Here is a 144,179-nt window from a genome sequence, read left to right as displayed (position 1 = left end):
GGCAGCCAAGTGGCTTGACCTTTATTAGGGAGCCTGGTTACCCCCTCTCGGAACAACAGACTTAGAAATCGCCAGCTCATATACAGTGCATAAAATATATTTATATATATACCCTTATACACCATTTTAATAAAAAATATCACAAAATTCTTCTAAGTCCCTCGGGAAGAGTGAAAGACGCGCACGTTCATTTTCAGAGCTCCTAGACCTTCCTATAAGAAGTTAGCCAAAAAGTAGCTTCGAAAAACGCTTAGGTTAAGTTTCAGAGTTGCTTCTAATGTACCGAAGCTGGACTTAGACATAATTTCACTCTCACAACATTATGGCTGGTTGGAGACAGTCCGAACCACAAGTACCGGGTCCATGGTTCTGGGCGTATACTCGGGGGACGGGGGGGACTCCCATTAACCCCTGACTATACCGGGGATACGCTTATCACAATGCCTTTCTGGTCTGTGCTGAAGCAGGGCATTCTGGCAGCCAAGTGGCTTGACCTTAATTAGTGAGCCTGGTTACCCCCTCTCGGAACCACAGACTTAGAAATCGCCAGCTCATATACAGTGCATAAAATATATTTATATATATACCCTTATACACCATTTTAATAAAAAATATCACAAAATTCTTCTAAGTCCCTCGGGAAGAGTGAAAGACGCGCACGTTCATTTTCAGAGCTCCTAGACCTTCCTATAAGAAGTTAGCCAAAAAGTAGCTTCGAAAAACGCTTAGGTTAAGTTTCAGAGTTGCTTCTAATGTACCGAAGCTGGACTTAGACATAATTTCACTCTCACAACATTATGGCTGGTTGGAGACAGTCCGAACCACAAGTACCGGGTCCATGGTTCTGGGCGTATACTGGGGGGACGGGGGGGACTCCCATTAACCCCTGACTATACCGGGGATACGCTTATCACAATTCCTTTCTGGTCTGTGCTGAAGCAGGGCATTCTGGCAGCCAAGTGGCTTGACCTTAATTAGTGAGCCTGGTTACCCCCTCTCGGAACCACAGACTTAGAAATCGCCAGCTCATATACAGTGCATAAAATATATTTATATATATACCCTTATACACCATTTTAATAAAAAATATCACAAAATTCTTCTAAGTCCCTCGGGAAGAGTGAAAGACGCGCACGTTCATTTTCAGAGCTCCTAGACCTTCCTATAAGAAGTTAGCCAAAAAGTAGCTTCGAAAAACGCTTAGTTTAAGTTTCAGAGTTGCTTCTAATGTACCGAAGCTGGACTTAGACATAATTTCACTCTCACAACATTATGGCTGGTTGGAGACAGTCCGAACCACAAGTACCGGGTCCATGGTTCTGGGCGTATACTGGGGGGACGGGGACGACTCCCATTAACCCCTGACTATTCCGGGGATACGCTTATTACAATGCCTTTCCGGTCTGTGCTGAAGCAGGGCATTCTGGCAGCCAAGTGGCTTGACCTTTATTAGTGAGCCTGGTTACCCCCTCTCGGAACAACAGACTTAGAAATCGCCAGCTCATATACAGTGCATAAAATATATTTATATATATACCCTTATACACCATTTTAATAAAAAATATCACAAAATTCTTCTATGTCCCTCGGGAAGAGTGAAAGACGCGCACGTTCATTTTCAGAGCTCCTAGACCTTCCTATAAGAAGTTAGCCAAAAAGTAGCTTCGAAAAACGCTTAGGTGAAGTTTCAGAGTTGCTTCTAATGTACCAAAGCTGGACTTAGACATAATTTCACTCTCACAACATTATGGCTGGTTGGAGACAGTTCGAACCACAAGTACCGGGTCCATGGTTCTGGGCGTAAACTGGGGGGACCGGGACGACTCCCATTAACCCCTGACTATACCGGTGATACGCTTATCACAATGCCTTTCTGGTCTGTGCTGAAGCAGGGCATTCTGGCAGCCAAGTGGCTTGACCTTTATTAGTGAGCCTGGTTACCCCCTCTCGGAACCACAGACTTAGAAATCGCCAGCTCATATACAGTGCATAAAATATATTTATATATATACCCTTATACACCATTTTAATAAAAAATATCACAAAATTCTTCTAAGTCCCTCGGGAAGAGTGAAAGACGCGCACGTTCATTTTCAGAGCTCCTAGACCTTCCCATAAGAAGTTAGCCAAAAAGTAGCTTCGAAAAACGCTTAGGTTAAGTTTCAGAGTTGCTTCTAATGTACCGAAGCTGGACTTAGACATAATTTCACTCTCACAACATTATGGCTGGTTGGAGACAGTCCGAACCACAAGTACCGGGTCCATGGTTCTGGGCGTATACTGGGGGGACGGGGACGACTCCCATTAACCCCTGACTATACCGGGGATACGCTTATCACAATGCCTTTCTGGTCTGTGCTGAAGCAGGGCATTCTGGCAGCCAAGTGGCTTGACCTTTATTAGTGAGCCTGGTTACCCCCTCTCGGAACAACAGACTTAGAAATCGCCAGCTCATATACAGTGCATAAAATATATTTATATATATACCCTTATACACCATTTTAATAAAAAATATCACAAAATTCTTCTAAGTCCCTCGCGAAGAGTGAAAGACGCGCACGTTCATTTTCAGAGCTCCTAAACCTTCCTATAAGAAGTTAGCCAAAAAGTAGCTTCGAAAAACGCTTAGGTTAAGTTTCAGAGTTGCTTCTAATGTACCAAAGCTGGACTTAGACATAATTTCACTCTCACAACATTATGGCTGGTTGGAGACAGTCCGAACCACAAGTACCGGGTCCATGGTTCTGGGCGTATACTGGGGGGACGGGGGGGACTCCCATTAACCCCTGACTATACCGGGGATACGCTTATCACAATGCATTTCTGGTCTGTGCTGAAGCAGGGCATTCTGGCAGCCAAGTGGCTTGACCTTAATTAGTGAGCCTGATTACCCCCTCTCGGAACCACAGACTTAGAAATCGCCAGCTCATATACAGTGCATAAAATATATTTATATATATACCCTTATACACCATTTTAATAAAAAATATCACAAAATTCTTCTAAGTACCTCGGGAAGAGTGAAAGATGCGCACGTTCATTTTCAGAGCTCCTAGACCTTCTAATAAGAAGTTAGCCAAAAAGTAGCTTCGAAAAACGCTTAGGTGAAGTTTCAGAGTTGCTTCTAATGTACCAAAGCTGGACTTAGACATAATTTCACTCTCACAACATTATGGCTGGTTGGAGACAGTCCGAACCACAAGTACCGGGTCCATGGTTCTGGGCGTATACTGGGGGGACGGGGACGACTCCCATTAACCCCTGACTATACCGGGGATACGCTTATCACAATGCCTTTCTGGTCTGTGCTGAAGCAGGGCATTCTGGCATCCAAGTGGCTTGACCTTTATTAGTGAGCCTGGTTACCCCCTCTCGCAACAACAGACTTAGAAATCGCCAGCTCATATACAGTGCATAAAATATATTTATATATATACCCTTATACACCATTTTAATTAAAAATATCACAAAATTCTTCTAAGTCCCTCGGGAAGAGTGAAAGACGCGCACGTTCATTTTCAGAGCTCCTAGACCTTCCTATAAGAAGTTAGCCAAAAAGTAGCTTCGAAAAACGCTTAGGTTAAGTTTCAGAGTTGCTTCTAATGTACCGAAGCTGGACTTAGACATAATTTCACTCTCACAACATTATGGCTGGTTGGAGACAGTCCGAACCACAAGTACCGGGTCCATGGTTCTGGGCGTATACTGGGGGGACGGGGGGGACTCCCATTAACCCCTGACTATACTTGGGATACGCTTATCACAATGCCTTTCTGGTCTGTGCTGAAGCAGGGCATTCTGGAAGCCAAGTGGCTTGACCTTAATTAGTGAGCCTGGTTACCCCCTCTCGGAACCACAGACTTAGAAATCGCCAGCTCATATACAGTGCATAAAATATATTTATATATATACCCTTATACACCATTTTAATAAAAAATATCACAAAATTCTTCTAAGTCCCTCGGGAAGAGTGAAAGACGAGCACGTTCATTTTCAGAGCTCCTAGACCTTCCCATAAGAAGTTAGCCAAAAAGTAGCTTCGAAAAACGCTTAGGTGAAGTTTCAGAGTTGCTTCTAATGTACCGAAGCTGGACTTAGACATAATTTCACTCTCACAACATTATGGCTGGTTGGAGACAGTCCGAACCACAAGTACCGGGTCCATGGTTCTGGGCGTATACTGGGGGGACGGGGACGACTCCCATTAACCCCTGACTATACCTGGGATACGCTTATCACAATGCCTTTCCTGTCTGTGCTGAAGCAGGGCATTCTGGCAGCCAAGTGGCTTGACCTTTATTAGTGAGCCTGGTTACCCCCTCTCGGAACCACAGACTTAGAAATCGCCAGCTCATATACAGTGCATAAAATATATTTATATATATACCCTTATACACCATTTTAATAAAAAATATCACAAAATTCTTCTAAGTCCCTCGGGAAGAGTGAAAGACGCGCACGTTCATTTTCAGAGCTCCTAGACCTTCCTATAAGAAGTTAGCCAAAAAGTAGCTTCGAAAAACGCTTAGGTTAAGTTTCAGAGTTGCTTCTAATGTACCGAAGCTGGACTTAGACATAATTTCACTCTCACAACATTATGGCTGGTTGGAGACAGTCCGAACCACAAGTACCGGGTCCATGGTTCTGGGCGTATACTGGGGGGACGGGGACGACTCCCATTAACCCCTGACTATACCGGGGATACGCTTATCACAATGCATTTCTGGTCTGTGCTGAAGCAGGGCATTCTGGCAGCCAAGTGGCTTGACCTTAATTAGTGAGCCTGATTACCCCCTCTCGGAACCACAGACTTAGAAATCGCCAGCTCATATACAGTGCATAAAATATATTTATATATATACCCTTATACACCATTTTAATAAAAAATATCACAAAATTCTTCTAAGTCCCTCGGGAAGAGTGAAAGACGCGCACGTTCATTTTCAGAGCTCCTAGACCTTCCTATAAGAAGTTAGCCAAAAAGTAGCTTCGAAAAACGCTTAGGTTAAGTTTCAGAGTTGCTTCTAATGTACCGAAGCTGGACTTAGACATAATTTCACTCTCACAACATTATGGCTGGTTGGAGACAGTCCGAACAACAAGTACCGGGTCCAAGGTTCTGGGCGTATACTGGGGGGACGGGGACGACTCCCATTAACCCCTGACTATACCGGGGATACGCTTATTACAATGCCTTTCCGGTCTGTGCTGAAGCAGGGCATTCTGGCAGCCAAGTGGCTTGACCTTTATTAGTGAGCCTGGTTACCCCCTCTCGGAACAACAGACTTAGAAATCGCCAGCTCATATACAGTGCATAAAATATATTTATATATATACCCTTATACACAATTTTAAAAAAAAATATCACAAAATTCTTCTAAGTCCCTCGGGAAGAGTGAAAGACGCGCACGTTCATTTTCAGAACTCCTAGACCTTCCTATAAGAAGTTAGCCAAAAAGTAGCTTCGAAAAACGCTTAGGTTAAGTTTCAGAGTTGCTTCTAATGTACCGAAGCTGGACTTAGACATAATTTCACTCTCACAACATTATGGCTGGTTGGAGACAGTCCGAACCACAAGTACCGGGTCCATGGTTCTGGGCGTATACTGGGGGGACGGGGACGACTCCCATTAACCCCTGACTATACCGGGGATACGCTTATCACAATGCATTTCTGGTCTGTGCTGAAGCAGGGCATTCTGGCAGCCAAGTGGCTTGACCTTAATTAGTGAGCCTGATTACCCGCTCTCGGAACCACAGACTTAGAAATCGCCAGCTCATATACAGTGCATAAAATATATTTATATATATACCCTTATACACCATTTTAATAAAAAATATCACAAAATTCTTCTAAGTACCTCGGGAAGAGTGAAAGACGCGCACGTTCATTTTCAGAGCTCCTAGACCTTCTAATAAGAAGTTAGCCAAAAAGTATCTTCGAAAAACGCTTAGGTGAAGTTTCAGAGTTGCTTCTAATGTACCAAAGCTGGACTTAGACATAATTTCACTCTCACAACATTATGGCTGGTTGGAGACAGTCCGAACCACAAGTACCGGGTCCATGGTTCTGGGCGTATACTGGGGGGACGGGGGGGACTCCCATTAACCCCTGACTATACCGGGGATACGCTTATCACAATGCCTTTCCTGTCTGTGCTGAAGCAGGGCATTCTGGCAGCCAAGTGGCTTGACCCTTATTAGTGAGCCTGGTTACCCCCTCTCGGAACCACAGACTTAGAAATCGCCAGCTCATATACAGTGCATAAAATATATTTATATATATACCCTTATACACCATTTTAATAAAAAATATCACAAAATTCTTCTAAGTCCCTCGGGAAGAGTGAAAGACGCGCACGTTCATTTTCAGAGCTCCTAGACCTTCCTATAAGAAGTTAGCCAAAAAGTAGCTTCGAAAAACGCTTAGGTTAAGTTTCAGAGTTGCTTCTAATGTACCGAAGCTGGACTTAGACATAATTTCACTCTCACAACATTATGGCTGGTTGGAGACAGTCCGAACCACAAGTACCGGGTCCATGGTTCTGGGCGTATACTGGGGGGACGGGGACGACTCCCATTAACCCCTGACTATACCGGGGATACGCTTATCACAATGCATTTCTGGTCTGTGCTGAAGCAGGGCATTCTGGCAGCCAAGTGGCTTGACCTTAATTAGTGAGCCTGATTACCCCCTCTCGGAACCACAGACTTAGAAATCGCCAGCTCATATACAGTGCATAAAATATATTTATATATATACCCTTATACACCATTTTAATAAAAAATATCACAAAATTCTTCTAAGTCCCTCGGGAAGAGTGAAAGACGCGCACGTTCATTTTCAGAGCTCCTAGACCTTCCTATAAGAAGTTAGCCAAAAAGTAGCTTCGAAAAACGCTTAGGTTAAGTTTCAGAGTTGCTTCTAATGTACCGAAGCTGGACTTAGACATAATTTCACTCTCACAACATTATGGCTGGTTGGAGACAGTCCGAACCACAAGTACCGGGTCCAAGGTTCTGGGCGTATACTGGGGGGACGGGGACGACTCCCATTAACCCCTGACTATACCGGGGATACGCTTATTACAATGCCTTTCCGGTCTGTGCTGAAGCAGGGCATTCTGGCAGCCAAGTGGCTTGACCTTTATTAGTGAGCCTGGTTACCCCCTCTCGGAACAACAGACTTAGAAATCGCCAGCTCATATACAGTGCATAAAATATATTTATATATATACCCTTATACACAATTTTAAAAAAAAATATCACAAAATTCTTCTAAGTCCCTCGGGAAGAGTGAAAGACGCGCACGTTCATTTTCAGAGCTCCTAGACCTTCCTATAAGAAGTTAGCCAAAAAGTAGCTTCGAAAAACGCTTAGGTTAAGTTTCAGAGTTGCTTCTAATGTACCGAAGCTGGACTTAGACATAATTTCACTCTCACAACATTATGGCTGGTTGGAGACAGTCCGAACCACAAGTACCGGGTCCATGGTTCTGGGCGTATACTGGGGGGACGGGGACGACTCCCATTAACCCCTGACTATACCGGGGATACGCTTATCACAATGCATTTCTGGTCTGTGCTGAAGCAGGGCATTCTGGCAGCCAAGTGGCTTGACCTTAATTAGTGAGCCTGATTACCCCCTCTCGGAACCACAGACTTAGAAATCGCCAGCTCATATACAGTGCATAAAATATATTTATATATATACCCTTATACACCATTTTAATAAAAAATATCACAAAATTCTTCTAAGTACCTCGGGAAGAGTGAAAGACGCGCACGTTCATTTTCAGAGCTCCTAGACCTTCTAATAAGAAGTTAGCCAAAAAGTATCTTCGAAAAACGCTTAGGTGAAGTTTCAGAGTTGCTTCTAATGTACCAAAGCTGGACTTAGACATAATTTCACTCTCACAACATTATGGCTGGTTGGAGACAGTCCGAACCACAAGTACCGGGTCCATGGTTCTGGGCGTATACTGGGGGGACGGGGGGGACTCCCATTAACCCCTGACTATACCGGGGATACGCTTATCACAATGCCTTTCCTGTCTGTGCTGAAGCAGGGCATTCTGGCAGCCAAGTGGCTTGACCCTTATTAGTGAGCCTGGTTACCCCCTCTCGGAACCACAGACTTAGAAATCGCCAGCTCATATACAGTGCATAAAATATATTTATATATATACCCTTATACACCATTTTAATAAAAAATATCACAAAATTCTTCTAAGTCCCTCGGGAAGAGTGAAAGACGCGCACGTTCATTTTCAGAGCTCCTAGACCTTCCTATAAGAAGTTAGCCAAAAAGTAGCTTCGAAAAACGCTTAGGTTAAGTTTCAGAGTTGCTTCTAATGTACCGAAGCTGGACTTAGACATAATTTCACTCTCACAACATTATGGCTGGTTGGAGACAGTCCGAACCACAAGTACCGGGTCCATGGTTCTGGGCGTATACTGGGGGGACGGGGACGACTCCCATTAACCCCTGACTATACCGGGGATACGCTTATCACAATGCCTTTCTGGTCTGTGCTGAAGCAGGGCATTCTGGCAGCCAAGTGGCTTGACCTTTATTAGTGAGCCTGGTTACCCCCTCTCGGAACAACAGACTTAGAAATCGCCAGCTCATATACAGTGCATAAAATATATTTATATATATACCCTTATACACCATTTTAATAAAAAATATCACAAAATTCTTCTAAGTCCCTCGGGAAGAGTGAAAGACGCGCACGTTCATTTTCAGAGCTCCTAGACCTTCCTATAAGAAGTTAGCCAAAAAGTAGCTTCGAAAAACGCTTAGGTGAAGTTTCAGAGTTGATTCTAATGTACCAAAGCTGGACTTAGACATAATTTCACTCTCACAACATTATGGCTGGTTGGAGACAGTTCGAACCACAAGTACCGGGTCCATGGTTCTGGGCGTAAACGGGGGGGACCGGGACGACTCCCATTAACCCCTGACTATACCGGTGATACGCTTATCACAATGCCTTTCTGGTCTGTGCTGAAGCAGGGCATTCTGGCAGCCAAGTGGCTTGACCTTTATTAGTGAGCCTGGTTACCCCCTCTCGGAACCACAGACTTAGAAATCGCCAGCTCATATACAGTGCATAAAATATATTTATATATATACCCTTATACACCATCTTAATAAAAAATATCACAAAATTCTTCTAAGTCCCTCGCGAAGAGTGAAAGACGCGCACGTTCATTTTCAGAGCTCCTAGACCTTCCTATAAGAAGTTAGCCAAAATGTAGCTTCGAAAAACGCTTAGGTTAAGTTTCAGAGTTGCTTCTAATGTACAGTACCAAAGCTGGACTTAGACATAATTTCACTCTCACAACATTATGGCTGGTTGGAGACAGTCCGAACCACAAGTACCGGGTCCATGGTTCTGGGCGTATACTGGGGGGACGGGGACGACTCCCATTAACCCCTGACTATACCGGGGATACGCTTATCACAATGCCTTTCTGGTCTGTGCTGAAGCAGGGCATTCTGGCAGCCAAGTGGCTTGACCTTTATAAGTGAGCCTGGTTACCCCCTCTCGGAACCACAGACTTAGAAATCGCCAGCTCATATACAGTGCATAAAATATATTTATCTATATACCCTTATACACTATTTTAATAAAAAAAATCACAAAATTCTTCTAAGTCCCTCGGGAAGAGTGAAAGACGCGCACGTTCATTTTCAGAGCTCCTAGACCTTCTAATAAGAAGTTAGCCAAAAAGTAGCTTCGAAAAACGCTAAGGTGAAGTTTCAGAGTTGCTTCTAATGTACCAAAGCTGGACTTAGACATAATTTCACTCTCACAACATTATGGCTGGTTGGAGACAGTCCGAACCACAAGTACCGGGTCCATGGTTCTGGGCGTATACTGGGGGGACGGGGACGACTCCCATTAACCCCTGACTATACCGGGGATACGCTTATCACAATGCCTTTCTGGTCTGTGCTGAAGCAGGGCATTCTGGCATCCAAGTGGCTTGACCTTTATTAGTGAGCCTGGTTACCCCCTCTCGGAACAACAGACTTAGAAATCGCCAGCTCATATACAGTGCATAAAATATATTTATATATATACCCTTATACACCATTTTAATAAAAAATATCACAAAATTCTTCTACAGTAAGTCCCTCGGGAAGAGTGAAAGACGCGCACGTTCATTTTCAGAGCTCCTAGACCTTCCTATAAGAAGTTAGCCAAAAAGTAGCTTCGAAAAACGCTTAGGTTAAGTTTCAGAGTTGCTTCTAATGTACCGAAGCTGGACTTAGACATAATTTCACTCTCACAACATTATGGCTGGTTGGAGACAGTCCGAACCACAAGTACCGGGTCCATGGTTCTGGGCGTATACTGGGGGGACGGGGGGGACTCCCATTAACCCCTGACTATACCGGGGATACGCTTATCACAATGCCTTTCTGGTCTGTGCTGAAGCAGGGCATTCTGGAAGCCAAGTGGCTTGACCTTAATTAGTGAGCCTGGTTACCCCCTCTCGGAACCACAGACTTAGAAATCGCCAGCTCATATACAGTGCATAAAATATATTTATATATATACCCTTATACACCATTTTAATAAAAAATATCACAAAATTCTTCTAAGTCCCTCGGGAAGAGTGAAAGACGAGCACGTTCATTTTCAGAGCTCCTAGACCTTCCCATAAGAAGTTAGCCAAAAAGTAGCTTCGAAAAACGCTTAGGTGAAGTTTCAGAGTTGCTTCTAATGTACCAAAGCTGGACTTAGACATAATTTCACTCTCACAACATTATGGCTGGTTGGAGACAGTTCGAACCACAAGTACCGGGTCCATGGTTCTGGGCGTAAACGGGGGGGACCGGGACGACTCCCATTAACCCCTGACTATACCGGTGATACGCTTATCACAATGCCTTTCTGGTCTGTGCTGAAGCAGGGCATTCTGGCAGCCAAGTGGCTTGACCTTTATTAGTGAGCCTGGTTACCCCCTCTCGGAACCACAGACTTAGAAATCGCCAGCTCATATACAGTGCATAAAATATATTTATATATATACCCTTATACACCATCTTAATAAAAAATATCACAAAATTCTTCTAAGTCCCTCGCGAAGAGTGAAAGACGCGCACGTTCATTTTCAGAGCTCCTAGACCTTCCTATAAGAAGTTAGCCAAAATGTAGCTTCGAAAAACGCTTAGGTTAAGTTTCAGAGTTGCTTCTAATGTACAGTACCAAAGCTGGACTTAGACATAATTTCACTCTCACAACATTATGGCTGGTTGGAGACAGTCCGAACCACAAGTACCGGGTCCATGGTTCTGGGCGTATACTGGGGGGACGGGGACGACTCCCATTAACCCCTGACTATACCGGGGATACGCTTATCACAATGCCTTTCTGGTCTGTGCTGAAGCAGGGCATTCTGGCAGCCAAGTGGCTTGACCTTTATAAGTGAGCCTGGTTACCCCCTCTCGGAACCACAGACTTAGAAATCGCCAGCTCATATACAGTGCATAAAATATATTTATCTATATACCCTTATACACTATTTTAATAAAAAAAATCACAAAATTCTTCTAAGTCCCTCGGGAAGAGTGAAAGACGCGCACGTTCATTTTCAGAGCTCCTAGACCTTCTAATAAGAAGTTAGCCAAAAAGTAGCTTCGAAAAACGCTAAGGTGAAGTTTCAGAGTTGCTTCTAATGTACCAAAGCTGGACTTAGACATAATTTCACTCTCACAACATTATGGCTGGTTGGAGACAGTCCGAACCACAAGTACCGGGTCCATGGTTCTGGGCGTATACTGGGGGGACGGGGACGACTCCCATTAACCCCTGACTATACCGGGGATACGCTTATCACAATGCCTTTCTGGTCTGTGCTGAAGCAGGGCATTCTGGCATCCAAGTGGCTTGACCTTTATTAGTGAGCCTGGTTACCCCCTCTCGGAACAACAGACTTAGAAATCGCCAGCTCATATACAGTGCATAAAATATATTTATATATATACCCTTATACACCATTTTAATAAAAAATATCACAAAATTCTTCTACAGTAAGTCCCTCGGGAAGAGTGAAAGACGCGCACGTTCATTTTCAGAGCTCCTAGACCTTCCTATAAGAAGTTAGCCAAAAAGTAGCTTCGAAAAACGCTTAGGTTAAGTTTCAGAGTTGCTTCTAATGTACCGAAGCTGGACTTAGACATAATTTCACTCTCACAACATTATGGCTGGTTGGAGACAGTCCGAACCACAAGTACCGGGTCCATGGTTCTGGGCGTATACTGGGGGGACGGGGGGGACTCCCATTAACCCCTGACTATACCGGGGATACGCTTATCACAATGCCTTTCTGGTCTGTGCTGAAGCAGGGCATTCTGGAAGCCAAGTGGCTTGACCTTAATTAGTGAGCCTGGTTACCCCCTCTCGGAACCACAGACTTAGAAATCGCCAGCTCATATACAGTGCATAAAATATATTTATATATATACCCTTATACACCATTTTAATAAAAAATATCACAAAATTCTTCTAAGTCCCTCGGGAAGAGTGAAAGACGAGCACGTTCATTTTCAGAGCTCCTAGACCTTCCCATAAGAAGTTAGCCAAAAAGTAGCTTCGAAAAACGCTTAGGTGAAGTTTCAGAGTTGCTTCTAATGTACCAAAGCTGGACTTAGACATAATTTCACTCTCACAACATTATGGCTGGTTGGAGACAGTCCGAACCACAAGTACCGGGTCCATGGTTCTGGGCGTATACTGGGGGGACAGGGACGACTCCCATTAACCCCTGACTATACCGGGGATACGCTTATCACAATGCCTTTCTGGTCTGTGCTGAAGCAGGGCATTCTGGCAGCCAAGTGGCTTGACCTTAATTAGTGAGCCTGGTTACCCCCTCTCGGAACCACAGACTTAGAAATCGCCAGCTCATATACAGTGCATAAAATATATTTATATATATACCCTTATACACCATTTTAATAAAAAATATCACAAAATTCTTCTAAGTCCCTCGGGAAGAGTGAAAGACGCGCACGTTCATTTTCAGAGCTCCTAGACCTTCCTATAAGAAGTTAGCCAAAAAGTAGCTTCGAAAAACGCTTAGGTGAAGTTTCAGAGTTGCTTCTAATGTACCAAAGCTGGACTTAGACATAATTTCACTCTCACAACATTATGGCTGGTTGGAGACAGTCCGAACCACAAGTACCGGGTCCATGGTTCTGGGCGTATACTGGGGGGACGGGGACGACTCCCATTAACCCCTGACTATACCGGGGATACGCTTATCACAATGCCTTTCTGGTCTGTGCTGAAGCAGGGCATTCTGGCAGCCAAGTGGCTTGACTTTATTAGTGAGCCTGGTTACCCCCTCTCGGAACAACAGACTTAGAAATCGCCAGCTCATATACAGTGCATAAAATATATTTATATATATACACTGGCGACACACTTTATTCGAGCACGGCTAGTCCCGCGAATTCGGGTATACTCGGGTGTATTCAGGTTTCTGATATTTTTCAGCCAGAGTGCATTGCGTTATTTTCCGGCAGGAATTTAAGCTTTTTATTCCGGCTGGTTACAATACTGCAATGCCGTCAAAATACACATGGTGGCGCTTGCGAGCTATTCTCTGTGAAGCCGTCCCCTATAATGAATTGTAATGCAGTATATATATATATATATATACTGTATAACAACAACCCCTGTAAGCCCTAACATACAGTACTGTACAGTACTGTACTGTACTGTACTGTATATGCACATACATAAATGATACTACTGTATGGGCGGCGGGGGCGAGATGTGTTTGCAGCAGAGAGAGATCCGCTGCTCTCTCTCTGCGCAAACATCCGCACATTAAAAATTATTTGAAATACATTTTTATTGATAGTGTAGATGTGCAGGGGGTCTCCGGAGCTGAACCGCATTGGTTTTAGGTCTGGGGACCCCGTGCCCCCCGAGATACAGGCCCCTTTAGGGGGTGCCGGTATCCAGCTCTGCGTTAAAAGCCCCGATCACGTGACCGCGGCCTGTAAACCAAGCAGAGCAGAGGGATACCGGCACCCCCTAAAGGGGCCTGTATCTCGGGGGGCACGGGGTCCCCAGACCTGAAACCTGTGCGCTTCTGCTCTGGAGACCCTCTGCACATGTACAGTATCAATAAAACACATACAATATACAGTATAAATAAACTCTCGTTCTTTACCTTAGCGTCTATGCGCTATGGTAAAGAAGCATTATTTTAATAATATTGTAAAGTGAGCAGGGGGTTCCCTGAGCCAGAAATTAATGCTCAGGGACCCCCCCTGCTCCTGCTCAATATTATTAAAAATACAGAAATGCTGCGTCATTACCATAGCGGATAGCCGCTAAGGCAATGAAGGGGTTAACCCACCGTGCCCGCTTTATTGTGTGTAGTGGGGATGGGTGAGGGGGGTATTTGGCCCTTGGTGTGAGTTTAGGACTTGCGGGAGGGGGGGGGGGGGGTTGCGGGTGCACTTAACCCCTTCACGATCGTAGCAGTTAATACCGCTACGGTCATGAAGGGGTTAAGCCCTCCCGCTACCCCACCCCCCCCCCCCGCAAGCCCTCCCCAACCATCGTTGGGGCGAATACCCCATTCACCCACCCTCCCGCAACCCACAACAATAAAATACTGTACACACAGCAGCCGCCAAAAAATAAATAAATAAATGACAATAAATACATTTGAAATACATTTTTATTGATAGTGTAGATGTGCAGGGGGTCTCCGGAGCTGAACCGCGTTGGTTTTAGGTCTGGGGACCCCGTGCCCCCCGAGATACAGGCCCCTTTAGGGGCTGCCGGTAGCCCTCTGCTTGGTTTAAAGGTCCGATCACGTGATCGCGGCCTGTAAACCAAGCAGAGCAGAGGGATACCGGCACCCCCTAAAGGGGCCTGTATCTCGGGGGGCACGGGGTCCCCAGACCTGAAACCTGTGCGCTTCTGCTCCGGAGACCCTCTGCACATGTACACTATCAATAAAAATGTATTTCAAATGTATTTATTTTTCATTTATTTATTTATTTATTTATATTTATTTATTAATTGTGCTGCTGCTGCAAGTCGTAAACTCACACCAAGGGCCAAACACCCCCCTCACCCCCAATAAAAAAAATTCACGCACAGCAGCCCCTCAATTAATAAATAAATCTAAATAAATAAATAAAGACATGAAGAGAAATAAATATATACTGTACAGTATATACTTTGTATATATATATACACTGTATATATATATATATATATATATATATATATATATATATATATATATATATACAGTATACATATATACACTGTGTATATATATATATATCATACAGCTATATATATATATATATATATATATATATATATATATATATATATATATATATATATATATATATATATATATACTGCTGCGGCACAGTTTATTCGAGCATTTGCCCGTTCTGTGCCGCAGCAGTAGCCTGGCGCGCGCCCGAGTGTGACGGGCGCACGCCGAAGCAGCGGAAGAGCGCCCTCCGATCGGGGCGCTCTCCCTACCGCTGCCGGGTCCGCCGGGTCCCCCGGAACCCCCTGCCGCTGTCCCGCGATCGCGGGACACCAGGGCTCCCTCCGGGAGCCCCTGGACACGCGTGCAGGGGGCGCACGCTCCCGATGACGCGTGACCGCGCGTCTATGACGCGCGGCACGCCGAGGGGCGGCCACTAGCAAGCCGGGAGATTTCCCGGCTTGCGGTACCGACCACTCTTCAATAAAGTGTGTCGGTAGTGTATACATACTGTATGTGAGTGAAAAGAGAAAAAAGTAACCCGTATGGGAGCACTGAGGTATGCAATTGATATATTTGTTTATTTATTTGACACAGTGCAAAAAGGGATGAATAAACAGTACAGTACATGATTTAAAAACACTTAAAAAAGAGGCATGGACCCTTAAACACTAATGAACAGCACTAGGGAACGACACACACTGTCAACCCTAAACATGAAAAGGATAGTGACTCAAAAAACACTAGGGAGAATCAAAGTGAATCACAATAGGTTACTGGGTTTAAAGGCACCTACAGTATACAACGCTAAGGATAATGCACACTACACACCAAAAGGTAGACTTGTCAAAGTATAAATGACAGTCTCAAAGCATCACACATCTGCATTAGCATACAGTAATACAGTATAACCAATGCCTAAAGCACAAATCATGTGTAGGAAAGGTGGTAAGGTGGAATGAAATCCCTAGATGTGTAGAGCAATGAAGTTAATGAATAGCATACAGTATACAGTAAAACATAACATTACAATCCACACAGTACATTGCATTTACAGTACATTGTATACTGTAAATGATGCATAGCATTAAATCTATGCACCATATACAGTACTGTACATTCTGCAAATGAATGTTAACAATATAATTGCAAGCTACTCTACCAGTAAATACTGTACAAACACTTCCAAACAAGTCAACTTAACTACAGTATTTTAACCAAGCAAGTAAACCAAAATCAATATACTGTATACTGTAAGTAACAACCAGAAAAGACAATTTAAAACCAAACTAACCCTTACAATACCAAGGATTACATCTATCTAATTGTAAAAAACCTTATACATTATACACAGCATTGTTTAAAAACCCCTTCCCCCCTAATGTTTGTGTTAAGCAGATTACACTGAAGGGAGAGAGATATAAAGGCCTAAAGCCCCATCCCCCCTAATGTTTCTGTTAAGCAGATTACACTGAAGGGAGAGAGATATAAAGGCCTAAAGCCCCTTCCCCCCTAATGTTTCTGTTAAGCAGATTACACTGAAGGGAGAGAGATATAAAGGCCTAAAGCCCCTTCCCCCCTAATGTTTCTGTTAAACAGATTACAGTACATTGAAGGGAGAGAGATTTTACAGAAACACACATTAGGGGGGAGGGGGCTTTAAACAGATTACAGTACATTGAAGGGAGAGAGATGTTTCTGTTACCAGTAAATCTCCCTCCCTGCATTGCTAACCACCCTCACCCCCTACCCACATACCGTTAACCCCCCCCCCCCCATCCTGGCCATGGCCCCTCCGCTTCTGCAAAACAGACACAAAAATTAAAACATACAGTACAAAGTAATATCCCCTAACCCCTTAATCACCATAGCGGTTATTAACCGCTACAGTCATGAAGGGGTTAACCCACCCTCACCCACCCACCACTCGGGATGCCTACATACCCTCCCACACTAACCCCCCCCCCCACCCGTGAGGCCTAACCACCCAGTCAGTACCCACAAGGGAGGCCTACCCACATACCGTTGGGGAAACACCCCACCCCCACCCCAGTACCCACAATAAAAACAGTACAATCACCCACAATAAACAGCATTCTATTTATTAAATACATTACCCACCCCCTGTGCCCCCCCCCCCATAAATACAAGATTTATTCTTTTACATTCAGGGTCCATAACGTAGCCCCACGCTAGTCCCCGGTGGGCTGGCAGGGCACCTGGACAGACCTACAGTTTACCAGCAGCATTCCACAGGTTCTGGAGGCCTGCTGGTGGATCCTGCCAGCACCATGGCGCCCAGGTGGTCTCCTTGGGTCACCGTGAGCCTCAATTGGGTCCACACGGTAGGCCCAAGGATGTCTGGGAGCCCTGGGTCAAACCCACAGGTGTCTGCGGGGCCTCGGGTGGTTCCCATGGGGGTCTGGGGAACTCACGGGTGCTCACTACGGGTCCGCGGTGCCCCCACAGAAGTGGGACCACACATCATCATCCCCGCACCTACGGCTCGGAGGTGCCCCCACAGAAGTGGGACCACACATCGTCATGCCCGCAGACTACGGGTCCGCGGTGCCCCCACAGAAGTGGGACCACACATCATCATCCCCGCATGTGTCACCCGTGGAACCACCAGCCTGCTACCCTTTAGGATACCCGAGAATTCCCCGCGGGTGGTCTCCAGAGGTCCCACGCAAAACCACGGAAGTAACCCTGAATGTAAAAAAAATAAACCTGGCCAATACATTCAATACATACACCCTCCCCCCCAACACCTACAGTACAATAATGTGCAAAATAACTATTATCCAGATATGGATAATAGATTAATTGCCCATTATTAAAAACATTAACTAGCATATACAAATAAATAAAGTACTACTGACCTCATCAATACGAAGTGTCCGTTGCCAGCAAAATCCTTGTCTTGTCCACAACATACATAGCAAATACAAAGCCAATACATTGCAATTACATTCAGATATCAATTAACCCCTTAAACACCTTATCGGATAATAACCGCAAAGGTAATTAAGGGGTTAAGCCACACAGGCACGATACCCACCCTTCACCCATGAATTTGTACTGCGGCTTCATCATGCAACTGTATATATATACTGTATATATATACATACAGAGAGACAGAGAGAAAGAGAGAGAGAGAGATATATACAGTATATATATATACACACGTTATATACACACCCATGATAAACCAAATATACAGTACAAATAAATGTAGAAGGGTTATCAAAACCATACTGTTCTACAACCAAACACTTCTCCATACAGACACTACATTAAAAATCAATTTCCTTTAAAAATCCTAACTGATCTCACAATCTACTGTACTGTATATGATCACAAACCAATGAAAAAAGTCACATTCCAAAATGCATAAAATCTATGCACCATACTGTATACATTCTGCAAATTAATCAACGTAAACAAAAATCAATTAGCAATCATTATTTACATCCCTAAACATTTCACACTCAATCATGAACAATGAAACCATTAACAGATTCACGCCTAGAGCAGAACAATTAAGCCTTTGAAAAAAATATAAGTACCGACAAAAATACAACCTTTACAGTACAACCAAGGCTATCTATCCCTGACCTTCCTCAAACACACAATACAATACCAAGGAATAATACATCTATCTAATTTTAAAATACTTTAAACTCACAAAATAATTAAAAACACATCTAATCCAGCTTTTAAAACATCATCATTTCTTACCCTGAATGTATACTGTACAGTATATCTCTCTAGACATACAGTATATATTGTACATACATACATACAGTGGCAAGAAATGATATACCACAAACAAAAAAAAAATACACATGTTAAAAAACCTTTTGAAATAATGAACAAGTTAAATAAAATACATTTCTTTACTGTAGTTCACTTACCATTACTTGCCCCCACCGACTCCCGTTGCCCAGCTTACTCACGAACCAATCCACGATCAGGAACCCATAAAATAATAAACCATTGAAAATAATAAACATTAAACTAAAAATCCAAACCAATCCACGGGTCTTCTACTTGTAATACACCTTCATCTGTATTCTTCTTTCTTCTATCTCCTTCCGGGCGGGGCAGGGCGTGGTCTTCTTTCCATCATCGGCCACGCCCTTGTCTTTTTTCTTCTCCGGAGGTCCTTCCTCCGCGGCGTCTGGCTGCAAAATGAGACGACATAGGCTTTTAAAGACCTATGACGTCACATTTTGCGTCATGGTTCCCACGGTCCTGATTGGACCGTGAAAACCATGTGTTTTGGCCGATAATAAAAAAATGATGACGTCACTTAAAGGGAATGAAAGCACAGCCAATCAGAATGGCTTTGCTTCAATTGCCTTTAAGATGACGTCATGAAAAGGCACATGGCCGTGCACACATGGTACTAGAGCCAATCAGAGCGTGGGAACTTTATCCCTACTCTGATTGGCTCTGGTATACCATGTGTCAGGGGCTTGGGGGAGAAAGGATGTGACGTCAATGAAAACCTGTCACGTGGTACGGTAGCCAATCAGAGCGTGGGAACTTTATCCTTATTGACGTCACATCCTTTCTCCCCCAAGCCCCTGACACATGGTATACCAGAGCCAATCAGAGTAGGGATAAAGTTCCCACGCTCTGATTGGCTCTAGTACCATGTGTGCACGGCCATGTGCCTTTTCATGACGTCATCTTAAAGGCAATTGAAGCAAAGCCATTCTGATTGGCTGTGCTTTCATTCCCTTTAAGTGACGTCATCATTTTTTTATTATCGGCCAAAACACATGGTTTTCACGGTCCAATTAGGACCGTGGGAACCATGACGCAAAATGTGACGTCATAGGTCTTTAAAAGCCTATGTCGTCTCATTTTGCAGCCAGACGCCGCGGAGGAAGGACCTCCGGAGAAGAAAAAAGACAAGGGCGTGGCCGATGATGGAAAGAAGACCACGCCCTGCCCCGCCCGGAAGGAGATAGAAGAAAGAAGAATACAGATGAAGGTGTATTACAAGTAGAAGACCCGTGGATTGGTTTGGATTTTTAGTTTAATGTTTATTATTTTCAATGGTTTATTATTTTATGGGTTCCTGATCGTGGATTGGTTCGTGAGTAAGCTGGGCAACGGGAGTCGGTGGGGGCAAGTAATGGTAAGTGAACTACAGTAAAGAAATGTATTTTATTTAACTTGTTCATTATTTCAAAAGGTTTTTTAACATGTGTATTTTTTTTTTGTTTGTGGTATATCATTTCTTGCCACTGTACTGCTGCGGCACAGTTTATTCGAGCATTTGCCCGTTCTGTGCCGCAGCAGTAGCCTGGCGCGCGCCCGAGTGTGACGGGCGCGCGCCGAAGCAGTGGAAGAGCGCCCTCCGATCGGGGCGCTCTCCCTCCCGCTGCCGGGTCCGCCGGGTCCCCCGGAACCCCCTGCCGCCGTCCCGCAGATCGCGGGACACCAGGGCTCCCTCGGGGAGCCCTGGACGCGCGTGCAGGGGGCGCAGGCTCCCGAAGACGCGTGACCGCGCGTCTATGACGCGCGGCACGCCGAGGGGCGGCCACTAGCAAGCCGGGAAATCTCCCGGCTTGCGGATCTGGCCGCACTGCGATAAAGTGTGTCGCCAGTGTATGTATGTATGTACAATATATACTGTATGTCTAGAGAGATATACTGTACAGTATACATTCAGGGTAAGAAATGATGATGTTTTAAAAGCTGGATTAGATGTGTTTTTAATTATTTTGTGAGTTTAAAGTATTTTAAAATTAGATAGATGTATTATTCCTTGGTATTGTATTGTGTGTTTGAGGAAGGTCAGGGATAGATAGCCTTGGTTGTACTGTAAAGGTTGTATTTTTGTCGGTACTTATATTTTTTTCAAAGGCTTAATTGTTCTGCTCTAGGCGTGAATCTGTTAATGGTTTCATTGTTCATGATTGAGTGTGAAATGTTTAGGGATGTAAATAATGATTGCTAATTGATTTTTGTTTACGTTGATTAATTTGCAGAATGTATACAGTATGGTGCATAGATTTTATGCATTTTGGAATGTGACTTTTTTCATTGGTTTGTGATCATATACAGTACAGTAGATTGTGAGATCAGTTAGGATTTTTAAAGGAAATTGATTTTTAATGTAGTGTCTGTATGGAGAAGTGTTTGGTTGTAGAACAGTATGGTTTTGATAACCCTTCTACATTTATTTGTACTGTATATTTGGTTTATCATGGGTGTGTATATAACGTGTGTATATATATATACTGTATATATCTCTCTCTCTCTCTTTCTCTCTGTCTCTCTGTATGTATATATATACAGTATATATATATAGTTGCATGATGAAGCCACAGTACAAATTCATGGGTGAAGGGTGGGTATCGTGCCTGTTTGGCTTAACCCCTTAATTACCTTTGCGGTTATTATCCGATAAGGTGTTTAAGGGGTTAATTGATATCTGAATGTAATTGCAATGTATTGGCTTTGTATTTGCTATGTATGTTGTGGACAAGACAAGGATTTTGCTGGCAACGGACACTTCGTATTGATGAGGTCAGTAGTACTTTATTTATTTGTATATGCTAGTTAATGTTTTTAATAATGGGCAATTAATCTATTATCCATATCTGGATAATAGTTATTTTGCACATTATTGTACTGTAGGTGTTGGGGGGGAGGGTGTATGTATTGAATGTATTGGCCAGGTTTATTTTTTTTACATTCAGGGTTACTTCCGTGGTTTTGCGTGGGACCTCTGGAGACCACCCGCGGGGAATCCTCGGGTATCCTAAAGGGTAGCAGGCTGGTGGTTCCACGGGTGACACATGCGGGGATGATGATGTGTGGTCCCACTTCTGTGGGGGCACCGCGGACCCGTAGTCTGCGGGCATGACGATGTGTGGTCCCACTTCTGTGGGGGCACCTCCGAGCCGTAGGTGCGGGGATGATGATGTGTGGTCCCACTTCTGTGGGGGCACCGCGGACCCGTAGTGAGCACCCGTGAGTTCCCCAGACCCCCATGGGAACCACCCGAGGCCCCGCAGACACCTGTGGGTTTGACCCGGGGCTCCCAGACATCCTTGGGCCTACCGTGTGGACCCAATTGAGGCTCACGGTGACCCAAGGAGACCACCTGGGCGCCATGGTGCTGGCAGGATCCACCAGCAGGCCTCCAGAACCTGTGGAATGCTGCTGGTAAACTGTAGGTCTGTCCAGGTGCCCTGCCAGCCCACCGGGGACTAGCGTGGGGCTACGTTATGGACCCTGAATGTAAAAGAATAAATCTTGTATTTATGGGGGGGGGGGCACAGGGGGTGGGTAATGTATTTAATAAATAGAATGCTGTTTATTGTGGGTGATTGTACTGTTTTTATTGTGGGTACTGGGGTGGGGGTGGGGTGTTTCCCCAACGGTATGTGGGTAGGCCTCCCTTGTGGGTAGTTAGTGGGTGAGGGTTGAGGGTGGTTAGGCCTCACGGGGTGGGGGGTTAGAGTGGGAGGGTATGTACAGTAGGCGTCCCAAGTGGTGGGTGAGGGCGGGTTAACCCCTTCATGACTGTAGCGGTTAATAACCGCTATGGTGATTAAGGGGTTAGGGGACATTACTTTGAAAGTGTTATTTTTTTTCTCTGTTTTACTGTACAGCAGCGGAGGTTGCCATGGGTAGTGGGTAGTGTATTGAATGTATTTATTGGTTATTATGCGTTAACCCCTTCATTACCTTAGCGGCTATACGCTATGCTAATGAAGCCTCGTTTCTGAACTTTTAATAATATTGTGCAGGAGCAGGGGGTCCCCTGAGATTAGATTTCTGTCTCAGGGAACCCCCTGCTCACTCTACAATATTATTAAAAAGACAGAAATGCTGCTTCTTTACCATAGCGCATAGCCGCTAAGCTAAAGAATGATTCTTTAATGATGTGTGTGTTTTATTCACAGTGTAGATGTTCTCCGGAGCTGAAGCGCACAGGTTTCAGGTCTGGGGACCCCGTGCCCCCCGAGATACAGGCCCCTTTAGGGGGTGCCGGTATCCCTCTGCTCTGCTTGGTTTACAGGCCGCGGTCACGTGATCGGGGCTTTTAACGCAGAGCTGGATACCGGCACCCCCTAAAGGGGCCTGTATCTCGGGGGGCACGGGGTCCCCAGACCTAAAACCTGTGCGGTTCAGCTCCAGAGACCCCCTGCACATCTACACTATCAATAAAAATGTATTTCAAATGTATTTATTTGTATTTATTTATTTATTTATTGCGGGGATGCTGTGTGTGATTATTTTTTATTGTGTTTAGCGGGGGTGGGTGACGGGGTTTATAAATGTGAGTTTATAAATAAAATAAAGAATATTATTTATAGGGGCCTTAGAACAGAAGTTCCCACGCCAATTGCGCGCTCATTGCTCTTTTGTTACAATGTTGCTGGTCTTGCGGGTTTGCAGTCTGGCAGCAAAAAGCAGTTTGTAGTACTGTGTGTGAGATAAAGTAACCAGTTCTTTTATTGCTGAAGTCGCCACTAAAAACTTTTATTTACAAATACAGTACAAAAACCGTGCAACACACAACAACATACAGTATCCTTTGTTTAAGTACAGCAGGTACTATAGGGTAAAACATGTACTGTACAGTACAGCACAACATTACAGTATGGTCTCACTGAAAGTCCTCCCCATTTTCCAGCCTTGGCCGATGCCTTGCATGGCGCAAAACGCCATTAATGCAGTCTCTAACGCCTCTCATTACAGGATCTGTAACAGGGTAATAGCGCTGCATTTCTTCCACAATCTTTTTCCTTAAATTGGCAGGAAGGGCATTTTTTTGGCGATTCCCATCATAGTTCACTTTGAACACCCACTCGCAGTACAATGTGTAGGGAACATGGTGTTTAAATATGATCAAGGCATACTTGTGTGGTATACCAGCACTCCTCACCCTATACTTCTCCCTCAGTGCCGGTGTCAGATCGCACAGGGAGATGTCGGGCATGCACAAGGTATGCGAGCGGGTGTAGGAAGTCTTTTGGGAGCAGGTGTACTTGAGGCGATGGGCAATGGTAGGGTGTCTGGGAGGAAGCTTTCCTCCGGTAGTGGTCGCCGGGTTGTCTCCTGGCGTGGTCTAGATGGGGTTGTCATGTCCTCCTCAATAGCATAGTACACTGTATCTTCTGGTGGAGGGGGTGTGCTTGGTGATGGAAGGGGGTCGAAGGTACCATGCATCACATCCATGTCACCCCCCTGCTCCAGCGTCGGGGAAACAGGGGCATTAACACCGAGCAAATAATGTATGCCCGCTATGTCTGCCTCTATCTTGTCCATCCGTTGATCCATACGTTGCTCCATATGTAGCATCCGTTGATCCAGCCGTTGCTCCATATGTAGCACCGACTCCAGAAGCAGATCTAGCTTTGCCAGCACACTAGAATTCCCGGGGAGATCCACACTTAGCCCATTCAGGATCCGGTCCAACGAGCTGCTTGTGCATGGCATCTGGAGATCTGGGGGGATGGGTGCAACGGAGGATGAGATGGGGGTTCCCTGGAGAGAAGCGGCATCGATGGAGAGTGGAAGAGGTGACCTGGGGATGCCCGGTACAGGAGAAGCTGCAGCGTGGTGGAAGAGGGATGGAGAAGGTGACCGCTGGATTTCCGGGAGAGAAGCAGAGTCGTCCAAGAGCAAAGGAGACAGTGACCCGTTGATTTCAGAGGCAGCAGCATCTTCAGATGGAACCGGAGAAGATGGGGGTGGAGAAGCCGGGCTGAAGATTTCCGGGACAGCTAAAGCAGAGTCGTCGAAGCATATGGGAGCAAGTGGTCTGCGGATTCGGTGAGTTGGCTGCCATGCGTCTTGCGTACCGAGCACAGTACCGTATTTCTTCTTCACATAATAAGGCTGACGTGTTTTAAAAGCCTTAGCCTTTGGGGTCAGCAGAAGGTTTTCTTTGTTGGCCTTAGCCTGTCGCTTTGCCTTTGGCTTGGGAACGGTAACTGCCTTTCTCTTTTTCAGTGTGGCAGGCACAGCAGAGGTGAGATGATTCTTTCGTCCATAGAACCGGGGCTGCTCCATGTAAGCGGGAGACACAATGCAGTATCTGGACAATGGCTCAGATAAAGATCAGCAAGTGGTGGGCTATGCAACGTGTACAACCTTTTATGCATGGTGGCCAGGTACAGGTGTTGAAAGTGGGTGGTCTGTTATGTGAGTCATTAACATATAAATACACCATCCATTTTGTGGATTCACTGCACATTGAATACACATCGACTAAACATCGAATACACATTCTTGTGTTTGTATTTCTTTCTACTCGCAGCAATGCCTGTTAAGAAGATTTCAAAGGATCTCAGCATGAGAATGAAGGAGATGTACACGAGCGGACAACGAATTGCAGATATCCAGCGCTGGTTAACTGCTTCTGGCCTTGTTGTGCCATCAAGCACTGTGTGCTATCATGCACAAGGAAAAAACAGAGACCGCAAAAAGGCACCAAGGGTAACAAATGCGTAAGTACTGTATACTGTATTTATAAAACTTAACCAAAAAAAATATAGAAAACTGTAGTGTACATCTACAGTATACCGTATTTATATAGTATATTTATTATATTACAACAGTATATACTGTAGTGTACTGTATGTGTGGTCAATTTATATTTTTTGTGCAGCAGTATACACTTTTGGTATATTGCAATTCATCTTACAACGGAATATACAGTATATGATGTGTATTTATTATGATATAACAACAGTATACCGTATTTATATAGTATATTTATTATATTACAACAGTATATACTGTAGTGTACTGTATGTGTGGTCAATTTATATTTTTTGTGCAGCAGTATACACTTTTGGTATATTGCAATTCATCTTACAACGGAATATACAGTATATGATGTGTATTTATTATGATATAACAACAGTATACCGTATTTATATAGTATATTTATTATATTACAACAGTATATACTGTAGTGTACTGTATGTGTGGTCAATTTATATTTTTTGTGCAGCAGTATACACTTTTGGTATATTGCAATTCATCTTACAACGGAATATACAGTACTGCACCGACACACTTTATTCGAGCAAATACCCAGTATGTACCTGGCAGATACCTGGAATGTGCCGCTCCTCACCTCTGACAAGCCCCGTTGCATTTGCCTTCCCAGCCTGGGTTCATGCCTGGCTGATGGGCGGCTGATCTGTTAAATGATAATGATTAGGATTTAATAGGCTGCAATGCTTTGCGTGTCTACCAGATGGCATAAATTCATGAATTGTAATGCAGTATATATATATTTACTGTGCAGTATTGCAGCCAACGGGAATAAAATGCTTCAATCCCTGCCGGAAAATAACTCAATGCACTCGGGCAGAAAACAGTCACAAACCTCAATACACCCGGGTATACCCGAATTCGTGGGACAAGCCGAGCTCGAATAAAGTGTGTCGCCAGTGTATATGATGTGTATTTATTATGATATAACAACAGTATACCGTATTTATATAGTATATTTATTATATTACAACAGTATATACTGTAGTGTACTGTATGTGTGGTCAATTTATATTTTTTGTGCAGCAGTATACACTTTTGGTATATTGCAATTCATCTTACAACGAAATATACAGTATATGATGTGTATTTATTATGATATAACAACAGTATACCGTATTTATATAGTATATTTATTATATTACAACAGTACTGTATACTGTATATTTTGTCTATTTATATTTATAGTACAGCAGTATACATTTTTTGTATATTTATATTTACTGTATATTACAACATTACATGTACAGTATACAATATACATTTTATATTGCTGCATATTAATAACACAATATAATTTCTTTGCATTGTAGGGAGACTACTCTTCTGGTGGACAGAATAAGTGAGGAGAATGATGAGAGGAGCGCATTAAGGGTTAAAAACACTCTTCAGGAAAACCACAATCTGACTGTATCCGAGAGCAGCATAAAGAAGATGAGACGCAGAATTGGATGGAAATATGGACGTGTGAGGTTAGTAGTGGACAGTACAGGAGGTACTGTACTGTAAAGTAAAAATGTTGTTTTGCAAACTGTACTGCGCTGTGACGCTAACATTTTTTATTCATTGTCATTACAGAGCGTACCCCATGATACGGGACGCAAACAAAATCAAAAGAGTGCTCCAGGCCCAGGCATGGATCGACAGCGGTGAGACTTTCCAGGATTGCATCTTCACTGATGAGTCTACTGTGTCGCTGGAGAGATTTGCAAGATTTGCGTTCCACAAAAAAGGCCGCATAACTTTGAAGCCACGGCCAAAACACCCTGTGAAGCTGCATGTGTGGGGTGCCATCTCTAGGCGTGGACCGGGATGCATTGTCGTCTTTGAAGGTACAATTTCTCAAATATAATGCCGCCTAATGCACTGTACTTGACTAGTGTTGCCTTACCGTATGCACTGTACTGTACTATTGAGCACTTTTCTTTTCTTGCTATAGGAATCATGAATAAAGATTTCTTCCAAGACAACATTGTGCCCGTGATAGTGCGATACATCACACAAGACTTTCCCAATGGTCATCGCTTTTACCAGGACAATGATCCCAAGCACACCGCGTCGACGGCGCATATCCTTGAGCGCGGCATCAACTGGGTGAAGACGCCAGCGGAGTAAGTGTAGTAGACCGTGTCCCATTTATATGTTCCCCACTGTTTTTACTGTGTACTCTATCTCTTAAACTAATTGTCCTTTCTTTCCAATCACAGATCACCAGACTTCAATCCGATCGAAATGGTCTGGCATCAGCTGAAGGACCACATCCGTAAAGTGGCGAAACCCTCCAAGAAGGACGAGTTGTATACAGCCATAATGAGTTTTTGGAACGATGTACTCACCGAGGAACGATGCAATAAATATATAGACCATATTGCCACTGTGTTGCCCATTGTCATCGCGCGCAATGGACAAGCATCAGGAAAGTAGTACAGTGCTGTAGTATTGTACAGTAGGTACACTATGATACAGGTAAGTATGGCACAGATTTTAGCTTTCCCAATAGTCAGAGTTTACAGTAGTTCCAGTATACAGTACAGTAGACTAGTTTGACATACTACAGTAACTGCCTACTAACTGCTCCATTTTTTCTTTCCAGAGAAAGCTGCACCAGCCACCTACTGTACAGTAGGTCTACCATAATACAGTACGCACATACAGTACAGTACAGTAACTGAACAAAGTTTTTGTTTTCTTGTCGTTCCAGGAAAAAGGGTGCACCAGAGGGGAGGGGGGGCCTTGTGTTCGTCAAATCTGCTTGTGCAGTCAAATGTACAGTATATAAACAGCAGTAATGATGTACACAAAACCTCTCCTCTCTCAATGAACTACTGTACCGCAGACACAATGAGGATACTGTTACAGTATGAAGGGAAAAAGAACAGGATGGGTTATTTAACATTACAGTATACTGTGCAATATTTATACTGTATATTTATATATACTGTATTTTTATTCTAAAGGTATTCGAGAATGTACTCTACTAGATGAGGACCTGGTGACTTTCAACACTCTCAGACACACAGAAAGGATTATTTCACATCACTGTATATTTATCCTGTATATTTTCAGTAATTTAGAAGCAGTGGCTGTTCTGAACAGCCCAGGGCCAGATTAACAAAACAATGGCTTGGTTTGGATTAGCCAGACGATTGATGCTTGGCCAGGGAGGGATTAAAAACTCTAAGGGAGGGGGTGGGTGGTGTAGCTGTAGGATTGTACTGTGTCAGTATTTCCAACGCCAGGTCACCCTAATAATTGCATGAATAAACCCCCAAAGACAAGGCCCAAATATACTAGTACAGTATACTGTACAGTACTGTAAAGTATGTATTATTGTGTGTTGATGTTTTGAATTGCTGTTAACTTGAAAAGTTTCACCATTGTATTGTACTGTATTTGTAAATAAAAGTATTTTGTGGCGACTTCAGCAATAAAAGAACTGGTTAATTTATCTCACATAAAGTACGTGAATACGACCGCAATCACCATTGTACAGTAAATGGGTGCATAGGATGGAACGACAGGTGCTAAAGGGGTATAAATATGATACTGTATTTATCAGTATTGATCAAAGAGAGTTGATCAGAAGGATTCCCCTTATAAAGTATACAGCACTCTATTGTCATTCATACAGTACAGTATACTGTAGTAAAAGGTAGACAACACATGGTCTTGCAGTACAGTATACTGTATTACTAAAAATCTGTCAGGTTGACCAGAATCACTGCGGATATCGGAAAATAATACAATTTTATTAATTCTACGTACTGTATATAAGGGGAATCCTTCTGATCAACTCTCTTTGATCAACACTGATAAATACAGTAATTTATCTCACACTCAGTACTACAAACTGCTTTTTGCTTGCAATAAACAAACAAACAGGGAAGCGCTACTGTATACTGTATGAGTTAGGATCAGGCCCAGCAGCCACTTTATGTTGAAAACCACATATGAAATGAGCATAAATTTGCATGAATAATTACACAAAAATATATAAAATAAATAGCACAAGTCTCTGACAGAGAGAAATTGTCCAGGTGGTGTGGATACAGGTTAATGCCCCTGTCTGATAGGACAGACTCGGGCAAGAATGGCCTGTGAGAGGTGAATATCCAGAATGGTAGCTGGGATGGAAAGCGCTACCAACTGTGCAGGTATTGAAGTGTGTAGAAATGGGAAGGTGCCGTAGGCATCAAATGTGGAAAGCGCTCACCCAGACTTCATACACTGCGCTTTTTGCTTGCATACTGCAAAGCCGCAAGACCAGCAACATTGTAAAAAAAGAGCAAAAAAAGAGCAATGAGCGCGAAATTGGCGTGGGAACTTCTGTTCTAGGGCCCCTAGAAATAATATTCTTTATTTTATTTATAAACTCACATTTATATATAAAGTATATATTTATTTCTCTTCATGTATTTATTTATATTTATTTATTAATTGTGGAGCTGCTGTGCGTGAGGGGCCATGGCCAGGATGGGGGGGGGGGTAACGGTACAGTATGTGGGTAGGGGGTGAGGGTGGTTAGACCTCACAGTACATTATGCACATTGGGCCCCCCTCCTCCCCACATTTACATACTGTACACTACACGACATCAATGCAGGGAGGGTTTACCAATGCAGGGAGGGTTTACCAATGCAGGTAAGGCTTTAGGCCTTTATATCTCTCTCCCTTCAGTGTAATCTGCTTAACAGAAACATTAGGGGGGAAGGGGCTTTAGGCCTTTATATCTCTCTCCCTTCAGTGTAATCTGCTTAACAGAAACATTAGGGGGGAAGGGGCTTTAGGCCTTTATATCTCTCTCCCTTCAGTGTAATCTGCTTAACACAAACATTAGGGGGGAAGGGGTTTTTAAACAATGCTGTGTATAATGTATAAGGTTTTTTACAATTAGATAGATGTAATCCTTGGTATTGTAAGGGTTAGTTTGGTTTTAAATTGTCTTTTCTGGTTGTTACTTACAGTATACAGTATATTGATTTTGGTTTACTTGCTTGGTTAAAATACTGTAGTTAAGTTGACTTGTTTGGAAGTGTTTGTACAGTATTTACTGGTAGAGTAGCTTGCAATTATATTGTTAACATTCATTTGCAGAATGTACAGTACTGTATATGGTGCATAGATTTAATGCTATGCATCATTTACAGTATACAATGTACTGTAAATGCAATGTACTGTGTGGATTGTAATGTTATGTTTTACTGTATACTGTATGCTATTCATTAACTTCATTGCTCTACACATCTAGGGATTTCATTCCACCTTACCACCTTTCCTACACATGATTTGTGCTTTAGGCATTGGTTATACTGTATTACTGTATGCTAATGCAGATGTGTGATGCTTTGAGACTGTCATTTATACTTTGACAAGTCTACCTTTTGGTGTGTAGTGTGCATTATCCTTAGCGTTGTATACTGTAGGTGCCTTTAAACCCAGTAACCTATTGTGATTCACTTTGATTCTCCCTAGTGTTTTTTGAGTCACTATCCTTTTCATGTTTAGGGTTGACAGTGTGTGTCGTTCCCTAGTGCTGTTCATTAGTGTTTAAGGGTCCATGCCTCTTTTTTAAGTGTTTTTAAATCATGTACTGTACTGTTTATTCATCCCTTTTTGCACTGTGTCAAATAAATAAACAAATATATCAATTGCATACCTGAGTGCTCCCATACGGGTTACTTTTTTCTCTTTTCACTCACATACAGTATGTATATATATATATATATATATATATATATATATATATATATATATATATATATATATATATATATAGCTGTATGATATATATATATATATATACACAGTGTATATATGTATACTGTATATATATATATATATATATATATATACAGTGTATATATATATACAAAGTATATACTGTACAGTATATATTTATTTCTCTTCATGTCTTTATTTATTTATTTAGATTTATTTATTAATTGTGGGGCTGCTGTGCGTGAATTTTTTTTATTGGGGGTGAGGGGGGTGTTTGGCCCTTGGTGTGAGTTTACGACTTGCAGCAGCAGCACAATTAATAAATAAATATAAATAAATAAATGAAAAATAAATACATTTGAAATACATTTTTATTGATAGTGTACATGTGCAGAGGGTCTCCGGAGCAGAAGCGCACAGGTTTCAGGTCTGGGGACCCCGTGCCCCCCGAGATACAGGCCCCTTTAGGGGGTGCCGGTATCCCTCTGCTCTGCTTGGTTTACAGGCCGCGATCATGTGATCGGGACCTTTAAACGCAGAGCACTCAGCACTCAGAAACACAGGCCAGACAGATTTAAACACACACACAATAGGGGGAGGTTTTTTTACATAGCTTGCAGGGAAGCTTAACGCACACACACAATAGGGGGATAGGGGGAGGGTTTTTTACATAGATTAGAGAGAAGGCAGGGCGTTTTAAAAGCGAGAATAGGGGAGGGGGTTTTACATAGATTTTATTTATTTATTTAGATTAATTTATTAATTGTGGGGCTGCTGTGCGTGAATTTTTTTTATTGGGGGTGAGGGGGGTGTTTGGCCCTTGGTGTGAGTTTACGACTTGCAGCAGCAGCACAATTAATAAATAAATATAAATAAATAAATAAATAAATGAAAAATAAATACATTTGAAATACATTTTTATTGATAGTGTACATGTGCAGAGGGTCTCCGGAGCAGAAGCGCACAGGTTTCAGGTCTGGGGACCCCGTGCCCCCCGAGATACAGGCCCCTTTAGGGGGTGCCGGTATCCCTCTGCTCTGCTTGGTTTACAGGCCGCGATCATGTGATCGGGACCTTTAAACGCAGAGCACTCAGCACTCAGAAACACAGGCCAGACAGATTTAAACACACACACAATAGGGGGAGGTTTTTTTACATAGCTTGCAGGGAAGCTTAACGCACACACACAATAGGGGGATAGGGGGAGGGTTTTTTACATAGATTAGAGAGAAGGCAGGGCGTTTTAAAAGCGAGAATAGGGGAGGGGGTTTTACATAGATTTTATTTATTTATTTAGATTTATTTATTAATTGTGGGGCTGCTGTGCGTGAATTTTTTTATTGGGGGTGAGGGGGGTGTTTGGCCCTTGGTGTGAGTTTACGACTTGCAGCAGCAGCACAATTAATAAATAAATATAAATAAATAAATGAAAAATAAATACATTTGAAATACATTTTTATTGATAGTGTACATGTGCAGAGGGTCTCCGGAGCAGAAGCGCACAGGTTTCAGGTCTGGGGACCCCGTGCCCCCCGAGATACAGGCCCCTTTAGGGGGTGCCGGTATCCCTCTGCTCTGCTTGGTTTACAGGCCGCGATCATGTGATCGGGACCTTTAAACGCAGAGCACTCAGCACTCAGAAACACAGGCCAGACAGATTTAAACACACACACAATAGGGGGAGGTTTTTTTACATAGCTTGCAGGGAAGCTTAACGCACACACACAATAGGGGGATAGGGGGAGGGTTTTTTACATAGATTAGAGAGAAGGCAGGGCTTTTTAAAAGCGAGAATAGGGGAGGGGGTTTTACATAGATTTTATTTATTTATTTAGATTTATTTATTAATTGTGGGGCTGCTGTGCGTGAATTTTTTTTATTGGGGGTGAGGGGGGTGTTTGGACCTTGGTGTGAGTTTACGACTTGCAGCAGCAGCACAATTAATAAATAAATATAAATAAATAAAAAAATAAATGAAAAATAAATACATTTGAAATACATTTTTATTGATAGTGTACATGTGCAGAGGGTCTCCGGAGCAGAAGCGCACAGGTTTCAGGTCTGGGGACCCCGTGCCCCCCGAGATACAGGCCCCTTTAGGGGGTGCCGGTATCCCTCTGCTCTGCTTGGTTTACAGGCCGCGATCATGTGATCGGGACCTTTAAACGCAGAGCACTCAGCACTCAGAAACACAGGCCAGACAGATTTAAACACACACACAATAGGGGGAGGTTTTTTTACATAGCTTGCAGGGAAGCTTAACGCACACACACAATAGGGGGATAGGGGGAGGGTTTTTTACATAGATTAGAGAGAAGGCAGGGCGTTTTAAAAGCGAGAATAGGGGAGGGGGTTTTACATAGATTTTATTTATTTATTTAGATTTATTTATTAATTGTGGGGCTGCTGTGCGTGAATTTTTTTATTGGGGGTGAGGGGGGTGTTTGGCCCTTGGTGTGAGTTTACGACTTGCAGCAGCAGCACAATTAATAAATAAATATAAATAAATAAATGAAAAATAAATACATTTGAAATACATTTTTATTGATAGTGTACATGTGCAGAGGGTCTCCGGAGCAGAAGCGCACAGGTTTCAGGTCTGGGGACCCCGTGCCCCCCGAGATACAGGCCCCTTTAGGGGGTGCCGGTATCCCTCTGCTCTGCTTGGTTTACAGGCCGCGATCATGTGATCGGGACCTTTAAACGCAGAGCACTCAGCACTCAGAAACACAGGCCAGACAGATTTAAACACACACACAATAGGGGGAGGTTTTTTTACATAGCTTGCAGGGAAGCTTAACGCACACACACAATAGGGGGATAGGGGGAGGGTTTTTTACATAGATTAGAGAGAAGGCAGGGCGTTTTAAAAGCGAGAATAGGGGAGGGGGTTTTACATAGATTTTATTTATTTATTTAGATTTATTTATTAATTGTGGGGCTGCTGTGCGTGAATTTTTTTTATTGGGGGTGAGGGGGGTGTTTGGACCTTGGTGTGAGTTTACGACTTGCAGCAGCAGCACAATTAATAAATAAATATAAATAAATAAAAAAATAAATGAAAAATAAATACATTTGAAATACATTTTTATTGATAGTGTACATGTGCAGAGGGTCTCCGGAGCAGAAGCGCACAGGTTTCAGGTCTGGGGACCCCGTGCCCCCCGAGATACAGGCCCCTTTAGGGGGTGCCGGTATCCCTCTGCTCTGCTTGGTTTACAGGCCGCGATCATGTGATCGGGACCTTTAAACGCAGAGCACTCAGCACTCAGAAACACAGGCCAGACAGATTTAAACACACACACAATAGGGGGAGGTTTTTTTACATAGCTTGCAGGGAAGCTTAACGCACACACACAATAGGGGGATAGGGGGAGGGTTTTTTACATAGATTAGAGAGAAGGCAGGGCGTTTTAAAAGCGAGAATAGGGGAGGGGGTTTTACATAGATTTTATTTATTTATTTAGATTTATTTATTAATTGTGGGGCTGCTGTGCGTGAATTTTTTTTATTGGGGGTGAGGGGGGTGTTTGGCCCTTGGTGTGAGTTTACGACTTGCAGCAGCAGCACAATTAATAAATAAATATAAATAAATAAATAAATAAATGAAAAATAAATACATTTGAAATACATTTTTATTGATAGTGTACATGTGCAGAGGGTCTCCGGAGCAGAAGCGCACAGGTTTCAGGTCTGGGGACCCCGTGCCCCCCGAGATACAGGCCCCTTTAGGGGGTGCCGGTATCCCTCTGCTCTGCTTGGTTTACAGGCCGCGATCACGTGATCGGACCTTTAAACCAAGCAGAGGGCTACCGGCAGCCCCTAAAGGGGCCTGTATCTCGGGGGGCACGGGGTCCCCAGACCTAAAACCAACGCGGTTCAGCTCCGGAGACCCCCTGCACATCTACACTATCAATAAAAATGTATTTCAAATGTATTTATTGTCATTTATTTATTTATTTTTTGGCGGCTGCTGTGTGTACAGTATTTTATTGTTGTGGGTTGCGGGAGGGTGGGTGAATGGGGTATTCGCCCCAACGATGGTTGGGGAGGGCTTGCGGGGGGGGGGGGGTAGCGGGAGGGCTTAACCCCTTCATGACCGTAGCGGTATTAACTGCTACGATCGTGAAGGGGTTAAGTGCACCCGCAACCCCCCCCCCCCTCCCGCAAGTCCTAAACTCACACCAAGGGCCAAATACCCCCCTCACCCATCCCCACTACACACAATAAAGCGGGCACGATGGGTTAACCCCTTCATTGCCTTAGCGGCTATCCGCTATGGTAATGACGCAGCATTTTCCGTATTTTTAATAATACTGATCAGGAGCAGGGGGGGGGGGTCCCTGAGCATTAATTTCTGGCTCAGGGAACCCCCTGCTCACTGTACAATATTATTAAATCTCTCTCTGCTGCAAACACATCTCGCCCCCAGTATGTGCAGTAATTTACTGAACATGTACTGTAGAATAAATGCATAGTTTTATTTATTCGGGTTTATTACACAGTATACTGTATGGCCGGAAAACATCAGCATACAGTACAATATAATCCATCGAAATCCCCCCATTAGCCGTTTTCTTTTCTGAGGAAAAACAAAATGAAAAGTTTTAATGTACAGTAATGGTCAGCCCCCTAAAGAAGTTCCCAGCCAGCCCCACCAAAATAATACGGCAAAAATACAGTACTCACCATACTGTACAGTATTACTAAATTTCCCATTCAGCTTGCGCTGGCGCCGGCCAACTTCCAGTCCAGCTTTCATCATTTTGCAGAGGGACTAGCCCACCTGTAGTCAGCGGGAAATCGCTTAGGTACATGCAAGCTTCATCAAAACTGGCTGCGAAATCCATCTCAGAGTTGTCACCGACGGCGGGACCATGATGATAAGCTGGTGCTGCTGCTGGTTCTGGTTCTGGTTCTGGCGCATTGCTTGGCAGGGACTGTCACTTCTTATTTCGTTTTAACACGACCCTTCGCCTTTTGCCGCCTCCATTATCATAGATACGGGAAAAACCCTGTGACACACACCAATACCCTCCAACAAATTGGGGCTCAATACGGTGAAAACAGGGGTCACTACATAACCTTTTCCTTATTGCATGCTTCCACAAATGAGGAGTTGGCGAAAATCTGTAAAAGTCATAATTTTCGATAAAATACTGATAAATTTGAACAACTGTTGCCATCTTATCCTCTGTTGCATTAATAGCGGCCCATATCAAATAAGCATAACTTCTGTCAGGTTTTTGGAACACGGACTCCACTTGAACACTCATGTCTCTGTAGAATAGTGTAAGTGAAAATGATCTTTGTCTTTATTTAATACATTACTGTATGTAAAGCCTAAATTGATACATTTTTTGCAACTCTCCCTTCAGTCTCAAGGACAAGTTACAATACTGTAGCATACTGTACTGGGATAAAGTATCTTTTTTTGGAAACGAAACAACTTGCAAAGGCCACACATTACTTAAGTCATGAGTTTATGCCATCTGGTGGACAATCGAAACATCGCAGCCTAGTAAATCATTCTCATTATCATTTAACAGATCAGGCCCCCGTCAGCCAGGCATGAACCGTGGCTGGGAAGGCAAACGCAACGAAGCATGCAAGAGGTGAGCAGCGGCGGATTCCAGGTTTCTGCCAGGTACAAACCAGGCATTTGCTCGAATAAAGTGTGTCGGTGCAGTACCCTTATACACCATTTTAATAAAAAATATCACAAAATTCTTCTAAGTCCCTCAGGAAGAGTGAAAGAAGCTCACGTTCATTTTCAGAGCTCCTAGACATTCCTATAAGAAGTTAGCCAAATAGTAGCTTCGAAAAACGCTTAGGTTACAGTAAGTTTGAGAGTTGCTTCTAATGTACCAAAGCTGGACTTAGACATAATTTCACTCTCACAACATTATGGCTGGTTGGAGACAGTCCGAACCACAAGTACCGGGTCCATGGTTCTGGGCGTATACTGGGGGGACGGGGACGACTCCCATTAACCCCTGACTATACCGGGGATACGCTTATTACAATGCCTTTCTTGTCTGTGCTGAAGCAGGGCATTCTGGCAGCCAAGTGGCTTGACCTTAATTAGTGAGCCTGGCTACCCCCTCTCGGAACCACAGACTTAGAAATCGCCAGCTCATATACAGTGCATAAAATATATTTATATATATACCCTTATACACCATTTTAATAAAAAATATCACAAAATTCTTCTAAGTCCCTCGGGAAGAGTGAAAGACGCGCACGTTCATTTTCAGAGCTCCTAGACCTTCTAATAAGAAGTTAGCCAAAAAGTATCTTCGAAAAACGCTTAGGTGAAGTTTCAGAGTTGCTTCTAATGTACCAAAGCTGGACTTAGACATAATTTCACTCTCACAACATTATGGCTGGTTGGAGACAGTCCGAACCACAAGTACCGGGTCCATGGTTCTGGGCGTATACTGGGGGGACGGGGACGACTCCCATTAACCCCTGACTATACCGGGGATACGCTTATCACAATGCCTTTCTGGTCTGTGCTGAAGCAGGGCATTCTGGAAGCCAAGTGGCTTGACCTTAATTAGTGAGCCTGGTTACCCCCTCTCGGAACCACAGACTTAGAAATCGCCAGCTCATATACAGTGCATAAAATATATTTATATATATACCCTTATACACCATTTTAATAAAAAATATCACAAAATTCTTCTAAGTCCCTCGGGAAGAGTGAAAGACGAGCACGTTCATTTTCAGAGCTCCTAGACCTTCCTATAAGAAGTTAGCCAAAAAGTATCTTCGAAAAACGCTTAGGTGAAGTTTCAGAGTTGCTTCTAATGTACCAAAGCTGGACTTAGACATAATTTCACTCTCACAACATTATGGCTGGTTGGAGACAGTCCGAACCACAAGTACCGGGTCCATGGTTCTGGGCGTATACTGGGGGGACGGGGACGACTCCCATTAACCCCTGACTATACCGGGGATACGCTTATCACAATGCCTTTCTGGTCTGTGCTGAAGCAGGGCATTCTGGCAGCCAAGTGGCTTGACCTTTATTAGTGAGCCTGGTTACCCCCTCTCGGAACAACAGACTTAGAAATCGCCAGCTCATATACAGTGCATAAAATATATTTATATATATACCCTTATACACCATTTTAATAAAAAATATCACAAAATTCTTCTAAGTCCCTCGGGAAGAGTGAAAGACGCGCACGTTCATTTTCAGAGCTCCTAGACCTTCCTATAAGAAGTTAGCCAAAAAGTAGCTTCGAAAAACGCTTAGGTTAAGTTTCAGAGTTGCTTCTAATGTACCGAAGCTGGACTTAGACATAATTTCACTCTCACAACATTATGGCTGGTTGGAGACAGTCCGAACCACAAGTACCGGGTCCATGGTTCTGGGCGTATACTGGGGGGACGGGGACGACTGCCATTAACCCCTGACTATACCGGGGATACGCTTATCACAATGCCTTTCTGGTCTGTGCTGAAGCAGGGCATTGTGGCAGCCAAGTGGCTTGACCTTTATTAGTGAGCCTGGTTACCCCCTCTCGGAACCACAGACTTAGAAATCGCCAGCTCATATACAGTGCATAAAATATATTTATATATATATACCCTTATACACCATTTTAATAAAAAATATCACAAAATTCTTCTAAGTCCCTCGGGAAGAGTGAAAGACGCGCACGTTAATTTTCAGAGCTCCTAAACCTTCCTATAAGAAGTTAGCCAAAAAGTAGCTTCGAAAAACGCTTAGGTTAAGTTTCAGAGTTGCTTCTAATGTACCGAAGCTGGACTTAGACATAATTTCACTCTCACAACATTATGGCTGGTTTGAGACAGTCCGAACCACAAGTACCGGGTCCATGGTACTGGGCGTATACTGGGGGGACGGGGGGGACTCCCATTAACCCCTGACTATACCGGGGATACGCTTATCACAATGCCTTTCTGGTCTGTGCTGAAGCAGGGCATTCTGGCAGCCAAGTGGCTTGACCTTAATTAGTGAGCCTGGTTACCCCCTCTTGGAACCACAGACTTAGAAATCGCCAGCTCATATACAGTGCATAAAATATATTTATATATATACCCTTATACACCATTTTAATAAAAAATATCACAAAATTCTTCTAAGTCCCTCGGGAAGAGTGAAAGATGCGCACGTTCATTTTCAGAGCTCCTAGACCTTCCCATAAGAAGTTAGCCAAAAAGTAGCTTCGAAAAACGCTTAGGTGAAGTTTCAGAGTTGCTTCTAATGTACCAAAGCTGGACTTAGACATAATTTCACTCTCACAACATTATGGCTGGTTGGAGACAGTCCGAACCACAAGTACCGGGTCCATGGTTCTGGTCGTATACTGGGGGGACGGGGGGGACTCCCATTAACCCCTGACTATACCGGGGATACGCTTATCACAATGCCTTTCTGGTCTGTGCTGAAGCAGGGCATTCTGGCAGCCAAGTGGCTTGACCTTTATTAGTGAGCCTGGTTACCCCCTCTCGGAACCACAGACTTAGAAATTTCCTGCTCATATACAGTGCATAAAATATATTTATATATATACCCTTATACACCATTTTAATAAAAAATATCACAAAATTCTTCTAAGTCCCTCGGGAAGAGTGAAAGATGCGCACGTTCATTTTCAGAGCTTCTAGACCTACCCATAAGAAGTTAGCCAAAAAGTAGCTTTGAAAAACGCTTAGGTTAAGTTTCAGAGTTGCTTCTAATGTACCGAAGCTGGACTTAACATACTGTAATTTCACTCTCACAACATTATGGCTGGTTGGAGACAGTCCGAACCACAAGTACCGGGTCCATGGTTCTGGGCGTATACTGGGGGGACGGGGGGGACTCCCATTAACCCCTGACTATACCGGGGATACGCTTATCACAATGCCTTTCTGGTCTGTGCTGAAGCAGGGCATTCTGGCAGCCAAGTGGCTTGACCTTTATTAGTGAGCCTGGTTACCCCCTCTCGGAACCACAGACTTAGAAATTTCCTGCTCATATACAGTGCATAAAATATATTTATATATATACCCTTATACACCATTTTAATAAAAAATATCACAAAATTCTTCTAAGTCCCTCGGGAAGAGTGAAAGATGCGCACGTTCATTTTCAGAGCTTCTAGACCTTCCCATAAGAAGTTAGCCAAAAAGTAGCTTCGAAAAACGCTTAGGTTAAGTTTCAGAGTTGCTTCTAATGTACCGAAGCTGGACTTAACATACTGTAATTTCACTCTCACAACATTATGGCTGGTTGGAGACAGTCCGAACCACAAGTACCGGGTCCATGGTTCTGGGCGTATACTGGGGGGACGGGGACGACTCCCATTAACCCCTGACTATACCGGGGATACGCTTATCACAATGCCTTTCTGGTCTGTGCTGAAGCAGGGCATTCTGGCAGCCAAGTGGCTTGACCTTTATTAGTGAGCCTGGTTACCCCCTCTCGGAACAACAGACTTAGAAATCGCCAGCTCATATACAGTGCATAAAATATATTTATATATATACCCTTATACACCATTTTAATAAAAAATATCACAAAATTCTTCTAAGTCCCTCGGGAAGAGTGAAAGACGCGCACGTTCATTTTCAGAGCTCCTAGACCTTCCTATAAGAAGTTAGCCAAAAAGTAGCTTCGAAAAACGCTTAGGTTAAGTTTCAGAGTTGCTTCTAATGTACCAAAGCTGGACGTAGACATAATTTCACTCTCACAACATTATGGCTGGTTGGAGACAGTCCGAACCACAAGTACCGGGTCCATGGTTCTGGGCGTATACTGGGGGGACGGGGGGGACTCCCATTAACCCCTGACTATACCGGGGATACGCTTATCACAATGCCTTTCTGGTCTGTGCTGAAGCAGGGCATTCTGGCAGCCAAGTGGCTTGACCTTTATTAGTGAGCCTGGTTACCCCCTCTCGGAACCACAGACTTAGAAATTTCCTGCTCATATACAGTGCATAAAATATATTTATATATATACCCTTATACACCATTTTAATAAAAAATATCACAAAATTCTTCTAAGTCCCTCGGGAAGAGTGAAAGATGCGCACGTTCATTTTCAGAGCTTCTAGACCTTCCCATAAGAAGTTAGCCAAAAAGTAGCTTCGAAAAACGCTTAGGTTAAGTTTCAGAGTTGCTTCTAATGTACCGAAGCTGGACTTAACATACTGTAATTTCACTCTCACAACATTATGGCTGGTTGGAGACAGTCCGAACCACAAGTACCGGGTCCATGGTTCTGGGCGTATACTGGGGGGACGGGGGGGACTCCCATTAACCCCTGACTATACCGGGGATACGCTTATCACAATGCCTTTCTGGTCTGTGCTGAAGCAGGGCATTCTGGCAGCCAAGTGGCTTGACCTTAATTAGTGAGCCTGGTTACCCCCTCTCGGAACCACAGACTTAGAAATCGCCAGCTCATATACAGTGCATAAAATATATTTATATATATACCCTTATACACCATTTTAATAAAAAATATCACAAAATTCTTCTATGTCCCTCGGGAAGAGTGAAAGACGCGCACGTTCATTTTCAGAGCTCCTAGACCTTCCTATAAGAAGTTAGCCAAAAAGTAGCTTCGAAAAACGCTTAGTTTAAGTTTCAGAGTTGCTTCTAATGTACCGAAGCTGGACTTAGACATAATTTCACTCTCACAACATTATGGCTGGTTGGAGACAGTCCGAACCACAAGTACCGGGTCCAAGGTTCTGGGCGTATACTGGGGGGACGGGGACGACTCCCATTAACCCCTGACTATACCGGTGATACGCTTATCACAATGCCTTTCTGGTCTGTGCTGAAGCAGGGCATTCTGGCAGCCAAGTGGCTTGACCTTTATTAGTGAGCCTGGTTACCCCCTCTCGGAACCACAGACTTAGAAATCGCCAGCTCATATACAGTGCATAAAATATATTTATATATATACCCTTATACACCATTTTAATAAAAAATATCACAAAATTCTTCTAAGTCCCTCGCGAAGAGTGAAAGACGCGCACGTTCATTTTCAGAGCTCCTAGACCTTCCTATAAGAAGTTAGCCAAAAAGTAGCTTCGAAAAACGCTTAGGTTAAGTTTCAGAGTTGCTTCTAATGTACCAAAGCTGGACGTAGACATAATTTCACTCTCACAACATTATGGCTGGTTGGAGACAGTCCGAACCACAAGTACCGGGTCCATGGTTCTGGGCGTATACTGGGGGGACGGGGGGGACTCCCATTAACCCCTGACTATACCGGGGATACGCTTATCACAATGCCTTTCTGGTCTGTGCTGAAGCAGGGCATTCTGGCAGCCAAGTGGCTTGACCTTTATTAGTGAGCCTGGTTACCCCCTCTCGGAACCACAGACTTAGAAATTTCCTGCTCATATACAGTGCATAAAATATATTTATATATATACCCTTATACACCATTTTAATAAAAAATATCACAAAATTCTTCTAAGTCCCTCGGGAAGAGTGAAAGATGCGCACGTTCATTTTCAGAGCTTCTAGACCTTCCCATAAGAAGTTAGCCAAAAAGTAGCTTCGAAAAACGCTTAGGTTAAGTTTCAGAGTTGCTTCTAATGTACCGAAGCTGGACTTAACATACTGTAATTTCACTCTCACAACATTATGGCTGGTTGGAGACAGTCCGAACCACAAGTACCGGGTCCATGGTTCTGGGCGTATACTGGGGGGACGGGGGGGACTCCCATTAACCCCTGACTATACCGGGGATACGCTTATCACAATGCCTTTCTGGTCTGTGCTGAAGCAGGGCATTCTGGCAGCCAAGTGGCTTGACCTTAATTAGTGAGCCTGGTTACCCCCTCTCGGAACCACAGACTTAGAAATCGCCAGCTCATATACAGTGCATAAAATATATTTATATATATACCCTTATACACCATTTTAATAAAAAATATCACAAAATTCTTCTATGTCCCTCGGGAAGAGTGAAAGACGCGCACGTTCATTTTCAGAGCTCCTAGACCTTCCTATAAGAAGTTAGCCAAAAAGTAGCTTCGAAAAACGCTTAGTTTAAGTTTCAGAGTTGCTTCTAATGTACCGAAGCTGGACTTAGACATAATTTCACTCTCACAACATTATGGCTGGTTGGAGACAGTCCGAACCACAAGTACCGGGTCCAAGGTTCTGGGCGTATACTGGGGGGACGGGGACGACTCCCATTAACCCCTGACTATACCGGTGATACGCTTATCACAATGCCTTTCTGGTCTGTGCTGAAGCAGGGCATTCTGGCAGCCAAGTGGCTTGACCTTTATTAGTGAGCCTGGTTACCCCCTCTCGGAACCACAGACTTAGAAATCGCCAGCTCATATACAGTGCATAAAATATATTTATATATATACCCTTATACACCATTTTAATAAAAAATATCACAAAATTCTTCTAAGTCCCTCGCGAAGAGTGAAAGACGCGCACGTTCATTTTCAGAGCTCCTAGACCTTCCTATAAGAAGTTAGCCAAAAAGTAGCTTCGAAAAACGCTTAGGTTAAGTTTCAGAGTTGCTTCTAATGTACCGAAGCTGGACTTAGACATAATTTCACTCTCACAACATTATGGCTGGTTGGAGACAGTCCGAACCACAAGTACCGGGTCCATGGTTCTGGGCGTATACTGGGGGGACGGGGACGACTCCCATTAACCCCTGACTATACCGGGGATACGCTTATCACAATGCATTTCTGGTCTGTGCTGAAGCAGGGCATTCTGGCAGCCAAGTGGCTTGACCTTAATTAGTGAGCCTGATTACCCCCTCTCGGAACCACAGACTTAGAAATCGCCAGCTCATATACAGTGCATAAAATATATTTATATATATACCCTTATACACCATTTTAATAAAAAATATCACAAAATTCTTCTAAGTACCTCGGGAAGAGTGAAAGACGCGCACGTTCATTTTCAGAGCTCCTAGACCTTCTAATAAGAAGTTAGCCAAAAAGTAGCTTCGGAAAACGCTTAGGTGAAGTTTCAGAGTTGCTTCTAATGTAACAAAGCTGGACTTAGACATAATTTCACTCTCACAACATTATGGCTGGTTGGAGACAGTCCGAACCACAAGTACCGGGTCCATGGTTCTGGGCGTATACTGGGGGGACGGGGACGACTGCCATTAACCCCTGACTATACCGGGGATACGCTTATCACAATGCATTTCTGGTCTGTGCTGAAGCAGGGCATTCTGGCAGCCAAGTGGCTTGACCTTAATTAGTGAGCCTGATTACCCCCTCTCGGAACCACAGACTTAGAAATCGCCAGCTCATATACAGTGCATAAAATATATTTATATATATACCCTTATACACCATTTTAATAAAAAATATCACAAAATTCTTCTAAGTACCTCGGGAAGAGTGAAAGACGCGCACGTTCATTTTCAGAGCTCCTAGACCTTCTAATAAGAAGTTAGCCAAAAAGTAGCTTCGGAAAACGCTTAGGTGAAGTTTCAGAGTTGCTTCTAATGTACCAAAGCTGGACTTAGACATAATTTCACTCTCACAACATTATGGCTGGTTGGAGACAGTCCGAACCACAAGTACCGGGTCCATGGTTCTGGGCGTATACTGGGGGGACGGGGGGGACTCCCATTAACCCCTGACTACTGTATACCGGGGATACGCTTATCACAATGCCTTTCTGGTCTGTGCTGAAGCAGGGCATTCTGGAAGCCAAGTGGCTTGACCTTAATTAGTGAGCCTGGTTACCCCCTCTCGGAACCACAGACTTAGAAATCGCCAGCTCATATACAGTGCATAAAATATATTTATATATATACCCTTATACACCATTTTAATAAAAAATATCACAAAATTCTTCTAAGTCCCTCGGGAAGAGTGAAAGACGAGCACGTTCATTTTCAGAGCTCCTAGACCTTCCCATAAGAAGTTAGCCAAAAAGTAGCTTCGAAAAACGCTTAGGTGAAGTTTCAGAGTTGCTTCTAATGTACCAAAGCTGGACTTAGACATAATTTCACTCTCACAACATTATGGCTGGTTGGAGACAGTCCGAACCACAAGTACCGGGTCCATGGTTCTGGGCGTATACTGGGGGGACAGGTACGACTCCCATTAACCCCTGACTATACCGGGGATACGCTTATCACAATGCCTTTCCTGTCTGTGCTGAAGCAGGGCATTCTGGCAGCCAAGTGGCTTGACCTTTATTAGTGAGCCTGGTTACCCCCTCTCGGAACCACAGACTTAGAAATCGCCAGCTCATATACAGTGCATAAAATATATTTATATATATACCCTTATACACCATTTTAATAAAAAATATCACAAAATTCTTCTAAGTCCCTCGGGAAGAGTGAAAGACGCGCACGTTCATTTTCAGAGCTCCTAGACCTTCCTATAAGAAGTTAGCCAAAAAGTAGCTTCGAAAAACGCTTAGGTTAAGTTTCAGAGTTGCTTCTAATGTACCGAAGCTGGACTTAGACATAATTTCACTCTCACAACATTATGGCTGGTTGGAGACAGTCCGAACCACAAGTACCGGGTCCATGGTTCTGGGCGTATACTGGGGGGACGGGGACGACTCCCATTAACCCCTGACTATACCGGGGATACGCTTATTACAATGCCTTTCTTGTCTGTGCTGAAGCAGGGCATTCTGGCAGCCAAGTGGCTTGACCTTAATTAGTGAGCCTGGCTACCCCCTCTCGGAACCACAGACTTAGAAATCGCCAGCTCATATACAGTGCATAAAATATATTTATATATATACCCTTATACACCATTTTAATAAAAAATATCACAAAATTCTTCTAAGTACCTCGGGAAGAGTGAAAGACGCGCACGTTCATTTTCAGAGCTCCTAGACCTTCTAATAAGAAGTTAGCCAAAAAGTAGCTTCGGAAAACGCTTAGGTGAAGTTTCAGAGTTGCTTCTAATGTACCAAAGCTGGACTTAGACATAATTTCACTCTCACAACATTATGGCTGGTTGGAGACAGTCCGAACCACAAGTACCGGGTCCATGGTTCTGGGCGTATACTGGGGGGACGGGGGGGACTCCCATTAACCCCTGACTACTGTATACCGGGGATACGCTTATCACAATGCCTTTCTGGTCTGTGCTGAAGCAGGGCATTCTGGAAGCCAAGTGGCTTGACCTTAATTAGTGAGCCTGGTTACCCCCTCTCGGAACCACAGACTTAGAAATCGCCAGCTCATATACAGTGCATAAAATATATTTATATATATACCCTTATACACCATTTTAATAAAAAATATCACAAAATTCTTCTAAGTCCCTCGGGAAGAGTGAAAGACGAGCACGTTCATTTTCAGAGCTCCTAGACCTTCCCATAAGAAGTTAGCCAAAAAGTAGCTTCGAAAAACGCTTAGGTGAAGTTTCAGAGTTGCTTCTAATGTACCAAAGCTGGACTTAGACATAATTTCACTCTCACAACATTATGGCTGGTTGGAGACAGTCCGAACCACAAGTACCGGGTCCATGGTTCTGGGCGTATACTGGGGGGACAGGTACGACTCCCATTAACCCCTGACTATACCGGGGATACGCTTATCACAATGCCTTTCCTGTCTGTGCTGAAGCAGGGCATTCTGGCAGCCAAGTGGCTTGACCTTTATTAGTGAGCCTGGTTACCCCCTCTCGGAACCACAGACTTAGAAATCGCCAGCTCATATACAGTGCATAAAATATATTTATATATATACCCTTATACACCATTTTAATAAAAAATATCACAAAATTCTTCTAAGTCCCTCGGGAAGAGTGAAAGACGCGCACGTTCATTTTCAGAGCTCCTAGACCTTCCTATAAGAAGTTAGCCAAAAAGTAGCTTCGAAAAACGCTTAGGTTAAGTTTCAGAGTTGCTTCTAATGTACCGAAGCTGGACTTAGACATAATTTCACTCTCACAACATTATGGCTGGTTGGAGACAGTCCGAACCACAAGTACCGGGTCCATGGTTCTGGGCGTATACTGGGGGGACGGGGACGACTCCCATTAACCCCTGACTATACCGGGGATACGCTTATTACAATGCCTTTCTTGTCTGTGCTGAAGCAGGGCATTCTGGCAGCCAAGTGGCTTGACCTTAATTAGTGAGCCTGGCTACCCCCTCTCGGAACCACAGACTTAGAAATCGCCAGCTCATATACAGTGCATAAAATATATTTATATATATACCCTTATACACCATTTTAATAAAAAATATCACAAAATTCTTCTAAGTCCCTCGGGAAGAGTGAAAGACGCGCACGTTCATTTTCAGAGCTCCTAGACCTTCCTATAAGAAGTTAGCCAAAAAGTATCTTCGAAAAACGCTTAGGTGAAGTTTCAGAGTTGCTTCTAATGTACCAAAGCTGGACTTAGACATAATTTCACTCTCACAACATTATGGCTGGTTGGAGACAGTCCGAACCACAAGTACCGGGTCCATGGTTCTGGGCGTATACTGGGGGGACGGGGACGACTCCCATTAACCCCTGACTATACCAGGGATACGCTTATCACAATGCCTTTCTGGTCTGTGCTGAAGCAGGGCATTCTGGCAGCCAAGTGGCTTGACCTTTATTAGTAAGCCTGGTTACCCCCTCTCGGAACAACAGACTTAGAAATCGCCAGCTCATATACAGTGCATAAAATATATTTATATATATACCCTTATACACCATTTTAATAAAAAATATCACAAAATTCTTCTAAGTCCCTCGGGAAGAGTGAAAGACGCGCACGTTCATTTTCAGAGCACCTAGACCTTCCTATAAGAAGTTAGCCAAAAAGTAGCTTCGAAAAACGCTTAGGTTAAGTTTCAGAGTTGCTTCTAATGTACCAAATCTGGACTTAGACATAATTTCACTCTCACAACATTATGGCTGGTTGGAGACAGTCCGAACCACAAGTACCGGGTCCATGGTTCTGGGCGTATACTGGGGGGACGGGGACGACTGCCATTAACCCCTGACTATACCGGGGATACGCTTATCACAATGCCTTTCTGGTCTGTGCTGAAGCAGGGCATTCTGGCATCCAAGTGGCTTGACCTTTATTAGTGAGCCTGGTTACCCCCTCTCGGAACAACAGACTTAGAAATCGCCAGCTCATATACAGTGCATAAAATATATTTATATATATACCCTTATACACCATTTTAATAAAAAATATCACAAAATTCTTCTAAGTCCCTCGGGAAGAGTGAAAGACGCGCACGTTCATTTTCAGAGCTCCTAGACCTTCCTATAAGAAGTTAGCCAAAAAGTAGCTTCGAAAAACGCTTAGGTTAAGTTTCAGAGTTGCTTCTAATGTACCGAAGCTGGACTTAGACATAATTTCACTCTCACAACATTATGGCTGGTTGGAGACAGTCCGAACCACAAGTACCGGGTCCATGGTTCTGGGCGTATACTGGGGGGACGGGGACGACTCCCATTAACCCCTGACTATACCGGGGATACGCTTATCACAATGCATTTCTGGTCTGTGCTGAAGCAGGGCATTCTGGCAGCCAAGTGGCTTGACCTTAATTAGTGAGCCTGATTACCCCCTCTCGGAACCACAGACTTAGAAATCGCCAGCTCATATACAGTGCATAAAATATATTTATATATATACCCTTATACACCATTTTAATAAAAAATATCACAAAATTCTTCTAAGTACCTCGGGAAGAGTGAAAGACGCGCACGTTCATTTTCAGAGCTCCTAGACCTTCTAATAAGAAGTTAGCCAAAAAGTAGCTTCGGAAAACGCTTAGGTGAAGTTTCAGAGTTGCTTCTAATGTACCAAAGCTGGACTTAGACATAATTTCACTCTCACAACATTATGGCTGGTTGGAGACAGTCCGAACCACAAGTACCGGGTCCATGGTTCTGGGCGTATACTGGGGGGACGGGGACGACTGCCATTAACCCCTGACTATACCGGGGATACGCTTATCACAATGCCTTTCTGGTCTGTGCTGAAGCAGGGCATTCTGGCATCCAAGTGGCTTGACCTTTATTAGTGAGCCTGGTTACCCCCTCTCGGAACAACAGACTTAGAAATCGCCAGCTCATATACAGTGCATAAAATATATTTATATATATACCCTTATACACCATTTTAATAAAAAATATCACAAAATTCTTCTAAGTCCCTCGGGAAGAGTGAAAGACGCGCACGTTCATTTTCAGAGCTCCTAGACCTTCCTATAAGAAGTTAGCCAAAAAGTAGCTTCGAAAAACGCTTAGGTTAAGTTTCAGAGTTGCTTCTAATGTACCGAAGCTGGACTTAGACATAATTTCACTCTCACAACATTATGGCTGGTTGGAGACAGTCCGAACCACAAGTACCGGGTCCATGGTTCTGGGCGTATACTGGGGGGACGGGGGGGACTCCCATTAACCCCTGACTACTGTATACCGGGGATACGCTTATCACAATGCCTTTCTGGTCTGTGCTGAAGCAGGGCATTCTGGAAGCCAAGTGGCTTGACCTTAATTAGTGAGCCTGGTTACCCCCTCTCGGAACCACAGACTTAGAAATCGCCAGCTCATATACAGTGCATAAAATATATTTATATATATACCCTTATACACCATTTTAATAAAAAATATCACAAAATTCTTCTAAGTCCCTCGGGAAGAGTGAAAGACGAGCACGTTCATTTTCAGAGCTCCTAGACCTTCCCATAAGAAGTTAGCCAAAAAGTAGCTTCGAAAAACGCTTAGGTGAAGTTTCAGAGTTGCTTCTAATGTACCAAAGCTGGACTTAGACATAATTTCACTCTCACAACATTATGGCTGGTTGGAGACAGTCCGAACCACAAGTACCGGGTCCATGGTTCTGGGCGTATACTGGGGGGACAGGTACGACTCCCATTAACCCCTGACTATACCGGGGATACGCTTATCACAATGCCTTTCCTGTCTGTGCTGAAGCAGGGCATTCTGGCAGCCAAGTGGCTTGACCTTTATTAGTGAGCCTGGTTACCCCCTCTCGGAACCACAGACTTAGAAATCGCCAGCTCATATACAGTGCATAAAATATATTTATATATATACCCTTATACACCATTTTAATAAAAAATATCACAAAATTCTTCTAAGTCCCTCGGGAAGAGTGAAAGACGCGCACGTTCATTTTCAGAGCTCCTAGACCTTCCTATAAGAAGTTAGCCAAAAAGTAGCTTCGAAAAACGCTTAGGTTAAGTTTCAGAGTTGCTTCTAATGTACCGAAGCTGGACTTAGACATAATTTCACTCTCACAACATTATGGCTGGTTGGAGACAGTCCGAACCACAAGTACCGGGTCCATGGTTCTGGGCGTATACTGGGGGGACGGGGACGACTCCCATTAACCCCTGACTATACCGGGGATACGCTTATTACAATGCCTTTCTTGTCTGTGCTGAAGCAGGGCATTCTGGCAGCCAAGTGGCTTGACCTTAATTAGTGAGCCTGGCTACCCCCTCTCGGAACCACAGACTTAGAAATCGCCAGCTCATATACAGTGCATAAAATATATTTATATATATACCCTTATACACCATTTTAATAAAAAATATCACAAAATTCTTCTAAGTCCCTCGGGAAGAGTGAAAGACGCGCACGTTCATTTTCAGAGCTCCTAGACCTTCCTATAAGAAGTTAGCCAAAAAGTATCTTCGAAAAACGCTTAGGTGAAGTTTCAGAGTTGCTTCTAATGTACCAAAGCTGGACTTAGACATAATTTCACTCTCACAACATTATGGCTGGTTGGAGACAGTCCGAACCACAAGTACCGGGTCCATGGTTCTGGGCGTATACTGGGGGGACGGGGACGACTCCCATTAACCCCTGACTATACCGGGGATACGCTTATCACAATGCCTTTCTGGTCTGTGCTGAAGCAGGGCATTCTGGCAGCCAAGTGGCTTGACCTTTATTAGTAAGCCTGGTTACCCCCTCTCGGAACAACAGACTTAGAAATCGCCAGCTCATATACAGTGCATAAAATATATTTATATATATACCCTTATACACCATTTTAATAAAAAATATCACAAAATTCTTCTAAGTCCCTCGGGAAGAGTGAAAGACGCGCACGTTCATTTTCAGAGCACCTAGACCTTCCTATAAGAAGTTAGCCAAAAAGTAGCTTCGAAAAACGCTTAGGTTAAGTTTCAGAGTTGCTTCTAATGTACCGAAGCTGGACTTAGACATAATTTCACTCTCACAACATTATGGCTGGTTGGAGACAGTCCGAACCACAAGTACCGGGTCCATGGTTCTGGGCGTATACTGGGGGGACGGGGGGGACTCCCATTAACCCCTGACTATACCGGGGATACGCTTATCACAATGCCTTTCTGGTCTGTGCTGAAGCAGGGCATTCTGGCAGCCAAGTGGCTTGACCTTAATTAGTGAGCCTGGTTACCCCCTCTCGGAACCACAGACTTAGAAATCGCCAGCTCATATACAGTGCATAAAATATATTTATATATATACCCTTATACACCATTTTAATAAAAAATATCACAAAATTCTTCTAAGTCCCTCGGGAAGAGTGAAAGACGCGCACGTTCATTTTCAGAGCTCCTAGACCTTCCTATAAGAAGTTAGCCAAAAAGTAGCTTCGAAAAACGCTTAGTTTAAGTTTCAGAGTTGCTTCTAATGTACCGAAGCTGGACTTAGACATAATTTCACTCTCACAACATTATGGCTGGTTGGAGACAGTCCGAACCACAAGTACCGGGTCCATGGTTCTGGGCGTATACTGGGGGGACGGGGACGACTCCCATTAACCCCTGACTATACCGGGGATACGCTTATTACAATGCCTTTCCGGTCTGTGCTGAAGCAGGGCATTCTGGCAGCCAAGTGGCTTGACCTTTATTAGTGAGCCTGGTTACCCCCTCTCGGAACCACAGACTTAGAAATCGCCAGCTCATATACAGTGCATAAAATATATTTATATATATACCCTTATACACCATTTTAATAAAAAAATATCACAAAATTCTTCTAAGTCCCTCGGGAAGAGTGAAAGACGCGCACGTTCATTTTCAGAGCTCCTAGACCTTCCTATAAGAAGTTAGCCAAAAAGTATCTTCGAAAAACGCTTAGGTGAAGTTTCAGAGTTGCTTCTAATGTACCAAAGCTGGACTTAGACATAATTTCACTCTCACAACATTATGGCTGGTTGGAGACAGTCCGAACCACAAGTACCGGGTCCATGGTTCTGGGCGTATACTGGGGGGACGGGGACGACTCCCATTAACCCCTGACTATACCGGGGATACGCTTATCACAATGCCTTTCTGGTCTGTGCTGAAGCAGGGCATTCTGGCAGCCAAGTGGCTTGACCTTTATTAGTGAGCCTGGTTACCCCCTCTCGGAACAACAGACTTAGAAATCGCCAGCTCATATACAGTGCATAAAATATATTTATATATATACCCTTATACACCATTTTAATAAAAAATATCACAAAATTCTTCTAAGTCCCTCGCGAAGAGTGAAAGACGCGCACGTTCATTTTCAGAGCTCCTAGACCTTCCTATAAGAAGTTAGCCAAAAAGTAGCTTCGAAAAACGCTTAGGTTAAGTTTCAGAGTTGCTTCTAATGTACCGAAGCTGGACTTAGACATAATTTCACTCTCACAACATTATGGCTGGTTGGAGACAGTCCGAACCACAAGTACCGGGTCCATGGTTCTGGGCGTATACTGGGGGGACGGGGACAACTCCCATTAACCCCTGACTATACCGGGGATACGCTTATCACAATGCCTTTCTGGTCTGTGCTGAAGCAGGGCATTCTGGCAGCCAAGTGGCTTGACCTTAATTAGTGAGCCTGGTTACCCCCTCTCGGAACCACAGACTTAGAAATCGCCAGCTCATATACAGTGCATAAAATATATTTATATATATACCCTTATACACCATTTTAATAAAAAATATCACAAAATTCTTCTAAGTCCCTCGGGAAGAGTGAAAGACGCGCACGTTCATTTTCAGAGCTCCTAGACCTTCCTATAAGAAGTTAGCCAAAAAGTAGCTTCGAAAAACGCTTAGTTTAAGTTTCAGAGTTGCTTCTAATGTACCGAAGCTGGACTTAGACATAATTTCACTCTCACAACATTATGGCTGGTTGGAGACAGTCCGAACCACAAGTACCGGGTCCAAGGTTCTGGGCGTATACTGGGGGGACGGGGACGACTCCCATTAACCCCTGACTATACCGGGGATACGCTTATTACAATGCCTTTCCGGTCTGTGCTGAAGCAGGGCATTCTGGCAGCCAAGTGGCTTGACCTTTATTAGTGAGCCTGGTTACCCCCTCTCGGAACAACAGACTTAGAAATCGCCAGCTCATATACAGTGCATAAAATATATTTATATATATACCCTTATACACCATTTTAATAAAAAATATCACAAAATTCTTCTAAGTCCCTCGGGAAGAGTGAAAGACGCGCACGTTCATTTTCAGAGCTCCTAGACCTTCCTATAAGAAGTTAGCCAAAAAGTAGCTTCGAAAAACGTTTAGGTGAAGTTTCAGAGTTGCTTCTAATGTACCAAAGCTGGACTTAGACATAATTTCACTCTCACAACATTATGGCTGGTTGGAGACAGTTCGAACCACAAGTACCGGGTCCATGGTTCTGGGCGTAAACTGGGGGGACCGGGACGACTCCCATTAACCCCTGACTATACCGGTGATACGCTTATCACAATGCCTTTCTGGTCTGTGCTGAAGCAGGGCATTCTGGCAGCCAAGTGGCTTGACCTTTATTAGTGAGCCTGGTTACCCCCTCTCGGAACCACAGACTTAGAAATCGCCAGCTCATATACAGTGCATAAAATATATTTATATATATACCCTTATACACCATTTTAATAAAAAAATATCACAAAATTCTTCTAAGTCCCTCGGGAAGAGTGAAAGACGCGCACGTTCATTTTCAGAGCTCCTAGACCTTCCTATAAGAAGTTAGCCAAAAAGTATCTTCGAAAAACGCTTAGGTGAAGTTTCAGAGTTGCTTCTAATGTACCAAAGCTGGACTTAGACATAATTTCACTCTCACAACATTATGGCTGGTTGGAGACAGTCCGAACCACAAGTACCGGGTCCATGGTTCTGGGCGTATACTGGGGGGACGGGGACGACTCCCATTAACCCCTGACTATACCGGGGATACGCTTATCACAATGCCTTTCTGGTCTGTGCTGAAGCAGGGCATTCTGGCAGCCAAGTGGCTTGACCTTTATTAGTGAGCCTGGTTACCCCCTCTCGGAACAACAGACTTAGAAATCGCCAGCTCATATACAGTGCATAAAATATATTTATATATATACCCTTATACACCATTTTAATAAAAAATATCACAAAATTCTTCTAAGTCCCTCGCGAAGAGTGAAAGACGCGCACGTTCATTTTCAGAGCTCCTAGACCTTCCTATAAGAAGTTAGCCAAAAAGTAGCTTCGAAAAACGCTTAGGTTAAGTTTCAGAGTTGCTTCTAATGTACCGAAGCTGGACTTAGACATAATTTCACTCTCACAACATTATGGCTGGTTGGAGACAGTCCGAACCACAAGTACCGGGTCCATGGTTCTGGGCGTATACTGGGGGGACGGGGACGACTCCCATTAACCCCTGACTATACCGGGGATACGCTTATCACAATGCCTTTCTGGTCTGTGCTGAAGCAGGGCATTCTGGCAGCCAAGTGGCTTGACCTTAATTAGTGAGCCTGGTTACCCCCTCTCGGAACCACAGACTTAGAAATCGCCAGCTCATATACAGTGCATAAAATATATTTATATATATACCCTTATACACCATTTTAATAAAAAATATTACAAAATTCTTCTAAGTCCCTCGGGAAGAGTGAAAGACGCGCACGTTCATTTTCAGATCTCCTAGACCTTCCTATAAGAAGTTAGCCAAAAAGTAGCTTCGAAAAACGCTTAGGTTAAGTTTCAGAGTTGCTTCTAATGTACCGAAGCTGGACTTAGACATCATTTCACTCTCACAACATTATGGCTGGTTGGAGACAGTCCGAACCACAAGTACCGGGTCCATGGTTCTGGGCGTATACTGGGGGGACGGGGACGACTCCCATTAACCCCTGACTATACCGGGGATACGCTTATCACAATGCCTTTCCTGTCTGTGCTGAAGCAGGGCATTCTGGCAGCCTAGTGGCTTGACCTTTATTAGTGAGCCTGGTTACCCCCTCTCGGAACCACAGACTTAGAAATCTCCAGCTCATATACAGTGCATAAAATATATTTATATATATACCCTTATACACCATTTTAATAAAAAATATCACAAAATTCTTCTAAGTCCCTCGGGAAGAGTGAAAGACGCGCACGTTCATTTTCAGAGCTCCTAGACCTTCCTATAAGAAGTTAGCCAAAAAGTAGCTTCGAAAAACGCTTAGGTTAAGTTTCAGAGTTGCTTCTAATGTACCGAAGCTGGACTTAGACATAATTTCACTCTCACAACATTATGGCTGGTTGGAGACAGTCCGAACCACAAGTACCGGGTCCATGGTTCTGGGCGTATACTGGGGGGACGGGGACGACTCCCATTAACCCCTGACTATACCGGGGATACGCTTATCACAATGCCTTTCCTGTCTGTGCTGAAGCAGGGCATTCTGGCAGCCAAGTGGCTTGACCTTTATTAGTGAGCCTGGTTACCCCCTCTCGGAACCACAGACTTAGAAATCTCCAGCTCATATACAGTGCATAAAATATATTTATATATATACCCTTATACACCATTTTAATAAAAAATATCACAAAATTCTTCTACAGTAAGTCCCTCGGGAAGAGTGAAAGACGCGCACGTTCATTTTCAGAGCTCCTAGACCTTCCTATAAGAAGTTAGCCAAAAAGTAGCTTCGAAAAACGCTTAGGTTAAGTTTCAGAGTTGCTTCTAATGTACCGAAGCTGGACTTAGACATAATTTCACTCTCACAACATTATGGCTGGTTGGAGACAGTCCGAACCACAAGTACCGGGTCCATGGTTCTGGGCGTATACTGGGGGGACGGGGACGACTCCCATTAACCCCTGACTATACCGGGGATACGCTTATCACAATGCCTTTCTGGTCTGTGCTGAAGCAGGGCATTCTGGCAGCCAAGTGGCTTGACCTTAATTAGTGAGCCTGGTTACCCCCTCTCGGAACCACAGACTTAGAAATCGCCAGCTCATATACAGTGCATAAAATATATTTATATATATACCCTTATACACCATTTTAATAAAAAATATCACAAAATTCTTCTAAGTCCCTCGGAAGAGTGAAAGACGCGCACGTTCATTTTCAGAGCTCCTAGACCTTCCTATAAGAAGTTAGCCAAAAAGTAGCTTCGAAAAACGCTTAGGTGAAGTTTCAGAGTTGCTTCTAATGTACCAAAGCTGGACTTAGACATAATTTCACTCTCACAACATTATGGCTGGTTGGAGACAGTCCGAACCACAAGTACCGGGTCCATGGTTCTGGGCGTATACTGGGGGGACGGGGACGACTCCCATTAACCCCTGACTATACCGGGGATACGCTTATCACAATGCCTTTCTGGTCTGTGCTGAAGCAGGGCATTCTGGCAGCCAAGTGGCTTGACCTTTATTAGTGAGCCTGGTTACCCCCTCTCGGAACAACAGACTTAGAAATCGCCAGCTCATATACAGTGCATAAAATATATTTATATATATACCCTTATACACCATTTTAATAAAAAATATTACAAAATTCTTCTAAGTCCCTCGGGAAGAGTGAAAGACGCGCACGTTCATTTTCAGAGCTCCTAGACCTTCCTATAAGAAGTTAGCCAAAAAGTAGCTTCGAAAAACGCTTAGGTTAAGTTTCAGAGTTGCTTCTAATGTACCGAAGCTGGACTTAGACATAATTTCACTCTCACAACATTATGGCTGGTTGGAGACAGTCCGAACCACAAGTACCGGGTCCATGGTTCTGGGCGTATACTGGGGGGACGGGGACGACTCCCATTAACCCCTGACTATACCGGGGATACGCTTATCACAATGCCTTTCCTGTCTGTGCTGAAGCAGGGCATTCTGGCAGCCAAGTGGCTTGACCTTTATTAGTGAGCCTGGTTACCCCCTCTCGGAACCACAGACTTAGAAATCGCCAGCTCATATACAGTGCATAAAATATATTTATATATATACCCTTATACACCATTTTAATAAAAAATATCACAAAATTCTTCTAAGTCCCTCGGGAAGAGTGAAAGACGCGCACGTTCATTTTCAGAGCTCCTAGACCTTCCTATAAGAAGTTAGCCAAAAAGTATCTTCGAAAAACGCTTAGGTGAAGTTTCAGAGTTGCTTCTAATGTACCAAAGCTGGACTTAGACATAATTTCACTCTCACAACATTATGGCTGGTTGGAGACAGTTCGAACCACAACTACCGGGTCCATGGTTCTGGGCGTATACTGGGGGGACGGGGACGACTCCCATTAACCCCTGACTATACCGGGGATACGCTTATCACAATGCCTTTCTGGTCTGTGCTGAAGCAGGGCATTCTGGCAGCCAAGTGGCTTGACCTTTATTAGTGAGCCTGGTTACCCCCTCTCGGAACCACAGACTTAGAAATCGCCAGCTCATATACAGTGCATAAAATATATTTATATATATACCCTTATACACCATTTTAATAAAAAATATCACAAAATTCTTCTAAGTCCCTCGGGAAGAGTGAAAGACGCGCACGTTCATTTTCAGAGCTCCTAGACCTTCCTATAAGAAGTTAGCCAAAAAGTAGCTTCGAAAAACGCTTAGGTTAAGTTTCAGAGTTGCTTCTAATGTACCGAAGCTGGACTTAGACATAATTTCACTCTCACAACATTATGGCTGGTTGGAGACAGTCCGAACCACAAGTACCGGGTCCATGGTTCTGGGCGTATACTGGGGGGACGGGGACGACTCCCATTAACCCCTGACTATACCGGGGATACGCTTATCACAATGCCTTTCTGGTCTGTGCTGAAGCAGGGCATTCTGGCAGCCAAGTGGCTTGACCTTAATTAGTGAGCCTGGTTACCCCCTCTCGGAACCACAGACTTAGAAATCGCCAGCTCATATACAGTGCATAAAATATATTTATATATATACCCTTATACACCATTTTAATAAAAAATATCACAAAATTCTTCTAAGTCCCTCGGAAAAGTGAAAGACGCGCACGTTCATTTTCAGAGCTCCTAGACCTTCCTATAAGAAGTTAGCCAAAAAGTAGCTTCGAAAAACGCTTAGGTGAAGTTTCAGAGTTGCTTCTAATGTACCAAAGCTGGACTTAGACATAATTTCACTCTCACAACATTATGGCTGGTTGGAGACAGTCCGAACCACAAGTACCGGGTCCATGGTTCTGGGCGTATACTGGGGGGACGGGGACGACTCCCATTAACCCCTGACTATACCGGGGATACGCTTATCACAATGCCTTTCTGGTCTGTGCTGAAGCAGGGCATTCTGGCAGCCAAGTGGCTTGACCTTTATTAGTGAGCCTGGTTACCCCCTCTCGGAACAACAGACTTAGAAATCGCCAGCTCATATACAGTGCATAAAATATATTTATATATATACCCTTATACACCATTTTAATAAAAAATATTACAAAATTCTTCTAAGTCCCTCGGGAAGAGTGAAAGACGCGCACGTTCATTTTCAGAGCTCCTAGACCTTCCTATAAGAAGTTAGCCAAAAAGTAGCTTCGAAAAACGCTTAGGTTAAGTTTCAGAGTTGCTTCTAATGTACCGAAGCTGGACTTAGACATAATTTCACTCTCACAACATTATGGCTGGTTGGAGACAGTCCGAACCACAAGTACCGGGTCCATGGTTCTGGGCGTATACTGGGGGGACAGGTACGACTCCCATTAACCCCTGACTATACCGGGGATACGCTTATCACAATGCCTTTCCTGTCTGTGCTGAAGCAGGGCATTCTGGCAGCCAAGTGGCTTGACCTTTATTAGTGAGCCTGGTTACCCCCTCTCGGAACCACAGACTTAGAAATCTCCAGCTCATATACAGTGCATAAAATATATTTATATATATACCCTTATACACCATTTTAATAAAAAATATCACAAAATTCTTCTAAGTCCCTCGGGAAGAGTGAAAGACGCGCACGTTCATTTTCAGAGCTCCTAGACCTTCCTATAAGAAGTTAGCCAAAAAGTAGCTTCGAAAAACGCTTAGGTTAAGTTTCAGAGTTGCTTCTAATGTACCGAAGCTGGACTTAGACATAATTTCACTCTCACAACATTATGGCTGGTTGGAGACAGTCCGAACCACAAGTACCGGGTCCATGGTTCTGGGCGTATACTGGGGGGACGGGGACGACTCCCATTAACCCCTGACTATACCGGGGATACGCTTATCACAATGCCTTTCTTGTCTGTGCTGAAGCAGGGCATTCTGGCAGCCAAGTGGCTTGACCTTAATTAGTGAGCCTGGCTACCCCCTCTCGGAACCACAGACTTAGAAATCGCCAGCTCATATACAGTGCATAAAATATATTTATATATATACCCTTATACACCATTTTAATAAAAAATATCACAAAATTCTTCTAAGTCCCTCGGGAAGAGTGAAAGACGCGCACGTTCATTTTCAGAGCTCCTAGACCTTCCTATAAGAAGTTAGCCAAAAAGTATCTTCGAAAAACGCTTAGGTGAAGTTTCAGAGTTGCTTCTAATGTACCAAAGCTGGACTTAGACATAATTTCACTCTCACAACATTATGGCTGGTTGGAGACAGTCCGAACCACAAGTACCGGGTCCATGGTTCTGGGCGTATACTGGGGGGACGGGGACGACTCCCATTAACCCCTGACTATACCGGGGATACGCTTATCACAATGCCTTTCTGGTCTGTGCTGAAGCAGGGCATTCTGGCAGCCAAGTGGCTTGACCTTAATTAGTGAGCCTGGTTACCCCCTCTCGGAACCACAGACTTAGAAATCGCCAGCTCATATACAGTGCATAAAATATATTTATATATATACCCTTATACACCATTTTAATAAAAAATATCACAAAATTCTTCTAAGTCCCTCGGGAAGAGTGAAAGACGCGCACTTTCATTTTCAGAGCTCCTAGACCTTCCTATAAGAAGTTAGCCAAAAAGTAGCTTCGAAAAACGCTTAGTTTAAGTTTCAGAGTTGCTTCTAATGTACCGAAGCTGGACTTAGACATAATTTCACTCTCACAACATTATGGCTGGTTGGAGACAGTCCGAACCACAAGTACCGGGTCCAAGGTTCTGGGCGTATACTGGGGGGACGGGGACGACTCCCATTAACCCCTGACTATACCGGGGATACGCTTATTACAATGCCTTTCCGGTCTGTGCTGAAGCAGGGCATTCTGGCAGCCAAGTGGCTTGACCTTTATTAGTGAGCCTGGTTACCCCCTCTCGGAACAACAGACTTAGAAATCGCCAGCTCATATACAGTGCATAAAATATATTTATATATATACCCTTATACACCATTTTAATAAAAAATATCACAAAATTCTTCTAAGTCCCTCGGGAAGAGTGAAAGACGCGCACGTTCATTTTCAGAGCTCCTAGACCTTCCTATAAGAAGTTAGCCAAAAAGTAGCTTCGAAAAACGTTTAGGTGAAGTTTCAGAGTTGCTTCTAATGTACCAAAGCTGGACTTAGACATAATTTCACTCTCACAACATTATGGCTGGTTGGAGACAGTTCGAACCACAAGTACCGGGTCCATGGTTCTGGGCGTAAACTGGGGGGACCGGGACGACTCCCATTAACCCCTGACTATACCGGTGATACGCTTATCACAATGCCTTTCTGGTCTGTGCTGAAGCAGGGCATTCTGGCAGCCAAGTGGCTTGACCTTTATTAGTGAGCCTGGTTACCCCCTCTCGGAACCACAGACTTAGAAATCGCCAGCTCATATACAGTGCATAAAATATATTTATATATATACCCTTATACACCATTTTAATAAAAAAATATCACAAAATTCTTCTAAGTCCCTCGGGAAGAGTGAAAGACGCGCACGTTCATTTTCAGAGCTCCTAGACCTTCCTATAAGAAGTTAGCCAAAAAGTATCTTCGAAAAACGCTTAGGTGAAGTTTCAGAGTTGCTTCTAATGTACCAAAGCTGGACTTAGACATAATTTCACTCTCACAACATTATGGCTGGTTGGAAACAGTCCGAACCACAAGTACCGGGTCCATGGTTCTGGGCGTATACTGGGGGGACGGGGACGACTCCCATTAACCCCTGACTATACCGGGGATACGCTTATCACAATGCCTTTCTGGTCTGTGCTGAAGCAGGGCATTCTGGCAGCCAAGTGGCTTGACCTTTATTAGTGAGCCTGGTTACCCCCTCTCGGAACAACAGACTTAGAAATCGCCAGCTCATATACAGTGCATAAAATATATTTATATATATACCCTTATACACCATTTTAATAAAAAATATTACAAAATTCTTCTAAGTCCCTCGGGAAGAGTGAAAGACGCGCACGTTCATTTTCAGAGCTCCTAGACCTTCCTATAAGAAGTTAGCCAAAAAGTAGCTTCGAAAAACGCTTAGGTTAAGTTTCAGAGTTGCTTCTAATGTACCGAAGCTGGACTTAGACATAATTTCACTCTCACAACATTATGGCTGGTTGGAGACAGTCCGAACCACAAGTACCGGGTCCATGGTTCTGGGCGTATACTGGGGGGACGGGGACGACTCCCATTAACCACTGACTATACCGGGGATACGCTTACCACAATGCCTTTCCTGTCTGTGCTGAAGCAGGGCATTCTGGCAGCCAAGTGGCTTGACCTTTATTAGTGAGCCTGGTTACCCCCTCTCGGAACCACAGACATAGAAATCGCCAGCTCATATACAGTGCATAAAATATATTTATATATATACCCTTATACACCATTTTAATAAAAAATATCACAAAATTCTTCTAAGTCCCTCGGGAAGAGTGAAAGACGCGCACGTTCATTTTCAGAGCTCCTAGACCTTCCTATAAGAAGTTAGCCAAAAAGTATCTTCGAAAAACGCTTAGGTGAAGTTTCAGAGTTGCTTCTAATGTACCAAAGCTGGACTTAGACATAATTTCACTCTCACAACATTATGGCTGGTTGGAGACAGTCCGAACCACAAGTACCGGGTCCATGGTTCTGGGCGTATACTGGGGGGACGGGGACGACTCCCATTAACCCCTGACTATACCGGGGATACGCTTATCACAATGCCTTTCTGGTCTGTGCTGAAGCAGGGCATTCTGGCAGCCAAGTGGCTTGACCTTTATTAGTGAGCCTGGTTACCCCCTCTCGGAACCACAGACTTAGAAATCGCCAGCTCATATACAGTGCATAAAATATATTTATATATATACCCTTATACACCATTTTAATAAAAAATATCACAAAATTCTTCTAAGTCCCTCGGGAAGAGTGAAAGACGCGCACGTTCATTTTCAGAGCTCCTAGACCTTCCTATAAGAAGTTAGCCAAAAAGTAGCTTCGAAAAACGCTTAGGTTAAGTTTCAGAGTTGCTTCTAATGTACCGAAGCTGGACTTAGACATAATTTCACTCTCACAACATTATGGCTGGTTGGAGACAGTCCGAACCACAAGTACCGGGTCCATGGTTCTGGGCGTATACTGGGGGGACGGGGACGACTCCCATTAACCCCTGACTATACCGGGGATACGCTTATCACAATGCCTTTCTGGTCTGTGCTGAAGCAGGGCATTCTGGCAGCCAAGTGGCTTGACCTTTATTAGTGAGCCTGGTTACCCCCTCTCGGAACAACAGACTTAGAAATCGCCAGCTCATATACAGTGCATAAAATATATTTATATATATACCCTTATACACCATTTTAATAAAAAATATTACAAAATTCTTCTAAGTCCCTCGGGAAGAGTGAAAGACGCGCACGTTCATTTTCAGAGCTCCTAGACCTTCCTATAAGAAGTTAGCCAAAAAGTAGCTTCGAAAAACGCTTAGGTTAAGTTTCAGAGTTGCTTCTAATGTACCGAAGCTGGACTTAGACATAATTTCACTCTCACAACATTATGGCTGGTTGGAGACAGTCCGAACCACAAGTACCGGGTCCATGGTTCTGGGCGTATACTGGGGGGACGGGGACGACTCCCATTAACCACTGACTATACCGGGGATACGCTTATCACAATGCCTTTCCTGTCTGTGCTGAAGCAGGGCATTCTGGCAGCCAAGTGGCTTGACCTTTATTAGTGAGCCTGGTTACCCCCTCTCGGAACCACAGACATAGAAATCGCCAGCTCATATACAGTGCATAAAATATATTTATATATATACCCTTATACACCATTTTAATAAAAAATATCACAAAATTCTTCTAAGTCCCTCGGGAAGAGTGAAAGACGCGCACGTTCATTTTCAGAGCTCCTAGACCTTCCTATAAGAAGTTAGCCAAAAAGTATCTTCGAAAAACGCTTAGGTGAAGTTTCAGAGTTGCTTCTAATGTACCAAAGCTGGACTTAGACATAATTTCACTCTCACAACATTATGGCTGGTTGGAGACAGTCCGAACCACAAGTACCGGGTCCATGGTTCTGGGCGTATACTGGGGGGACGGGGACGACTCCCATTAACCCCTGACTATACCGGGGATACGCTTATCACAATGCCTTTCTGGTCTGTGCTGAAGCAGGGCATTCTGGCAGCCAAGTGGCTTGACCTTTATTAGTGAGCCTGGTTACCCCCTCTCGGAACCACAGACTTAGAAATCGCCAGCTCATATACAGTGCATAAAATATATTTATATATATACCCTTATACACCATTTTAATAAAAAATATCACAAAATTCTTCTAAGTCCCTCGGGAAGAGTGAAAGACGCGCACGTTCATTTTCAGAGCTCCTAGACCTTCCTATAAGAAGTTAGCCAAAAAGTAGCTTCGAAAAACGCTTAGGTTAAGTTTCAGAGTTGCTTCTAATGTACCGAAGCTGGACTTAGACATAATTTCACTCTCACAACATTATGGCTGGTTGGAGACAGTCCGAACCACAAGTACCGGGTCCATGGTTCTGGGCGTATACTGGGGGGACGGGGACGACTCCCATTAACCCCTGACTATACCGGGGATACGCTTATCACAATGCCTTTCTGGTCTGTGCTGAAGCAGGGCATTCTGGCAGCCAAGTGGCTTGACCTTAATTAGTGAGCCTGGTTACCCCCTCTCGGAACCACAGACTTAGAAATCGCCAGCTCATATACAGTGCATAAAATATATTTATATATATACCCTTATACACCATTTTAATAAAAAATATCACAAAATTCTTCTAAGTCCCTCGGGAAGAGTGAAAGACGCGCACGTTCATTTTCAGAGCTCCTAGACCTTCCTATAAGAAGTTAGCCAAAAAGTAGCTTCGAAAAACGCTTAGGTTAAGTTTCAGAGTTGCTTCTAATGTACCGAAGCTGGACTTAGACATAATTTCACTCTCACAACATTATGGCTGGTTGGAGACAGTCCGAACCACAAGTACCGGGTCCATGGTTCTGGGCGTATACTGGGGGGACGGGGGGGACTCCCATTAACCCCTGACTATACCGGGGATACGCTTATCACAATGCCTTTCTGGTCTGTGCTGAAGCAGGGCATTCTGGCAGCCAAGTGGCTTGACCTTAATTAGTGAGCCTGGTTACCCCCTCTCGGAACCACAGACTTAGAAATCGCCAGCTCATATACAGTGCATAAAATATATTTATATATATACCCTTATACACCATTTTAATAAAAAATATCACAAAATTCTTCTAAGTCCCTCGGGAAGAGTGAAAGACGCGCACGTTCATTTTCAGAGCTCCTAGACCTTCCTATAAGAAGTTAGCCAAAAAGTAGCTTCGAAAAACGCTTAGGTGAAGTTTCAGAGTTGCTTCTAATGTACCAAAGCTGGACTTAGACATAATTTCACTCTCACAACATTATGGCTGGTTGGAGACAGTCCGAACCACAAGTACCGGGTCCATGGTTCTGGGCGTATACTGGGGGGACGGGGACGACTCCCATTAACCCCTGACTATACCGGGGATACGCTTATCACAATGCCTTTCTGGTCTGTGCTGAAGCAGGGCATTCTGGCAGCCAAGTGGCTTGACCTTTATTAGTGAGCCTGGTTACCCCCTCTCGGAACCACAGACTTAGAAATCGCCAGCTCATATACAGTGCATAAAATATATTTATATATATACCCTTATACACCATTTTAATAAAAAATATCACAAAATTCTTCTAAGTCCCTCGGGAAGAGTGAAAGACGCGCACGTTCATTTTCAGAGCTCCTAGACCTTCCTATAAGAAGTTAGCCAAAAAGTAGCTTCGAAAAACGCTTAGGTTAAGTTTCAGAGTTGCTTCTAATGTACCGAAGCTGGACTTAGACATAATTTCACTCTCACAACATTATGGCTGGTTGGAGACAGTCCGAACCACAAGTACCGGGTCCATGGTTCTGGGCGTATACTGGGGGGACGGGGACGACTCCCATTAACCCCTGACTATACCGGGGATACGCTTATCACAATGCCTTTCTTGTCTGTGCTGAAGCAGGGCATTCTGGCAGCCAAGTGGCTTGACCTTAATTAGTGAGCCTGGCTACCCCCTCTCGGAACCACAGACTTAGAAATCGCCAGCTCATATACAGTGCATAAAATATATTTATATATATACCCTTATACACCATTTTAATAAAAAATATCACAAAATTCTTCTAAGTCCCTCGGGAAGAGTGAAAGACGCGCACGTTCATTTTCAGAGCTCCTAGACCTTCCTATAAGAAGTTAGCCAAAAAGTATCTTCGAAAAACGCTTAGGTGAAGTTTCAGAGTTGCTTCTAATGTACCAAAGCTGGACTTAGACATAATTTCACTCTCACAACATTATGGCTGGTTGGAGACAGTCCGAACCACAACTACCGGGTCCATGGTTCTGGGCGTATACTGGGGGGACGGGGACGACTCCCATTAACCCCTGACTATACCGGGGATACGCTTATCACAATGCCTTTCTGGTCTGTGCTGAAGCAGGGCATTCTGGCAGCCAAGTGGCTTGACCTTTATTAGTGAGCCTGGTTACCCCCTCTCGGAACAACAGACTTAGAAATCGCCAGCTCATATACAGTGCATAAAATATATTTATATATATATACCCTTATACACCATTTTAATAAAAAATATCACAAAATTCTTCTAAGTCCCTCGGGAAGAGTGAAAGACGCGCACGTTCATTTTCAGAGCTCCTAGACCTTCCTATAAGAAGTTAGCCAAAAAGTAGCTTCGAAAAACGCTTAGGTTAAGTTTCAGAGTTGCTTCTAATGTACCAAAGCTGTACTGAGACATAATTTCACTCTCACAACATTATGGCTGGTTGGAGACAGTCCGAACCACAAGTACCGGGTCCATGGTTCTGGGCGTATACTGGGGGGACGGGGACGACTCCCATTAACCCCTGACTATACCGGGTATACGCTTATCACAATGCCTTTCTGGTCTGTGCTGAAGCAGGGCATTCTGGCAGCCAAGTGGCTTGACCTTTTTGTTAGTGAGCCTGGTTACCCCCTCTCGGAACCACAGACTTAGAAATCGCCAGCTCATATACAGTGCATAAAATATATTTATATATATACCCTTATACACCATTTTAATAAAAAAATATCACAAAATTCTTCTAAGTCCCTCGGGAAGAGTGAAAGACGCGCACGTTCATTTTCAGAGCTCCTAGACCTTCCTATAAGAAGTTAGCCAAAAAGTAGCTTCGAAAAACGCTTAGTTTAAGTTTCAGAGTTGCTTCTAATGTACCGAAGCTGGACTTAGACATAATTTCACTCTCACAACATTATGGCTGGTTGGAGACAGTCCGAACCACAAGTACCGGGTCCAAGGTTCTGGGCGTATACTGGGGGGACGGGGACGACTCCCATTAACCCCTGACTATACCGGGGATACGCTTATTACAATGCCTTTCCGGTCTGTGCTGAAGCAGGGCATTCTGGCAGCCAAGTGGCTTGACCTTTATTAGTGAGCCTGGTTACCCCCTCTCGGAACAACAGACTTAGAAATCGCCAGCTCATATACAGTGCATAAAATATATTTATATATATACCCTTATACACCATTTTAATAAAAAATATCACAAAATTCTTCTAAGTCCCTCGCGAAGAGTGAAAGACGCGCACGTTCATTTTCAGAGCTCCTAGACCTTCCTATAAGAAGTTAGCCAAAAAGTAGCTTCGAAAAACGTTTAGGTGAAGTTTCAGAGTTGCTTCTAATGTACCAAAGCTGGACTTAGACATAATTTCACTCTCACAACATTATGGCTGGTTGGAGACAGTTCGAACCACAAGTACCGGGTCCATGGTTCTGGGCGTAAACTGGGGGGACCGGGACGACTCCCATTAACCCCTGACTATACCGGTGATACGCTTATCACAATGCCTTTCTGGTCTGTGCTGAAGCAGGGCATTCTGGCAGCCAAGTGGCTTGACCTTTATTAGTGAGCCTGGTTACCCCCTCTCGGAACCACAGACTTAGAAATCGCCAGCTCATATACAGTGCATAAAATATATTTATATATATACCCTTATACACCATTTTAATAAAAAAATATCACAAAATTCTTCTAAGTCCCTCGGGAAGAGTGAAAGACGCGCACGTTCATTTTCAGAGCTCCTAGACCTTCCTATAAAAAGTTAGCCAAAAAGTATCTTCGAAAAACGCTTAGGTGAAGTTTCAGAGTTGCTTCTAATGTACCAAAGCTGGACTTAGACATAATTTCACTCTCACAACATTATGGCTGGTTGGAGACAGTCCGAACCACAAGTACCGGGTCCATGGTTCTGGGCGTATACTGGGGGGACGGGGACGACTCCCATTAACCCCTGACTATACCGGGGATACGCTTATCACAATGCCTTTCTGGTCTGTGCTGAAGCAGGGCATTCTGGCAGCCAAGTGGCTTGACCTTTATTAGTGAGCCTGGTTACCCCCTCTCGGAACAACAGACTTAGAAATCGCCAGCTCATATACAGTGCATAAAATATATTTATATATATACCCTTATACACCATTTTAATAAAAAATATCACAAAATTCTTCTAAGTCCCTCGCGAAGAGTGAAAGACGCGCACGTTCATTTTCAGAGCTCCTAGACCTTCCTATAAGAAGTTAGCCAAAAAGTAGCTTCGAAAAACGCTTAGGTTAAGTTTCAGAGTTGCTTCTAATGTACCGAAGCTGGACTTAGACATAATTTCACTCTCACAACATTATGGCTGGTTGGAGACAGTCCGAACCACAAGTACCGGGTCCATGGTTCTGGGCGTATACTGGGGGGACGGGGACGACTCCCATTAACCCCTGACTATACCGGGGATACGCTTATCACAATGCCTTTCCTGTCTGTGCTGAAGCAGGGCATTCTGGCAGCCAAGTGGCTTGACCTTTATTAGTGAGCCTGGTTACCCCCTCTCGGAACCACAGACTTAGAAATCGCCAGCTCATATACAGTGCATAAAATATATTTATATATATACCCTTATACACCATTTTAATAAAAAATATCACAAAATTCTTCTAAGTCCCTCGGGAAGAGTGAAAGACGCGCACGTTCATTTTCAGAGCTCCTAGACCTTCCTATAAGAAGTTAGCCAAAAAGTAGCTTCGAAAAACGCTTAGGTTAAGTTTCAGAGTTGCTTCTAATGTACCGAAGCTGGACTTAGACATAATTTCACTCTCACAACATTATGGCTGGTTGGAGACAGTCCGAACCACAAGTACCGGGTCCATGGTTCTGGGCGTATACTGGGGGGACGGGGACGACTCCCATTAACCCCTGACTATACCGGGGATACGCTTATCACAATGCCTTTCTGGTCTGTGCTGAAGCAGGGCATTCTGGCAGCCAAGTGGCTTGACCTTAATTAGTGAGCCTGGTTACCCCCTCTCGGAACCACAGACTTAGAAATCGCCAGCTCATATACAGTGCATAAAATATATTTATATATATACCCTTATACACCATTTTAATAAAAAATATCACAAAATTCTTCTAAGTCCCTCGGAAGAGTGAAAGACGCGCACGTTCATTTTCAGAGCTTCTAGACCTTCCTATAAGAAGTTAGCCAAAAAGTAGCTTCGAAAAACGCTTAGGTGAAGTTTCAGAGTTGCTTCTAATGTACCAAAGCTGGACTTAGACATAATTTCACTCTCACAACATTATGGCTGGTTGGAGACAGTCCGAACCACAAGTACCGGGTCCATGGTTCTGGGCGTATACTGGGGGGACGGGGACGACTCCCATTAACCCCTGACTATACCGGGGATACGCTTATCACAATGCCTTTCCTGTCTGTGCTGAAGCAGGGCATTCTGGCAGCCAAGTGGCTTGACCTTTATTAGTGAGCCTGGTTACCCCCTCTCGGAACCACAGACTTAGAAATCGCCAGCTCATATACAGTGCATAAAATATATTTATCTATATACCCTTATACACCATTTTAATAAAAAATATCACAAAATTCTTCTAAGTCCCTCGGGAAGAGTGAAAGACGCGCACGTTCATTTTCAGAGCTCCTAGACCTTCCTACATATAAGAAGTTAGCCAAAAAGTATCTTCGAAAAACGCTTAGGTGAAGTTTCAGAGTTGCTTCTAATGTACCAAAGCTGGACTTAGACATAATTTCACTCTCACAACATTATGGCTGGTTGGAGACAGTCCGAACCACAAGTACCGGGTCCATGGTTCTGGGCGTATACTGGGGGGACGGGGACGACTCCCATTAACCCCTGACTATACCGGGGATACGCTTATCACAATGCCTTTCTGGTCTGTGCTGAAGCAGGGCATTCTGGCAGCCAAGTGGCTTGACCTTTATTAGTGAGCCTGGTTACCCCCTCTCGGAACAACAGACTTAGAAATCGCCAGCTCATACAGTATAGAGTGCATAAAATATATTTATATATATACCCTTATACACCATTTTAATAAAAAATATCACAAAATTCTTCTAAGTCCCTCGGGAAGAGTGAAAGACGCGCACGTTCATTTTCAGAGCTCCTAGACCTTCCTATAAGAAGTTAGCCAAAAAGTAGCTTCGAAAAACGCTTAGGTTAAGTTTCAGAGTTGCTTCTAATGTACCGAAGCTGGACTTAGACATAATTTCACTCTCACAACATTATGGCTGGTTGGAAACAGTCCGAACCACAAGTACCGGGTCCATGGTTCTGGGCGTATACTGGGGGGACGGGGACGACTCCCATTAACCCCTGACTATACCGGGGATACGCTTATCACAATGCCTTTCTGGTCTGTGCTGAAGCAGGGCATTCTGGCAGCCAAGTGGCTTGACCTTAATTAGTGAGCCTGGTTACCCCCTCTCGGAACCACAGACTTAGAAATCGCCAGCTCATATACAGTGCATAAAATATATTTATATATATACCCTTATACACCATTTTAATAAAAAATATCACAAAATTCTTCTAAGTCCCTCGGGAAGAGTGAAAGACGCGCACGTTCATTTTCAGAGCTCCTAGACCTTCCTATAAGAAGTTAGCCAAAAAGTAGCTTCGAAAAACGCTTAGGTTAAGTTTCAGAGTTGCTTCTAATGTACCGAAGCTGGACTTAGACATAATTTCACTCTCACAACATTATGGCTGGTTGGAGACAGTCCGAACCACAAGTACCGGGTCCATGGTTCTGGGCGTATACTGGGGGGACGGGGACGACTCCCATTAACCCCTGACTATACCGGGGATACGCTTATCACAATGCCTTTCCTGTCTGTGCTGAAGCAGGGCATTCTGGCATCCAAGTGGCTTGACCTTTATTAGTGAGCCTGGTTACCCCCTCTCGGAACCACAGACTTAGAAATCGCCAGCTCATATACAGTGCATAAAATATATTTATCTATATACCCTTATACACCATTTTAATAAAAAATATCACAAAATTCTTCTAAGTCCCTCGGGAAGAGTGAAAGACGCGCACGTTCATTTTCAGAGCTCCTAGACCTTCCTATAAGAAGTTAGCCAAAAAGTATCTTCGAAAAACGCTTAGGTGAAGTTTCAGAGTTGCTTCTAATGTACCAAAGCTGGACTTAGACATAATTTCACTCTCACAACATTATGGCTGGTTGGAGACAGTCCGAACCACAAGTACCGGGTCCATGGTTCTGGGCGTATACTGGGGGGACGGGGACGACTCCCATTAACCCCTGACTATACCGGGGATACGCTTATCACAATGCCTTTCTGGTCTGTGCTGAAGCAGGGCATTCTGGCAGCCAAGTGGCTTGACCTTTATTAGTGAGCCTGGTTACCCCCTCTCGGAACAACAGACTTAGAAATCGCCAGCTCATACAGTATACAGTGCATAAAATATATTTATATATATACCCTTATACACCATTTTAATAAAAAATATCACAAAATTCTTCTAAGTCCCTCGGGAAGAGTGAAAGACGCGCACGTTCATTTTCAGAGCTCCTAGACCTTCCTATAAGAAGTTAGCCAAAAAGTAGCTTCGAAAAACGCTTAGGTTAAGTTTCAGAGTTGCTTCTAATGTACCGAAGCTGGACTTAGACATAATTTCACTCTCACAACATTATGGCTGGTTGGAGACAGTCCGAACCACAAGTACCGGGTCCATGGTTCTGGGCGTATACTGGGGGGACGGGGGGGACTCCCATTAACCCCTGACTATACCGGGGATACGCTTATCACAATGCCTTTCTGGTCTGTGCTGAAGCAGGGCATTCTGGCAGCCAAGTGGCTTGACCTTAATTAGTGAGCCTGGTTACCCCCTCTCGGAACCACAGACTTAGAAATCGCCAGCTCATATACAGTGCATAAAATATATTTATATATATACCCTTATACACCATTTTAATAAAAAATATCACAAAATTCTTCTAAGTCCCTCGGGAAGAGTGAAAGACGCGCACGTTCATTTTCAGAGCTCCTAGACCTTCCTATAAGAAGTTAGCCAAAAAGTAGCTTCGAAAAACGCTTAGGTTAAGTTTCAGAGTTGCTTCTAATGTACCGAAGCTGGACTTAGACATAATTTCACTCTCACAACATTATGGCTGGTTGGAGACAGTCCGAACCACAAGTACCGGGTCCATGGTTCTGGGCGTATACTGGGGGGACGGGGACGACTCCCATTAACCCCTGACTATACCGGGGATACGCTTATCACAATGCCTTTCTGGTCTGTGCTGAAGCAGGGCATTCTGGCAGCCAAGTGGCTTGACCTTAATTAGTGAGCCTGGTTACCCCCTCTCGGAACCACAGACTTAGAAATCGCCAGCTCATATACAGTGCATAAAATATATTTATATATATACCCTTATACACCATTTTAATAAAAAATATCACAAAATTCTTCTAAGTCCCTCGGAAGAGTGAAAGACGCGCACGTTCATTTTCAGAGCTCCTAGACCTTCCTATAAGAAGTTAGCCAAAAAGTAGCTTCGAAAAACGCTTAGGTGAAGTTTCAGAGTTGCTTCTAATGTACCAAAGCTGGACTTAGACATAATTTCACTCTCACAACATTATGGCTGGTTGGAGACAGTCCGAACCACAAGTACCGGGTCCATGGTTCTGGGCGTATACTGGGGGGACGGGGACGACTCCCATTAACCCCTGACTATACCGGGGATACGCTTATCACAATGCCTTTCTGGTCTGTGCTGAAGCAGGGCATTCTGGCAGCCAAGTGGCTTGACCTTTATTAGTGAGCCTGGTTACCCCCTCTCGGAACAACAGACTTAGAAATCGCCAGCTCATATACAGTGCATAAAATATATTTATATATATACCCTTATACACCATTTTAATAAAAAATATTACAAAATTCTTCTAAGTCCCTCGGGAAGAGTGAAAGACGCGCACGTTCATTTTCAGAGCTCCTAGACCTTCCTATAAGAAGTTAGCCAAAAAGTAGCTTCGAAAAACGCTTAGGTTAAGTTTCAGAGTTGCTTCTAATGTACCGAAGCTGGACTTAGACATAATTTCACTCTCACAACATTATGGCTGGTTGGAGACAGTCCGAACCACAAGTACCGGGTCCATGGTTCTGGGCGTATACTGGGGGGACGGGGACGACTCCCATTAACCCCTGACTATACCGGGGATACGCTTATCACAATGCCTTTCTGGTCTGTGCTGAAGCAGGGCATTCTGGCAGCCAAGTGGCTTGACCTTAATTAGTGAGCCTGGTTACCCCCTCTCGGAACCACAGACTTAGAAATCGCCAGCTCATATACAGTGCATAAAATATATTTATATATATACCCTTATACACCATTTTAATAAAAAATATCACAAAATTCTTCTAAGTCCCTCGGAAGAGTGAAAGACGCGCACGTTCATTTTCAGAGCTCCTAGACCTTCCTATAAGAAGTTAGCCAAAAAGTAGCTTCGAAAAACGCTTAGGTGAAGTTTCAGAGTTGCTTCTAATGTACCAAAGCTGGACTTAGACATAATTTCACTCTCACAACATTATGGCTGGTTGGAGACAGTCCGAACCACAAGTACCGGGTCCATGGTTCTGGGCGTATACTGGGGGGACGGGGACGACTCCCATTAACCCCTGACTATACCGGGGATACGCTTATCACAATGCCTTTCTGGTCTGTGCTGAAGCAGGGCATTCTGGCAGCCAAGTGGCTTGACCTTTATTAGTGAGCCTGGTTACCCCCTCTCGGAACAACAGACTTAGAAATCGCCAGCTCATATACAGTGCATAAAATATATTTATATATATACCCTTATACACCATTTTAATAAAAAATATTACAAAATTCTTCTAAGTCCCTCGGGAAGAGTGAAAGACGCGCACGTTCATTTTCAGAGCTCCTAGACCTTCCTATAAGAAGTTAGCCAAAAAGTAGCTTCGAAAAACGCTTAGGTTAAGTTTCAGAGTTGCTTCTAATGTACCGAAGCTGGACTTAGACATAATTTCACTCTCACAACATTATGGCTGGTTGGAGACAGTCCGAACCACAAGTACCGGGTCCATGGTTCTGGGCGTATACTGGGGGGACGGGGACGACTCCCATTAACCCCTGACTATACCGGGGATACGCTTATCACAATGCCTTTCCTGTCTGTGCTGAAGCAGGGCATTCTGGCAGCCAAGTGGCTTGACCTTTATTAGTGAGCCTGGTTACCCCCTCTCGGAACCACAGACTTAGAAATCGCCAGCTCATATACAGTGCATAAAATATATTTATATATATACCCTTATACACCATTTTAATAAAAAATATCACAAAATTCTTCTAAGTCCCTCGGGAAGAGTGAAAGACGCGCACGTTCATTTTCAGAGCTCCTAGACCTTCCTATAAGAAGTTAGCCAAAAAGTAGCTTCGAAAAACGCTTAGGTGAAGTTTCAGAGTTGCTTCTAATGTACCAAAGCTGGACTTAGACATAATTTCACTCTCACAACATTATGGCTGGTTGGAGACAGTCCGAACCACAAGTACCGGGTCCATGGTTCTGGGCGTATACTGGGGGGACGGGGACGACTCCCATTAACCCCTGACTATACCGGGGATACGCTTATCACAATGCCTTTCTGGTCTGTGCTGAAGCAGGGCATTCTGGCAGCCAAGTGGCTTGACCTTTATTAGTGAGCCTGGTTACCCCCTCTCGGAACAACAGACTTAGAAATCGCCAGCTCATATACAGTGCATAAAATATATTTATATATATACCCTTATACACCATTTTAATAAAAAATATTACAAAATTCTTCTAAGTCCCTCGGGAAGAGTGAAAGACGCGCACGTTCATTTTCAGAGCTCCTAGACCTTCCTATAAGAAGTTAGCCAAAAAGTAGCTTCGAAAAACGCTTAGGTTAAGTTTCAGAGTTGCTTCTAATGTACCGAAGCTGGACTTAGACATAATTTCACTCTCACAACATTATGGCTGGTTGGAGACAGTCCGAACCACAAGTACCGGGTCCATGGTTCTGGGCGTATACTGGGGGGACGGGGACGACTCCCATTAACCCCTGACTATACCGGGGATACGCTTATCACAATGCCTTTCCTGTCTGTGCTGAAGCAGGGCATTCTGGCAGCCAAGTGGCTTGACCTTTATTAGTGAGCCTGGTTACCCCCTCTCGGAACCACAGACTTAGAAATCGCCAGCTCATATACAGTGCATAAAATATATTTATATATATACCCTTATACACCATTTTAATAAAAAATATCACAAAATTCTTCTAAGTCCCTCGGGAAGAGTGAAAGACGCGCACGTTCATTTTCAGAGCTCCTAGACCTTCCTATAAGAAGTTAGCCAAAAAGTAGCTTCGAAAAACGCTTAGGTTAAGTTTCAGAGTTGCTTCTAATGTACCAAAGCTGGACTTAGACATAATTTCACTCTCACAACATTATGGCTGGTTGGAGACAGTCCGAACCACAAGTACCGGGTCCATGGTTCTGGGCGTATACTGGGGGGACGGGGACGACTCCCATTAACCCCTGACTATACCGGGGATACGCTTATCACAATGCCTTTCTGGTCTGTGCTGAAGCAGGGCATTCTGGCAGCCAAGTGGCTTGACCTTTATTAGTGAGCCTGGTTACCCCCTCTCGGAACAACAGACTTAGAAATCGCCAGCTCATATACAGTGCATAAAATATATTTATATATATACCCTTATACACCATTTTAATAAAAAATATTACAAAATTCTTCTAAGTCCCTCGGGAAGAGTGAAAGACGCGCACGTTCATTTTCAGAGCTCCTAGACCTTCCTATAAGAAGTTAGCCAAAAAGTAGCTTCGAAAAACGCTTAGGTTAAGTTTCAGAGTTGCTTCTAATGTACCGAAGCTGGACTTAGACATAATTTCACTCTCACAACATTATGGCTGGTTGGAGACAGTCCGAACCACAAGTACCGGGTCCATGGTTCTGGGCGTATACTGGGGGGACGGGGACGACTCCCATTAACCCCTGACTATACCGGGGATACGCTTATCACAATGCCTTTCCTGTCTGTGCTGAAGCAGGGCATTCTGGCAGCCAAGTGGCTTGACCTTTATTAGTGAGCCTGGTTACCCCCTCTCGGAACCACAGACTTAGAAATCGCCAGCTCATATACAGTGCATAAAATATATTTATATATATACCCTTATACACCATTTTAATAAAAAATATTACAAAATTCTTCTAAGTCCCTCGGGAAGAGTGAAAGACGCGCACGTTCATTTTCAGAGCTCCTAGACCTTCCTATAAGAAGTTAGCCAAAAAGTAGCTTCGAAAAACGCTTAGGTTAAGTTTCAGAGTTGCTTCTAATGTACCGAAGCTGGACTTAGACATAATTTCACTCTCACAACATTATGGCTGGTTGGAGACAGTCCGAACCACAAGTACCGGGTCCATGGTTCTGGGCGTATACTGGGGGGACGGGGACGACTCCCATTAACCCCTGACTATACCGGGGATACGCTTATCACAATGCCTTTCCTGTCTGTGCTGAAGCAGGGCATTCTGGCAGCCAAGTGGCTTGACCTTTATTAGTGAGCCTGGTTACCCCCTCTCGGAACCACAGACTTAGAAATCGCCAGCTCATATACAGTGCATAAAATATATTTATATATATACCCTTATACACCATTTTAATAAAAAATATCACAAAATTCTTCTAAGTCCCTCGGGAAGAGTGAAAGACGCGCACGTTCATTTTCAGAGCTCCTAGACCTTCCTATAAGAAGTTAGCCAAAAAGTAGCTTCGAAAAACGCTTAGGTTAAGTTTCAGAGTTGCTTCTAATGTACCAAAGCTGGACTTAGACATAATTTCACTCTCACAACATTATGGCTGGTTGGAGACAGTCCGAACCACAAGTACCGGGTCCATGGTTCTGGGCGTATACTGGGGGGACGGGGACGACTCCCATTAACCCCTGACTATACCGGGGATACGCTTATCACAATGCCTTTCTGGTCTGTGCTGAAGCAGGGCATTCTGGCAGCCAAGTGGCTTGACCTTTATTAGTGAGCCTGGTTACCCCCTCTCGGAACAACAGACTTAGAAATCGCCAGCTCATATACAGTGCATAAAATATATTTATATATATACCCTTATACACCATTTTAATAAAAAATATTACAAAATTCTTCTAAGTCCCTCGGGAAGAGTGAAAGACGCGCACGTTCATTTTCAGAGCTCCTAGACCTTCCTATAAGAAGTTAGCCAAAAAGTAGCTTCGAAAAACGCTTAGGTTAAGTTTCAGAGTTGCTTCTAATGTACCGAAGCTGGACTTAGACATAATTTCACTCTCACAACATTATGGCTGGTTGGAGACAGTCCGAACCACAAGTACCGGGTCCATGGTTCTGGGCGTATACTGGGGGGACGGGGACGACTCCCATTAACCCCTGACTATACCGGGGATACGCTTATCACAATGCCTTTCCTGTCTGTGCTGAAGCAGGGCATTCTGGCAGCCAAGTGGCTTGACCTTTATTAGTGAGCCTGGTTACCCCCTCTCGGAACCACAGACTTAGAAATCGCCAGCTCATATACAGTGCATAAAATATATTTATATATATACCCTTATACACCATTTTAATAAAAAATATCACAAAATTCTTCTAAGTCCCTCGGGAAGAGTGAAAGACGCGCACGTTCATTTTCAGAGCTCCTAGACCTTCCTATAAGAAGTTAGCCAAAAAGTAGCTTCGAAAAACGCTTAGGTTAAGTTTCAGAGTTGCTTCTAATGTACCGAAGCTGGACTTAGACATAATTTCACTCTCACAACATTATGGCTGGTTGGAGACAGTCCGAACCACAAGTACCGGGTCCATGGTTCTGGGCGTATACTGGGGGGACGGGGACGACTCCCATTAACCCCTGACTATACCGGGGATACGCTTATCACAATGCCTTTCTGGTCTGTGCTGAAGCAGGGCATTCTGGCAGCCAAGTGGCTTGACCTTAATTAGTGAGCCTGGTTACCCCCTCTCGGAACCACAGACTTAGAAATCGCCAGCTCATATACAGTGCATAAAATATATTTATATATATACCCTTATACACCATTTTAATAAAAAATATCACAAAATTCTTCTAAGTCCCTCGGGAAGAGTGAAAGACGCGCACGTTCATTTTCAGAGCTCCTAGACCTTCCTATAAGAAGTTAGCCAAAAAGTATCTTCGAAAAACGCTTAGGTGAAGTTTCAGAGTTGCTTCTAATGTACCAAAGCTGGACTTAGACATAATTTCACTCTCACAACATTATGGCTGGTTGGAGACAGTCCGAACCACAAGTACCGGGTCCATGGTTCTGGGCGTATACTGGGGGGACGGGGACGACTCCCATTAACCCCTGACTATACCGGGGATACGCTTATCACAATGCCTTTCTGGTCTGTGCTGAAGCAGGGCATTCTGGCAGCCAAGTGGCTTGACCTTTATTAGTGAGCCTGGTTACCCCCTCTCGGAACAACAGACTTAGAAATCGCCAGCTCATACAGTATACAGTGCATAAAATATATTTATATATATACCCTTATACACCATTTTAATAAAAAATATCACAAAATTCTTCTAAGTCCCTCGGGAAGAGTGAAAGACGCGCACGTTCATTTTCAGAGCTCCTAGACCTTCCTATAAGAAGTTAGCCAAAAAGTAGCTTCGAAAAACGCTTAGGTTAAGTTTCAGAGTTGCTTCTAATGTACCGAAGCTGGACTTAGACATAATTTCACTCTCACAACATTATGGCTGGTTGGAGACAGTCCGAACCACAAGTACCGGGTCCATGGTTCTGGGCGTATACTGGGGGGACGGGGACGACTCCCATTAACCCCTGACTATACCGGGGATACGCTTATCACAATGCCTTTCCTGTCTGTGCTGAAGCAGGGCATTCTGGCAGCCAAGTGGCTTGACCTTTATTAGTGAGCCTGGTTACCCCCTCTCGGAACCACAGACTTAGAAATCGCCAGCTCATATACAGTGCATAAAATATATTTATATATATACCCTTATACACCATTTTAATAAAAAATATCACAAAATTCTTCTAAGTCCCTCGGGAAGAGTGAAAGACGCGCACGTTCATTTTCAGAGCTCCTAGACCTTCCTATAAGAAGTTAGCCAAAAAGTAGCTTCGAAAAACGCTTAGGTGAAGTTTCAGAGTTGCTTCTAATGTACCAAAGCTGGACTTAGACATAATTTCACTCTCACAACATTATGGCTGGTTGGAGACAGTCCGAACCACAAGTACCGGGTCCATGGTTCTGGGCGTATACTGGGGGGACGGGGACGACTCCCATTAACCCCTGACTATACCGGGGATACGCTTATCACAATGCCTTTCTGGTCTGTGCTGAAGCAGGGCATTCTGGCAGCCAAGTGGCTTGACCTTTATTAGTGAGCCTGGTTACCCCCTCTCGGAACAACAGACTTAGAAATCGCCAGCTCATATACAGTGCATAAAATATATTTATATATATACCCTTATACACCATTTTAATAAAAAATATTACAAAATTCTTCTAAGTCCCTCGGGAAGAGTGAAAGACGCGCACGTTCATTTTCAGAGCTCCTAGACCTTCCTATAAGAAGTTAGCCAAAAAGTAGCTTCGAAAAACGCTTAGGTTAAGTTTCAGAGTTGCTTCTAATGTACCGAAGCTGGACTTAGACATAATTTCACTCTCACAACATTATGGCTGGTTGGAGACAGTCCGAACCACAAGTACCGGGTCCATGGTTCTGGGCGTATACTGGGGGGACGGGGACGACTCCCATTAACCCCTGACTATACCGGGGATACGCTTATCACAATGCCTTTCCTGTCTGTGCTGAAGCAGGGCATTCTGGCAGCCAAGTGGCTTGACCTTTATTAGTGAGCCTGGTTACCCCCTCTCGGAACCACAGACTTAGAAATCGCCAGCTCATATACAGTGCATAAAATATATTTATATATATACCCTTATACACCATTTTAATAAAAAATATCACAAAATTCTTCTAAGTCCCTCGGGAAGAGTGAAAGACGCGCACGTTCATTTTCAGAGCTCCTAGACCTTCCTATAAGAAGTTAGCCAAAAAGTAGCTTCGAAAAACGCTTAGGTTAAGTTTCAGAGTTGCTTCTAATGTACCGAAGCTGGACTTAGACATAATTTCACTCTCACAACATTATGGCTGGTTGGAGACAGTCCGAACCACAAGTACCGGGTCCATGGTTCTGGGCGTATACTGGGGGGACGGGGACGACTCCCATTAACCCCTGACTATACCGGGGATACGCTTATCACAATGCCTTTCTGGTCTGTGCTGAAGCAGGGCATTCTGGCAGCCAAGTGGCTTGACCTTAATTAGTGAGCCTGGTTACCCCCTCTCGGAACCACAGACTTAGAAATCGCCAGCTCATATACAGTGCATAAAATATATTTATATATATACCCTTATACACCATTTTAATAAAAAATATCACAAAATTCTTCTAAGTCCCTCGGGAAGAGTGAAAGACGCGCACGTTCATTTTCAGAGCTCCTAGACCTTCCTATAAGAAGTTAGCCAAAAAGTATCTTCGAAAAACGCTTAGGTGAAGTTTCAGAGTTGCTTCTAATGTACCAAAGCTGGACTTAGACATAATTTCACTCTCACAACATTATGGCTGGTTGGAGACAGTCCGAACCACAAGTACCGGGTCCATGGTTCTGGGCGTATACTGGGGGGACGGGGACGACTCCCATTAACCCCTGACTATACCGGGGATACGCTTATCACAATGCCTTTCTGGTCTGTGCTGAAGCAGGGCATTCTGGCAGCCAAGTGGCTTGACCTTAATTAGTGAGCCTGGTTACCCCCTCTCGGAACAACAGACTTAGAAATCGCCAGCTCATACAGTATACAGTGCATAAAATATATTTATATATATACCCTTATACACCATTTTAATAAAAAATATCACAAAATTCTTCTAAGTCCCTCGGGAAGAGTGAAAGACGCGCACGTTCATTTTCAGAGCTCCTAGACCTTCCTATAAGAAGTTAGCCAAAAAGTAGCTTCGAAAAACGCTTAGGTTAAGTTTCAGAGTTGCTTCTAATGTACCGAAGCTGGACTTAGACATAATTTCACTCTCACAACATTATGGCTGGTTGGAGACAGTCCGAACCACAAGTACCGGGTCCATGGTTCTGGGCGTATACTGGGGGGACGGGGACGACTCCCATTAACCCCTGACTATACCGGGGATACGCTTATCACAATGCCTTTCTGGTCTGTGCTGAAGCAGGGCATTCTGGCAGCCAAGTGGCTTGACCTTAATTAGTGAGCCTGGTTACCCCCTCTCGGAACCACAGACTTAGAAATCGCCAGCTCATACAGTATACAGTGCATAAAATATATTTATATATATACCCTTATACACCATTTTAATAAAAAATATCACAAAATTCTTCTAAGTCCCTCGGGAAGAGTGAAAGACGCGCACGTTCATTTTCAGAGCTCCTAGACCTTCCTATAAGAAGTTAGCCAAAAAGTAGCTTCGAAAAACGCTTAGGTGAAGTTTCAGAGTTGCTTCTAATGTACCAAAGCTGGACTTAGACATAATTTCACTCTCACAACATTATGGCTGGTTGGAGACAGTCCGAACCACAAGTACCGGGTCCATGGTTCTGGGCGTATACTGGGGGGACGGGGACGACTCCCATTAACCCCTGACTATACCGGGGATACGCTTATCACAATGCCTTTCTGGTCTGTGCTGAAGCAGGGCATTCTGGCAGCCAAGTGGCTTGACCTTTATTAGTGAGCCTGGTTACCCCCTCTCGGAACAACAGACTTAGAAATCGCCAGCTCATATACAGTGCATAAAATATATTTATATATATACCCTTATACACCATTTTAATAAAAAATATTACAAAATTCTTCTAAGTCCCTCGGGAAGAGTGAAAGACGCGCACGTTCATTTTCAGAGCTCCTAGACCTTCCTATAAGAAGTTAGCCAAAAAGTAGCTTCGAAAAACGCTTAGGTTAAGTTTCAGAGTTGCTTCTAATGTACCGAAGCTGGACTTAGACATAATTTCACTCTCACAACATTATGGCTGGTTGGAGACAGTCCGAACCACAAGTACCGGGTCCATGGTTCTGGGCGTATACTGGGGGGACGGGGACGACTCCCATTAACCCCTGACTATACCGGGGATACGCTTATCACAATGCCTTTCCTGTCTGTGCTGAAGCAGGGCATTCTGGCAGCCAAGTGGCTTGACCTTTATTAGTGAGCCTGGTTACCCCCTCTCGGAACCACAGACTTAGAAATCGCCAGCTCATATACAGTGCATAAAATATATTTATATATATACCCTTATACACCATTTTAATAAAAAATATCACAAAATTCTTCTAAGTCCCTCGGGAAGAGTGAAAGACGCGCACGTTCATTTTCAGAGCTCCTAGACCTTCCTATAAGAAGTTAGCCAAAAAGTAGCTTCGAAAAACGCTTAGGTTAAGTTTCAGAGTTGCTTCTAATGTACCGAAGCTGGACTTAGACATAATTTCACTCACACAACATTATGGCTGGTTGGAGACAGTCCGAACCACAAGTACCGGGTCCATGGTTCTGGGCGTATACTGGGGGGACGGGGACGACTCCCATTAACCCCTGACTATACCGGGGATACGCTTATCACAATGCCTTTCTGGTCTGTGCTGAAGCAGGGCATTCTGGCAGCCAAGTGGCTTGACCTTAATTAGTGAGCCTGGTTACCCCCTCTCGGAACCACAGACTTAGAAATCGCCAGCTCATATACAGTGCATAAAATATATTTATATATATACCCTTATACACCATTTTAATAAAAAATATCACAAAATTCTTCTAAGTCCCTCGGGAAGAGTGAAAGACGCGCACGTTCATTTTCAGAGCTCCTAGACCTTCCTATAAGAAGTTAGCCAAAAAGTATCTTCGAAAAACGCTTAGGTGAAGTTTCAGAGTTGCTTCTAATGTACCAAAGCTGGACTTAGACATAATTTCACTCTCACAACATTATGGCTGGTTGGAGACAGTCCGAACCACAAGTACCGGGTCCATGGTTCTGGGCGTATACTGGGGGGACGGGGACGACTCCCATTAACCCCTGACTATACCGGGGATACGCTTATCACAATGCCTTTCTGGTCTGTGCTGAAGCAGGGCATTCTGGCAGCCAAGTGGCTTGACCTTTATTAGTGAGCCTGGTTACCCACTCTCGGAACAACAGACTTAGAAATCGCCAGCTCATACAGTATACAGTGCATAAAATATATTTATATATATACCCTTATACACCATTTTAATAAAAAATATCACAAAATTCTTCTAAGTCCCTCGGGAAGAGTGAAAGACGCGCACGTTCATTTTCAGAGCTCCTAGACCTTCCTATAAGAAGTTAGCCAAAAAGTAGCTTCGAAAAACGCTTAGGTTAAGTTTCAGAGTTGCTTCTAATGTACCGAAGCTGGACTTAGACATAATTTCACTCTCACAACATTATGGCTGGTTGGAGACAGTCCGAACCACAAGTACCGGGTCCATGGTTCTGGGCGTATACTGGGGGGACGGGGACGACTCCCATTAACCCCTGACTATACCGGGGATACGCTTATCACAATGCCTTTCTGGTCTGTGCTGAAGCAGGGCATTCTGGCAGCCAAGTGGCTTGACCTTAATTAGTGAGCCTGGTTACCCCCTCTCGGAACCACAGACTTAGAAATCGCCAGCTCATATACAGTGCATAAAATATATTTATATATATACCCTTATACACCATTTTAATAAAAAATATCACAAAATTCTTCTAAGTCCCTCGGGAAGAGTGAAAGACGCGCACGTTCATTTTCAGAGCTCCTAGACCTTCCTATAAGAAGTTAGCCAAAAAGTATCTTCGAAAAACGCTTAGGTGAAGTTTCAGAGTTGCTTCTAATGTACCAAAGCTGGACTTAGACATAATTTCACTCTCACAACATTATGGCTGGTTGGAGACAGTCCGAACCACAAGTACCGGGTCCATGGTTCTGGGCGTATACTGGGGGGACGGGGACGACTCCCATTAACCCCTGACTATACCGGGGATACGCTTATCACAATGCCTTTCTGGTCTGTGCTGAAGCAGGGCATTCTGGCAGCCAAGTGGCTTGACCTTTATTAGTGAGCCTGGTTACCCCCTCTCGGAACAACAGACTTAGAAATCGCCAGCTCATATACAGTGCATAAAATATATTTATATATATACCCTTATACACCATTTTAATAAAAAATATCACAAAATTCTTCTAAGTCCCTCGGGAAGAGTGAAAGACGCGCACGTTAATTTTCAGAGCTCCTAGACCTTCCTATAAGAAGTTAGCCAAAAAGTAGCTTCGAAAAACGCTTAGGTTAAGTTTCAGAGTTGCTTCTAATGTACCGAAGCTGGACTTAGACATAATTTCACTCTCACAACATTATGGCTGGTTGGAGACAGTCCGAACCACAAGTACCGGGTCCATGGTTCTGGGCGTATACTGGGGGGACGGGGGGGACTCCCATTAACCCCTGACTATACCGGGGATACGCTTATCACAATGCCTTTCTGGTCTGTGCTGAAGCAGGGCATTCTGGCAGCCAAGTGGCTTGACCTTAATTAGTGAGCCTGGTTACCCCCTCTCGGAACCACAGACTTAGAAATCGCCAGCTCATATACAGTGCATAAAATATATTTATATATATACCCTTATACACCATTTTAATAAAAAATATCACAAAATTCTTCTAAGTCCCTCGGGAAGAGTGAAAGACGCGCACGTTCATTTTCAGAGCTCCTAGACCTTCCTTTAAGAAGTTAGCCAAAAAGTAGCTTCGAAAAACGCTTAGTTTAAGTTTCAGAGTTGCTTCTAATGTACCGAAGCTGGACTTAGACATAATTTCACTCTCACAACATTATGGCTGGTTGGAGACAGTCCGAACCACAAGTACCGGGTCCAAGGTTCTGGGCGTATACTGGGGGGACGGGGACGACTCCCATTAACCCCTGACTATACCGGGGATACGCTTATTACAATGCCTTTCCGGTCTGTGCTGAAGCAGGGCATTCTGGCAGCCAAGTGGCTTGACCTTTATTATTGAGCCTGGTTACCCCCTCTCGGAACAACAGACTTAGAAATCGCCAGCTCATATACAGTGCATAAAATATATTTATATATATACCCTTATACACCATTTTAATAAAAAATATCACAAAATTCTTCTAAGTCCCTCGGGAAGAGTGAAAGACGCGCACATTCATTTTCAGAGCTCCTAGACCTTCCTATAAGAAGTTAGCCAAAAAGTAGCTTCGAAAAACGCTTAGGTTAAGTTTCAGAGTTGCTTCTAATGTACCAAAGCTGGACTTAGACATAATTTCACTCTCACAACATTATGGCTGGTTGGAGACAGTCCGAACCACAAGTACCGGGTCCATGGTTCTGGGCGTATACTGGGGGGACGGGGACGACTCCCATTAACCCCTGACTATACCGGGGATACGCTTATCACAATGCCTTTCTGGTCTGTGCTGAAGCAGGGCATTCTGGCAGCCAAGTGGCTTGACCTTAATTAGTGAGCCTGGTTACCCCCTCTCGGAACCACAGACTTAGAAATCGCCAGCTCATATACAGTGCATAAAATATATTTATATATATACCCTTATACACCATTTTAATAAAAAATATCACAAAATTCTTCTAAGTCCCTCGGGAAGAGTGAAAGACGCGCACGTTCATTTTCAGAGCTCCTAGACCTTCCTATAAGAAGTTAGCCAAAAAGTATCTTCGAAAAACGCTTAGGTGAAGTTTCAGAGTTGCTTCTAATGTACCAAAGCTGGACTTACAGTAGACATAATTTCACTCTCACAACATTATGGCTGGTTGGAGACAGTCCGAACCACAAGTACCGGGTCCATGGTTCTGGGCGTATACTGGGGGGACGGGGACGACTCCCATTAACCCCTGACTATACCGGGGATACGCTTATCACAATGCCTTTCTGGTCTGTGCTGAAGCAGGGCATTCTGGCAGCCAAGTGGCTTGACCTTTATTAGTGAGCCTGGTTACCCCCTCTCGGAAAAACAGACTTAGAAATCGCCAGCTCATACAGTATACAGTGCATAAAATATATTTATATATATACCCTTATACACCATTTTAATAAAAAATATCACAAAATTCTTCTAAGTCCCTCGGGAAGAGTGAAAGACGCGCACGTTCATTTTCAGAGCTCCTAGACCTTCCTATAAGAAGTTAGCCAAAAAGTAGCTTCGAAAAACGCTTAGGTTAAGTTTCAGAGTTGCTTCTAATGTACCGAAGCTGGACTTAGACATAATTTCACTCTCACAACATTATGGCTGGTTGGAGACAGTCCGAACCACAAGTACCGGGTCCATGGTTCTGGGCGTATACTGGGGGGACGGGGGGGACTCCCATTAACCCCTGACTATACCGGGGATACGCTTATCACAATGCCTTTCTGGTCTGTGCTGAAGCAGGGCATTCTGGCAGCCAAGTGGCTTGACCTTAATTAGTGAGCCTGGTTACCCCCTCTCGGAACCACAGACTTAGAAATCGCCAGCTCATATACAGTGCATAAAATATATTTATATATATACCCTTATACACCATTTTAATAAAAAATATCACAAAATTCTTCTAAGTCCCTCGGGAAGAGTGAAAGACGCGCACGTTCATTTTCAGAGCTCCTAGACCTTCCTATAAGAAGTTAGCCAAAAAGTATCTTCGAAAAACGCTTAGGTGAAGTTTCAGAGTTGCTTCTAATGTACCAAAGCTGGACTTAGACATAATTTCACTCTCACAACATTATGGCTGGTTGGAGACAGTCCGAACCACAAGTACCGGGTCCATGGTTCTGGGCGTATACTGGGGGGACGGGGACGACTCCCATTAACCCCTGACTATACCGGGGATACGCTTATCACAATGCCTTTCTGGTCTGTGCTGAAGCAGGGCATTCTGGCAGCCAAGTGGCTTGACCTTTATTAGTGAGCCTGGTTACCCCCTCTCGGAACAACAGACTTAGAAATCGCCAGCTCATACAGTATACAGTGCATAAAATATATTTATATATATACCCTTATACACCATTTTAATAAAAAATATCACAAAATTCTTCTAAGTCCCTCGGGAAGAGTGAAAGACGCGCACGTTCATTTTCAGAGCTCCTAGACCTTCCTATAAGAAGTTAGCCAAAAAGTAGCTTCGAAAAACGCTTAGGTTAAGTTTCAGAGTTGCTTCTAATGTACCGAAGCTGGACTTAGACATAATTTCACTCTCACAACATTATGGCTGGTTGGAGACAGTCCGAACCACAAGTACCGGGTCCATGGTTCTGGGCGTATACTGGGGGGACGGGGGGGACTCCCATTAACCCCTGACTATACCGGGGATACGCTTATCACAATGCCTTTCTGGTCTGTGCTGAAGCAGGGCATTCTGGCAGCCAAGTGGCTTGACCTTAATTAGTGAGCCTGGTTACCCCCTCTCGGAACCACAGACTTAGAAATCGCCAGCTCATATACAGTGCATAAAATATATTTATATATATACCCTTATACACCATTTTAATAAAAAATATCACAAAATTCTTCTAAGTCCCTCGGGAAGAGTGAAAGACGCGCACGTTCATTTTCAGAGCTCCTAGACCTTCCTATAAGAAGTTAGCCAAAAAGTATCTTCGAAAAACGCTTAGGTGAAGTTTCAGAGTTGCTTCTAATGTACCAAAGCTGGACTTAGACATAATTTCACTCTCACAACATTATGGCTGGTTGGAGACAGTCCGAACCACAAGTACCGGGTCCATGGTTCTGGGCGTATACTGGGGGGACGGGGACGACTCCCATTAACCCCTGACTATACCGGGGATACGCTTATCACAATGCCTTTCTGGTCTGTGCTGAAGCAGGGCATTCTGGCAGCCAAGTGGCTTGACCTTTATTAGTGAGCCTGGTTACCCCCTCTCGGAACAACAGACTTAGAAATCGCCAGCTCATATACAGTGCATAAAATATATTTATATATATACCCTTATACACCATTTTAATAAAAAATATCACAAAATTCTTCTAAGTCCCTCGGGAAGAGTGAAAGACGCGCACGTTCATTTTCAGAGCTCCTAGACCTTCCTATAAGAAGTTAGCCAAAAAGTAGCTTCGAAAAACGCTTAGGTTAAGTTTCAGAGTTGCTTCTAATGTACCGAAGCTGGACTTAGACATAATTTCACTCTCACAACATTATGGCTGGTTGGAGACAGTCCGAACCACAAGTACCGGGTCCATGGTTCTGGGCGTATACTGGGGGGACGGGGGGGACTCCCATTAACCCCTGACTATACCGGGGATACGCTTATCACAATGCCTTTCTGGTCTGTGCTGAAGCAGGGCATTCTGGCAGCCAAGTGGCTTGACCTTAATTAGTGAGCCTGGTTACCCCCTCTCGGAACCACAGACTTAGAAATCGCCAGCTCATATACAGTGCATAAAATATATTTATATATATACCCTTATACACCATTTTAATAAAAAATATCACAAAATTCTTCTAAGTCCCTCGGGAAGAGTGAAAGACGCGCACGTTCATTTTCAGAGCTCCTAGACCTTCCTATAAGAAGTTAGCCAAAAAGTAGCTTCGAAAAACGCTTAGTTTAAGTTTCAGAGTTGCTTCTAATGTACCGAAGCTGGACTTAGACATAATTTCACTCTCACAACATTATGGCTGGTTGGAGACAGTCCGAACCACAAGTACCGGGTCCAAGGTTCTGGGCGTATACTGGGGGGACGGGGACGACTCCCATTAACCCCTGACTATACCGGGGATACGCTTATTACAATGCCTTTCCGGTCTGTGCTGAAGCAGGGCATTCTGGCAGCCAAGTGGCTTGACCTTTATTATTGAGCCTGGTTACCCCCTCTCGGAACAACAGACTTAGAAATCGCCAGCTCATATACAGTGCATAAAATATATTTATATATATACCCTTATACACCATTTTAATAAAAAATATCACAAAATTCTTCTAAGTCCCTCGGGAAGAGTGAAAGACGCGCACGTTCATTTTCAGAGCTCCTAGACCTTCCTATAAGAAGTTAGCCAAAAAGTAGCTTCGAAAAACGCTTAGGTTAAGTTTCAGAGTTGCTTCTAATGTACCGAAGCTGGACTTAGACATAATTTCACTCTCACAACATTATGGCTGGTTGGAGACAGTCCGAACCACAAGTACCGGGTCCATGGTTCTGGGCGTATACTGGGGGGACGGGGACGACTCCCATTAACCCCTGACTATACCGGGGATACGCTTATCACAATGCCTTTCTGGTCTGTGCTGAAGCAGGGCATTCTGGCAGCCAAGTGGCTTGACCTTAATTAGTGAGCCTGGTTACCCCCTCTCGGAACCACAGACTTAGAAATCGCCAGCTCATATACAGTGCATAAAATATATTTATATATATACCCTTATACACCATTTTAATAAAAAATATCACAAAATTCTTCTAAGTCCCTCGGGAAGAGTGAAAGACGCGCACGTTCATTTTCAGAGCTCCTAGACCTTCCTATAAGAAGTTAGCCAAAAAGTATCTTCGAAAAACGCTTAGGTGAAGTTTCAGAGTTGCTTCTAATGTACCAAAGCTGGACTTAGACATAATTTCACTCTCACAACATTATGGCTGGTTGGAGACAGTCCGAACCACAAGTACCGGGTCCATGGTTCTGGGCGTATACTGGGGGGACGGGGACGACTCCCATTAACCCCTGACTATACCGGGGATACGCTTATCACAATGCCTTTCTGGTCTGTGCTGAAGCAGGGCATTCTGGCAGCCAAGTGGCTTGACCTTTATTAGTGAGCCTGGTTACCCCCTCTCGGAACAACAGACTTAGAAATCGCCAGCTCATATACAGTGCATAAAATATATTTATATATATACCCTTATACACCATTTTAATAAAAAATATCACAAAATTCTTCTAAGTCCCTCGGGAAGAGTGAAAGACGCGCACGTTCATTTTCAGAGCTCCTAGACCTTCCTATAAGAAGTTAGCCAAAAAGTAGCTTCGAAAAACGCTTAGGTTAAGTTTCAGAGTTGCTTCTAATGTACCGAAGCTGGACTTAGACATAATTTCACTCTCACAACATTATGGCTGGTTGGAGACAGTCCGAACCACAAGTACCGGGTCCATGGTTCTGGGCGTATACTGGGGGGACGGGGGGGACTCCCATTAACCCCTGACTATACCGGGGATACGCTTATCACAATGCCTTTCTGGTCTGTGCTGAAGCAGGGCATTCTGGCAGCCAAGTGGCTTGACCTTAATTAGTGAGCCTGGTTACCCCCTCTCGGAACCACAGACTTAGAAATCGCCAGCTCATATACAGTGCATAAAATATATTTATATATATACCCTTATACACCATTTTAATAAAAAATATCACAAAATTCTTCTAAGTCCCTCGGGAAGAGTGAAAGACGCGCACGTTCATTTTCAGAGCTCCTAGACCTTCCTATAAGAAGTTAGCCAAAAAGTAGCTTCGAAAAACGCTTAGTTTAAGTTTCAGAGTTGCTTCTAATGTACCGAAGCTGGACTTAGACATAATTTCACTCTCACAACATTATGGCTGGTTGGAGACAGTCCGAACCACAAGTACCGGGTCCAAGGTTCTGGGCGTATACTGGGGGGACGGGGACGACTCCCATTAACCCCTGACTATACCGGGGATACGCTTATTACAATGCCTTTCCGGTCTGTGCTGAAGCAGGGCATTCTGGCAGCCAAGTGGCTTGACCTTTATTATTGAGCCTGGTTACCCCCTCTCGGAACAACAGACTTAGAAATCGCCAGCTCATATACAGTGCATAAAATATATTTATATATATACCCTTATACACCATTTTAATAAAAAATATCACAAAATTCTTCTAAGTCCCTCGGGAAGAGTGAAAGACGCGCACATTCATTTTCAGAGCTCCTAGACCTTCCTATAAGAAGTTAGCCAAAAAGTAGCTTCGAAAAACGCTTAGGTTAAGTTTCAGAGTTGCTTCTAATGTACCAAAGCTGGACTTAGACATAATTTCACTCTCACAACATTATGGCTGGTTGGAGACAGTCCGAACCACAAGTACCGGGTCCATGGTTCTGGGCGTATACTGGGGGGACGGGGACGACTCCCATTAACCCCTGACTATACCGGGGATACGCTTATCACAATGCCTTTCTGGTCTGTGCTGAAGCAGGGCATTCTGGCAGCCAAGTGGCTTGACCTTAATTAGTGAGCCTGGTTACCCCCTCTCGGAACCACAGACTTAGAAATCGCCAGCTCATATACAGTGCATAAAATATATTTATATATATACCCTTATACACCAATTTAATAAAAAATATCACAAAATTCTTCTAAGTCCCTCGGGAAGAGTGAAAGACGCGCACGTTCATTTTCAGAGCTCCTAGACCTTCCTATAAGAAGTTAGCCAAAAAGTATCTTCGAAAAACGCTTAGGTGAAGTTTCAGAGTTGCTTCTAATGTACCAAAGCTGGACTTAGACATAATTTCACTCTCACAACATTATGGCTGGTTGGAGACTGTCCGAACCACAAGTACCGGGTCCATGGTTCTGGGCGTATACTGGGGGGACGGGGACGACTCCCATTAACCCCTGACTATACCGGGGATACGCTTATCACAATGCCTTTCTGGTCTGTGCTGAAGCAGGGCATTCTGGCAGCCAAGTGGCTTGACCTTTATTAGTGAGCCTGGTTACCCCCTCTCGGAACAACAGACTTAGAAATCGCCAGCTCATACAGTATACAGTGCATAAAATATATTTATATATATACCCTTATACACCATTTTAATAAAAAATATCACAAAATTCTTCTAAGTCCCTCGGGAAGAGTGAAAGACGCGCACGTTCATTTTCAGAGCTCCTAGACCTTCCTATAAGAAGTTAGCCAAAAAGTAGCTTCGAAAAACGCTTAGGTTAAGTTTCAGAGTTGCTTCTAATGTACCGAAGCTGGACTTAGACATAATTTCACTCTCACAACATTATGGCTGGTTGGAGACAGTCCGAACCACAAGTACCGGGTCCATGGTTCTGGGCGTATACTGGGGGGACGGGGGGGACTCCCATTAACCCCTGACTATACCGGGGATACGCTTATCACAATGCCTTTCTGGTCTGTGCTGAAGCAGGGCATTCTGGCAGCCAAGTGGCTTGACCTTAATTAGTGAGCCTGGTTACCCCCTCTCGGAACCACAGACTTAGAAATCGCCAGCTCATATACAGTGCATAAAATATATTTATATATATACCCTTATACACCATTTTAATAAAAAATATCACAAAATTCTTCTAAGTCCCTCGGGAAGAGTGAAAGACGCGCACGTTCATTTTCAGAGCTCCTAGACCTTCCTATAAGAAGTTAGCCAAAAAGTAGCTTCGAAAAACGCTTAGGTTAAGTTTCAGAGTTGCTTCTAATGTACCGAAGCTGGACTTAGACATAATTTCACTCTCACAACATTATGGCTGGTTGGAGACAGTCCGAACCACAAGTACCGGGTCCATGGTTCTGGGCGTATACTGGGGGGACGGGGACGACTCCCATTAACCCCTGACTATACCGGGGATACGCTTATCACAATGCCTTTCTGGTCTGTGCTGAAGCAGGGCATTCTGGCAGCCAAGTGGCTTGACCTTAATTAGTGAGCCTGGTTACCCCCTCTCGGAACCACAGACTTAGAAATCGCCAGCTCATATACAGTGCATAAAATATATTTATATATATACCCTTATACACCATTTTAATAAAAAATATCACAAAATTCTTCTAAGTCCCTCGGGAAGAGTGAAAGACGCGCACGTTCATTTTCAGAGCTCCTAGACCTTCCTATAAGAAGTTAGCCAAAAAGTAGCTTCGAAAAACGCTTAGTTTAAGTTTCAGAGTTGCTTCTAATGTACCGAAGCTGGACTTAGACATAATTTCACTCTCACAACATTATGGCTGGTTGGAGACAGTCCGAACCACAAGTACCGGGTCCAAGGTTCTGGGCGTATACTGGGGGGACGGGGACGACTCCCATTAACCCCTGACTATACCGGGGATACGCTTATTACAATGCCTTTCCGGTCTGTGCTGAAGCAGGGCATTCTGGCAGCCAAGTGGCTTGACCTTTATTATTGAGCCTGGTTACCCCCTCTCGGAACAACAGACTTAGAAATCGCCAGCTCATATACAGTGCATAAAATATATTTATATATATACCCTTATACACCATTTTAATAAAAAATATCACAAAATTCTTCTAAGTCCCTCGGGAAGAGTGAAAGACGCGCACATTCATTTTCAGAGCTCCTAGACCTTCCTATAAGAAGTTAGCCAAAAAGTAGCTTCGAAAAACGCTTAGGTTAAGTTTCAGAGTTGCTTCTAATGTACCAAAGCTGGACTTAGACATAATTTCACTCTCACAACATTATGGCTGGTTGGAGACAGTCCGAACCACAAGTACCGGGTCCATGGTTCTGGGCGTATACTGGGGGGACGGGGACGACTCCCATTAACCCCTGACTATACCGGGGATACGCTTATCACAATGCCTTTCTGGTCTGTGCTGAAGCAGGGCATTCTGGCAGCCAAGTGGCTTGACCTTAATTAGTGAGCCTGGTTACCCCCTCTCGGAACCACAGACTTAGAAATCGCCAGCTCATATACAGTGCATAAAATATATTTATATATATACCCTTATACACCATTTTAATAAAAAATATCACAAAATTCTTCTAAGTCCCTCGGGAAGAGTGAAAGACGCGCACGTTCATTTTCAGAGCTCCTAGACCTTCCTATAAGAAGTTAGCCAAAAAGTATCTTCGAAAAACGCTTAGGTGAAGTTTCAGAGTTGCTTCTAATGTACCAAAGCTGGACTTAGACATAATTTCACTCTCACAACATTATGGCTGGTTGGAGACTGTCCGAACCACAAGTACCGGGTCCATGGTTCTGGGCGTATACTGGGGGGACGGGGACGACTCCCATTAACCCCTGACTATACCGGGGATACGCTTATCACAATGCCTTTCTGGTCTGTGCTGAAGCAGGGCATTCTGGCAGCCAAGTGGCTTGACCTTTATTAGTGAGCCTGGTTACCCCCTCTCGGAACAACAGACTTAGAAATCGCCAGCTCATACAGTATACAGTGCATAAAATATATTTATATATATACCCTTATACACCATTTTAATAAAAAATATCACAAAATTCTTCTAAGTCCCTCGGGAAGAGTGAAAGACGCGCACGTTCATTTTCAGAGCTCCTAGACCTTCCTATAAGAAGTTAGCCAAAAAGTAGCTTCGAAAAACGCTTAGGTTAAGTTTCAGAGTTGCTTCTAATGTACCGAAGCTGGACTTAGACATAATTTCACTCTCACAACATTATGGCTGGTTGGAGACAGTCCGAACCACAAGTACCGGGTCCATGGTTCTGGGCGTATACTGGGGGGACGGGGGGGACTCCCATTAACCCCTGACTATACCGGGGATACGCTTATCACAATGCCTTTCTGGTCTGTGCTGAAGCAGGGCATTCTGGCAGCCAAGTGGCTTGACCTTAATTAGTGAGCCTGGTTACCCCCTCTCGGAACCACAGACTTAGAAATCGCCAGCTCATATACAGTGCATAAAATATATTTATATATATACCCTTATACACCATTTTAATAAAAAATATCACAAAATTCTTCTAAGTCCCTCGGGAAGAGTGAAAGACACGCACGTTCATTTTCAGAGCTCCTAGACCTTCCTATAAGAAGTTAGCCAAAAAGTAGCTTCGAAAAACGCTTAGGTTAAGTTTCAGAGTTGCTTCTAATGTACCGAAGCTGGACTTACTGTAGACATAATTTCACTCTCACAACATTATGGCTGGTTGGAGACAGTCCGAACCACAAGTACCGGGTCCATGGTTCTGGGCGTATACTGGGGGGACGGGGACGACTCCCATTAACCCCTGACTATACCGGGGATACGCTTATCACAATGCCTTTCTGGTCTGTGCTGAAGCAGGGCATTCTGGCAGCCAAGTGGCTTGACCTTAATTAGTGAGCCTTGTTACCCCCTCTCGGAACCACAGACTTAGAAATCGCCAGCTCATATACAGTGCATAAAATATATTTATATATATACCCTTATACACCATTTTAATAAAAAATATCACAAAATTCTTCTAAGTCCCTCGGGAAGAGTGAAAGACGCGCACGTTCATTTTCAGAGCTCCTAGACCTTCCTATAAGAAGTTAGCCAAAAAGTATCTTCGAAAAACGCTTAGGTGAAGTTTCAGAGTTGCTTCTAATGTACCAAAGCTGGACTTAGACATAATTTCACTCTCACAACATTATGGCTGGTTGGAGACAGTCCGAACCACAAGTACCGGGTCCATGGTTCTGGGCGTATACTGGGGGGACGGGGACGACTCCCATTAACCCCTGACTATACCGGGGATACGCTTATCACAATGCCTTTCTGGTCTGTGCTGAAGCAGGGCATTCTGGCAGCCAAGTGGCTTGACCTTAATTAGTGAGCCTGGTTACCCCCTCTCGGAACCACAGACTTAGAAATCGCCAGCTCATATACAGTGCATAAAATATATTTATATATATACCCTTATACACCATTTTAATAAAAAATATCACAAAATTCTTCTAAGTCCCTCGGGAAGAGTGAAAGACGCGCACGTTCATTTTAAGAGCTCCTAGACCTTCCTATAAGAAGTTAGCCAAAAAGTAGCTTCGAAAAACGCTTAGTTTAAGTTTCAGAGTTGCTTCTAATGTACCGAAGCTGGACTTAGACATAATTTCACTCTCACAACATTATGGCTGGTTGGAGACAGTCCGAACCACAAGTACCGGGTCCAAGGTTCTGGGCGTATACTGGGGGGACGGGGACGACTCCCATTAACCCCTGACTATACCGGGGATACGCTTATTACAATGCCTTTCCGGTCTGTGCTGAAGCAGGGCATTCTGGCAGCCAAGTGGCTTGACCTTTATTATTGACCCTGGTTACCCCCTCTCGGAACAACAGACTTAGAAATCGCCAGCTCATATACAGTGCATAAAATATATTTATATATATACCCTTATACACCATTTTAATAAAAAATATCACAAAATTCTTCTAAGTCCCTCGGGAAGAGTGAAAGACGCGCACGTTCATTTTCAGAGCTCCTAGACCTTCCTATAAGAAGTTAGCCAAAAAGTAGCTTCGAAAAACGCTTAGGTTAAGTTTCAGAGTTGCTTCTAATGTACCAAAGCTGGACTTAGACATAATTTCACTCTCACAACATTATGGCTGGTTGGAGACAGTCCGAACCACAAGTACCGGGTCCATGGTTCTGGGCGTATACTGGGGGGACGGGGACGACTCCCATTAACCCCTGACTATACCGGGGATACGCTTATCACAATGCCTTTCTGGTCTGTGCTGAAGCAGGGCATTCTGGCAGCCAAGTGGCTTGACCTTAATTAGTGAGCCTGGTTACCCCCTCTCGGAACCACAGACTTAGAAATCGCCAGCTCATATACAGTGCATAAAATATATTTATATATATACCCTTATACACCATTTTAATAAAAAATATCACAAAATTCTTCTAAGTCCCTCGGGAAGAGTGAAAGACGCGCACGTTCATTTTCAGAGCTCCTAGACCTTCCTATAAGAAGTTAGCCAAAAAGTATCTTCGAAAAACGCTTAGGTGAAGTTTCAGAGTTGCTTCTAATGTACCAAAGCTGGACTTAGACATAATTTCACTCTCACAACATTATGGCTGGTTGGAGACAGTCCGAACCACAAGTACCGGGTCCATGGTTCTGGGCGTATACTGGGGGGACGGGGACGACTCCCATTAACCCCTGACTATACCGGGGATACGCTTATCACAATGCCTTTCTGGTCTGTGCTGAAGCAGGGCATTCTGGCAGCCAAGTGGCTTGACCTTTATTAGTGAGCCTGGTTACCCCCTCTCGGAACAACAGACTTAGAAATCGCCAGCTCATATACAGTGCATAAAATATATTTATATATATACCCTTATACACCATTTTAATAAAAAATATCACAAAATTCTTCTAAGTCCCTCGGGAAGAGTGAAAGACGCGCACGTTCATTTTCAGAGCTCCTAGACCTTCCTATAAGAAGTTAGCCAAAAAGTAGCTTCGAAAAACGCTTAGGTTAAGTTTCAGAGTTGCTTCTAATGTACCGAAGCTGGACTTAGACATAATTTCACTCTCACAACATTATGGCTGGTTGGAGACAGTCCGAACCACAAGTACCGGGTCCATGGTTCTGGGCGTATACTGGGGGGACGGGGACGACTCCCATTAACCCCTGACTATACCGGGGATACGCTTATCACAATGCCTTTCTGGTCTGTGCTGAAGCAGGGCATTCTGGCAGCCAAGTGGCTTGACCTTAATTAGTGAGCCTGGTTACCCCCTCTCGGAACCACAGACTTAGAAATCGCCAGCTCATATACAGTGCATAAAATATATTTATATATATACCCTTATACACCATTTTAATAAAAAATATCACAAAATTCTTCTAAGTCCCTCGGGAAGAGTGAAAGACGCGCACGTTCATTTTCAGAGCTCCTAGACCTTCCTATAAGAAGTTAGCCAAAAAGTAGCTTCGAAAAACGCTTAGTTTAAGTTTCAGAGTTGCTTCTAATGTACCGAAGCTGGACTTAGACATAATTTCACTCTCACAACATTATGGCTGGTTGGAGACAGTCCGAACCACAAGTACCGGGTCCAAGGTTCTGGGCGTATACTGGGGGGACGGGGACGACTCCCATTAACCCCTGACTATACCGGGGATACGCTTATTACAATGCCTTTCCGGTCTGTGCTGAAGCAGGGCATTCTGGCAGCCAAGTGGCTTGACCTTTATTATTGAGCCTGGTTACCCCCTCTCGGAACAACAGACTTAGAAATCGCCAGCTCATATACAGTGCATAAAATATATTTATATATATACCCTTATACACCATTTTAATAAAAAATATCACAAAATTCTTCTAAGTCCCTCGGGAAGAGTGAAAGACGCGCACATTCATTTTCAGAGCTCCTAGACCTTCCTATAAGAAGTTAGCCAAAAAGTAGCTTCGAAAAACGCTTAGGTTAAGTTTCAGAGTTGCTTCTAATGTACCAAAGCTGGACTTAGACATAATTTCACTCTCACAACATTATGGCTGGTTGGAGACAGTCCGAACCACAAGTACCGGGTCCATGGTTCTGGGCGTATACTGGGGGGACGGGGACGACTCCCATTAACCCCTGACTATACCGGGGATACGCTTATCACAATGCCTTTCTGGTCTGTGCTGAAGCAGGGCATTCTGGCAGCCAAGTGGCTTGACCTTAATTAGTGAGCCTGGTTACCCCCTCTCGGAACCACAGACTTAGAAATCGCCAGCTCATATACAGTGCATAAAATATATTTATATATATACCCTTATACACCATTTTAATAAAAAATATCACAAAATTCTTCTAAGTCCCTCGGGAAGAGTGAAAGACGCGCACGTTCATTTTCAGAGCTCCTAGACCTTCCTATAAGAAGTTAGCCAAAAAGTATCTTCGAAAAACGCTTAGGTGAAGTTTCAGAGTTGCTTCTAATGTACCAAAGCTGGACTTAGACATAATTTCACTCTCACAACATTATGGCTGGTTGGAGACTGTCCGAACCACAAGTACCGGGTCCATGGTTCTGGGCGTATACTGGGGGGACGGGGACGACTCCCATTAACCCCTGACTATACCGGGGATACGCTTATCACAATGCCTTTCTGGTCTGTGCTGAAGCAGGGCATTCTGGCAGCCAAGTGGCTTGACCTTTATTAGTGAGCCTGGTTACCCCCTCTCGGAACAACAGACTTAGAAATCGCCAGCTCATACAGTATACAGTGCATAAAATATATTTATATATATACCCTTATACACCATTTTAATAAAAAATATCACAAAATTCTTCTAAGTCCCTCGGGAAGAGTGAAAGACGCGCACGTTCATTTTCAGAGCTCCTAGACCTTCCTATAAGAAGTTAGCCAAAAAGTAGCTTCGAAAAACGCTTAGGTTAAGTTTCAGAGTTGCTTCTAATGTACCGAAGCTGGACTTAGACATAATTTCACTCTCACAACATTATGGCTGGTTGGAGACAGTCCGAACCACAAGTACCGGGTCCATGGTTCTGGGCGTATACTGGGGGGACGGGGGGGACTCCCATTAACCCCTGACTATACCGGGGATACGCTTATCACAATGCCTTTCTGGTCTGTGCTGAAGCAGGGCATTCTGGCAGCCAAGTGGCTTGACCTTAATTAGTGAGCCTGGTTACCCCCTCTCGGAACCACAGACTTAGAAATCGCCAGCTCATATACAGTGCATAAAATATATTTATATATATACCCTTATACACCATTTTAATAAAAAATATCACAAAATTCTTCTAAGTCCCTCGGGAAGAGTGAAAGACGCGCACGTTCATTTTCAGAGCTCCTAGACCTTCCTATAAGAAGTTAGCCAAAAAGTAGCTTCGAAAAACGCTTAGGTTAAGTTTCAGAGTTGCTTCTAATGTACCGAAGCTGGACTTACTGTAGACATAATTTCACTCTCACAACATTATGGCTGGTTGGAGACAGTCCGAACCACAAGTACCGGGTCCATGGTTCTGGGCGTATACTGGGGGGACGGGGACGACTCCCATTAACCCCTGACTATACCGGGGATACGCTTATCACAATGCCTTTCTGGTCTGTGCTGAAGCAGGGCATTCTGGCAGCCAAGTGGCTTGACCTTAATTAGTGAGCCTTGTTACCCCCTCTCGGAACCACAGACTTAGAAATCGCCAGCTCATATACAGTGCATAAAATATATTTATATATATACCCTTATACACCATTTTAATAAAAAATATCACAAAATTCTTCTAAGTCCCTCGGGAAGAGTGAAAGACGCGCACGTTCATTTTCAGAGCTCCTAGACCTTCCTATAAGAAGTTAGCCAAAAAGTATCTTCGAAAAACGCTTAGGTGAAGTTTCAGAGTTGCTTCTAATGTACCAAAGCTGGACTTAGACATAATTTCACTCTCACAACATTATGGCTGGTTGGAGACAGTCCGAACCACAAGTACCGGGTCCATGGTTCTGGGCGTATACTGGGGGGACGGGGACGACTCCCATTAACCCCTGACTATACCGGGGATACGCTTATCACAATGCCTTTCTGGTCTGTGCTGAAGCAGGGCATTCTGGCAGCCAAGTGGCTTGACCTTTATTAGTGAGCCTGGTTACCCCCTCTCGGAACAACAGACTTAGAAATCGCCAGCTCATATACAGTGCATAAAATATATTTATATATATACCCTTATACACCATTTTAATAAAAAATATTACAAAATTCTTCTAAGTCCCTCGGGAAGAGTGAAAGACACGCACGTTCATTTTCAGAGCTCCTAGACCTTCCTATAAGAAGTTAGCCAAAAAGTATCTTCGAAAAACGCTTAGGTTAAGTTTCAGAGTTGCTTCTAATGTACCGAAGCTGGACTTAGACATAATTTCACTCTCACAACATTATGGCTGGTTGGAGACAGTCCGAACCACAAGTACCGGGTCCATGGTTCTGGGCGTATACTGGGGGGACGGGGACGACTCCCATTAACCCCTGACTATACCGGGGATACGCTTATCACAATGCCTTTCCTGTCTGTGCTGAAGCAGGGCATTCTGGCAGCCAAGTGGCTTGACCTTTATTAGTGAGCCTGGTTACCCCCTCTCGGAACCACAGACTTAGAAATCGCCAGCTCATATACAGTGCATAAAATATATTTATATATATACCCTTATACACCATTTTAATAAAAAATATCACAAAATTCTTCTAAGTCCCTCGGGAAGAGTGAAAGACGCGCACGTTAATTTTCAGAGCTCCTAGACCTTCCTATAAGAAGTTAGCCAAAAAGTAGCTTCGAAAAACGCTTAGGTTAAGTTTCAGAGTTGCTTCTAATGTACCGAAGCTGGACTTAGACATAATTTCACTCTCACAACATTATGGCTGGTTGGAGACAGTCCGAACCACAAGTACCGGGTCCATGGTTCTGGGCGTATACTGGGGGGACGGGGACGACTCCCATTAACCCCTGACTATACCGGGGATACGCTTATCACAATGCCTTTCTGGTCTGTGCTGAAGCAGGGCATTCTGGCAGCCAAGTGGCTTGACCTTAATTAGTGAGCCTGGTTACCCACTCTCGGAACCACAGACTTAGAAATCGCCAGTTCATATACAGTGCATAAAATATATTTATATATATACCCTTATACACCATTTTAATAAAAAATATCACAAAATTCTTCTAAGTCCCTCGGAAGAGTGAAAGACGCGCACGTTCATTTTCAGAGCTCCTAGACCTTCCTATAAGAAGTTAGCCAAAAAGTAGCTTCGAAAAACGCTTAGGTGAAGTTTCAGAGTTGCTTCTAATGTACCAAAGCTGGACTTAGACATAATTTCACTCTCAACATTATGGCTGGTTGGAGACAGTCCGAACCACAAGTACCGGGTCCATGGTTCTGGGCGTATACTGGGGGGACGGGGACGACTCCCATTAACCCCTGACTATACCGGGGATACGCTTATCACAATGCCTTTCTGGTCTGTGCTGAAGCAGGGCATTCTGGCAGCCAAGTGGCTTGACCTTTATTAGTGAGCCTGGTTACCCCCTCTCGGAACAACAGACTTAGAAATCGCCAGCTCATATACAGTGCATAAAATATATTTATATATATACCCTTATACACCATTTTAATAAAAAATATTACAAAATTCTTCTAAGTCCCTCGGGAAGAGTGAAAGACGCGCACGTTCATTTTCAGAGCTCCTAGACCTTCCTATAAGAAGTTAGCCAAAAAGTAGCTTCGAAAAACGCTTAGGTTAAGTTTCAGAGTTGCTTCTAATGTACCGAAGCTGGACTTAGACATAATTTCACTCTCACAACATTATGGCTGGTTGGAGACAGTCCGAACCACAAGTACCGGGTCCATGGTTCTGGGCGTATACTGGGGGGACGGGGACGACTCCCATTAACCCCTGACTATACCGGGGATACGCTTATCACAATGCCTTTCCTGTCTGTGCTGAAGCAGGGCATTCTGGCAGCCAAGTGGCTTGACCTTTATTAGTGAGCCTGGTTACCCCCTCTCGGAACCACAGACTTAGAAATCGCCAGCTCATATACAGTGCATAAAATATATTTATATATATACCCTTATACACCATTTTAATAAAAAATATCACAAAATTCTTCTAAGTCCCTCGGGAAGAGTGAAAGACGCGCACGTTAATTTTCAGAGCTCCTAGACCTTCCTATAAGAAGTTAGCCAAAAAGTAGCTTCGAAAAACGCTTAGGTTAAGTTTCAGAGTTGCTTCTAATGTACCGAAGCTGGACTTAGACATAATTTCACTCTCACAACATTATGGCTGGTTGGAGACAGTCCGAACCACAAGTACCGGGTCCATGGTTCTGGGCGTATACTGGGGGGACGGGGACGACTCCCATTAACCCCTGACTATACCGGGGATACGCTTATCACAATGCCTTTCTGGTCTGTGCTGAAGCAGGGCATTCTGGCAGCCAAGTGGCTTGACCTTAATTAGTGAGCCTGGTTACCCACTCTCGGAACCACAGACTTAGAAATCGCCAGTTCATATACAGTGCATAAAATATATTTATATATATACCCTTATACACCATTTTAATAAAAAATATCACAAAATTCTTCTAAGTCCCTCGGAAGAGTGAAAGACGCGCACGTTCATTTTCAGAGCTCCTAGACCTTCCTATAAGAAGTTAGCCAAAAAGTAGATTCGAAAAACGCTTAGGTGAAGTTTCAGAGTTGCTTCTAATGTACCAAAGCTGGACTTAGACATAATTTCACTCTCAACATTATGGCTGGTTGGAGACAGTCCGAACCACAAGTACCGGGTCCATGGTTCTGGGCGTATACTGGGGGGACGGGGACGACTCCCATTAACCCCTGACTATACCGGGGATACGCTTATTACAATGCCTTTCCTGTCTGTGCTGAAGCAGGGCATTCTGGCAGCCAAGTGGCTTGACCTTTATTAGTGAGCCTGGTTACCCCCTCTCGGAACCACAGACTTAGAAATCGCCAGCTCATATACAGTGCATAAAATATATTTATATATATACCCTTATACACCATTTTAATAAAAAATATCACAAAATTCTTCTAAGTCCCTCGGGAAGAGTGAAAGACGCGCACGTTCATTTTCAGAGCTCCTAGACCTTCCTATAAGAAGTTAGCCAAAAAGTAGCTTCGAAAAACGCTTAGGTTAAGTTTCAGAGTTGCTTCTAATGTACCGAAGCTGGACTTAGACATAATTTCACTCTCACAACATTATGGCTGGTTGGAGACAGTCCGAACCACAAGTACCGGGTCCATGGTTCTGGGCGTATACTGGGGGGACGGGGACGACTCCCATTAACCCCTGACTATACCGGGGATACGCTTATTACAATGCCTTTCCTGTCTGTGCTGAAGCAGGGCATTCTGGCAGCCAAGTGGCTTGACCTTTATTAGTGAGCCTGGTTACCCCCTCTCGGAACCACAGACTTAGAAATCGCCAGCTCATATACAGTGCATAAAATATATTTATATATATACCCTTATACACCATTTTAATAAAAAATATCACAAAATTCTTCTAAGTCCCTCGGAAGAGTGAAAGACGCGCACGTTCATTTTCAGAGCTCCTAGACCTTCCTATAAGAAGTTTGCCAAAAAGTAGCTTCGAAAAACGCTTACTGTAGGTGAAGTTTCAGAGTTGCTTCTAATGTACCAAAGCTGGACTTAGACATAATTTCACTCTCACAACATTATGGCTGGTTGGAGACAGTCCGAACCACAAGTACCGGGTCCATGGTTCTGGGCATATACTGGGGGGACGGGGACGACTCCCATTAACCCCTGACTATACCGGGGATACGCTTATCACAATGCCTTTCTGGTCTGTGCTGAAGCAGGGCATTCTGGCAGCCAAGTGGCTTGACCTTTATTAGTGAGCCTGGTTACCCCCTCTCGGAACAACAGACTTAGAAATCGCCAGCTCATATACAGTGCATAAAATATATTTATATATATACCCTTATACACCATTTTAATAAAAAATATCACAAAATTCTTCTAAGTCCCTCGGGAAGAGTGAAAGACGCGCACGTTCATTTTCAGAGCTCCTAGACCTTCCTATAAGAAGTTAGCCAAAAAGTAGCTTCGAAAAACGCTTAGGTTAAGTTTCAGAGTTGCTTCTAATGTACCGAAGCTGGACTTAGACATAATTTCACTCTCACAACATTATGGCTGGTTGGAGACAGTCCGAACCACAAGTACCGGGTCCATGGTTCTGGGCGTATACTGGGGGGACGGGGACGACTCCCATTAACCCCTGACTATACCGGGGATACGCTTATCACAATGCATTTCTGGTCTGTGCTGAAGCAGGGCATTCTGGCAGCCAAGTGGCTTGACCTTTATTAGTGAGCCTGATTACCCCCTCTCGGAACCACAGACTTAGAAATCGCCAGCTCATATACAGTGCATAAAATATATTTATATATATACCCTTATACACCATTTTAATAAAAAATATCACAAAATTCTTCTAAGTACCTCGGGAAGAGTGAAAGACGCGCACGTTCATTTTCAGAGCTCCTAGACCTTCTAATAAGAAGTTAGGCAAAAAGTAGCTTCGAAAAACGCTTAGGTGAAGTTTCAGAGTTGCTTCTAATGTACCAAAGCTGGACTTAGACATAATTTCACTCTCACAACATTATGGCTGGTTGGAGACAGTCCGAACCACAAGTACCGGGTCCATGGTTCTGGGCGTATACTGGGGGGACGGGGACGACTCCCATTAACCCCTGACTATACCGGGGATACGCTTATCACAATGCCTTTCTGGTCTGTGCTGAAGCAGGGCATTCTGTCATCCAAGTGGCTTGACCTTTATTAGTGAGCCTGGTTACCCCCTCTCGGAACAACAGACTTAGAAATCGCCAGCTCATATACAGTGCATAAAATATATTTATATATATACCCTTATACACCATTTTAATAAAAAATATCACAAAATTCTTCTAAGTCCCTCGGAAGAGTGAAAGACGCGCACGTTCATTTTCAGAGCTCCTAGACCTTCCTATAAGAAGTTAGCCAAAAAGTAGCTTCGAAAAACGCTTAGGTGAAGTTTCAGAGTTGCTTCTAATGTACCAAAGCTGGACTTAGACATAATTTCACTCTCACAACATTATGGCTGGTTGGAGACAGTCCAAACCACAAGTACCGGGTCCATGGTTCTGGGCGTATACTGGGGGGACGGGGACGACTCCCATTAACCCCTGACTATACCGGGGATACGCTTATCACAATGCCTTTCTGGTCTGTGCTGAAGCAGGGCATTCTGGCAGCCAAGTGGCTTGACCTTTATTAGTGAGCCTGGTTACCCCCTCTCGGAACAACATACTTAGAAATCGCCAGCTCATATACAGTGCATAAAATATATTTATATATATACCCTTATACACCATTTTAATAAAAAATATTACAAAATTCTTCTAAGTCCCTCGGGAAGAGTGAAAGACGCGCACGTTCATTTTCAGAGCTCCTAGACCTTCCTATAAGAAGTTAGCCAAAAAGTAGCTTCGAAAAACGCTTAGGTTAAGTTTCAGAGTTGCTTCTAATGTACCGAAGCTGGACTTAGACATAATTTCACTCTCACAACATTATGGCTGGTTGGAGACAGTCCGAACCACAAGTACCGGGTCCATGGTTCTGGGCGTATACTGGGGGGACGGGGACGACTCCCATTAACCCCTGACTATACCGGGGATACGCTTATCACAATGCCTTTCCTGTCTGTGCTGAAGCAGGGCATTCTGGCAGCCAAGTGGCTTGACCTTTATTAGTGAGCCTGGTTACCCCCTCTCGGAACCACAGACTTAGAAATCGCCAGCTCATATACAGTGCATAAAATATATTTATATATATACCCTTATACACCATTTTAATAAAAAATATCACAAAATTCTTCTAAGTCCCTCGGGAAGAGTGAAAGACGCGCACGTTCATTTTCAGAGCTCCTAGACCTTCCTATAAGAAGTTAGCCAAAAAGTAGCTTCGAAAAACGCTTAGGTTAAGTTTCAGAGTTGCTTCTAATGTACCGAAGCTGGACTTAGACATAATTTCACTCTCACAACATTATGGCTGGTTGGAGACAGTCCGAACCACAAGTACCGGGTCCATGGTTCTGGGCGTATACTGGGGGGACGGGGACGACTCCCCTTAACCCCTGACTATACCGGGGATACGCTTATCACAATGCCTTTCTGGTCTGTGCTGAAGCAGGGCATTCTGGCAGCCAAGTGGCTTGACCTTAATTAGTGAGCCTGGTTACCCCCTCTCGGAACCACAGACTTAGAAATCGCCAGCTCATATACAGTGCATAAAATATATTTATATATATACCCTTATACACCATTTTAATAAAAAATATCACAAAATTCTTCTAAGTCCCTCGGAAGAGTGAAAGACGCGCACGTTCATTTTCAGAGCTCCTAGACCTTCCTATAAGAAGTTAGCCAAAAAGTAGCTTCGAAAAACGCTTAGGTGAAGTTTCAGAGTTGCTTCTAATGTACCAAAGCTGGACTTAGACATAATTTCACTCTCACAACATTATGGCTGGTTGGAGACAGTCCGAACCACAAGTACCGGGTCCATGGTTCTGGGCGTATACTGGGGGGACGGGGACGACTCCCATTAACCCCTGACTATACCGGGGATACGCTTATCACAATGCCTTTCTGGTCTGTGCTGAAGCAGGGCATTCTGGCAGCCAAGTGGCTTGACCTTTATTAGTGAGCCTGGTTACCCCCTCTCGGAACAACAGACTTAGAAATCGCCAGCTCATATACAGTGCATAAAATATATTTATATATATACCCTTATACACCATTTTAATAAAAAATATCACAAAATTCTTCTAAGTCCCTCGGGAAGAGTGAAAGACGCGCACGTTCATTTTCAGAGCTCCTAGACCTTCCTATAAGAAGTTAGCCAAAAAGTAGCTTCGAAAAACGCTTAGGTTAAGTTTCAGAGTTGCTTCTAATGTACCGAAGCTGGACTTAGACATAATTTCACTCTCACAACATTATGGCTGGTTGGAGACAGTCCGAACCACAAGTACCGGGTCCATGGTTCTGGGCGTATACTGGGGGGACGGGGACGACTCCCCTTAACCCCTGACTATACCGGGGATACGCTTATCACAATGCCTTTCTGGTCTGTGCTGAAGCAGGGCATTCTGGCAGCCAAGTGGCTTGACCTTAATTAGTGAGCCTGGTTACCCCCTCTCGGAACCACAGACTTAGAAATCGCCAGCTCATATACAGTGCATAAAATATATTTATATATATACCCTTATACACCATTTTAATAAAAAATATCACAAAATTCTTCTAAGTCCCTCGGAAGAGTGAAAGACGCGCACGTTCATTTTCAGAGCTCCTAGACCTTCCTATAAGAAGTTAGCCAAAAAGTAGCTTCGAAAAACGCTTAGGTTAAGTTTCAGAGTTGCTTCTAATGTACCGAAGCTGGACTTAGACATAATTTCACTCTCACAACATTATGGCTGGTTGGAGACAGTCCGAACCACAAGTACCGGGTCCATGGTTCTGGGCGTATACTGGGGGGACGGGGACGACTCCCATTAACCCCTGACTATACCGGGGATACGCTTATCACAATGCCTTTCCTGTCTGTGCTGAAGCAGGGCATTCTGGCAGCCAAGTGGCTTGACCTTTATTAGTGAGCCTGGTTACCCCCTCTCGGAACCACAGACTTAGAAATCGCCAGCTCATATACAGTGCATAAAATATATTTATATATATACCCTTATACACCATTTTAATAAAAAATATCACAAAATTCTTCTAAGTCCCTCGGGAAGAGTGAAAGACGCGCACGTTCATTTTCAGAGCTCCTAGACCTTCCTATAAGAAGTTAGCCAAAAAGTAGCTTCGAAAAACGCTTAGGTTAAGTTTCAGAGTTGCTTCTAATGTACCGAAGCTGGACTTAGACATAATTTCACTCTCACAACATTATGGCTGGTTGGAGACAGTCCGAACCACAAGTACCGGGTCCATGGTTCTGGGCGTATACTGGGGGGACGGGGACGACTCCCCTTAACCCCTGACTATACCGGGGATACGCTTATCACAATGCCTTTCTGGTCTGTGCTGAAGCAGGGCATTCTGGCAGCCAAGTGGCTTGACCTTAATTAGTGAGCCTGGTTACCCCCTCTCGGAACCACAGACTTAGAAATCGCCAGCTCATATACAGTGCATAAAATATATTTATATATATACCCTTATACACCATTTTAATAAAAAATATCACAAAATTCTTCTAAGTCCCTCGGAAGAGTGAAAGACGCGCACGTTCATTTTCAGAGCTCCTAGACCTTCCTATAAGAAGTTAGCCAAAAAGTAGCTTCGAAAAACGCTTAGGTGAAGTTTCAGAGTTGCTTCTAATGTACCAAAGCTGGACTTAGACATAATTTCACTCTCACAACATTATGGCTGGTTGGAGACAGTCCGAACCACAAGTACCGGGTCCATGGTTCTGGGCGTATACTGGGGGGACGGGGACGACTCCCATTAACCCCTGACTATACCGGGGATACGCTTATCACAATGCCTTTCTGGTCTGTGCTGAAGCAGGGCATTCTGGCAGCCAAGTGGCTTGACCTTTATTAGTGAGCCTGGTTACCCCCTCTCGGAACAACAGACTTAGAAATCGCCAGCTCATATACAGTGCATAAAATATATTTATATATATACCCTTATACACCATTTTAATAAAAAATATCACAAAATTCTTCTAAGTCCCTCGCGAAGAGTGAAAGACGCGCACGTTCATTTTCAGAGCTCCTAGACCTTCCTATAAGAAGTTAGCCAAAAAGTAGCTTCGAAAAACGCTTAGGTTAAGTTTCAGAGTTGCTTCTAATGTACCGAAGCTGGACTTAGACATAATTTCACTCTCACAACATTATGGCTGGTTGGAGACAGTCCGAACCACAAGTACCGGGTCCATGGTTCTGGGCGTATACTGGGGGGACGGGGACGACTACCATTAACCCCTGACTATACCGGGGATACGCTTATCACAATGCATTTCTGGTCTGTGCTGAAGCAGGGCATTCTGGCAGCCAAGTGGCTTGACCTTTATTAGTGAGCCTGATTACCCCCTCTCGGAACCACAGACTTAGAAATCGCCAGCTCATATACAGTGCATAAAATATATTTATATATATACCCTTATACACCATTTTAATAAAAAATATCACAAAATTCTTCTAAGTACCTCGGGAAGAGTGAAAGACGCGCACGTTCATTTTCAGAGCTCCTAGACCTTCTAATAAGAAGTTAGCCAAAAAGTAGCTTCGAAAAACGCTTAGGTGAAGTTTCAGAGTTGCTTCTAATGTACCAAAGCTGGACTTAGACATAATTTCACTCTCACAACATTATGGCTGGTTGGAGACAGTCCGAACCACAAGTACCGGGTCCATGGTTCTGGGCGTATACTGGGGGGACGGGGACGACTCCCATTAACCCCTGACTATACCGGGGATACGCTTATCACAATGCCTTTCTGGTCTGTGCTGAAGCAGGGCATTCTGGCATCCAAGTGGCTTGACCTTTATTAGTGAGCCTGGTTACCCCCTCTCGGAACAACAGACTTAGAAATCGCCAGCTCATATACAGTGCATAAAATATATTTATATATATACCCTTATACACCATTTTAATAAAAAATATCACAAAATTCTTCTAAGTCCCTCGGGAAGAGTGAAAGACGCGCACGTTCATTTTCAGAGCTCCTAGACCTTCCTATAAGAAGTTAGCCAAAAAGTAGCTTCGAAAAACGCTTAGGTTAAGTTTCAGAGTTACTTCTAATGTACCGACGCTGGACTTAGACATAATTTCACTCTCACAACATTATGGCTGGTTGGAGACAGTCCGAACCACAAGTACCGGGTCCATGGTTCTGGGCGTATACTGGGGGGACGGGGGGGACTCCCATTAACCCCTGACTATACCGGGGATACGCTTATCACAATGCCTTTCTGGTCTGTGCTGAAGCAGGGCATTCTGGAAGCCAAGTGGCTTGACCTTAATTAGTGAGCCTGGTTACCCCCTCTCGGAACAACAGACTTAGAAATCGCCAGCTCATATACAGTGCATAAAATATATTTATATATATACCCTTATACACCATTTTAATAAAAAATATCACAAAATTCTTCTAAGTCCCTCGGGAAGAGTGAAAAACGCGCACGTTCATTTTCAGAGCTCCTAGACCTTCCTATAAGAAGTTAGCCAAAAAGTAGCTTCGAAAAACGCTTAGGTTAAGTTTCAGAGTTGCTTCTAATGTACCGACGCTGGACTTAGACATAATTTCACTCTCACAACATTATGGCTGGTTGGAGACAGTCCGAACCACAAGTACCGGGTCCATGGTTCTGGGCGTATACTGGGGGGACGGGGGGGACTCCCATTAACCCCTGACTATACCGGGGATACGCTTATCACAATGCCTTTCTGGTCTGTGCTGAAGTAGGGCATTCTGGAAGCCAAGTGGCTTGACCTTAATTAGTGAGCCTGGTTACCCCCTCTCGGAACCACAGACTTAGAAATCGCCAGCTCATATACAGTGCATAAAATATATTTATATATATACCCTTATACACCATTTTAATAAAAAATATCACAACATTCTTCTAAGTCCCTCGGGAAGAGTGAAAGACGCGCACGTTCATTTTCAGAGCTCCTAGACCTTCCCATAAGAAGTTAGCCAAAAAGTAGCTTCGAAAAACGCTTAGGTGAAGTTTCAGAGTTGCTTCTAATGTACCAAAGCTGGACTTAGACATAATTTCACTCTCACAACATTATGGCTGGTTGGAGACAGTCCGAACCACAAGTACCGGGTCCATGGTTCTGGGCGTATACTGGGGGGACGGGGGGGACTCCCATTAACCCCTGACTATACCGGGGATACGCTTATCACAATGCCTTTCTGGTCTGTGCTGAAGCAGGGCATTCTTGCAGCCAAGTGGCTTGACCTTAATTAGTGAGCCTGGTTACCCCCTCTCGGAACCACAGACTTAGAAATCGCCAGCTCATATACAGTGCATAAAATATATTTATATATATACCCTTATACACCATTTTAATAAAAAATATCACAAAATTCTTCTAAGTCCCTCGGGAAGAGTGAAAGACGCGCACGTTCATTTTCAGAGCTCCTAGACCTTCCTATAAGAAGTTAGCCAAAAAGTAGCTTCGAAAAACGCTTAGGTTAAGTTTCAGAGTTGCTTCTAATGTACCGACGCTGGACTTAGACATAATTTCACTCTCACAACATTATGGCTGGTTGGAGACAGTCCGAACCACAAGTACCGGGTCCATGGTTCTGGGCGTATACTGGGGGGACGGGGGGGACTCCCATTAACCCCTGACTATACCGGGGATACGCTTATCACAATGCCTTTCTGGTCTGTGCTGAAGCAGGGCATTCTGGCAGCCAAGTGGCTTGACCTTAATTAGTGAGCCTGGTTACCCCCTCTCGGAACCACAGACTTAGAAATCGCCAGCTCATATACAGTGCATAAAATATATTTATATATATACCCTTATACACCATTTTAATAAAAAATATCACAAAATTCTTCTAAGTCCCTCGGGAAGAGTGAAAGACGCGCACGTTCATTTTCAGAGCTCCTAGACCTTCCTATAAGAAGTTAGCCAAAAAGTAGCTTCGAAAAACGCTTAGGTTAAGTTTCAGAGTTGCTTCTAATGTACCGACGCTGGACTTAGACATAATTTCACTCTCACAACATTATGGCTGGTTGGAGACAGTCCGAACCACAAGTACCGGGTCCATGGTTCTGGGCGTATACTGGGGGGACGGGGGGGACTCCCATTAACCCCTGACTATACCGGGGATACGCTTATCACAATGCCTTTCTGGTCTGTGCTGAAGCAGGGCATTCTGGAAGCCAAGTGGCTTGACCTTAATTAGTGAGCCTGGTTACCCCCTCTCGGAACCAAAGACTTAGAAATCGCCAGCTCATATACAGTGCATAAAATATATTTATATATATACCCTTATACACCATTTTAATAAAAAATATCACAAAATTCTTCTAAGTCCCTCGGGAAGAGTGAAAGACGCGCACGTTCATTTTCAGAGCTCCTAGACCTTCCTATAAGAAGTTAGCCAAAAAGTAGCTTCGAAAAACGCTTAGGTTAAGTTTCAGAGTTGCTTCTAATGTACCGAAGCTGGACTTTGACATAATTTCACTCTCACAACATTATGGCTGGTTGGAGACAGTCCGAACCACAAGTACCGGGTCCATGGTTCTGGGCGTATACTGGGGGGACGGGGACGACTCCCCTTAACCCCTGACTATACCGGGGATACGCTTATCACAATGCCTTTCTGGTCTGTGCTGAAGCAGGGCATTCTGGCAGCCAAGTGGCTTGACCTTAATTAGTGAGCCTGGTTACCCCCTCTCGGAACCACAGACTTAGAAATCGCCAGCTCATATACAGTGCATAAAATATATTTATATATATACCCTTATACACCATTTTAATAAAAAATATCACAAAATTCTTCTAAGTCCCTCGGAAGAGTGAAAGACGCGCACGTTCATTTTCAGAGCTCCTAGACCTTCCTATAAGAAGTTAGCCAAAAAGTAGCTTCGAAAAACGCTTAGGTGAAGTTTCAGAGTTGCTTCTAATGTACCGAAGCTGGACTTAGACATAATTTCACTCTCACAACATTATGGCTGGTTGGAGACAGTCCGAACCACAAGTACCGGGTCCATGGTTCTGGGCGTATACTGGGGGGACGGGGACGACTCCCATTAACCCCTGACTATACCGGGGATACGCTTATCACAATGCCTTTCTGGTCTGTGCTGAAGCAGGGCATTCTGGCAGCCAAGTGGCTTGACCTTTATTAGTGAGCCTGGTTACCCCCTCTCGGAACAACAGACTTAGAAATCGCCAGCTCATATACAGTGCATAAAATATATTTATATATATACCCTTATACACCATTTTAATAAAAAATATCACAAAATTCTTCTAAGTCCCTCGCGAAGAGTGAAAGACGCGCACGTTCATTTTCAGAGCTCCTAGACCTTCCTATAAGAAGTTAGCCAAAAAGTAGCTTCGAAAAACGCTTAGGTTAAGTTTCAGAGTTGCTTCTAATGTACCGAAGCTGGACTTAGACATAATTTCACTCTCACAACATTATGGCTGGTTGGAGACAGTCCGAACCACAAGTACCGGGTCCATGGTTCTGGGCGTATACTGGGGGGACGGGGACGACTCCCATTAACCCCTGACTATACCGGGGATACGCTTATCACAATGCATTTCTGGTCTGTGCTGAAGCAGGGCATTCTGGCAGCCAAGTGGCTTGACCTTTATTAGTGAGCCTGATTACCCCCTCTCGGAACCACAGACTTAGAAATCGCCAGCTCATATACAGTGCATAAAATATATTTATATATATACCCTTATACACCATTTTAATAAAAAATATCACAAAATTCTTCTAAGTACCTCGGGAAGAGTGAAAGACGCGCACGTTCATTTTCAGAGCTCCTAGACCTTCTAATAAGAAGTTAGCCAAAAAGTAGCTTCGAAAAACGCTTAGGTGAAGTTTCAGAGTTGCTTCTAATGTACCAAAGCTGGACTTAGACATAATTTCACTCTCACAACATTATGGCTGGTTGGAGACAGTCCGAACCACAAGTACCGGGTCCATGGTTCTGGGCGTATACTGGGGGGACGGGGACGACTCCCATTAACCCCTGACTATACCGGGGATACGCTTATCACAATGCCTTTCTGGTCTGTGCTGAAGCAGGGCATTCTGGCATCCAAGTGGCTTGACCTTTATTAGTGAGCCTGGTTACCCCCTCTCGGAACAACAGACTTAGAAATCGCCAGCTCATATACAGTGCATAAAATATATTTATATATATACCCTTATACACCATTTTAATAAAAAATATCACAAAATTCTTCTAAGTCCCTCGGGAAGAGTGAAAGACGCGCACGTTCATTTTCAGAACTCCTAGACCTTCCTATAAGAAGTTAGCCAAAAAGTAGCTTCGAAAAACGCTTAGGTTAAGTTTCAGAGTTGCTTCTAATGTACCGACGCTGGACTTAGACATAATTTCACTCTCACAACATTATGGCTGGTTGGAGACAGTCCGAACCACAAGTACCGGGTCCATGGTTCTGGGCGTATACTGGGGGGACGGGTGGGACTCCCATTAACCCCTGACTATACCGGGGATACGCTTATCACAATGCCTTTCTGGTCTGTGCTGAAGCAGGGCATTCTGGAAGCCAAGTGGCTTGACCTTAATTAGTGAGCCTGGTTACCCCCTCTCGGAACCACAGACTTAGAAATCGCCAGCTCATATACAGTGCATAAAATATATTTATATATATACCCTTATACACCATTTTAATAAAAAATATCACAAAATTCTTCTAAGTCCCTCGGGAAGAGTGAAAGACGCGCACGTTCATTTTCAGAGCTCCTAGACCTTCCCATAAGAAGTTAGCCAAAAAGTAGCTTCGAAAAACGCTTAGGTGAAGTTTCAGAGTTGCTTCTAATGTACCAAAGCTGGACTTAGACATAATTTCACTCTCACAACATTATGGCTGGTTGGAGACAGTCCGAACCACAAGTACCGGGTCCATGGTTCTGGGCGTATACTGGGGGGACGGGGGGGACTCCCATTAACCCCTGACTATACCGGGGATACGCTTATCACAATGCCTTTCTGGTCTGTGCTGAAGCAGGGCATTCTGGCAGCCAAGTGGCTTGACCTTAATTAGTGAGCCTGGTTACCCCCTCTCGGAACCACAGACTTAGAAATCGCCAGCTCATATACAGTGCATAAAATATATTTATATATATACCCTTATACACCATTTTAATAAAAAATATCACAAAATTCTTCTAAGTCCCTCGGGAAGAGTGAAAGACGCGCACGTTCATTTTCAGAGCTCCTAGACCTTCCTATAAGAAGTTAGCCAAAAAGTAGCTTCGAAAAACGCTTAGGTTAAGTTTCAGAGTTGCTTCTAATGTACCGACGCTGGACTTAGACATAATTTCACTCTCACAACATTATGGCTGGTTGGAGACAGTCCGAACCACAAGTACCGGGTCCATGGTTCTGGGCGTATACTGGGGGGACGGGGGGGACTCCCATTAACCCCTGACTATACCGGGGATACGCTTATCACAATGCCTTTCTGGTCTGTGCTGAAGCAGGGCATTCTGGAAGCCAAGTGGCTTGACCTTAATTAGTGAGCCTGGTTACCCCCTCTCGGAACCACAGACTTAGAAATCGCCAGCTCATATACAGTGCATAAAATATATTTATATATATACCCTTATACACCATTTTAATAAAAAATATCACAAAATTCTTCTAAGTCCCTCGGGAAGAGTGAAAGACGCGCACGTTCATTTTCAGAGCTCCTAGACCTTCCCATAAGAAGTTAGCCAAAAAGTAGCTTCGAAAAACGCTTAGGTGAAGTTTCAGAGTTGCTTCTAATGTACCAAAGCTGGACTTAGACATAATTTCACTCTCACAACATTATGGCTGGTTGGAGACAGTCCGAACCCCAAGTACCGGGTCCATGGTTCTGGGCATATACTGGGGGGACGGGGACGACTCCCATTAACCCCTGACTATACCGGGGATACGCTTATCACAATGCCTTTCCTGTCTGTGCTGAAGCAGGGCATTCTGGCAGCCAAGTGGCTTGACCTTTATTAGTGAGCCTGGTTACCCCCTCTCGGAACCACAGACTTAGAAATCGCCAGCTCATATACAGTGCATAAAATATATTTATATATATACCCTTATACACTATTTTAATAAAAAATATCACAAAATTCTTCTAAGTCCCTCGGGAAGAGTGAAAGACGCGCACGTTCATTTTTAGAGCTCCTAGACCTTCCTATAAGAAGTTAGCCAAAAAGTAGCTTCGAAAAACGCTTAGGTTAAGTTTCAGAGTTGCTTCTAATGTACCGAAGCTGGACTTAGACATAATTTCACTCTCACAACATTATGGCTGGTTGGAGACAGTCCGAACCACAAGTACCGGGTCCATGGTTCTGGGCGTATACTGGGGGGACGGGGACGACTCCCATTAACCCCTGACTATACCGGGGATACGCTTATCACAATGCCTTTCTGGTCTGTGCTGAAGCAGGGCATTCTGGCAGCCAAGTGGCTTGACCTTAATTAGTGAGCCTGGTTACCCCCTCTCGGAACCACAGACTTAGAAATCGCCAGCTCATATACAGTGCATAAAATATATTTATATATATACCCTTATACACCATTTTAATAAAAAATATCACAAAATTCTTCTAAGTCCCTCGGAAGAGTGAAAGACGCGCACGTTCATTTTCAGAGCTCCTAGACCTTCCTATAAGAAGTTAGCCAAAAAGTAGCTTCGAAAAACGCTTAGGTGAAGTTTCAGAGTTGCTTCTAATGTACCAAAGCTGGACTTAGACATAATTTCACTCTCACAACATTATGGCTGGTTGGAGACAGTCCGAACCACAAGTACCGGGTCCATGGTTCTGGGCGTATACTGGGGGGACGGGGACGACTCCCATTAACCCCTGACTATACCGGGGATACGCTTATCACAATGCCTTTCTGGTCTGTGCTGAAGCAGGGCATTCTGGCATCCAAGTGGCTTGACCTTTATTAGTGAGCCTGGTTACCCCCTCTCGGAACAACAGACTTAGAAATCGCCAGCTCATATACAGTGCATAAAATATATTTATATATATACCCTTATACACCATTTTAATAAAAAATATCACAAAATTCTTCTAAGTCCCTCGGGAAGAGTGAAAGACGCGCACGTTCATTTTCAGAGCTCCTAGACCTTCCTATAAGAAGTTAGGCAAAAAGTAGCTTCGTAAAACGCTTAGGTTAAGTTTCAGAGTTGCTTCTAATGTACCGACGCTGGACTTAGACATAATTTCACTCTCACAACATTATGGCTGGTTGGAGACAGTCCGAACCACAAGTACCGGGTCCATGGTTCTGGGCGTATACTGGGGGGACGGGGGGGACTCCCATTAACCCCTGACTATACCGGGGATACGCTTATCACAATGCCTTTCTGGTCTGTGCTGAAGCAGGGCATTCTGGAAGCCAAGTGGCTTGACCTTAATTAGTGAGCCTGGTTACCCCCTCTCGGAACCACAGACTTAGAAATCGCCAGCTCATATACAGTGCATAAAATATATTTATATATATACCCTTATACACCATTTTAATAAAAAATATCACAAAATTCTTCTAAGTCCCTCGGGAAGAGTGAAAGACGCGCACGTTCATTTTCAGAGCTCCTAGACCTTCCCATAAGAAGTTAGCCAAAAAGTAGCTTCGAAAAACGCTTAGGTGAAGTTTCAGAGTTGCTTCTAATGTACCAAAGCTGGACTTAGACATAATTTCACTCTCACAACATTATGGCTGGTTGGAGACAGTCCGAACCACAAGTACCGGGTCCATGGTTCTGGGCGTATACTGGGGGGACGGGGACGACTCCCATTAACCCCTGACTATACCGGGGATACGCTTATCACAATGCCTTTCTGGTCTGTGCTGAAGCAGGGCATTCTGGCAGCCAAGTGGCTTGACCTTAATTAGTGAGCCTGGTTACCCCCTCTCGGAACCACAGACTTAGAAATCGCCAGCTCATATACAGTGCATAAAATATATTTATATATATACCCTTATACACCATTTTAATAAAAAATATCACAAAATTCTTCTAAGTCCCTCGGAAGAGTGAAAGACGCGCACGTTCATTTTCAGAGCTCCTAGACCTTCCTATAAGAAGTTAGCCAAAAAGTAGCTTCGAAAAACGCTTAGGTGAAGTTTCAGAGTTGCTTCTAATGTACCAAAGCTGGACTTAGACATAATTTCACTCTCACAACATTATGGCTGGTTGGAGACAGTCCGAACCACAAGTACCGGGTCCATGGTTCTGGGCGTATACTGGGGGGACGGGGACGACTCCCATTAACCCCTGACTATACCGGGGATACGCTTATCACAATGCCTTTCCTGTCTGTGCTGAAGCAGGGCATTCTGGCAGCCAAGTGGCTTGACCTTAATTAGTGAGCCTGGTTACCCCCTCTCGGAACCACAGACTTAGAAATCGCCAGCTCATATACAGTGCATAAAATATATTTATATATATACCCTTATACACCATTTTAATAAAAAATATCACAAAATTCTTCTAAGTCCCTCGGGAAGAGAGAAAGACGCGCACGTTCATTTTCAGAGCTCCTAGACCTTCCTATAAGAAGTTAGCCAAAAAGTAGCTTCGAAAAACGCTTAGGTTAAGTTTCAGAGTTGCTTCTAATGTACCAAAGCTGGACTTAGACATAATTTCACTCTCACAACATTATGGCTGGTTGGAGACAGTCCGAACCACAAGTACCGGGTCCATGGTTCTGGGCGTATACTGGGGGGACGGGGACGACTCCCATTAACCCCTGACTATACCGGGGATACGCTTATCACAATGCCTTTCTGGTCTGTGCTGAAGCAGGGCATTCTGGCAGCCAAGTGGCTTGACCTTAATTAGTGAGCCTGGTTACCCCCTCTCGGAACCACAAACTTAGAAATCGCCAGCTCATAAACAGTGCATAAAATATATTTATATATATACCCTTATACACCATTTTAATAAAAAATATCACAAAATTCTTCTAAGTCCCTCGGGAAGAGTGAAAGACGCGCACGTTCATTTTCAGAGCTCCTAGACCTTCCTATAAGAAGTTAGCCAAAAAGTAGCTTCGAAAAACGCTTAGTTTAAGTTTCAGAATTGCTTCTAATGTACCGAAGCTGGACTTAGACATAATTTCACTCTCACAACATTATGGCTGGTTGGAGACAGTCCGAACCACAAGTACCGGGTCCATGGTTCTGGGCGTATACTGGGGGGACGGGGACGACTCCCATTAATCCCTGACTATACCGGGGATACGCTTATCACAATGCCTTTCTGGAATGTGCTGAAGCAGGGCATTCTGGCAGCCAAGTGGCTTGACCTTAATTAGTGAGCCTGGTTACCCCCTCTCGGAACCACAGACTTAGAAATCGCCAGCTCATATACAGTGCATAAAATATATTTATATATATACCCTTATACACCATTTTAATAAAAAATATCACAAAATTCTTCTAAGTCCCTCGGGAAGAGTGAAAGACGCGCACATTCATTTTCAGAGCTCCTAGGCCTTCCCATAAGAAGTTAGCAAAAAAGTAGCTTCGAAAAACGCTTAGGTTAAGTTTCAGAGTTGCTTCTAATGTACCGAAGCTGGACTTTGACATAATTTCACTCTCACAACATTATGGCTGGTTGGAGACAGTCCGAACCACAAGTACCGGGTCCATGGTTCTGGGCGTATACTGGGGGGACGGGGACGACTCCCATTAACCCCTGACTATACCGGGGATACGCTTATCACAATGCCTTTCTGGTCTGTGCTGAAGCAGAGCATTCTGGCAGCCAAGTGGCTTGACCTTAATTAGTGAGCCTGGTTACCCCCTCTCGGAACCACAGACTTAGAAATCGCCAGCTCATATACAGTGCATAAAATATATTTATATATATACCCTTATACACCATTTTAATAAAAAATATCACAAAATTCTTCTAAGTCCCTCGGGAAGAGTGAAAGACGCGCACGTTCATTTTCAGAGCTCTTAGACCTTCCCATAAGAAGTTAGCCAAAAAGTAGCTTCGAAAAACGCTTAGGTTAAGTTTCAGAGTTGCTTCTAATGTACCGAAGCTGGACTTAGACATAATTTCACTCTCACAACATTATGGCTGGTTGGAGACAGTCCGAACCACAAGTACCGGGTCCATGGTTCTGGGCGTATACTGGGGGGACGGGGACGACTCCCATTAATCCCTTACTATACCGGGGATACGCTTATCACAATGCCTTTCTGGTCTGTGCTGAAGCAGGGCATTCTGGCAGCCAAGTGGCTTGACCTTAATTAGTGAGCCTGGTTACCCCCTCTCGGAACCACAGACTTAGAAATCGCCAGCTCATATACAGTGCATAAAATATATTTATATATAAACCCTTATACACCATTTTAATAAAAAATATCACAAAATTCTTCTAAGTCCCTCGGGAAGAGTGAAAGACGCGCACGTTCATTTTCAGAGCTCCTAGACCTTCCTATAAGAAGTTAGCCAAAAAGTAGCTTCGAAAAACGCTTAGGTTAAGTTTCAGAGTTGCTTCTAATGTACCGAAGCTGGACTTAGACATAATTTCACTCTCACAACATTATGGCTGGTTGGAGACAGTCCGAACCACAAGTACCGGGTCCATGGTTCTGGGCGTATACTGGGGGGACGGGGACGACTCCCATTAACCCCTGACTATACCGGGGATACGCTTATCACAATGCCTTTCTGGTCTGTGCTGAAGCAGGGCATTCTGGCAGCCAAGTGGCTTGACCTTAATTAGTGAGCCTGGTTACCCCCTCTCGGAACCACAGACTTAGAAATCGCCAGCTCATATACAGTGCATAAAATATATTTATATATATACCCTTATACACCATTTTAATAAAAAATATCACAAAATTCTTCTAAGTCCCTCGGGAAGAGTGAAAGACGCGCACATTCATTTTCAGAGCTCCTAGGCCTTCCCATAAGAAGTTAGCAAAAAAGTAGCTTCGAAAAACGCTTAGGTTAAGTTTCAGAGTTGCTTCTAATGTACCGAAGCTGGACTTTGACATAATTTCACTCTCACAACATTATGGCTGGTTGGAGACAGTCCGAACCACAAGTACCGGGTCCATGGTTCTGGGCGTATACTGGGGGGACGGGGACGACTCCCATTAACCCCTGACTATACCGGGGATACGCTTATCACAATGCCTTTCTGGTCTGTGCTGAAGCAGGGCATTCTGGCAGCCAAGTGGCTTGACCTTAATTAGTGAGCCTGGTTACCCCCTCTCGGAACCACAGACTTAGAAATCGCCAGCTCATATACAGTGCATAAAATATATTTATATATATACCCTTATACACCATTTTAATAAAAAATATCACAAAATTCTTCTAAGTCCCTCGGAAGAGTGAAAGACGCGCACGTTCATTTTCAGAGCTCCTAGACCTTCCTACAGTATAAGAAGTTAGCCAAAAAGTAGCTTCGAAAAACGCTTAGGTTAAGTTTCAGAGTTGCTTCTAATGTACCGAAGCTGGACTTAGACATAATTTCACTCTCACAACATTATGGCTGGTTGGAGACAGTCCGAACCACAAGTACCGGGTCCATGGTTCTGGGCGTATACTGGGGGGACGGGGGGGACTCCCATTAACCCCTGACTATACCGGGGATACGCTTATCACAATGCCTTTCTGGTCTGTGCTGAAGCAGGGCATTCTGGCAGCCAAGTGGCTTGACCTTAATTAGTGAGCCTGGTTACCCCCTCTCGGAACCACAGACTTAGAAATCGCCAGCTCATAAACAGTGCATAAAATATATTTATATATATACCCTTATACACCATTTTAATAAAAAATATCACAAAATTCTTCTAAGTCCCTCGGGAAGAGTGAAAGACGCGCACGTTCATTTTCAGAGCTCCTAGACCTTCCTATAAGAAGTTAGCCAAAAAGTAGCTTCGAAAAACGCTTAGTTTAAGTTTCAGAGTTGCTTCTAATGTACCGAAGCTGGACTTAGACATAATTTCACTCTCACAACATTATGGCTGGTTGGAGACAGTCCGAACCACAAGTCCCGGGTCCATGGTTCTGGGCGTATACTGGGGGGACGGGGACGACTCCCATTAACCCCTGACTATACCGGGGATACGCTTATTACAATGCCTTTCCGGTCTGTGCTGAAGCAGGGCATTCTGGCAGCCAAGTGGCTTGACCTTTATTAGTGAGCCTGGTTACCCCCTCTCGGAACCACAGACTTAGAAATCGCCAGCTCATATACAGTGCATAAAATATATTTATATATATACCCTTATACACCATTTTAATAAAAAATATCACAAAATTCTTCTAAGTCCCTCGGAAGAGTGAAAGACGCGCACGTTCATTTTCAGAGCTCCTAGACCTTCCTACAGTATAAGAAGTTAGCCAAAAAGTAGCTTCGAAAAACGCTTAGGTTAAGTTTCAGAGTTGCTTCTAATGTACCGAAGCTGGACTTAGACATAATTTCACTCTCACAACATTATGGCTGGTTGGAGACAGTCCGAACCACAAGTACCGGGTCCATGGTTCTGGGCGTATACTGGGGGGACGGGGGGGACTCCCATTAACCCCTGACTATACCGGGGATACGCTTATCACAATGCCTTTCTGGTCTGTGCTGAAGCAGGGCATTCTGGCAGCCAAGTGGCTTGACCTTAATTAGTGAGCCTGGTTACCCCCTCTCGGAACCACAGACTTAGAAATCGCCAGCTCATAAACAGTGCATAAAATATATTTATATATATACCCTTATACACCATTTTAATAAAAAATATCACAAAATTCTTCTAAGTCCCTCGGGAAGAGTGAAAGACGCGCACGTTCATTTTCAGAGCTCCTAGACCTTCCTATAAGAAGTTAGCCAAAAAGTAGCTTCGAAAAACGCTTAGTTTAAGTTTCAGAGTTGCTTCTAATGTACCGAAGCTGGACTTAGACATAATTTCACTCTCACAACATTATGGCTGGTTGGAGACAGTCCGAACCACAAGTCCCGGGTCCATGGTTCTGGGCGTATACTGGGGGGACGGGGACGACTCCCATTAACCCCTGACTATACCGGGGATACGCTTATTACAATGCCTTTCCGGTCTGTGCTGAAGCAGGGCATTCTGGCAGCCAAGTGGCTTGACCTTTATTAGTGAGCCTGGTTACCCCCTCTCGGAACAACAGACTTAGAAATCGCCAGCTCATATACAGTGCATAAAATATATTTATATATATACCCTTATACACCATTTTAATAAAAAATATCACAAAATTCTTCTAAGTCCCTCGGGAAGAGTGAAAGACGCGCACGTTCATTTTCAGAGCTCTTAGACCTTCCCATAAGAAGTTAGCCAAAAAGTAGCTTCGAAAAACGCTTAGGTTAAGTTTCAGAGTTGCTTCTAATGTACCGAAGCTGGACTTAGACATAATTTCACTCTCACAACATTATGGCTGGTTGGAGACAGTCCGAACCACAAGTACCGGGTCCATGGTTCTGGGCGTATACTGGGGGGACGGGGACGACTCCCATTAACCCCTGACTATACCGGGGATACGCTTATCACAATGCCTTTCTGGTCTGTGCTGAAGCAGGGCATTCTGGCAGCCAAGTGGCTTGACCTTTATTAGTGAGCCTGGTTACCCCCTCTCGGAACAACAGACTTAGAAATCGCCAGCTCATATACAGTGCATAAAATATATTTATATATATACCCTTATACACCATTTTAATAAAAAATATCACAAAATTCTTCTAAGTCCCTCGGGAAGAGTGAAAGACGCGCACGTTCATTTTCAGAGTTCCTAGACCTTCCTATAAGAAGTTAGCCAAAAAGTAGCTTCGAAAAACGCTTAGGTTAAGTTTCAGAGTTGCTTCTAATGTACCGAAGCTGGACTTAGACATAATTTCACTCTCACAACATTATGGCTGGTTGGAGACAGTCCGAACCACAAGTACCAGGTCCATGGTTCTGGGCGTATACTGGGGGGACGGGGACGACTCCCATTAACCCCTGACTATACCGGGGATACGCTTATCACAATGCCTTTCTGGTCTGTGCTGAAGCAGGGCATTCTGGCAGCCAAGTGGCTTGACCTTAATTAGTGAGCATGGTTACCCCCTCTCGGAACCACAGACTTAGAAATCGCCAGCTCATAAACAGTGCATAAAATATATTTATATATATACAGTACCCTTATACACCATTTTAATAAAAAATATCACAAAATTCTTCTAAGTCCCTCGGGAAGAGTGAAAGACGCGCACGTTCATTTTCAGAGCTCCTAGACCTTCCTATAAGAAGTTAGCCAAAAAGTAGCTTCGAAAAACGCTTAGTTTAAGTTTCAGAGTTGCTTCTAATGTACCGAAGCTGGACTTAGACATAATTTCACTCTCACAACATTATGGCTGGTTGGAGACAGTCCGAACCACAAGTACCGGGTCCATGGTTCTGGGCGTATACTGGGGGGACGTGGACGACTCCCATTAACCCCTGACTATACCGGGGATACGCTTATTACAATGCCTTTCCGGTCTGTGCTGAAGCAGGGCATTCTGGCAGCCAAGTGGCTTGACCTTTATTAGTGAGCCTGGTTACCCCCTCTCGGAACAACAGACTTAGAAATCGCCAGCTCATATACAGTGCATAAAATATATTTATATATATACCCTTATACACCATTTTAATAAAAAATATCACAAAATTCTTCTAAGTCCCTCGGGAAGAGTGAAAGACGCGCACGTTCATTTTCAGAGCTCCTACACCTTCCTATAAGAAGTTAGCCAAAAAGTAGCTTCGAAAAACGCTTAGGTGAAGTTTCAGAGTTGCTTCTAATGTACCAAAGCTGGACTTAGACATAATTTCACTCTCACAACATTATGGCTGGTTGGAGACAGTCCGAACCACAAGTACCGGGTCCATGATCTGGGCGTATACTGGGGGGACGGGGACGACTCCCATTAACCCCTGACTATACCGGGGATACGCTTATCACAATGCCTTTCTGGTCTGTGCTGAAGCAGGGCATTCTGGCAGCCAAGTGGCTTGACCTTAATTAGTGAGCCAGGTTACCCCCTCTCGGAACCACAGACTTAGAAATCGCAAGCTCATATACAGTGCATAAAATATATTTATATATATACCCTTATACACCATTTTAATAAAAAATATCACAAAATTCTTCTAAGTCCCTCGGGAAGAGTGAAAGACGCGCACGTTCATTTTCAGAGCTCCTAGACCTTCCTATAAGAAGTTAGCCAAAAAGTAGCTTCGAAAAACGCTTAGGTGAAGTTTCAGAGTTGCTTCTAATGTACCAAAGCTGGACTTAGACATAATTTCACTCTCACAACATTATGGCTGGTTGGAGACAGTCCGAACCACAAGTACCGGGTCCATGATCTGGGCGTATACTGGGGGGACGGGGACGACTCCCATTAACCCCTGACTATACCGGGGATACGCTTATCACAATGCCTTTCTGGTCTGTGCTGAAGCAGGGCATTCTGGCAGCCAAGTGGCTTGACCTTTATTAGTGAGCCTGGTTACCCCCTCTCGGAACAACAGACTTAGAAATCGCCAGCTCATATACAGTGCATAAAATATATTTATATATATACCCTTATACACCATTTTAATAAAAAATATCACAAAATTCTTCTAAGTCCCTCGGGAAGAGTGAAAGACGCGCACGTTCATTTTCAGAGTTCCTAGACCTTCCTATAAGAAGTTAGCCAAAAAGTAGCTTCGAAAAACGCTTAGGTTAAGTTTCAGAGTTGCTTCTAATGTACCGAAGCTGGACTTAGACATAATTTCACTCTCACAACATTATGGCTGGTTGGAGACAGTCCGAACCACAAGTACCAGGTCCATGGTTCTGGGCGTATACTGGGGGGACGGGGACGACTCCCATTAACCCCTGACTATACCGGGGATACGCTTATCACAATGCCTTTCTGGTCTGTGCTGAAGCAGGGCATTCTGGCAGCCAAGTGGCTTGACCTTAATTAGTGAGCATGGTTACCCCCTCTCGGAACCACAGACTTAGAAATCGCCAGCTCATAAACAGTGCATAAAATATATTTATATATATACAGTACCCTTATACACCATTTTAATAAAAAATATCACAAAATTCTTCTAAGTCCCTCGGGAAGAGTGAAAGACGCGCACGTTCATTTTCAGAGCTCCTAGACCTTCCTATAAGAAGTTAGCCAAAAAGTAGCTTCGAAAAACGCTTAGTTTAAGTTTCAGAGTTGCTTCTAATGTACCGAAGCTGGACTTAGACATAATTTCACTCTCACAACATTATGGCTGGTTGGAGACAGTCCGAACCACAAGTACCGGGTCCATGGTTCTGGGCGTATACTGGGGGGACGTGGACGACTCCCATTAACCCCTGACTATACCGGGGATACGCTTATTACAATGCCTTTCCGGTCTGTGCTGAAGCAGGGCATTCTGGCAGCCAAGTGGCTTGACCTTTATTAGTGAGCCTGGTTACCCCCTCTCGGAACAACAGACTTAGAAATCGCCAGCTCATATACAGTGCATAAAATATATTTATATATATACCCTTATACACCATTTTAATAAAAAATATCACAAAATTCTTCTAAGTCCCTCGGGAAGAGTGAAAGACGCGCACGTTCATTTTCAGAGCTCCTACACCTTCCTATAAGAAGTTAGCCAAAAAGTAGCTTCGAAAAACGCTTAGGTGAAGTTTCAGAGTTGCTTCTAATGTACCAAAGCTGGACTTAGACATAATTTCACTCTCACAACATTATGGCTGGTTGGAGACAGTCCGAACCACAAGTACCGGGTCCATGATCTGGGCGTATACTGGGGGGACGGGGACGACTCCCATTAACCCCTGACTATACCGGGGATACGCTTATCACAATGCCTTTCTGGTCTGTGCTGAAGCAGGGCATTCTGGCAGCCAAGTGGCTTGACCTTAATTAGTGAGCCAGGTTACCCCCTCTCGGAACCACAGACTTAGAAATCGCAAGCTCATATACAGTGCATAAAATATATTTATATATATACCCTTATACACCATTTTAATAAAAAATATCACAAAATTCTTCTAAGTCCCTCGGGAAGAGTGAAAGACGCGCACGTTCATTTTCAGAGCTCCTAGACCTTCCTATAAGAAGTTAGCCAAAAAGTAGCTTCGAAAAACGCTTAGGTTAAGTTTCAGAGTTGCTTCTAATGTACCGAAGCTGGACTTAGACATAATTTCACTCTCACAACATTATGGCTGGTTGGAGACAGTCCGAACCACAAGTACCGGGTCCATGGTTCTGGGCGTATACTGGGGGGACGGGGACGACTCCCATTAACCCCTGACTATACCGGGGATACGCTTATCACAATGCCTTTCTGGTCTGTGCTGAAGCAGGGCATTCTGGCAGCCAAGTGGCTTGACCTTAATTAGTGAGCCTGGTTACCCCCTCTCGGAACCACAGACTTAGAAATCGCCAGCTCATATACAGTGCATAAAATATATTTATATATATACCCTTATACACCATTTTAATAAAAAATATCACAAAATTCTTCTAAGTCCCTCGGAAGAGTGAAAGACGCGCACGTTCATTTTCAGAGCTCCTAGACCTTCCTATAAGAAGTTAGCCAAAAAGTAGCTTCGAAAAACGCTTAGGTGAAGTTTCAGAGTTGCTTCTAATGTACCGAAGCTGGACTTAGACATAATTTCACTCTCACAACATTATGGCTGGTTGGAGACAGTCCGAACCACAAGTACCGGGTCCATGGTTCTGGGCGTATACTGGGGGGACGGGGACGACTCCCATTAACCCCTGACTATACCGGGGATACGCTTATCACAATGCCTTTCTGGTCTGTGCTGAAGCAGGGCATTCTGGCAGCCAAGTGGCTTGACCTTAATTAGTGAGCCTGGTTACCCCCTCTCGGAACCACAGACTTAGAAATCGCCAGCTCATATACAGTGCATAAAATATATTTATATATATACCCTTATACACCATTTTAATAAAAAATATCACAAAATTCTTCTAAGTCCCTCGGAAGAGTGAAAGACGCGCACGTTCATTTTCAGAGCTCCTAGACCTTCCTATAAGAAGTTAGCCAAAAAGTAGCTTCGAAAAACGCTTAGGTGAAGTTTCAGAGTTGCTTCTAATGTACCGAAGCTGGACTTAGACATAATTTCACTCTCACAACATTATGGCTGGTTGGAGACAGTCCGAACCACAAGTACCGGGTCCATGGTTCTGGGCGTATACTGGGGGGACGGGGACGACTCCCATTAACCCCTGACTATACCGGGGATACGCTTATCACAATGCCTTTCTGGTCTGTGCTGAAGCAGGGCATTCTGGCAGCCAAGTGGCTTGACCTTAATTAGTGAGCCTGGTTACCCCCTCTCGGAACCACAGACTTAGAAATCGCCAGCTCATATACAGTGCATAAAATATATTTATATATATACCCTTATACACCATTTTAATAAAAAATATCACAAAATTCTTCTAAGTCCCTCGGAAGAGTGAAAGACGCGCACGTTCATTTTCAGAGCTCCTAGACCTTCCTATAAGAAGTTAGCCAAAAAGTAGCTTCGAAAAACGCTTAGGTGAAGTTTCAGAGTTGCTTCTAATGTACCAAAGCTGGACTTAGACATAATTTCACTCTCACAACATTATGGCTGGTTGGAGACAGTCCGAACCACAAGTACCGGGTCCATGATCTGGGCGTATACTGGGGGGACGGGGACGACTCCCATTAACCCCTGACTATACCGGGGATACGCTTATCACAATGCCTTTCTGGTCTGTGCTGAAGCAGGGCATTCTGGCAGCCAAGTGGCTTGACCTTAATTAGTGAGCCAGGTTACCCCCTCTCGGAACCACAGACTTAGAAATCGCAAGCTCATATACAGTGCATAAAATATATTTATATATATACCCTTATACACCATTTTAATAAAAAATATCACAAAATTCTTCTAAGTCCCTCGGGAAGAGTGAAAGACGCGCACGTTCATTTTCAGAGCTCCTAGACCTTCCTATAAGAAGTTAGCCAAAAAGTAGCTTCGAAAAACGCTTAGGTTAAGTTTCAGAGTTGCTTCTAATGTACCGAAGCTGGACTTAGACATAATTTCACTCTCACAACATTATGGCTGGTTGGAGACAGTCCGAACCACAAGTACCGGGTCCATGGTTCTGGGCGTATACTGGGGGGACGGGGACGACTCCCATTAACCCCTGACTATACCGGGGATACGCTTATCACAATGCCTTTCTGGTCTGTGCTGAAGCAGGGCATTCTGGCAGCCAAGTGGCTTGACCTTAATTAGTGAGCCTGGTTACCCCCTCTCGGAACCACAGACTTAGAAATCGCCAGCTCATATACAGTGCATAAAATATATTTATATATATACCCTTATACACCATTTTAATAAAAAATATCACAAAATTCTTCTAAGTCCCTCGGAAGAGTGAAAGACGCGCACGTTCATTTTCAGAGCTCCTAGACCTTCCTATAAGAAGTTAGCCAAAAAGTAGCTTCGAAAAACGCTTAGGTGAAGTTTCAGAGTTGCTTCTAATGTACCGAAGCTGGACTTAGACATAATTTCACTCTCACAACATTATGGCTGGTTGGAGACAGTCCGAACCACAAGTACCGGGTCCATGGTTCTGGGCGTATACTGGGGGGACGGGGACGACTCCCATTAACCCCTGACTATACCGGGGATACGCTTATCACAATGCCTTTCTGGTCTGTGCTGAAGCAGGGCATTCTGGCAGCCAAGTGGCTTGACCTTAATTAGTGAGCCTGGTTACCCCCTCTCGGAACCACAGACTTAGAAATCGCCAGCTCATATACAGTGCATAAAATATATTTATATATATACCCTTATACACCATTTTAATAAAAAATATCACAAAATTCTTCTAAGTCCCTCGGAAGAGTGAAAGACGCGCACGTTCATTTTCAGAGCTCCTAGACCTTCCTATAAGAAGTTAGCCAAAAAGTAGCTTCGAAAAACGCTTAGGTGAAGTTTCAGAGTTGCTTCTAATGTACCAAAGCTGGACTTAGACATAATTTCACTCTCACAACATTATGGCTGGTTGGAGACAGTCCGAACCACAAGTACCGGGTCCATGGTTCTGGGCGTATACTGGGGGGACGGGGACGACTCCCATTAACCCCTGACTATACCGGGGATACGCTTATCACAATGCCTTTCTGGTCTGTGCTGAAGCAGGGCATTCTGGCAGCCAAGTGGCTTGACCTTAATTAGTGAGCCAGGTTACCCCCTCTCGGAACCACAGACTTAGAAATCGCAAGCTCATATACAGTGCATAAAATATATTTATATATATACCCTTATACACCATTTTAATAAAAAATATCACAAAATTCTTCTAAGTCCCTCGGGAAGAGTGAAAGACGCGCACGTTCATTTTCAGAGCTCCTAGACCTTCCTATAAGAAGTTAGCCAAAAAGTAGCTTCGAAAAACGCTTAGGTTAAGTTTCAGAGTTGCTTCTAATGTACCGAAGCTGGACTTAGACATAATTTCACTCTCACAACATTATGGCTGGTTGGAGACAGTCCGAACCACAAGTACCGGGTCCATGGTTCTGGGCGTATACTGGGGGGACGGGGACGACTCCCATTAACCCCTGACTATACCGGGGATACGCTTATCACAATGCCTTTCTGGTCTGTGCTGAAGCAGGGCATTCTGGCAGCCAAGTGGCTTGACCTTAATTAGTGAGCCTGGTTACCCCCTCTCGGAACCACAGACTTAGAAATCGCCAGCTCATATACAGTGCATAAAATATATTTATATATATACCCTTATACACCATTTTAATAAAAAATATCACAAAATTCTTCTAAGTCCCTCGGAAGAGTGAAAGACGCGCACGTTCATTTTCAGAGCTCCTAGACCTTCCTATAAGAAGTTAGCCAAAAAGTAGCTTCGAAAAACGCTTAGGTGAAGTTTCAGAGTTGCTTCTAATGTACCAAAGCTGGACTTAGACATAATTTCACTCTCACAACATTATGGCTGGTTGGAGACAGTCCGAACCACAAGTACCGGGTCCATGGTTCTGGGCGTATACTGGGGGGACGGGGACGACTCCCATTAACCCCTGACTATACCGGGGATACGCTTATCACAATGCCTTTCTGGTCTGTGCTGAAGCAGGGCATTCTGGCAGCCAAGTGGCTTGACCTTTATTAGTGAGCCTGGTTACCCCCTCTCGGAACAACAGACTTAGAAATCGCCAGCTCATATACAGTGCATAAAATATATTTATATATATACCCTTATACACCATTTTAATAAAAAATATCACAAAATTCTTCTAAGTCCCTCGGGAAGAGTGAAAGACGCGCACGTTCATTTTCAGAGCTCCTAGACCTTCCTACAGTATAAGAAGTTAGCCAAAAAGTAGCTTCGAAAAACGCTTAGGTTAAGTTTCAGAGTTGCTTCTAATGTACCGAAGCTGGACTTAGACATAATTTCACTCTCACAACATTATGGCTGGTTGGAGACAGTCCGAACCACAAGTACCGGGTCCATGGTTCTGGGCGTATACTGGGGGGACGGGGGGGACTCCCATTAACCCCTGACTATACCGGGGATACGCTTATCACAATGCCTTTCTGGTCTGTGCTGAAGCAGGGCATTCTGGCAGCCAAGTGGCTTGACCTTAATTAGTGAGCCTGGTTACCCCCTCTCGGAACCACAGACTTAGAAATCGCCAGCTCATAAACAGTGCATAAAATATATTTATATATATACCCTTATACACCATTTTAATAAAAAATATCACAAAATTCTTCTAAGTCCCTCGGGAACAGTGAAAGACGCGCACGTTCATTTTCAGAGCTCCTAGACCTTCCTATAAGAAGTTAGCCAAAAAGTAGCTTCGAAAAACGCTTAGTTTAAGTTTCAGAGTTGCTTCTAATGTACCGAAGCTGGACTTAGACATAATTTCACTCTCACAACATTATGGCTGGTTGGAGACAGTCCGAACCACAAGTCCCGGGTCCATGGTTCTGGGCGTATACTGGGGGGACGGGGACGACTCCCATTAACCCCTGACTATACCGGGGATACGCTTATTACAATGCCTTTCCGGTCTGTGCTGAAGCAGGGCATTCTGGCAGCCAAGTGGCTTGACCTTTATTAGTGAGCCTGGTTACCCCCTCTCGGAACAACAGACTTAGAAATCGCCAGCTCATATACAGTGCATAAAATATATTTATATATATACCCTTATACACCATTTTAATAAAAAATATCACAAAATTCTTCTAAGTCCCTCGGGAAGAGTGAAAGACGCGCACGTTCATTTTCAGAGCTCCTAGACCTTCCTATAAGAAGTTAGCCAAAAAGTAGCTTCGAAAAACGCTTAGGTTAAGTTTCAGAGTTGCTTCTAATGTACCAAAGCTGGACTTAGACATAATTTCACTCTCACAACATTATGGCTGGTTGGAGACAGTCCGAACCACAAGTACCGGGTCCATGGTTCTGGGCGTAAACTGGGGGGACCGGGACGACTCCCATTAACCCCTGACTATACCGGGGATACGCTTATCACAATGCCTTTCTGGTCTGTGCTGAAGCAGGGCATTCTGGCAGCCAAGTGGCTTGACCTTTATTAGTGAGCCTGGTTACCCCCTCTCGGAACCACAGACTTAGAAATCGCCAGCTCATATACAGTGCATAAAATATATTTATATATATATACCCTTATACACCATTTTAATAAAAAATATCACAAAATTCTTCTAAGTCCCTCGGGAAGAGTGAAAGACGCGCACGTTCATTTTCAGAGCTCTTAGACCTTCCCATAAGAAGTTAGCCAAAAAGTAGCTTCGAAAAACGCTTAGGTTAAGTTTCAGAGTTGCTTCTAATGTACCGAAGCTGTACTTAGACATAATTTCACTCTCACAACATTATGGCTGGTTGGAGACAGTCCGAACCACAAGTACCGGGTCCATGGTTCTGGGCGTATACTGGGGGGACGGGGACGACTCCCATTAACCCCTGACTATACCGGGGATACGCTTATCACAATGCCTTTCTGGTCTGTGCTGAAGCAGGGCATTCTGGCAGCCAAGTGGCTTGACCTTTATTAGTGAGCCTGGTTACCCCCTCTCGGAACAACAGACTTAGAAATCGCCAGCTCATATACAGTGCATAAAATATATTTATATATATACCCTTATACACCATTTTAATAAAAAATATCACAAAATTCTTCTAAGTCCCTCGGAAGAGTGAAAGACGCGCACGTTCATTTTCAGAGCTCCTAGACCTTCCTATAAGAAGTTAGCCAAAAAGTAGCTTCGAAAAACGCTTAGGTGAAGTTTCAGAGTTGCTTCTAATGTACCAAAGCTGGACTTAGACATAATTTCACTCTCACAACATTATGGCTGGTTGGAGACAGTCCGAACCACAAGTACCGGGTCCATGGTTCTGGGCGTATACTGGGGGGACGGGGACGACTCCCATTAACCCCTGACTATACCGGGGATACGCTTATCACAATGCCTTTCTGGTCTGTGCTGAAGCAGGGCATTCTGGCAGCCAAGTGGCTTGACCTTAATTAGTGAGCCAGGTTACCCCCTCTCGGAACCACAGACTTAGAAATCGCAAGCTCATATACAGTGCATAAAATATATTTATATATATACCCTTATACACCATTTTAATAAAAAATATCACAAAATTCTTCTAAGTCCCTCGGGAAGAGTGAAAGACGCGCACGTTCATTTTCAGAGCTCCTAGACCTTCCTATAAGAAGTTAGCCAAAAAGTAGCTTCGAAAAACGCTTAGGTTAAGTTTCAGAGTTGCTTCTAATGTACCGAAGCTGGACTTAGACATAATTTCACTCTCACAACATTATGGCTGGTTGGAGACAGTCCGAACCACAAGTACCGGGTCCATGGTTCTGGGCGTATACTGGGGGGACGGGGACGACTCCCATTAACCCCTGACTATACCGGGGATACGCTTATCACAATGCCTTTCTGGTCTGTGCTGAAGCAGGGCATTCTGGCAGCCAAGTGGCTTGACCTTAATTAGTGAGCCTGGTTACCCCCTCTCGGAACCACAGACTTAGAAATCGCCAGCTCATATACAGTGCATAAAATATATTTATATATATACCCTTATACACCATTTTAATAAAAAATATCACAAAATTCTTCTAAGTCCCTCGGAAGAGTGAAAGACGCGCACGTTCATTTTCAGAGCTCCTAGACCTTCCTATAAGAAGTTAGCCAAAAAGTAGCTTCGAAAAACGCTTAGGTGAAGTTTCAGAGTTGCTTCTAATGTACCAAAGCTGGACTTAGACATAATTTCACTCTCACAACATTATGGCTGGTTGGAGACAGTCCGAACCACAAGTACCGGGTCCATGGTTCTGGGCGTATACTGGGGGGACGGGGACGACTCCCATTAACCCCTGACTATACCGGGGATACGCTTATCACAATGCCTTTCTGGTCTGTGCTGAAGCAGGGCATTCTGGCAGCCAAGTGGCTTGACCTTTATTAGTGAGCCTGGTTACCCCCTCTCGGAACAACAGACTTAGAAATCGCCAGCTCATATACAGTGCATAAAATATATTTATATATATACCCTTATACACCATTTTAATAAAAAATATCACAAAATTCTTCTAAGTCCCTCGGGAAGAGTGAAAGACGCGCACGTTCATTTTCAGAGCTCCTAGACCTTCCTACAGTATAAGAAGTTAGCCAAAAAGTAGCTTCGAAAAACGCTTAGGTTAAGTTTCAGAGTTGCTTCTAATGTACCGAAGCTGGACTTAGACATAATTTCACTCTCACAACATTATGGCTGGTTGGAGACAGTCCGAACCACAAGTACCGGGTCCATGGTTCTGGGCGTATACTGGGGGGACGGGGGGGACTCCCATTAACCCCTGACTATACCGGGGATACGCTTATCACAATGCCTTTCTGGTCTGTGCTGAAGCAGGGCATTCTGGCAGCCAAGTGGCTTGACCTTAATTAGTGAGCCTGGTTACCCCCTCTCGGAACCACAGACTTAGAAATCGCCAGCTCATAAACAGTGCATAAAATATATTTATATATATACCCTTATACACCATTTTAATAAAAAATATCACAAAATTCTTCTAAGTCCCTCGGGAAGAGTGAAAGACGCGCACGTTCATTTTCAGAGCTCCTAGACCTTCCTATAAGAAGTTAGCCAAAAAGTAGCTTCGAAAAACGCTTAGGTTAAGTTTCAGAGTTGCTTCTAATGTACCAAAGCTGGACTTAGACATAATTTCACTCTCACAACATTATGGCTGGTTGGAGACAGTCCGAACCACAAGTACCGGGTCCATGGTTCTGGGCGTAAACTGGGGGGACCGGGACGACTCCCATTAACCCCTGACTATACCGGGGATACGCTTATCACAATGCCTTTCTGGTCTGTGCTGAAGCAGGGCATTCTGGCAGCCAAGTGGCTTGACCTTTATTAGTGAGCCTGGTTACCCCCTCTCGGAACCACAGACTTAGAAATCGCCAGCTCATATACAGTGCATAAAATATATTTATATATATATACCCTTATACACCATTTTAATAAAAAATATCACAAAATTCTTCTAAGTCCCTCGGGAAGAGTGAAAGACGCGCACGTTCATTTTCAGAGCTCTTAGACCTTCCCATAAGAAGTTAGCCAAAAAGTAGCTTCGAAAAACGCTTAGGTTAAGTTTCAGAGTTGCTTCTAATGTACCGAAGCTGTACTTAGACATAATTTCACTCTCACAACATTATGGCTGGTTGGAGACAGTCCGAACCACAAGTACCGGGTCCATGGTTCTGGGCGTATACTGGGGGGACGGGGACGACTCCCATTAACCCCTGACTATACCGGGGATACGCTTATCACAATGCCTTTCTGGTCTGTGCTGAAGCAGGGCATTCTGGCAGCCAAGTGGCTTGACCTTTATTAGTGAGCCTGGTTACCCCCTCTCGGAACAACAGACTTAGAAATCGCCAGCTCATATACAGTGCATAAAATATATTTATATATATACCCTTATACACCATTTTAATAAAAAATATCACAAAATTCTTCTAAGTCCCTCGGGAAGAGTGAAAGACGCGCACGTTCATTTTCAGAGTTCCTAGACCTTCCTATAAGAAGTTAGCCAAAAAGTAGCTTCGAAAAACGCTTAGGTTAAGTTTCAGAGTTGCTTCTAATGTACCGAAGCTGGACTTAGACATAATTTCACTCTCACAACATTATGGCTGGTTGGAGACAGTCCGAACCACAAGTACCAGGTCCATGGTTCTGGGCGTATACTGGGGGGACGGGGACGACTCCCATTAACCCCTGACTATACCGGGGATACGCTTATCACAATGCCTTTCTGGTCTGTGCTGAAGCAGGGCATTCTGGCAGCCAAGTGGCTTGACCTTAATTAGTGAGCATGGTTACCCCCTCTCGGAACCACAGACTTAGAAATCGCCAGCTCATAAACAGTGCATAAAATATATTTATATATATACAGTACCCTTATACACCATTTTAATAAAAAATATCACAAAATTCTTCTAAGTCCCTCGGGAAGAGTGAAAGACGCGCACGTTCATTTTCAGAGCTCCTAGACCTTCCTATAAGAAGTTAGCCAAAAAGTAGCTTCGAAAAACGCTTAGTTTAAGTTTCAGAGTTGCTTCTAATGTACCGAAGCTGGACTTAGACATAATTTCACTCTCACAACATTATGGCTGGTTGGAGACAGTCCGAACCACAAGTACCGGGTCCATGGTTCTGGGCGTATACTGGGGGGACGGGGACGACTCCCATTAACCCCTGACTATACCGGGGATACGCTTATTACAATGCCTTTCCGGTCTGTGCTGAAGCAGGGCATTCTGGCAGCCAAGTGGCTTGACCTTTATTAGTGAGCCTGGTTACCCCCTCTCGGAACAACAGACTTAGAAATCGCCAGCTCATATACAGTGCATAAAATATATTTATATATATACCCTTATACACCATTTTAATAAAAAATATCACAAAATTCTTCTAAGTCCCTCGGGAAGAGTGAAAGACGCGCACGTTCATTTTCAGAGCTCCTACACCTTCCTATAAGAAGTTAGCCAAAAAGTAGCTTCGAAAAACGCTTAGGTGAAGTTTCAGAGTTGCTTCTAATGTACCAAAGCTGGACTTAGACATAATTTCACTCTCACAACATTATGGCTGGTTGGAGACAGTCCGAACCACAAGTACCGGGTCCATGGTTCTGGGCGTAAACTGGGGGGACCGGGACGACTCCCATTAACCCCTGACTATACCGGGGATACGCTTATCACAATGCCTTTCTGGTCTGTGCTGAAGCAGGGCATTCTGGCAGCCAAGTGGCTTGACCTTTATTAGTGAGCCTGGTTACCCCCTCTCGGAACCACAGACTTAGAAATCGCCAGCTCATATACAGTGCATAAAATATATTTATATATATACCCTTATACACCATTTTAATAAAAAATATCACAAAATTCTTCTAAGTCCCTCGGGAAGAGTGAAAGACGCGCACGTTCATTTTCAGAGCTCTTAGACCTTCCCATAAGAAGTTAGCCAAAAAGTAGCTTCGAAAAACGCTTAGGTTAAGTTTCAGAGTTGCTTCTAATGTACCGAAGCTGGACTTAGACATAATTTCACTCTCACAACATTATGGCTGGTTGGAGACAGTCCGAACCACAAGTACCGGGTCCATGGTTCTGGGCGTATACTGGGGGGACGGGGACGACTCCCATTAATCCCTGACTATACCGGGGATACGCTTATTACAATGCCTTTCCGGTCTGTGCTGAAGCAGGGCATTCTGGCAGCCAAGTGGCTTGACCTTTATTAGTGAGCCTGGTTACCCCCTCTCGGAACCACAGACTTAGAAATCGCCAGCTCATATACAGTGCATAAAATATATTTATATATATATACCCTTATACACCATTTTAATAAAAAATATCACAAAATTCTTCTAAGTACCTCGGGAAGAGTGAAAGACGCGCACGTTCATTTTCAGAGCTCTTAGACCTTCCCATAAGAAGTTAGCCAAAAAGTAGCTTCGAAAAACGCTTAGGTTAAGTTTCAGAGTTGCTTCTAATGTACCGAAGCTGGACTTAGACATAATTTCACTCTCACAACATTATGGCTGGTTGGAGACAGTCCGAACCACAAGTACCGGGTCCATGGTTCTGGGCGTATACTGGGGGGACGGGGACGACTCCCATTAACCCCTGACTATACCGGGGATACGCTTATCACAATGCCTTTCTGGTCTGTGCTGAAGCAGGGCATTCTGGCAGCCAAGTGGCTTGACCTTAATTAGTGAGCATGGTTACCCCCTCTCGGAACCACAGACTTAGAAATCGCCAGCTCATAAACAGTGCATAAAATATATTTATATATATACAGTACCCTTATACACCATTTTAATAAAAAATATCACAAAATTCTTCTAAGTCCCTCGGGAAGAGTGAAAGACGCGCACGTTCATTTTCAGAGCTCCTAGACCTTCCTATAAGAAGTTAGCCAAAAAGTAGCTTCGAAAAACGCTTAGTTTAAGTTTCAGAGTTGCTTCTAATGTACCGAAGCTGGACTTAGACATAATTTCACTCTCACAACATTATGGCTGGTTGGAGACAGTCCGAACCACAAGTACCGGGTCCATGGTTCTGGGCGTATACTGGGGGGACGGGGACGACTCCCATTAACCCCTGACTATACCGGGGATACGCTTATTACAATGCCTTTCCGGTCTGTGCTGAAGCAGGGCATTCTGGCAGCCAAGTGGCTTGACCTTTATTAGTGAGCCTGGTTACCCCCTCTCGGAACAACAGACTTAGAAATCGCCAGCTCATATACAGTGCATAAAATATATTTATATATATACCCTTATAAACCATTTTAATAAAAAATATCACAAAATTCTTCTAAGTCCCTCGGGAAGAGTGAAAGACGCGCACGTTCATTTTCAGAGCTCCTACACCTTCCTATAAGAAGTTAGCCAAAAAGTAGCTTCGAAAAACGCTTAGGTTAAGTTTCAGAGTTGCTTCTAATGTACCAAAGCTGGACTTAGACATAATTTCACTCTCACAACATTATGGCTGGTTGGAGACAGTCCGAACCACAAGTACCGGGTCCATGGTTCTGGGCGTAAACTGGGGGGACCGGGACGACTCCCATTAACCCCTGACTATACCGGGGATACGCTTATCACAATGCCTTTCTGGTCTGTGCTGAAGCAGGGCATTCTGGCAGCCAAGTGGCTTGACCTTTATTAGTGAGCCTGGTTACCCCCTCTCGGAACCACAGACTTAGAAATCGCCAGCTCATATACAGTGCATAAAATATATTTATATATATACCCTTATACACCATTTTAATAAAAAATATCACAAAATTCTTCTAAGTCCCTCGGGAAGAGTGAAAGACGCGCACGTTCATTTTCAGAGCTCTTAGACCTTCCCATAAGAAGTTAGCCAAAAAGTAGCTTCGAAAAACGCTTAGGTTAAGTTTCAGAGTTGCTTCTAATGTACCGAAGCTGGACTTAGACATAATTTCACTCTCACAACATTATGGCTGGTTGGAGACAGTCCGAACCACAAGTACCGGGTCCATGGTTCTGGGCGTATACTGGGGGGACGGGGACGACTCCCATTAATCCCTGACTATACCGGGGATACGCTTATCACAATGCCTTTCTGGTCTGTGCTGAAGCAGGGCATTCTGGCAGCCAAGTGGCTTGACCTTAATTAGTGAGCCTGGTTACCCCCTCTCGGAACCACAGACTTAGAAATCGCCAGCTCATATACAGTGCATAAAATATATTTATATATATACCCTTATACACCATTTTAATAAAAAATATCACAAAATTCTTCTAAGTCCCTCGGGAAGAGTGAAAGACGCGCACGTTCATTTTCAGAGCTCCTAGGCCTTCCCATAAGAAGTTAGCAAAAAAGTAGCTTCGAAAAACGCTTAGGTTAAGTTTCAGAGTTGCTTCTAATGTACCGAAGCTGGACTTTGACATAATTTCACTCTCACAACATTATGGCTGGTTGGAGACAGTCCGAACCACAAGTACCGGGTCCATGGTTCTGGGCGTATACTGGGGGGACGGGGACGACTCCCATTAACCCCTGACTATACCGGGGATACGCTTATCACAATGCCTTTCTGGTCTGTGCTGAAGCAGGGCATTCTGGCAGCCAAGTGGCTTGACCTTAATTAGTGAGCCTGGTTACCCCCTCTCGGAACCACAGACTTAGAAATCGCCAGCTCATATACAGTGCATAAAATATATTTATATATATACCCTTATACACCATTTTAATAAAAAATATCACAAAATTCTTCTAAGTACCTCGGGAAGAGTGAAAGACGCGCACGTTCATTTTCAGAGCTCCTAGACCTTCTAATAAGAAGTTAGCCAAAAAGTAGCTTCGAAAAACGCTTAGGTTAAGTTTCAGAGTTGCTTCTAATGTACCGAAGCTGGACTTAGACATAATTTCACTCTCACAACATTATGGCTGGTTGGAGACAGTCCGAACCACAAGTACCGGGTCCATGGTTCTGGGCGTATACTGGGGGGACGGGGACGACTCCCATTAACCCCTGACTATACCGGGGATACGCTTATCACAATGCCTTTCTGGTCTGTGCTGAAGCAGGGCATTCTGGCAGCCAAGTGGCTTGACCTTAATTAGTGAGCCTGATTACCCCCTCTCGGAACCACAGACTTAGAAATCGCCAGCTCATATACAGTGCATAAAATATATTTATATATATACCCTTATACACCATTTTAATAAGAAATATCACAAAATTCTTCTACAGTAAGTACCTCGGGAAGAGTGAAAGACGCGCACGTTCATTTTCAGAGCTCCTAGACCTTCCTATAAGAAGTTAGCCAAAAAGTAGCTTCGAAAAACGCTTAGGTTAAGTTTCAGAGTTGCTTCTAATGTACCAAAGCTGGACTTAGACATAATTTCACTCTCACAACATTATGGCTGGTTGGAGACAGTCCGAACCACAAGTACCGGGTCCATGGTTCTGGGCGTAAACTGGGGGGACCGGGACGACTCCCATTAACCCCTGACTATACCGGGGATACGCTTATCACAATGCCTTTCTGGTCTGTGCTGAAGCAGGGCATTCTGGCAGCCAAGTGGCTTGACCTTTATTAGTGAGCCTGGTTACCCCCTCTCGGAACCACAGACTTAGAAATCGCCAGCTCATATACAGTGCATAAAATATATTTATATATATACCCTTATACACCATTTTAATAAAAAATATCACAAAATTCTTCTAAGTCCCTCGGGAAGAGTGAAAGACGCGCACGTTCATTTTCAGAGCTCTTAGACCTTCCCATAAGAAGTTAGCCAAAAAGTAGCTTCGAAAAACGCTTAGGTTAAGTTTCAGAGTTGCTTCTAATGTACCGAAGCTGGACTTAGACATAATTTCACTCTCACAACATTATGGCTGGTTGGAGACAGTCCGAACCACAAGTACCGGGTCCATGGTTCTGGGCGTATACTGGGGGGACGGGGACGACTCCCATTAACCCCTGACTATACCGGGGATACGCTTATTACAATGCCTTTCCGGTCTGTGCTGAAGCAGGGCATTCTGGCAGCCAAGTGGCTTGACCTTTATTAGTGAGCCTGGTTACCCCCTCTCGGAACAACAGACTTAGAAATCGCCAGCTCATATACAGTGCATAAAATATATTTATATATATACCCTTATACACCATTTTAATTAAAAATATCACAAAATTCTTCTAAGTCCCTCGGGAAGAGTGAAAGACGCGCACGTTCATTTTCAGAGCTCCTACACCTTCCTATAAGAAGTTAGCCAAAAAGTAGCTTCGAAAAACGCTTAGGTTAAGTTTCAGAGTTGCTTCTAATGTACCAAAGCTGGACTTAGACATAATTTCACTCTCACAACATTATGGCTGGTTGGAGACAGTCCGAACCACAAGTACCGGGTCCATGGTTCTGGGCGTAAACTGGGGGGACCGGGACGACTCCCATTAACCCCTGACTATACCGGGGATACGCTTATCACAATGCCTTTCTGGTCTGTGCTGAAGCAGGGCATTCTGGCAGCCAAGTGGCTTGACCTTTATTAGTGAGCCTGGTTACCCCCTCTCGGAACCACAGACTTAGAAATCGCCAGCTCATATACAGTGCATAAAATATATTTATATATATACCCTTATACACCATTTTAATAAAAAATATCACAAAATTCTTCTAAGTCCCTCGGGAAGAGTGAAAGACGCGCACGTTCATTTTCAGAGCTCTTAGACCTTCCCATAAGAAGTTAGCCAAAAAGTAGCTTCGAAAAACGCTTAGGTTAAGTTTCAGAGTTGCTTCTAATGTACCAAAGCTGGACTTAGACATAATTTCACTCTCACAACATTATGGCTGGTTGGAGACAGTCCGAACCACAAGTACCGGGTCCATGGTTCTGGGCGTAAACTGGGGGGACCGGGACGACTCCCATTAACCCCTGACTATACCGGGGATACGCTTATCACAATGCCTTTCTGGTCTGTGCTGAAGCAGGGCATTCTGGCAGCCAAGTGGCTTGACCTTTATTAGTGAGCCTGGTTACCCCCTCTCGGAACCACAGACTTAGAAATCGCCAGCTCATATACAGTGCATAAAATATATTTATATATATACCCTTATACACCATTTTAATAAAAAATATCACAAAATTCTTCTAAGTCCCTCGGGAAGAGTGAAAGACGCGCACGTTCATTTTCAGAGCTCTTAGACCTTCCCATAAGAAGTTAGCCAAAAAGTAGCTTCGAAAAACGCTTAGGTTAAGTTTCAGAGTTGCTTCTAATGTACCGAAGCTGGACTTAGACATAATTTCACTCTCACAACATTATGGCTGGTTGGAGACAGTCCGAACCACAAGTACCGGGTCCATGGTTCTGGGCGTATACTGGGGGGACGGGGACGACTCCCATTAATCCCTGACTATACCGGGGATACGCTTATCACAATGCCTTTCTGGTCTGTGCTGAAGCAGGGCATTCTGGCAGCCAAGTGGCTTGACCTTAATTAGTGAGCCTGGTTACCCCCTCTCGGAACCACAGACTAAGAAATCGCCAGCTCATATACAGTGCATAAAATATATTTATATATATACCCTTATACACCATTTTAATAAAAAATATCACAAAATTCTTCTAAGTCCCTCGGGAAGAGTGAAAGACGCGCACGTTCATTTTCAGAGCTCCTAGGCCTTCCCATAAGAAGTTAGCAAAAAAGTAGCTTCGAAAAACGCTTAGGTTAAGTTTCAGAGTTGCTTCTAATGTACCGAAGCTGGACTGACATAATTTCACTCTCACAACATTATGGCTGGTTGGAGACAGTCCGAACCACAAGTACCGGGTCCATGGTTCTGGGCGTATACTGGGGGGACGGGGACGACTCCCATTAACCCCTGACTATACCGGGGATACGCTTATCACAATGCCTTTCTGGTCTGTGCTGAAGCAGGGCATTCTGGCAGCCAAGTGGCTTGACCTTAATTAGTGAGCCTGGTTACCC

This window comes from Ascaphus truei, chromosome 4 (genome assembly GCF_040206685.1).
Source record: "Ascaphus truei isolate aAscTru1 chromosome 4, aAscTru1.hap1, whole genome shotgun sequence".
Taxonomy (NCBI): domain Eukaryota; kingdom Metazoa; phylum Chordata; class Amphibia; order Anura; family Ascaphidae; genus Ascaphus; species Ascaphus truei.
Note: the sequence above shows the minus strand (reverse complement) of the source record.